The sequence below is a fragment of the Ictidomys tridecemlineatus genome, chromosome 11 (assembly GCF_052094955.1).
Source record: "Ictidomys tridecemlineatus isolate mIctTri1 chromosome 11, mIctTri1.hap1, whole genome shotgun sequence".
Lineage (NCBI taxonomy): Eukaryota > Metazoa > Chordata > Mammalia > Rodentia > Sciuridae > Ictidomys > Ictidomys tridecemlineatus.
The window spans coordinates 18,042,607-18,177,006 of NC_135487.1; the positions used below are offsets into that span (position 1 = coordinate 18,042,607).

Here is a 134,400-nt window from a genome sequence, read left to right on the forward strand (position 1 = left end):
GGTACTGAACCCTTTTTATTTTTTATTTTTTTCTTTTGAGACAGGTTTTCACTAAGTTGTCCAGGCTGGCCTTGAACTTTCAATACTCAAGCCTCAGCATCCAGAGTTGCTAGGATTACAGGCATGTGCCACTGAATAATAATGCCTTTGATAATTATCCCAGTGATCTCAAAGTGCTATCTTTGTACTCATCAAAATCTCTTTAAGGCCCCAAAGAATGGAAATTGCCATGTCTTCAGATTTTCCTGGTTTTTCTTTCTCTTTGTTCAACAGTTTTCTTGGAAAACAAGGTTTTTGTTTTGTTTTGTTGTAGCTGGACTGAACCCAGAGGTGCTTAAATACAGAGCCACATCTGCAGCCTTTTTATTTTTTTATTTTGAGACAAGGTCTCACTAAGTTGTTTAGGGCCTTACTAAGTTGCTGAGTCTGGCTTTGAGTTGGTGATCCTCCTTCCTCAGCTTTCTGAGTTGTTGGGACTACAGGTGAACACCACCGCCCCTGGCCAGCAAAGCATCTCCATCAAGAGCTAGGTCCCCCACCCCCATGGGTGCTAGGGATCAGACCCAAGGCCTTGAGCATGGTAGTCGGGTATTCAAGTATTCTACCACTGTGCTATAACCCCAGCCCTATAAGAAAATTTTGAATGAAAAGGGCCAATACTATTTTGGAAGTATATTTTTCCTTTTAAGTATATATCTCCTTTATAGTAAACTTTTGAGGGGTCTGACATATCAAAACAAAAAGTGGAAATTCCTAGACTTATTTCAAACTATTACAGTAAAGAGATGGCCATTTGACTTGAAGAATCTACTCTGATGTTTCTGAACATACATAGTTTGTATAATTAGATTTTGCAGGTCTGTTTGAAACGTTGGTCATTCAGTTTATAAATGGATATAACCATTTGTAAACCTTAGAATGAAGGTCTAGACATTTGTCTCACATGTTGAACTAGGCTCCTTGCTTTGAATAGTAAGAAGACGACCTTCCTTCAACTCTTGGTTTTTCCCTCCTCCTTAATCCCACTCACCTCCAAAGGCATCTTTATGGAGTTTTCAAGTCTTTACTCCATTCCTGTAAATTCCTTCTCCATGTTTTTGCTGTGTTTCATCTAGTTTTGGAAAATGGCAGTGTAGAATATGTTTGGTATAACCTTAACCCTGGCCAGCATCCATGATCCCTTTTTTAAAAAGTGTGTGTGTGTGTGTGTGTGTGTGTGTGTGTGTGTGTGTGTGTGTGTGTGTGTGCATATGCATCTGTGCATTTTCTTGGGTTAAGGTGTTGAAGTAAAAACCTTTAACAAAATAGAAAACAAATATTTCCTTATTATCCAGTTTCTCTCTATATATATATTTTAAATATGTATTCTTCAGTTGTTGATGGATCTTTATTTATTCATCTTTATTCATTTATTTATATATGGTGCTGAGAATCGAACCCAGTGCCTCATACAGGCCAGGCAAGTGCTCTACCACTGAGCCAAAACCCCAGCCCCCTCCCTATATTTTTAATTGTTTAGAAAATGGTTTTCCTGTTAAATTTTTCTCGTATTTTGGCATCATACACCAAAACACGATGTCAGAGGTATGTTTGTATGCATGCACATGTACGTGGTAGAAGTTCACGAGGGAACGAGGGAAGTTCAGGCAGATAGCATAGTGTGTGCAGTGGTGAAGAACTTACTAAATTAATTAATCTTCAACTAGCAGATCACTGAGGATATGAATCACTCACAGGCAGTCAAAAGGTGATGTCAGTGAAGGGTGGCAGCTCAGCACAACTGCTCCTGTTGAGCACTGCACATCTTCCTAGCACTAATGCTGTTGCAGGGCTCTCCTGTGAATTTTATTGTGGAACTTCAGACTTTCAAGAAATAACAATTAAGTGCAATTCCCATAGTATTTGTAAGTATTCAAGGAGAAAAGGAAGAAACAAGGCACTCCTTCCCCATCCCAACCATGGTATCGAGGATTGACCCCAGTGGTGTTGTATCCCCATCTCCTTTTATTTTATTTTTTAAAATATTTTTTAGTTGTCAATGGACCTTTATTTTATTTATTGGTACGTTGGACTGAGAATCAAACCTGGTGCTGAGAATTATATCCAGTGCCTCACACATGTTAAGCACTCTGCCACTGAGCCACAACCCCAGCCCTCCTTTTATTTTTTTGAGAGAACATCTTGTCAAATTGCCCAGGCTGGACTTCAGCTTGCAATCCTCCTGCCTCAGCCTCCTAAAGAACTGGGATTATAGGTGTGTGCCATCTCGCTCAAAAGATTTCTGAGCCTTAGTAGAAGAACAATTTGGGTGGAAATTGGGTCAGGACTACTCAAGAATTGCTAAAGATGAGTAAGATGCATAGGGTAAAGTCCTTTTTTTAAAATATATATTTATTTTAGTTGCACTTGGACACAATACCTTTATTTTATTTATTTATTTTTATGTGGTGCTGAGGATTGAATCCAGGGCCTTACACATGCGAGGTGAGTGCTCTACCGCTGAGCTACAACCCCAGCCTCTCTTTTATCATGAAAAAGGAGTTTTCAGGGTAGAAACTGCATGCCTTTAGTTATGCTTATAAAGTGGTTGTTATGTAATCCTTCTATAATCAATGACAAATTATACTAAGAATGGATTACTTTTTTGTGGGGGTGGGGGCGCTGGGGATTGAACTCAGGGGTGCTTTACCACTGAGCTACATTCCCAGGCCTTTTCATTTTGAGACAGAATCTGACTAAGTTGCTGAGACTGGCCATGAATGTGTGATCCTTCTACGGTTTGCCTCTTGAGTCACTGTGAATACAGATGTGTGCCACTGTGCCAGACACCTAAGCATGGATAACTAAAAATCCTGAATAGCCAATCAGGCTGCAATCTCCTTACCTCTAAGACTCCTTTTCTTTCTTTCTTTTTTTTTTTTAATATCTTTATTTTTTTATGTGGTGCTGAGGATTGAACCCAGTGCCTCTCACATGCGAGGCGGGTGCTCTACCAATGGGCTACAACCCCAGCATCCCCACCCCCAAGACTCTTTTTTAGAGAATATTTTCTTTTGGAAGGCCATATGGTACCTTGATTTCCATCTTGGAAATACTGTCTAGTACTGTCTAGTACTTCATTAAGAACTAAAGTGTAGCCAGGTGCAGAGGAGGCTGAGGAGGAGGATCCCAAGTTCAAAGCCAGCTTCAGCAATTTAGCAACTTAACAAGTTTAAAAATATATATATTGAAAAAAGGGCTAAGAGGCTGGGGTTGTAGTTCAGTGGTAGAGCACTTGCCTCGCATGTGTGAAGCACTGGGTTTGATTTCAGCACCACATAAAAATAAATAAATTAAATAAAGGTATTGTGTCTATCTACAACTAAAAATATTTTTTTACTTTTTTTGTGGTGCTGAGGATTGAACCCAGGACCTTGTGCATGTGAGATAAGCACTCTACCTACTGAGCTATATCCCCAGTCCCTAAAAATATTTTTTTAAAAAAAGGGCTGGGGAAATGGTTTAGTACTTAAGCGCCCCTGGGTTCAACCAAAACAAAAAACATTAAGCGAAGGTATGGAATCAAAGAATCTCCCTTTTCTAGAACACTTTGGACTTCCTATTTTAACTGGGCTAAAGGAGCAAACATATCAGCCATGCTCTCCAGTTTCTGCTAGACAGACCGTCCATATTTTTAGGTAGTTGTGACTGACAGGAGGAAATACTTAAATGAGCTCTTGGACTTTGTTCTGAGGTCAAAAGGAATCATTAAAAATGTCTTGGTGTTTGGAACAAAAATAGTGCCTACTGTTATATGGCATTGTGAACTCTTTTAAGAGAGTAGTTTGTGGATGCGCTCCGTTAGAAAACACATCATGATGAGTGTGTGTATGTGTGTTTGAGTGCTCTTTCTTTTAAATACTTTTATTTTATTTACTTTTATGTGGTGCTGAGGATGGAGCCCAGTGACCCACACATGGTAGGCAAGTGCTCTACCACTGAGCCACAAACACAGCCCTTTGGTGCTCTTTTTAAATGGCCTGTTGGATAGGCTCAGTGAAATGTGTTGGGTTATTTCCTCCTTTGCCTCCTCTTCTTTCCCTCCCACAGCAAGACTGGAAGGGCAACAACACATTTCTACAGAGGCCTCCAGCAGTCTCTTTGCAGGGAAGGCCAATGAGAACCAACCTGCTGAGGGCTTCTGAATCCAGTTTCAATGTTGTTAAATTTCAGGGAAGAAAGTGAATAATGTGGAAAAGTGCCAAGCTTTGCTATAACTTTTCCTGGCAGTTTTCCCTTGGTGTCGTTGGTAAGTTCTTCATTTCTAAGTGGAGCGCCGCACCATCGCCCCTACTAGTGCTGTGATCAGTCTCATGACTGGCTTTTTTTTTGGTTTGTTTATTTGGTTCACTTAATCTTTGGAAGAAGTCATTTTTTGTGAGGATAGGTGGGTTTAAAACCTATTAAAGCTCATCAGAATGCTCTCCCTTTGGGGCCATTCACTTCCTGTCTTATGCCTAATAGGTTTCTTTGGATTTTTTTTGATTCTTATATAAAAAGCCTAGGACGATCATGCTGGAGCATTCTCTTGAGGTGGTTGTGATGCAGACATGTTTGCTTTTTAAACCACTGATCCTGTGTCACAAAACTGCATGCCCACCTCTTTCCATTCTGTCTGTGACCACACTGTATTTCCTTCCCTTTCTAGCTTTCTTCTACAGAATTTGTGATGGAGCAAAAGACTCCATTCCAGATCCATTCCAGAATTGCTGTGAGAAAGTTCCTCACTCTCTTTCCTATAAGTAAAATGGCAGTGTAAGAAAGCTTTCTGCAAGCAAGGGCTGAGAGAAAGACCCACACAGAATATTTGATTTTCCTTTGAATTTCTTTTTCTAGCCTCAAAATTTAAAAATTTTCCTTATTATAATTTTATATGTGTGAAATTTTCAGGGGTTGCTTTTAAAGGACAAAACAAAGCAAAAGCAACCTACATTGGTTTAATATGGGAAGTCAAAGACAACAGGCCTTTTCTGTTCCTGGGCAATAGCCTTCTGTATTGATTGGTGTATCTTTCCTGGGTAATATTGTTGGTGCTTAGCCCCCAAATCTAAAAGCAGCTTAGTGTAATAAGTACCAAGTTCAAAATTGTTAAGTTTCTTCCTTCCTTCCTTCCTTCTTTTTTTATTTTTTTGGTGATGACATCTTGCTATGCTGCCCAGGCTGGCCTTGAACTTGCTATTCTCCTGCCTTAGGCTCTGGAGTAGTAGGGCACCAACAAGTCTGGCTACTTCTCATTTGATAGTCTATGAAATTGTGGTCAACCTTCTTTGCAAATAGGTTTTTCAGATACTATTTTGGTATAAATTAGTGAATATGCATATTCAATGAGACTCAGAAATGAGAAATCCAAATTCCCTATCTGTCCAGTGGTTTTATAGTAAAACTTCAGCCCCCCCTTTTTTTTCATTTAAAAAATATTAGTAGTAGTTTTACTGTCTTCTCAAAAAGGAAAAAAGGAAGAAAGCTCATTAATGAGATTGATGAATGAGAGGATGCACCTACAGTACTAGCATATGGGAGGATTGGAACATTCTTCCTTCTTTTCAAATTGCCTCTGAGTTAATGTTTTGTTTGAAACCTATCATAAATCAGACAAGTCTGGCCCTTTATTTATTTTATTTTTTATTTTAGTTTGTGTGGAGGTGGTGGTGAGGATAATTCTTAGCTATACTGATACACAATAAGCTGATTGACATACCTGAGACTATTTTTTTAAAATATTTTTAGTTGTAGATGACACAATACCTTTATATAATTTTTTATTTTATAGGTGCTGAGGATAGAACCCAGTGCCTCACACATGCTAGACAAGTGCTCTTCCACTAAGCCACAATCCCAGCCATATATATATATATATATATATATATATACCCATCTCATTCAGAGATTAACATTTTTCAAAATGTGTTACTTATCATTATTCTGAAACGTACTTTCCCCCAAATTGTTTATTAAGACTTTCAGATGAATGGAAAAGGGATCTAGAAAAGCAGTTGTTAAGCTCTGACCAAGTTTGAGGCAACCGGTTCGCTCCTTTGGGATTCGAGCTCCTAGGCAGGCTCAGTTTTATCCGTGAAGAGCTGGAGACTCCATTCCATTTTCCTCCGCGTTAATCCAGTTCGTATTTTACCGCTCCCGCCTGGGAGCCGGGAACATAATGAATTGCCTTGACTCTAGCTTCAATCCACTTTCCTCGCTTAATATGCAGCCCAAAGTTTTGCAGCTCGCTGTCAGATGGTAGTGCTAGACTTTCACACTGATCCCAAAGCCTCCGCTGGGGCTGTTTCTTAACACGGAGTTACAAACTTTAAGAAACAGACAGCTCCAGACGGAAATCCACGCCAGGCTTTGAACTCTGCTTCTGGCTTCCGTCAACTGACACAGTTGCCCTTTTGCTCAAACTCGCAGCTCCAGTTCGCACTCGGGAGCGCTCGCCTGGGTGTCTGCTGCTTGGCCGCGGCGGGAATGTGTGGGGGCAAGCGCCCCGCGCTGCGCGGATTCTCCTCGCCTTAATTTGTACCCGGACCAAACCCTCACGGGGTTCCTGGGTTTAAAACGTCTCCTCCAAAAAGGAATGGGGGAAAGAAGGAAGGAACCCCGAGTAGGAGCGCTCGATCTTTTGTTTGTGGAGTTTTGTATTTCAGACATTTAGGGGAAGCAAACTGCGAGAGAGGAAGGACTGTCCTCCCTGCAAACGTTTCCTTTTCCTAGCAAACCCTCCAGGCCCCGCTTCCACATTTTGCAGTTGACTGTGTGGGATTTTCATAGGTTGTTCCCTCATTCTCGGACCCAATCCATGTGCGCTGTGCAGCCGGATAAAATGAGAGCACATCCTCTGCCATTTTCAGTCGGTTTGTCCTGGCAGCCCTGCCCCCCTCCCTTGGCTGCCGCAGCCGCCGGGGTTCTGAGCCCAGAAACTCGGCCGGATCCGCGGGGCCGGAGGTCCAGTCCGCGTTTGCCGAGTGCCGTCGGGTCGGGCACCGAGATAAGAACTCTCCAGTGAGGGAGCGCGAGCGAGACTTTAGTCCGGTTTCCATGTCAACGATTCAGTCCGTATTTGCCATCAGGCTGTTGGTGGCAGAGGCGCTTTCGGGAGGGGAGCGCTGTCCTAGTCCTAGTTCTCTAATCTGCGCCGGGATTCTTGAGCCGCCTGGGTGTGGGGTTAAAAGGCAGGGGCCGTGGGGGAGAACACTCCACCGAGGGGAGGACCCACGGCCCTGAGCCGGGGTCTCGCTGCTCGGGCCAGCCACGTGCCCGGCTCCCCCTCCCCCTTCCGCGTTTCCAGTGCCCCTAGGGAAAGCGGATGGGCCAGTTTCTAAGAAAGTTCCTCAGCCCAGCAGTCCCTAGGTTAGTGGTGTGGGTATCTAAAGATAGGAGTGGAAGAGAACCCCAAAAAACGAGTTCTAGGGGAAAAAAAATAAAGTAGGAAAGGAGAAATCCCACATCATTTCTCCCGACCCAGGTGGGTAATTTTTGTGCACTTTACCTTATTGCTAGATTACAATGGTGATTGTTTTCAAAATAGCGTGCCCACGTGTAGGGAAAGGGATTTTGGCGCTTTCTATATTTCACAGCCATTGAAGGACGGGGCTTTCTTTGGAGACAAATCCATTCTGGCTTCCAGATTTTCACTGGGCTCCAGGTTTCCCATTACACTCCAGCTCTGAGGAAAATGGCAGGGTAATTGCATGTAAAAAATTCCTCATTTGTGTGCAGGACTCAGGACTGTTTGCCAGCTCCAAGGCAGTTGATTAAATAGCCAAGCTCATTTATGAGGCAGCCTGTAATTTGGTTTCTAGGACCTAATGCTCCAGGAGAGTTGTTGCCTCTGAGGATTGTGAGTGAAAAGAGGGCATTGGTACATACCAGTCAATTGGATCTTCTTGGTAGGCTCCTTTGGTTCTTGGCTTGGGTGGGGTAGGCAGCAGAAGGTTGGGGGGTACCATTGTAGATGAACAGGAAGGTTTTGCCTTGTATTGTAGTTTGGTCATTGGTTTCTTGGGGGTAGAAAAGAATTCAGGATTTTGGAATTATTCAGTGGGACCAATGACGTCAGAACTCCAGGGGCCTGCAATATCTCTAAGTTCTAAGATAATGATTTAGTGGCCATAAAATCTCCACTTATAAAATCTGAGGAGGAAAGGGGCCCTGGTGCCTAGTGATGCTGCCCTGGGCCTTTCCCAGTGCACCCTTGGGCCTGGTAAGAAGTTAGAATCCCCTCTGGCTTCTCAAGCCTGTCGTGTCATAGCATTCCAAGTCAGCCTGGGGACTAAAGGACTGCTGCTGGGATTTGGTGGTGTCTGCAGATCAGGAAAACACTGGGGTTTTCTATGAATGCCTTGATCTTTTCAGATAAACCTGGCCTTAGGGTCTCTTAGAATGTAATGTAAACTTTGAAGAATTTTTACACCGCAGGATAGAAAACAAATCTGAGTAGCCTCAGTTTCCTAAGTGACCTGTTTGTACCTTTTCTCTCTTCAAGGAGAAAATGGTTTCCATTCACTGCATCCCTCTTCTGCAGTAGTTTGTGTGAACACTCTGGTTCTGACAGTCCCTGGAGACTCTTCTGTGGGCTATTTAGTCCTAAAAGTCTTTGGAGACTGGGGCTATTGGTCATTATGGGCTAATTTCCCTTAAGAAGTAATAATGGAACTTGGGTTTTGCCAGAAGACTGTCCTAAGCCCCCAAAGTAGCTTCGGTGGTCACTATTTTAAGTCCTTGGTGAGTTGATCAGTTTTGATTTCAAACCCATTCTGACACTCTGATCCTATTGTTGGATTTGCACAACTTGAGACTTTTTCTTCTTTTTAGGCTAAATAAGAGGCAGCTTGGGGACTCCACTTCATTTTATAGCCGCTGTCCTCTGCCTGCTGACCTGGGCAGTCCCCTCCCCTTGTCTTTCAATTCTGTGAAATGGGGATAATCCTGGACCTCATGCCCCCAAGGCCTTGTCAGGACCCGCTAATGAGGGCAAGGCAGTGGGAAAACGGATAGTCTGAACAATGATCATCCTTCCTTTGGGCTTGCCAAAGCGGGTGAAAAGCAGGGCTCACTCAGCTGGGTCTTTAGGGCAGGTCTGTAAAAGGCTTTGAAGAAGAAAAGTGCTGTAGAGACCCGGTCCGCTGCAGGGGGCGAGGCCTGGGCTGAGGCGCCCCCGGTCCCTGGCTCAGATCAATTTTGCAGGCGCGGGTAAAGTTCACGCTGCCCGCTCCCTTTGGTGCGGCCAGGAGAGAGGAACGCCAGGAGGGAGGCTGCGCAGGCTCCGGAGGGGCGCGAATTCCGGGCCGGGTTTTCTCCGTAGCCCTCGGCGGCGGCGCTGCCGAGCGAAAGCGGCTGAGGGCCTGCCGCCGCCTAGGCTCGTTCTCTCCCCTCCTCCTTTGTGAGGGGAAAGGAGCGAGTCCATTCCACTGCCTGCGCCCGCTCCGCGTTCCACTCCGGGTTTTCCAGGCGGCCGCGACGGCGCTGGGTAAAATGGCAGTGCTGAGCCTCGTGTCGGAGTGAGGGGGACTCGGAGGAGAGTGGGGCGCTCTAGCCGTTCAGTCCGGCCGCCCGCTAGCTCGCCCGCCCGCTGCTGCACAGCAGCCTCGGCCCGAGTCGCGGCCCGGGAGGGGAGGGAGGGCGCCCGACCGGGCCCGCGCTCTGACTCTACCTCCCGGCGCCCCGGCTGCTGCCGCGCGCCCTCCAGCCCGCCCGTCCCGGGTCCCCCTCCCCCCGCTCCCTCCCCGCCCCCTCCCCCTCGCCTCCCTCCCTCCCTCCCTCCTCCTTTCTCCGGCAGCAGAAAGCGGAGAGTCACAGCGGGGCCAGGCCCTGGGGAGCGGAGCCTCCACCGCCCCCCTCATTCCCAGGCAAGGGCTTGGGGGGAATGAGCCGGGAGAGCCGGGTCCCGAGCCTACAGAGCCGGGAGCAGCTGAGCCGCCGGCGCCTCCTCCGCCGCCGCCGCCTCCTCCTCCTCCGCCGCCGCCAGCCCGGAGCCTGAGCCGGCGGGGCGGGGGGGAGAGGAGCGAGCGCAGCGCAGCAGCGGAGCCCCGCGAGGCCCGCCCGGGCGGGTGGGGAGGGCAGCCCGGGGGACTCGGCCCCGGGGCGGGGTGGGAGGGGGGGAGAAGACGAAGACAGGGCCGGGTCTCTCCGCGGACGAGACAGCGGGGATCATGGCCGCGCAGGTCGCCCCCGCCGCCGCCAGCAGCCTGGGCAACCCGCCGCCGCCGCCCTCGGAGCTGAAGAAAGCCGAGCAGCAGCAGCGGGAGGAGGCGGGGGGCGAGGCGGCAGCGGCCGAGCGCGGGGAAATGAAGGCAGCCGCCGGGCAGGAAAGCGAGGGCCCCGCCGTGGGGCAGCCGCAGCCGCTGGGAAAGGAGCTGCAGGACGGGGCCGAGAGCAATGGGGGTGGCGGCGGCGGCGGAGCCGGCAGCGGCGGCGGGCCCGGCGCGGAGCCGGACCTGAAGAACTCGAACGGGAACGCGGGCCCTAGGCCCGCCCTGAACAATAACCTCACGGAGCCGCCCGGCGGCGGCGGCGGCGGCAGCAGCGACGGGGTGGGGGCGCCTCCTCACTCAGCCGCGGCCGCCTTGCCGCCCCCAGCCTACGGCTTCGGGCAACCCTACGGCCGGAGCCCGTCTGCCGTCGCCGCGGCGGCGGCCGCCGTCTTCCACCAACAACATGGCGGACAACAAAGCCCTGGCCTGGCAGCGCTGCAGAGCGGCGGCGGCGGGGGCCTGGAGCCCTACGCGGGGCCCCAGCAGAACTCGCACGACCACGGCTTCCCCAACCACCAGTACAACTCCTACTACCCCAACCGCAGCGCCTACCCCCCGCCCCCCCAGGCCTACGCGCTGAGCTCCCCGAGAGGTGGCACTCCGGGCTCCGGCGCAGCGGCCGCCGGCTCCAAGCCGCCTCCCTCCTCCAGCGCCTCCGCCTCCTCGTCGTCTTCGTCCTTCGCTCAGCAGCGCTTCGGGGCCATGGGGGGAGGCGGCCCCTCAGCGGCCGGCGGGGGAACTCCCCAGCCCACCGCCACCCCCACCCTCAACCAACTGCTCACGTCGCCCAGCTCGGCCCGGGGCTACCAGGGCTACCCCGGGGGCGACTACGGCGGCGGGCCCCAGGACGGGGGCACGGGCAAGGGCCCGGCGGACATGGCCTCGCAGTGCTGGGGGGCTGCTGCTGCTGCGGCGGCGGCGGCCGCCGCCTCGGGAGGGGCCCAACAAAGAAGCCACCACGCGCCCATGAGCCCCGGGAGCAGCGGCGGCGGGGGGCAGCCGCTCGCCCGGACCCCTCAGGTACACAGCTGAGTGGGGAGGGGGCTGGGGCGAGCGGGTCCGGGGGGTGGGTGGCGGCCATGGGGAGCAGGCCACTGTCGTGGGCTCCCCTCGGTCCCAGGCCCCCACTGCCGGGGAGCTGCCATTGTCTGGCTCTTCTCTCTTAAAATGGCTGCCTGTCTGCCTTCCTTTCCTTCCCTCCTTCAGCCTTTGTGTGGGGCTTTTCCAGAGGTGTCTACTGCGCTTCTCCCACTCCCCTGGTCCCTTCGAACTCCGGGGGGCCTTCAGGGGGGTGCAGGGCAGAGTGTGCCCGGAAGGGTCCAGCCAGGGTGAGGGGGTGCTGGGGGCTCAGGTTAGGGGAGTAGGCAGCGGTAGGAGCCGGGGAGTTGAACGAACATTTCTTTGCTCACCTGCCGCTCCTCTCTGTCCCCCCTGCCTTCCTTGAGGCTGTTCCCCCGTGTGTGTATTCAAAGAGGGGCCCCTCGGGCTCGGGGGACCGCGAGGGAGGGCAGGGGCCTGTTTGGGGGCAGCTAGAGGCCGGCTGCGGTTCACCCAGGGCAGCCCGGTCCCTCTCCTGTCTTGGTCTCCGCTGGCCCAGTGGCCTGGGCTTCTCTCTGGAAGTGCTGGTAAACAGCTGAGTGATTGGAGTAGTAAGTGCAGATTGCTTTGGTTTGGGATTTGAATTATGGAGGTAAAATCCTTCTGTCAAAGCCAGGAGACAGTTGGTCTTAGGTTGACATCCTATCTGTGATCTGATTGGCTCCCCATCTCCTGCTCTTGGCCATTTATAATTGCCTCTGATGTAATGGTACAACAATCCTGATGAGCTCATAAACTTTTACACTCTGCTTTTCTGCCAGTGATAACCCAAACCATCGCTGCCACTATCTGCCTTTTATTCCAGAGCTGAAATTGGCTGTGACCTTGAGGAGGGAGGTTTAAGCAGCAATACTGTATCAGCAGGAGCAGAGCCCCAGACAGGCTGCCCTTGTTACATTGTGCCCGAAACAAAAGAGGAGGCAATGGCATTTTTCTTGTACCTTGGATTTATTTTGCTTGTTATGTTTTATGCAGCCTGAAATAGATTCTGTGTTGACAGAACAGTAGCTGAGTTTTTCTCTACAATGGGTTTGCTGTTTGTTTTGGTTTTGTGACTTTCCTAATGGTATAAATGACTTCTTTGATGGCTCTGAAGATGCATTTGTCTTGAGTAATTTTGACGCTGTTCACTTGGAACTGGAATTATTTTACTGGGCTTTTTATTGAGTGGCAAATGTGTGTGTGTATGTGTGGGGGGCGTTTCTTGTTAATAATGATTTTTGTTTAGAACTGGAATCTCAGAGAATTTCACATTAGGTTAAAGTGTTGTGTTTTAAGCAAGGCTGGCCTCATTCTTTGTTTACATGTTGAATCTTGTTAACACTTTCTTTTGTTAATTGAACTTTAGGAGAGCAGCTCAATTTGAAAAGTAGCCGGAGTCTTTCATGCTCTTGATGAATTTTTGCCCTTTTCCTCAAGGCTTGGTTTGTTAAAATTTATGGTTCATTAAAAAGACTAGTTTTTCTGTTTTGTCATCAGTGATTTTAGAGTTTTGATTAATTTTTTTCTTTGCATTTGTGTTTCAATTCTTTTCATCTTCCAAGGTATAAAGATGTGACCTACAGTGGCACTTAAGATTCACTTAGAAATTGCAACATTTATGTACTTTTTAATACATCCTGTTTTATTTGCATTTTGCTTTTCTTCTCTCTCCATCAGTGCTTGGTCAGGGAATATTGGGTAGTCATGTATCTTTTCACAGAGGGAAAAACCTCCCTCATGCTCCTTTCACCCAGCATTTGTTTTTGGGCCAAGAGGAGATTTTGTTTATATATAATTAATTAGCTGTATTCTTTCCCTATCCTAGAACTACGTTTCTACTCTTCTGTTGAGCTGGGAATTTTGAAAATAGATGTGTTAGGCTCTAGGCATAAAGCTTTGTGTCTTGAACTTCTCTGATGTTCTACATCTGGGTGAGAAATAAGAAAATGTTTGTTTTTCTACTACTTGGAGGATAGTTTTCTCTTAAAATGTACAATGTTCTCATTTCATTCTATAATCTATATGTTTCCCCCCTACTAGAGGAAATAATTTGGGGTATGTTAAAGTTCATTAAGAAGCAAAATTGTTTTGAATTCTCTTGGTTTGGGATTTTTTTTTTCTTTTTAAAATCAACTTTAGCTGTGTATTTTCTGTTTGTCAGTCATTAAATGAGTACTTTCTATGTGCTTGGGTACTGTGCCCTTTTCTGTCCTGGATAAATGATAATAGATATAGACCTTGTTTAGAAGTCTATCAATGCTGCTGGTGGTAATTTTCTGATTCTCTTTTAATATCATCTGACCCAGCATCCTACATAACAGATTCTTACTTAATTTCAGTTTAGTTACCTACTCCCCTGAGACCCAGGGAATGAGCTGATAACATTCACTTGTGGAAGAGAGTGCAGCTTCAGTTGGTGGGCTTCTTCAGCTGTGTGGCAGTAGTCTAGGTCAGGACTTTGTTCTGAGGTCTTTGCTGCTGGAGGATAAACTTCTTATCAAAACATGATGCCATACTCTTAAGTATTCTTAAATAACAGGATCTTTCTCCATTCTCTTTTCTGCCTAACTCCGTCTTATGGTAAGACTTCTTTTCCAACACAACGAGTAACATAGCTGAGGTGAAATGTTCTTATTTTACTGTGCCTTAATGAAATAAAGATTAGGTAAGAGCGTGTATGTCTTATAGGAGCTAGCATAATTTCAGCAGGCAGACTTTTCCTTTATTTCTTCATAAGTGATATTGTGTCTCAAGGTGTCAAATCCTGGTACTGATGAAATGGTTTTAGGTTACTTATGTACTTGAACTTGATGTAAGGCTTTTTACTTTTAGCAGTAACACCTTGCAAGTAGTTCCAGTTTATTTTGGTAAAAAAATGAAATATGATAAGTAGTTCAAGATCAAGTTGGATATGATTATAGAAGTTTGGCTGTTAGTTTCTGCTGTGGAAATATCAAGAGATATTTCCAACTCCTGGGAAACAGAGGAATCCTGGATTTATTATGGGAATGCCTACTGGCAGAAATTCTGGGCTGGCTGAAATACAGGACTCTTGGAGCTCTCTCAAGTAGGAGGGACCAGGAAAACCACACTGAGATGGCACTTTAAATTGTGGGGGCCTCCTGTTTCTCTACCAGTTTGTGAGACAACAGGGAGTGAAGAGAGATGGAGTGGTGGTGTGAGGAGAGAAAGTGGCCAGGTGGGCTTCTTGTGTATTGATTCCTGTGAGGACTTTTTTATATTCCTCCCTTTGTGTGGCACAAAGTAACCATGACAAGTGGCACGTGCTCTAACAAGAGGTCTCTCATTGCATTAAACATTCATATGTTGAATTGAGTCCTAAAAGGTGTGGTGTCCACTACGTTAGGCCATTCACGAAGAAGTTAATGAACTTTTTTTAAAAATGGGAATAGGCTAACAAAGTAATAGATTGTTCCCTTTGTTAGTCTTGTCCCCCAAAAGAGTGTATTAATTGGCTTCAAATCTCAAAAATTCTAGAAATAATTGAAGCATGTGAATATGGTTAAAATATGGTATTCAAAATAAACTGGCACCAAATAATTCTTTCCTGCCAGTAAGTTGTGATATGTGGGGCTCCGAAATGGAGTCTGGATACTCTTAATTTTTATCTGTGTTTTTCCTTGTTCAGATTGGTCGTTATCATTACTGATACCCACTGAATTGTGTGCTGCTTGGTGGTTAAGGGTTAAAGAGTCCAGGTTTCAGAGGAGGAGGAGTGTGGGAGCATGGGTTCCATATGCAGCTCCAGATTAAGCTGTGTGAGATGGGGCAAGTCATTTGCCTTTTGTTTATTTTCTCCTCATCAGTAAGATGAAGTTTTACTGTGATGGGGCGTATCTGTCTATGTTTACATAACCGGCTTATTGTAAGGGTATTCTTATCTATCAGTAGGGGTCTTGAGACCATTTTTCGTCTCTTGGGTTTGAGGAACTCATTGTTGTCTCCTGAGGATTCACAGGAAAAAGCTCTGTACAGTTGGGTGCTACAGTGGTCTGTCCACCTTTACAGGAAAAGACCTACCAGACTGTTTTTAATCCTTAAAACTATTTAATCTGTTTGTCAATGGTCATTTCACCTATCTGATTTTATTTATTTACCGTACTGGGGATTGAACACAGGGACACTCTATCACTGAGCTACATCCCAGTCCTTTTTAAAAAATTTTTTGAGACATGGTTTTGTTAAGTCATCCAGGTTGACCTTGAACTTGTGATCCTCCTGCCTCAGCCTCATGAGTTGCTGTGATTACAGGCCTGTACCATTTATTGCACATGATTGGCTGGTGGTTTTAAAACACTGAACAGCAACCGAAAAATTAGGCAGAGACCATTAAAGCAAAACTTAAAAAAACAGTTGCTTCACTGTCCCCAGAGGAGACTTTATATTTGGGGGTGAATTTTTTGAGAGGTAAGGAGATGTGGAGGGTGGTAGAGGTAGCATTTAGCTCTCAGACTCTAGTGTTTGGGCAGGTCTAGGTCTGGTTTGGGCAGTTGGTTGTAATCCAAGTGCCTGGACTTGTCCTGTAAGTTTTGCTGAGAGAAGACCAAAAGTTTCTGAGCCTGGAACAGGAAAAGCTAAGTGTTTTCAGGGTCCATTCATAGATATATTTGTCTTTTCTCATACCCGTGATTTAAAAACTACATTGTATGGTTTGCATGTGGTTGGAAGTACTGTTCTTTCTTTTCTCTAGCACATCTGAATTTCCATTTTTTTCTCCTCATGGCTTAGTAGTTTAGAAGTGTAATTTAGGCTTATTAGAATTGTGCTAGAAGGAAGCTTCCCTTTATAAAGGAGGGGGGAAGGGAGAAAGAAAGGTGTTTGACAATTCTCTGCTTGACACAGCAGCTTCTTCCTCTCTAAAGGAACCAAATGTTTCAGAGCTTTGTGTAAATACTTGCTGAGCTGTCAATATGTACCCAGGAGGTTTCTGTAGTTAAGATGTAAAAGGCTCTATAGAATGTTTGACAGGAAAATTAATAAACAGTTTTCAAGCAAAGATAATACTAGTCACCTCATGTGGAAGAATAAAATAATATTGGCAAAAAAGACTTAGGGATAGAGAAGAGGGCAGTGCTGGGGGGCAGGGAGCATAGAGATAAGGAGAGGGAATCTAAAAGATATCTGAAGTAGAAAGATGTCTTGAAAGTGAAACCACTGTGACCCTGGCTGCATGTTAACTTGAAGGCACATTGTAATTGCTGGGTGGGGTGGTGCAAGCCTGTAATCCCAGTGACTCTAGAGGCTGAGGCAGGAGGTTTACAAGTTCAAAGCCAGCTGAAGCAATTTGGCCAGACTCCTAAGCAACTTGGTGAGACCCTGTCTCAATATGAAAAAAAAATAAAAGGGATGGGGATATGACTTGGTGGTAAACACCCCTGGATTAAACCTCAGTTCCCCGCCCCTGCTCTCCCCCAAATCAATTACAATTAAATAGTGAAAATGTGAAAATAAACAGAAGTTTGGAAAAAGTTCCTGATTTTCCATAGTAAATTAAATATAAGCCAAAAGCTTGGTTTATTAGAGTTTAAGTTTTAAAACCTTGTTCCTTTAGGAAGGTGTTGTAGTTTGGTGAGATGTTTTTGGGGTTGGGTTTGCATTTTTGGAATATCAGAAAGGAGAAAAAAGATACTGCAACTTAAGTCTAGTCTTTACCCTCTCCTCTGCAGACTGTAGTCCACTACCCAAATATAACTATTCATAGTTCTTACTAGACTTCTCTGCATTACTTATACATGTTAACATTAATGCCCCCTGGCTTCTGAGTCAATAAAAAGGTCCTATGTTGGGGACCTCGCTAGATCCTTTTTGAAAGAGTTACGTGGGTAGATTTAGTCTTTGATTTTGAATTTCCATTTTAGGATTAAAACATTTTGGGGTCCCTTCAGTGACACATTCTTTTTATGGAGAAAGAAGAATAATCTATGAATATTTTAGCTGTCTGCCCGTGGTACTCTGGTAGCTTTGTGAGATGACCAGTGAGCCTTCTCAGTTTCCTTTCTCTCTCTCTCTCTCTTTTTTTTTTTTTTTTTGTTGTTGGTGGTACTGGGAATTGAACCCAGGTCCTTGCACATGTTAGACTGGGTGGTAGAGCACTTGCCTCTTTTTAAACTAATCCACCTGGGCCTGGTGGGTGCACACTTGAAATCCTCATGACTTGGGAGACTGAGGCAGAAGGATCACAATGTTAAAGCTAGCCTCAGCAATTTAGAAAGATCCTTAGTAACTTGGTGAGACCCTGTCTTAAACAAAAAAGGTCTGGGGATGTGGCTTAGTGTTTAAAGCACCCCTGGTTCAATCTCTAATATAAATAAATAAATAGATAGATAGATAGATAGATATCCACTGACTTTGATACCACATTTCTTCACAAGAAGTTTTTTTTTTTAAGCAGTGTTCTGGAAGTGCTTTTTTGGATCTAGCTACTTAGATAGTAGCAGGGGATAGAAACATAATTATGGCCCTGACCAAAATTTTTAGATTTAGCTATCTTGTAAGGACTATCAGCTTATTTTAAAACAAAATCCAAAAACTCAGGTCAACACATACATTGGTTGTCTAGTATTGCCAAGGCCTTTCTCAGTAAGATGATTGGTAAGGGTGTTAGAACTTCAGACTTATTGCTGAGAGCATTGTTTCAAGGTCAGGGAGCTCTGGAGATTCTAGTGGGGGTGGGAAATACTCCTATTTAATTCTGATTGGGTTCTAGAAAGGGGTTTAAAAGAAAGGAGATATCTGCTTTAGAGGAATTTGTTTTTCATGGAGAAGTGTGCTTATGTGCTCACATAAAACTTAACAAAGCAAGTTTTTATAAATGTATATAGACAAGCTGGGTGCTGTGGTGCACTCCTATAATCCCAATGCCTCAGGAGGCTGAGGCAGGAAGATCCCAAGTTCAAGGCTAGTCTCAGAAAGTTAGTGAAATTCTGTCAAAAAAAATTAAAAGGGTTGGGGATGTAGCCTAGTGGTAAAGCACCCCTGGGTTCAATCCTTAGTACCTAAATAAATAAATGTCTATAGACCAAGCTAAATATATGGGCTGAAGAGATTCAGAGTAATCAGAATTGGGCAGGGTTAACCTGGGACAGGTTTTCAAAAGTATTTGTGAACCTAAGCATTGAAGAAGGAGAAAATTACAATGTTAATTTGCCTTTTATCCCTAAAGCTACTCTAAGTCCAGTGAGCTTTACAAAATCCAGATTGCACAACCATCCCTATATCTATAGTTGTCTCAATGGTCTGTTGACTTTGAGAATATGGACTCTAACCATGAAATTCTCTGAAAAAGTGGTTCTTGTGACCATTTAGGACTTTTGGTACAACTTGCTAAGTTCTTGGCCAGTGCTTGTTTGTAGTAATTGTGAGTTTGGAAGGTCCTGGCACCTTCAGAGTTCTGTGTTCTGGGCAGCTCTGCAGTGATGGTGGTTCAGCTTTTGTTGATGAGCCTGGACTTTTTCCTTTCTCCTCAGAAACAATAGTCATGAAGTACCTATTGGAATTCTTATACTGCTGTTATTTCTAAAGAGCTTGGAGTTGTGCTCAAGCAGAGTTGCTTCGATTAGACCTTGTATTGGGGGTTGATGGGTTGGATAAGCCTGCAAATATGTGGTTTTCCCATCTGTTCATAGAAATGGCCTTTAATATTGTTTTTGATTAGGTTGGCTGTGGCCAAGAAGTTCATAAATGCTGCAAACACATGCTTATTCCTTATGGAGCCTGTGAAATGTGGTGGTTTTGGGTTCTCTTTACCTGCTGGTCTGTGTATAGTTGGGCCTGGCATTTGTCAAGGGCCAGTAGTGCATGCCTAACAACTGAGAGTTCATGGGGTATTCGGTTCCAGGCTATAACAGTGCTTCCTCCTGGAAGAGAACAATGAGTGACACTGCACCAGCGTGGAAGTACGGAGTCTTGAATACAGCATTCTAGTGTAGAAATTTCTCTTTAAACTTCTTTTGACTTCCATTTTGGCATTTTGCAAAAGTGGGTCTTTAATAACTCAGAATTGGGCATGGATGCTGGTTCATCTGCCATGGACAGTAGATGTGTAGGGCCTCCAGATGAACTCTAGTTAATTGCAAGTCTTTCAGGAATTCAGGTTAGAGTGAACATTGACTTAATGGCTTTGACTGGCTCTTCCCCGAAATTGCCTCTCCCCCCATTTAAGTAGAAGAAATTAGTTCTTTATTGAATGTGAAGAGACATCTGAGTGAATTTGTTTGTTTTTGTTACTTACTTGTGCGTAGCCAGAAGATTGTCTTGGGACAGGTTGAGTCTTTATTTCCCAGTGGTTTCTGCATTTTCTAAGGGTCGACTGGAATGGGAAGAAGCCTATTGCCAAGAACGCATTCCAGCATGCTGCAGAAAAGGAAATTTGATCTCTAAAATGTTGACTTAGTGTTGGTTATGGTACATATTAGAAATCACCCAGTAATCCAGGACAGATTTTTGTCGCCCTCCAGGAAGTTATATTGATATTAAATACTAAGGGCCTGGGTATAGGGCTGGGTGCTCTGCAGGCCCAGAGCACTGCTTGAATTGCCACCCATATGAAGAGGAAGTGTGCCATGTGCCTTTTTCTCTCGTTTGCATTTGAGCTTCTTTATGGCTTTGTTAATTCTGTGTTCCCAAGTCTGCAATGTTAGACATTAGACTTTCTCCTCCCTTGGCACTAGCACATTCATGATTTTCCGTGGCTCATCACCAGAAGCCAAGATTTTTGTATGCTTTTCACCCTTGTTAGCTTTCAGCTTGTTTGTTTATAGGCATCTCTATTAAAATTAACCCTCCCTTCCTGCTAAAATCTAGCTTCCAGTAAGATGGCATTGAGGGAGCTTGGGGGTCAGTGTGATGTCTGTCATTTAAATAATCCATTTGCTGTGTGCTTGGTATTTTTATTTTCCTTGAGCCCAGCTTGCTTGCTGTGCATGAGTGCATTTGGGCCCAGCTGTTTACTTTCAACTGATTCAAACCTGGTGTACTTTGACTTTAAGAAGACTGTAAATTCAGCCACGTGGTAGAGGATTAAAAGTGACATTGTGCTGGTTGCATCCTTTTGGAGGAAACAGTAATGTCTTTGGGTTCTTTTTTTTTTTTAATGTTTTTATTAGTTGTTGATGAATATTTATTTATTTATATGTGGTGCTGAGAATCGAACCCAGTGAGTCACACATGCTACGCAAGTGCTCTACCACCGAGCCCCAATCCCAGCCCCTAAAAGCATGTTCTTAGTGATTTCCCCATTTCTGGGATTGACATTAGAGTTTTCTGCTGTCCTCAGAGAACAAATCACCAGGCCAGAAATGCTGGGAATTAGTTGTTGTTCATTATCATATCTTCTGTGGCAAATACAGGTGGCTTTCTCTCTTGCCCTTTCTGTTCTGTTCCTGAGGTGGTAGAATTCACAGGTTGGTCCAGCATTAATTAGTTCAGGAGTCTGAAACTCTTTAAATTCAGGTGTGGATATCTTGCCTTTCCTTTTTAAACTTCTAACTTTTTACCTGTTTAGTAATTTGAGCTGCTAAAGAAAACTGTATTGTAAACAATTTGGGGAACAATTATTTAGGTAGTTTGTGCACAATGTTGTCTTGAGATAAGATCCTCTCTTAGAAATAAGATCACATTACGGGTAAGTATTCATGATAGCTGTCATGTATTGGAGTGCTTACTTGTGCTAACCACTGTTTGGTTCTGTTAGGAATTTCCTTATTTAATCTTCAAAACTCTAGAAGAGGTGAATTCTATTATTCCTCTTACTTCACATTTACAAAGAGTTTCAGATTCCTGAACTAATGCTGGATTAACCTGTGAATTTCACCATCTCAGAATAAGAAATATGCTCTAGGGAAGAGTTGGGATATATTTTATTTATTTTTTTGCTAGGCAAGTACTCTTACCACAAAGCCACATCCCCAGGCCCTAGAGATTTAAAAAAAAAAAAAAATATATATATATATATATAGTTGTAGATGGACATAAAACCTTTAATTAATTAATTAATTAATTTATGGTGCGAGGATCAAGCCCAGTGCCTCTCACATGCTAGGCAAGTGCTCCACCACTTAGCTATAACCCCAGCTCAGAGTTGGGATTTGAATCAAGGTTTGTCTGATTCTCCAGAGCTGTGACATTAATATACAAAAACATATACACATAAATTTGTATATGTACACACATTTTGTAGTGCCAAGGATGGAATCTAGGGCTTTTTGTATGCTAGGCAAATACTCTTAACACTGAGCTATACCCGAAACTAAAATTTTGCTTCTCCAAAACAAATGATTCAAACACTAGGACTTATTGGGATGACATTTTCCCAATTGCCTGAAACTCTTAAAATGAGGTTAAAAACTGAAAAGGTTTGATTATATTTTGTTATTTGTTTGTAGTACTGTGGATTGAACTCAGGGATGCCCTATCGCTAAGCCACATCTCCAACCCTTTTCATTTTTTTATTTTGAGACGGATCTTGTTAAGTTGTTGAGGCTGGCCTCAAACTTGCAATCCTCCTGCCTAAGCCTCCCAATTAGCTGGGATTACAGAATGTGCACCACTGTACGTTTTAGTTAGAATTTGATATCATGCCTAGACCTTGGTTCTGTCTGCCTCTTACATTCAGGGTTTTGATTGTCTTGGTTTCTGATGATAGTCATGGCACTTGGTTTATAGCTGCCTTGTGATTCCAACAGTGAGAGCTGTCAACATTTAGTCCTCAGGTCTGCTTCTCAGGAGAGATCTTTGAAATTACAAATCAGGCTGTAAATAAAATTGGTCTAAGTGAATGACTTGCATTGTGGAAATGTTTGCAGAGTAATTTCACTTTCCAGAAACTTGGAGTATTCATTGGAAAGGAAGATATTATTGTCTTAATTTGCCACTTGGGGAAAGTGAACACATAAGGTTAAGTGTCATACGTAAAGTTTCATAAGAAAGTCAGCTCTAAAACCTAGTTTTAAATTTCCCTTAAGCTTTGTGACTTTAGGCAGGTCATTTAACTTACTGGAATCTATATTTTCTCAACTGTATGATGAGGAAAAATATCTACCTACAGGCTGTAGTAAGTATTAAATAATATATGTATAAGTGCCATTAGTTTGTCAAATAAAATTCTTACGTGACTTCTGAGTGGTAGACTACTGCTTGAGAGAATTGAGTGGTAAAAGAAAATGTTGATCTTTACTGAATTAAAAATGATCTCATTGTTCCTAGCTTCATTTGAGTTGTATTAATGATAAAAACAAACAAACAAAAAAACTAAGGACTGGGGTTTTAGCTCAGTGGTACAGTGCTCGACTAGCATGTCCAAGACCTTGGATTTGTAACCCTAGCATCATCTCTTCCCTCCCAAAGCCTCAAATTTTATTAAGACCATTTGTTCTAGTTTGAGAGATAATTAGCACAGTGGTTCCCAGATTACCTGGGTTGTATTAAAAAATGCGAATCTTCAGCCCAAACCTACTGAATCCAGAATTCTGGCAGTATTGTTTTAACAAGTCCTTCAGGCTGTTATGCACACTCACGTTTGAGAACTACTGGGTTTATTCATTTACTTGCTACTGGGATGCAGGATATATCTGAATTACCTGAAGACTTCTTCTGGTTAATTACAGAGTGATGTCCACTTAAGGCGAAAGAAAATATAACTGGATGGAGAAAATGCTAAAAGTTCTTGGGGCTAGGGATTGTATTAGTCTGCTTGGGTGGCTATAACAAAATACCATAGACTGGGTAGCTTAAACAATAGTCATTTATTTCTCACAGTTCTTGAGGATAGAAGTTCAAGATTAAGGTGTTAACAGATTTGCTTTTTGGTGAGAGCCCTCTTGACTTGTAGACAGTGGTCTTAGCATCTTCTCATTGTGTGCTCACATACCATCTCATTCTAGGAGAGGAAGCCCTCTGTGTCTTTTGTTCTTATAAGGGTGCTAATTGTGTTGGGAGCCCACAGTCATGACCTAATCTAAACCTAATTATATTCCAAAGGCTCCACTTCCAGATACCATTAGGTGTCTGGGTTGGGATTTCAACTTATGAATTTTAGGGATACATGTATGTTCAGATTGTAACAGGAGAGATTATTTTTGAGATGAATCTTTTACTATGCAATGATGGTAAATTTTAGTGAAAAAAATAATTTATAGAATTTGGGGTTTCCCTGCCTCCCATTTTTCTTTCTCTTAGTTCTTTGGAGAGATAGCATAAGAATAATCTGAATCTATGGTCCTTGGGTGTTTAATGAAATTGGAAAAGATTATATTTTAGACTGGTGACTGGTGGTCCTCAAGTGTGAGTGATTCAGTAAATTTTGCCTAAGAGGGTGATTCCCAAAAATGTCATCTAAAGACTGGTGTCAGAGCGCTATTTGAATGGTATGATGTCCTTTCTGCCTGTGTTGGCCACCTCATCTGAGAACAGGGCCTTTGGTGATCTGGTGATTTCTTAGTAACCTCCTTCCCTCATCCCCAACTCCCCAGTTGCCAGCCTGAGTTACTATGAATTCCTCTCCTTCTGTTCCTTGTGAAATTCTAGTAAGTAAACCCTCTCAACAGAATCCTGACAAGTCACCCCGTCTTTGAAGTAATGAGACCACTCTGAGGAATTGACATTAGAATCAAGGCTTGTCTTCTGTTGCATGACTTAATGAATAAGGGTTATGCTTGGCATAGAAATGGTCAGGTAATCATTAACAGTTGAAGACCAAAAGGCAAACCAGTGTTCTTGTTCACTTGGACTTCATGAAAATCTAATGTTTCTATATCCTTCCCATTAAAACCAAGTATCATTACACCTGTTTTTCCTCTCCTGCCTGAGAAATGTAGCTGTGATTACTGAAACCTGGCTGCAATGAAGGCAGTGGTTTTCAGGAGATAGAATGCTGACAGTTTTATCTGTGAATTGATGTTTGTATATTCAGATGTATACTTTAGTAGGGAGTCTTTTATGTGTGCATGTTTTAACTCACATTATGATCCTTCTGCCTTTTAGCTTTATTTTCTCTTTTTTAAATTCCCTTTTTCATTCTCTCACTGGTATCTAACTCTTCTTATAAGTAGTACGCAAAGTACCCGGAAACGGTCAGTAAATTTACCACCCAGAGCTGGTAAAAGGCCTGGAGAAGCGATTTATACCACTTTTGGAACAATTTCATTTCTGAGAAGATTCCTACTATCTGCTTACCTCTGTTGGAAAGACCTGGGTAACTGGAGGCTGAAAGTGCCTTCCTTTGTCCCACAATAGATTGGTTGGTTTGTTTATTTTTTGGTACTAAAAGTTGAACCCAGGAGCACTCAAGCACTGAGCCACCCCCCTCCCCTGTCTTTTAATTAATTATTATTTTTTTGGTACCGGGGATTGAACTAGAGGTGCTTAATCACTGAGCCACATCAACAGTCCTTTTTTGAATTTTATTTAGAGACGGGGTCTTGCTAAGTTGTTTAAGGCCTTGCTAAGTTGCATAGGCTGTCTTTGATCCTCTTGTCTTAGCATCCTGGGCTGCTGGGATTATAGGCATGCACCACCATTCCTGCCCAAACAGAGGTTTTTAAATGGTCTCTCTCTACCGCTACTCATTTTTCGTTTTATTGCTTTTGGTCTGGAGACAGATTTTTAGTCCTCCTCAATCTGTTTTTGGGGTTCTATTGGCCCAGGACAGATTTGTAACATTCTTGTTTTTCTTTCCAGTTTGTGATTTGAATCCTCTGCTTTCCCAGAGCAGCTTTGAACTGGCTTCTTTAAAACCCCAACTTAAAATCTCAAGTGACCAATACTGCTTTCATTATGGTATTTTGGGTTAAAGTAAAATGAGATTGAGATAGTTGGGCTCACTCACCAGACACATATACCAGTGGAAAATTCTGGTGCCTTGAACAAGAGAATCTCAAAAGAGTATATGAACCAAAGCAGAATGGGAGGGATGGGGGAGGGCAGAGGGTTAGATGTTGGCTACACTTCCATAGCTGAGTATGCCAAGTATCCATCCCAATGTGATTATAGTAGTAAGAGTGCAAATAAAGAAGAGAGTCAATAAGCTTCTAAAAGAAGCTGGTAACCTTGTCCCATGTATTTCTGGTTTAAATCACGAAGCCACGCCAGGTCTCCTGTACACATTTGTCTGGACAATGGTATGCAGGAGATTGTTAGCAACATACATTTATGGCTTTGAAAAGTGCTGGGGAATTTGCACACATCTATGGTTTTCCATTCAGTGAATTGCTGACCGTAAGTCCTAAAGATCTGGAGGCATGTTGATCTTAATAAGATTTGTTTATTAAGGTTGGGTCATTCCTTAACTTATGTAATTGTGCCACTTAAGAGTAGAATTGGGGGTCCTAGAGAAAGATATTTTGGGGAAGTGGTTCAAGGCCATGTTAGAAATTAATGAAAAAAGCGCATGGTATTATTGCTGCCATTTGGTGTCTTTATCAAAATACATCACTTGATTGGATTGATGTACAAACATGACTACAAAGGCATCCCTGACTTCATGTAAATTAGGTCCCTTTATCACAGTGTTGTGTCACAGAAACATTTTTTAGCATAGAAAGAAAAACTTCAGCAGAAGGTAGAATTATGTAGAGAACTTTAATATCTTTTTGTATAATCTTGGAATAACCAGACCAAGTTTGGAGTTTTATAGATAAAATAAAAGTATGGGAAAAGGGGTTGGGGATTTAGCTCAGTGGCAGAGCACTTGCCTAGCATGCACAAGGCCTGAGTTTGAAAAGAATATGTGAGAAAGCAAATTCTCTTTAAAAAGAGAAAGCAAATGAGGTCTTACAGTTTTATGGCTAAGAGGCAGTTGTTGGCCTTTACTTAATTTGGAGCACTTACCTGCAAATCTGTTTGACATGGAAGAGGAAAGAATTTTAGAAATTAATTAAGAGAAACAAGTATGAATCAAAATAGTATTATCTGTGCTGGAAAACTGGAACATACACTCCTGAGTAAAGCTGTTTGTAAGGTAACACCTTTCCTCTCTACATATTCCTTAAATGTACTATATCATTTAGTGATAGATGATGACAATTAACTTGGGTATAAGGACACCAAAATACTGCCCCACTTAATCAGGCTTGTGGTCCATTTACACTAAGGCCCTTTCCTTAGTAGAAGAATCAGAGAATGGTTTGTGGTAGGAAGGTGCCTTATTTTGGTGTCACCCCTTACTACTTCCTATGGGTAATAAGGTTTGTACTTTAATTTTTGAGCATGTGCTGGGATATAGTGCACCAACCAGTCTTTTTTAGATACCATCAAGATATCTCAGACTTTGGTCATATTCCCCATTTCAGGATAAGAACTTTTTTTTTTTTCCCAGTAGAAAACAGGTTTTATTTTGTAAACATTAATGTATTAAAAAGAATATATATAATATACATTATACATATATTATTTTTATTTTTATTGTATATATGAATTGGATGTTATAACTATTTTTTTTTATTGTGTTAGAGGTATTTTCACCGAACAAGGTTGACTGGTTACCCCAATATTACAGCGAATATAGTCCCAAGAGAGCATTTAAAAAAAATTCTTTATTCATTTGGGATATTTGTTCTCTGAAGAGTGGGTGGCAAAGATTTTCTCCTATTCTATAGGTTATCTCTTCATTCTACTAATTGTTTCCTTGGTTGTACAGAAGCCTTTAAATTTGATGCTATTTGATTTATTGATTCTTTATCATATTTCCTGAGCTATAGGAATCCAAATTCAGGAAATCTTTGCCTATACCTGTATGTTGAAGTGTTTCCCCAATTATTTCTTTGAATAGTTGCAAAGTTTGGATCTAACATTTTGGCCTTCAGTCAATTTTGAGTGTATGTTTGTACAGGCTAAGAGATCTGGATCTAGTTTTCTTCTATGTATCCATACATATGTTTCCAGGACCACTTGTTAAATAGACTTTCTATTCTCCAATGTATGTTTATGTTAGTTTTGTCAAGAGCATCATGTCTATAGCATGTGGAATTACCTCTGTGTCTTCTACTCTGTTAGGATAAGAACTTTTTCAGTGCTCACCTAATTGTCTAATCTAGTTGCTGAAATGTTGTCTAAGGCATAAAATAGTTGCCAACATAAGAATCATATGGCATAATCTTTTTTGAATAACCTGTAAGCATCTACCATATGCTAGTTGCTTAAATTAATACAACAGGTGCTTATTGAGCTTCTGTAATGCTATCAGGCAGTGTGTTGTGAGCCTAAGAGTCATAATTCTTGCCACTGTGGATTACTTTCTAGTGGGGAAGAAATATGTAAGCAAATGACAAATAACTATATCATTATAATTATAATAAATGCCCTAGAGGAAAAGTATCACCTTTGGTAAATTGTCTTCTAACTGTTGTTTAAAATGAGTTTTTATGTTCATCTTGGCTAGTGGGTGGCTTTGCACTGTTAAGCTCGTGGGATGGGTACTGGTCAGTTCTGACTCCCTTTCCCTTGGCTGCTCCAGGGTCAAATGTTACAGGAAGTCACCCATCTGAGGTGTAAGGGGCTGGGTCACTGTTTCTCAGCAAGGCTTTTTGTGTGGAGCTGTATTGCAGGATGTTTGGCATTCTGCTTCCCAGGTAATAAATGCCAGAAGCATTATAGCATCACTGTGATAACCAAAAAAAAAAAAAAAAAAGGCACTTTTTAAAATACATTTATTTCTAAACACTTCTCAATGGCTGGTATTGCCCCAGTTGAAAACTATTGGCTGTACTGTCAGAATTCTTGGAAGGAGTTATTGAACAAATTCCTCTGGGAGAACAGACTGAAAGTAGGTGGTGCTTGAGACTTGGACTGGCCAACCTTTTTGGTGTCTGACTTGAGTGTTCATGTTTTTTAAGTAGGTATTTTGAAACTGTGGTTTCAATCCCATTCTGCCTTTTCTCCTGTTGAGGGTGGAGTGGGAAGTAATGTCTGTTGTGTACTTTATGGACTGGCACTGTAACGAGCATTTTCACATAATGTATTTAAACTGTCTCCTATTTTTTTTTTTGGCAGGAGGTGGGGTGGTTACCTGGGATTTAACTCAGGGGCACTTGACCACTGGGCCACATCCCCAGCCCTATTTTACATTTTATTTAGAGACAGGGTCTCATTCAGTTCTTAGCACCTTTCCATTGCTGAGGCTGGCTTTGAACTGGCGATCCTCCTGCCTTAGCCTCCCTGGGATTACAGACATGTGCCACCATGCCTGGTTTCCTCTTTGTTAAACACAAGTTTTTCTGCCCCTCGCCCCCCACTGGGATTGAACACACCGACTCTACCACTTAGCTACATCCCAGTTCTTTTTTGGGGGGTGGGGGGTACTGGGGATTGAACCCTAGGCACTCAACCACTGAGCCACATTCTCAGCCTTATTTTGTATTTTATTTAGAGACAGGGTCTCACTGAGTTGCTTAGCACCTCACTGTTGATGAGCCTGGCTTTGAATTTTCGGTCCTCCTGTCTCAGCCTCCCGAGCTGCTGGGATTACAAGCGTGAATTACCATGTCTGGCCCCAGTTCTCTTTTTAATTATTACTTTATTTGGAGACAGGGTCTTGCTAAGTTGCCCAGGCTGGTCTCCAACTTGCTATCCTCTTGCCTCAGCCTCCTCAGTTGCTGGGATTACAGGCCTCCTCCAGTGTACCTGGCTAAATGTAGATTTTTAATTCCTGTTTTACAGATGGTTCTAATGAAATGACTTGTTCAAAAGTGATGTCAAATCCTGTACTTTTCAAAAAGAGTAACCTTATTTGATTGCCTAGTTTCTAGTTGGCCACTTTGGGCTCTTGGTCTTGAGTGTATGGGATCAGATGTTAATTGTTTTGGTTTCTGCACTTTACTATCAGAAATCAGACTCATGTAGGATGGTAATTGCTAAAAGGTGCTGGAGGATACAGCAGTGAATTAAACACATGTAGAAGTATACCCCTTGGAGTTTATATTTATAGTCCAGAACATGAACATTAAACAAAGTAAGGGAGCTGAAAGTGTAACTCAGTGGTACAGATTTTGCCTAGCATGTTCAAGGCCCTGGTTCAATCCCCACTTTAAAAAACAAAAACAAAAACACACACACACACACACAAAAAAAAAAAACCCACTTTGTGTGCTACGCTGTGTGTCAGGAGAAAATGTTAATCAGGACCAAGTATAGAGGTGTGCAGGGTTAAAATTTTTATTTGGGAGGGAAAAAAAATAAGTTTTTCAGTTGGAGGAATCAGTGACTACAAAGTCTGATTCTGGAGACTGTCCAGCTGGATTCAGGCAGTTTCCCATGTCCTTCCCCGGTGCTGCCCGCCCTTCCCCTCCATGGTTGTGGCTTAGCAGTAAAGTGCTCACTTAGCATGCAGGAGGCCCTGGGTTGGATCCTCAGCACCACACCAAATAAATAAATAAATAAAAACTATTGTGTTCAACTACAATTGAAAAAATAAGAAAAGTGTCCCCCTCCTTGTTAACTCACTGCATTCAACACCCCACCCCACCCCACCCCCAATCTGTGGTTTTGCTTTCTGCAATTTCAGTTCCTACAGTCAACTGCTGTTTGGAAATATTAAAGGAATACTCTATATTTTTGAAAGACCATATATTAAATATATTTAATTTTTCTATTTTATTACTGTTGTTAATCCCTTACTGTGCTTAATACGTAAATTAAACTATCACAGGTGTGTATTATTGTGTTTTTGTATAGGAAATAATATAATATAGTGTTTAGTACCATCTGCACTTTTGGAGGAGGGACTACTGTATTGTTATATTTATTCTCTTGATGAGCAAACTGAGGGACAGAGAAGTTGAAGGCACTGCAAGGCAGAGCATTTAAACCACTGCCCCTGACTGGCAGTGTAGGTCCCAAAGCATTTCCTCTCAGTAGGAACAGGGCTGAGAATTGCAAGGTCCATAGAGTTTCATTTTCTCATTATCTTTCCTACTTGAAAGTCTATTTTGCAAATTGTCTTTCTGGAACTTGTCTTGAAAGTAAACCATATTGTGTGCTACACTGTATGTTAGGAGAAAATGTTAATCAGGACCAAGTATAGAGGTAAGCAAGAGAATTAAAGTATATACTCTGTATATGTACTCAATGTGAACACATCAGGGACCAGGTATGGGAATTTGGGGAAGCTTGTCTTACTGAGAATGCTGCTCATTTCGAAATTTGAGAGTCTTAGGTACATTCTTGATTTTTTTTCTGTTAGCCAGTCACTGCTCTCTTCAGATCATTGCTTGGCTAAGGAATCAACATGTATCTGAATTACATATGCTCCCTTACTAGACAGGAGAATCTCCTGAGATTAAAAATCCAGATTCTTAGCCATCTTGGAGCTGTTGATTCAGAATCTGGAAAGTAGGATTGGATTGTGTAGTCTAAGGTTGGATTACAGGCTGGTTCACTGCACTGAACTGCACCTCACCAGTGAGGTCTTTTTTTTTTGTTCCCCCCAGGAAACTGGTCTGAGAACTGAGATTGGAACCTTAAGTGTTCTGCCTCTCAGTTTAGTGTTCTTCCTACCATGTTGTACTGCTGCCTTACTCCTGAGAATTATAAAGAAGGGGATGTTTAATTTTATCAGATGGCATTTTTGATTTCTGCTTAATCATTATCTTGGGGCTTTACTATTGTTTTTAGAGGCCTGAATTATAAGCAATATATACCCAAAGGGGAGTTCTTTTCTAAACAAGTTGTTTGGTTTCCTTAGAGGCTTTTATAATTTGTTAGAAATAGGGAGGAACTGGTTACCTGAGTCTGGTCATTTAAAAAAAAAAAAAAGTGATCTTCATTATTTTAGGAAGAGCCTTCTTTTTGTAAAATGTGGCTAATGAAAGTGTTATAGAGGAAAAGAAGGATTTTACCATTTGTTGGGAAGTTCATTAGTTTCAAGCTCTAGCTGCTTTGTTTCAAGTGTTCTTTCTGATGCCAAATAAGAAATAAAGAAATACCAGCCACCTGGTTGTGGTTTTTCTGGCATGCCTCTTAGGTGGACAGCTGTGAGGTGGTTATTACAGTTGGCTCTCATAATCTGTTTGAGTTTTTGTTAGATGATTTGATGACTCTTCCCCTTTTGGTCTCCTTTTTGTAACCTTAGTGAGTTTTCTCTAATCTTCTAGTCAGGAAGGATAGAGCACAGGAGCCTAAATACTCACCAGTGAGGTCTTTTTTTATCATTCTGTTTCTCTTTTGCAGTAGTATGGGTTGGAAGGTCCTGAGGATGAGGTCACACCCTTTTGGGGGTTTCCTCCGGTTGGTTCTTCAGGAGATATATTGGAAACGGGGAAATTTTTATTCTTAAGCTCGGAAACTTATGGAAGTTTCAACAGATTAAAAACAAGAAAACTCTTTTTGGGGTAGTAGTTTCAAACTAGTGGTTGGTTAGTTCTCTCACCAGAGACAGAAAAAGCTTGTTTAGAACTTGAATGAACCAGAACTAGAATGAAAGAACTGTTTTCCATTTTCTGAAGTAGAAAATTGGGGTGTGGTTCCCAGCTGATGCATGAGTGATGAGAATCTTAGGTCAAGTGTATTTGATTTCCTAGGTTGGGTATTGATATATCTGATGAGATTATAATTCTGTTATCATTTTAGCTTCAAGAAATCTTTAATGATGTCTGGTGAGGCCAAATAAGAGGTTAGGGATCTCTTATTGTCCTGGGTCACATAAACAGTCATGTTTCCCTACTGTTTAAAAATAAAACGAGATGAAGTTGGTCTCATTATTAGGAGACAGGGTCTAGGAGTAGAACTAAAATGAGTAGGATTCTGAAGAGTTTCTCTTCAGTTGGGGTGTAGAGGTCTTTGACTAGTCTTGGAAGCCATGACTTGCTAGGAGAGAGGGAAAAGGAAAGAAAGAAGAATGGATAGGATTAGGGGCTATTAGATACTGATGTCTGTGGCTGAGGAAGAGAGGGACAATGGGAATGCTTAACGCTGGTCAACTTATGTGTATGAGTGTGCAGAGAGTGTTTTTTTGTGGAAGTCTACTTTTAAAATAAATCTTAGTCCTGAAATCTAAGTGAGCTCCTTGGAGCTGGCAGGAAAGTGAAAGCTTGTTGGTTGGGAGAGGCCTTAAGTTTTATACTTGTCCCTGCCTGCAGTGCCCCTTAACAGGAGAGGGTCCCTATGGGAACTGGATCAACAGCTGCCGCCTGTCCCTGGAATCACAGGAAGCGGAGGCTGGGTGCCTTTGTATAGGAGCTCCGCCGCCAGACAATAGTTTGTGCTGGCGGGGCCATGTGGCGAGTCACGTGACCTGGGGCTGTTTTCTGCTGGGGTCCTTACCCATCTGTTCTCTCGGCTCTTTCTGGGTTATCAGGCGCCAGTCCAAGTCCTCCCAGGCAGCCAGCTTCATGGCCAGAGATTACGAGCACTAACCTTCCTGGCAGGGGCGGTGTGGCTTCGAGTTTATGCAGATTAGCCATGTGTTTCTCACTTCAAGGCGTTCCACAGGAAAAGCCTTTTCCTGTGTTTGGCTCTCAGTGGGCGGTTCCCAGCTTACTGTACTGGGACTCGGCAAGCAGCAGGCATGCACGAGAGGGATCACAGTACACTGGCCCCCCTCTCCTATTCCACCTCCAGTGCTACGTCACCACAACACAACCACTCGCGCTCTCATACTGTTGGTGTCATTCATTCGGTGCCAAGATTGCTTTAAAAAATTCCCTTGGCCCCAGTTCAAACAGGAGTACAGCTGGGATGTGTTAGATTTTAGGCAGTCTGCCCTCAATTTGAGATGAGTTATAAATAGCAGTGCCGACTTCCTTAACTACAGCTCTCGGAGGTAAAATGCAGGTTAATTACTGTGGGAATCAATTAGGGGGTTCTTTCGGTTAAAGAGCCAGGGATGCATTTTTTTATTGTTATTATTAAAAGTCATACAACAAATCTGGCCAGGATTAAATTGAAAGTGCAAGAAGTAAGAAATAATATTTAACTGTCTAAAATCCAAGGTTATGGCTCTGGTTTATACTGGCCCCCAACTATTTGACATTTAGGGTGATATAACAAGTAAGTGGTGGTCAAGATTTCTCCTTTCTGATGGACACCTTTTTGGCAGTTCCTGGCTCCTTTCTCTTTATTCTTTATTTTTAGTCTTGGCCCTGTCAGGTACTGATCTGACCCTTAGAGTTGCTACTTTGGCCAAGTAGCATTATCTTTGGATTGGGCCTAGGGCTTTTCTCTTGGACTTTTATATCAGAATTATAATTTTCTCTTCCCTGCTGCCACTACTACATGAAATGTTTCATTTTAGAGAATGATATATCTCATCTGTCTTCTCTGTTCTCTTCTCAGTCACTCATGGTCAGATGGAGAATTTTGCAAGTCTGTTTAATCTGAGTGTCCAGAAACTGGTTACTTTTGGCTCTATGACACTTAGCCCAATTCTACCTTAATGTTCCAGTCTGTTAAATCTCAGCAGCTTCTGAAGGTCATTGTGGCTTTCCTTGGTACAATAAGGGATTACAATAGCTAGCTGGTCTGGAGGGGCTTGCAATTCTGTTTGCCTGGAGCAGGGGAACTCACTCTCTACAAGCTGTTTGTTTTGAATATATTCAGAAGGACAAGCTTGCTAGGCATTCTTGCCTTTGATGCCCCTAAACTGCATCTTCTGATGCATTTCATTTGGCAGGCAGTTTATAACACGGCCAGTGATCTGGAAGAAGATAAATGGTAGATGGAGATGAGGAGTTTTCTTATGGCTCTTTTCCCCTTTTTTATTTTTATTTTTTTATGAATGCAGGAGGGTATATAGCAGGGGGCCTGACTTCCTTGATCAAGGGGCAGCATTTTCCTCTCAATTATGTGTCTCTGTGGCAGAGCCTTTGCTTTTGAAGTGTAATCACAGTAATCTACTCCTGTGGTTTCCCATTGAAAGGATTTCCTCTCTGTCTTTTCCCAGAGTGGAATCTCTGGCTCTTTGCAGCTATGATTTGGTGTTTCCCATCCCCTGCCTTGTGCCTACAGACTGCTGATACTGACTTTTCTACCTTGCATGTAGTAGGGATTTTTCTGTTGTGAAATTGCTACTTTCTAATAAAACTAATTAGTGAAGATTTTAAGACCCTTTATCTGTTATGAGAGATTGGGTGATGGCATTTCATCTATATACAAATCACAAATCTTTCATAGTGATTTTAAATGTTAGGTTAGGTCCCTTGCTCACCTCCCCTTCTGATAAGAGTAAATATTTAACTTTGATGTGAGACCAGGGTAATCTCTTTGAACTGAATGAATATTTTAGTTTGCTAAATAAGCTATATATACACTCTTGATTATAAGCGTTTGAGGGGAATCTGATGAGCAGAAAAAGAAATATCTTAATTTTATTTTTAGAAAAAGAATTTCTGTGTCATTTTTTCTGGACTACAAAAATTTTCTAAAGTTGATGGGAGATTTCCTTGAGCCCTTTATAACCTTCATGTAAGTAGCTGTATTCCATTGGGTGCACAGGCCCCCTGATGTGAGACGGGTGGTGGTGATGCCTTTAGCCTTTTGTTTTTAAGCAGTGGGTTTTTTTTTAATATTTATTTTTTTTAGTTGTACACAGTACCTTTATTTTGTTTATTTTTATGTGGTGCTGATGATCAAACCCAAGGCCTCACATGTGCTAGGCAAATGCTCTACTGCTGAGCCACAATCCCAGCCCTAAGCAGTGTGTTTCAGCATGCCTGTGCAGTTTTGAAATCCTCTCTGGTATAGGATGGTTATTCTCAAAATGTGATTGTTGTTCTTCCTTTTTTTTTTTTTTTTTAAGAGAGAGAATTTAATATTTATTTTTCAGTTATCAGCGAACACAACATCTTTGTATGTGGTGCTGAGGATTGAACCCGGGCCGCACGCATGCCAGGCGAGCGTTTTACCGCTTGAGCCACATCCCCAGCCCTGTTGTTCTTCCTTGACTGTTTTAATCTCCCCTCTTCCATTCAATCCAATCCAATTCAATTTTTTCTGTGTAAAGTCCTGTCTTAGGGTTGGACTTAGAATAAGCCTCTGGCCTTGTGTCTGAATAGTTTAATCTGAGCTTTTTCCTGCTGTCTTCTTGCATTCGAACAGTTCTTGAGCCCTAGATCTGTAATTGGATGTTTGGGGGAACTTAATTTACCTGAATTCTGGCTTCCCAGAACTTAAGTCTTAGCCAGGTGTGGCGGTTCATGCCTGTAGTCCCAGCTACTCTGGAGGCCAAGGCAGGAACTTTGAAACCAGCCTGGGGAACATAGGAAGACCCCCTCAAAAACACAAAATAGTCTTAAGAAGTGAAGTAGTTAGCTCAACTAAATGTTAAATCTTGTGGTGCTGACTGAATTTACAATAGGATATTTAGATATGTAAGAGATCAAAGTGTGTTGAAAATGTGGGCAGTGGCTTCATGTTGAAAAGTTGAGTTTCTGCCACCAGAAGCCATTGTGTATAGGAGGGCAAGGCAAGGAATATTGTTATACAGGTGGGCATGTACAATATTGGGAAACTGTGGTACAAATGAAAAAGTGTGTAGAACTGAACCACACTGTACAGCCAGGTGGAAGTACTATTTATCATTATTGATAATTCCTACAATTTATTGTGCATGTAAATACCAAGCATTGAGCTGGGTGTGGTGGCATACGCCTCTAGCAGCTCCAGAGGCTGAGACAGAAGGATAGTGAATTCAAAGCCAGCCTCAGCAACTTGGGTCCTAAGCAACTCATTGAGACCCTGTCTCTAAATAAAATACAAAACAGGGCTGGGGTTGTGAATCAGTGATTCAGTGCCCCTGAGTTCAATCCCCCATACCAAAAAAAAACCAAAAAAACAAGCACTGGGGCGGGGGTCATATAGCTCAGTGGTAGAGTGTTTGCCTAGCATGTGTGAGTCACTGGGTTCGATCCTCAGCACCACATAAAAATAAAATTAAAGTATTAATTTTAAAAAAACAAGTACTGTGTTGTTGTTTGTTATGCATTTTAGATGAAGAACTGATATGTTTGAGGTCAGATAGGATTTGAACTCAAATCTATCAAATTTTACTATATTCTGGTTTCTTTGTAGTACTGTTCAGGATGTTTTTTAAAATATATGTATTTTTAGTTGCCAGCGGACTTTATTTATTTTTATGCGATGCTGAGAATCGAACCCAGTGCCTCACACATGCTAGGCAAGCACTCTACCACTGAGCCGGAATCTTAACTCAAGTACGGCTCAGGATTTAATAGGAAGTTTGGAGCTTTTATTGAGCAGGGAGTGATAAAAGTGATTTGGGAACATTGCCTTAGAACTGTACTGTCCAATATAGCCACTAGTCACATGGGGCTGCATGTGAATTTAAATTAATTAAAAGTAGATAGCCAAACACAGTGACCCACGCCTGTAATCCCAGTGATTCAGGAGGCTGAGGGAGGGGTATGTGAGTTCAAAGCCAGCTTCAGCAAAATCGAGGCACCAAGCAACTCAGAGACTGGTTCTAAATAAAATATAAATAGGGCTGGGGATGTGGCCCAGTGGTTCAGTGCCCCTGAGTTTAATCCCTGATACCAAAAAAGAAAAAAAAAAAGGTAGATAAAATATTTTGATTCATCAGTCATATTTTATATTCTAAATATTTAATAATTGCTACATGTCCATAAAATTCTGTTAAACAGAGATTCACTAGATTCTTGGTTCTCAGCTAATAGTATACATCAGAATCATTCAGAGATCTTAATGGGAGGTACAGGGAGGAGCCCCAGTCCTTCCAGTCCCACTAAATTGGAATCTCTAGGGAAAGGCCCAGGCATTTGTGAATCTTCACAGACTATTCTAATCTGCAGCCCCTGTTAATAGCTGCTGCTCTAGAAGCTCCATGGTAACCATGGTAATGACTGCCTCTCATGTTCAGAGAAGACCTAGACTGACAGAGATACCCACAGCAGGTTGGTCTCTGTTCAGCAAATGTCTCTTCACTTGGAGCCAGATAGAAACTACCTTTTGTGGGGCTGAGATGAAGACCTCGATATGATATGTGGCATGATGTGGCCATGTAAGCCCTTGAGCTCTTTACAAGAGAGAATGGTAATATTTTGGCTTCATTGCCAAGCGTATCAGGGAAGACCACATGCTATTTATTACTCACTAGCCCAATTGTTGCTAAATTTGAACTTCTTAAATAGTCCTGAGAGAATTCATATAGCTCCAGAATTATGGTTGGTAACATTATTTGAGCTTCTGAGCTTCTAATACTGATGCAGGACTTGAATAAAAGTTGTTAGGATTGCACAGCACGGTGACACACACCTGTAATCCCAGTGACAATGGAGGCCGAGACGGGAAGATTTAAATTTTAAGGTCAGCTTCAGCAATTTAGTCAGACCCTATTTCAAAATAAAAGAAAGCTTAGTGGCAACATGCCCCTGGATTAAGTCTCTAGTACCAGGGGCAGGGAAGGAGGGGAGTTGTGAGGATCATTAGAAACAGCCCTTTAATAACACTAACATGGAGTAGTGATTTGGGACACAGTTTGACTCTGTGGTTTGGGAGAGGAGTGATCCCATCATCATTATTACCTTTTTAGCTGAGATTTCAGCTCTAGTATAAGAGAAAACTCTGCTTCTGCTGTTTTCCTGTTGGTATTTAGAACAGCAGCTTTTGTGGATTATTGTTATACCATTTTTCTTCATGACAGCTCTAGTTTTGTGTTTCCTTTCCACCCAGCAGTTCTCTCTGATTGAGAGACCCCCCCGCAACCCATTTTATTTTTGAGATAGAGGCTTTCCAAGTTACCCAGGCTAGCCTCAGCTTGCAATCCTCCTTAGCCTTCTAAGCGGCTGGGATTACAGGTGTGTGCCACAATGCCTGCACTCTACTTCCTCTATTATAAAACATTTAGTAGGGTTTTCTTTTGTATTAGGGATTGAATTCAGGGGCACTTTACCCCTGAGTCACATCCCCAGTCCTTTTTATTTTTTATTTTGAGGCAGGGTCTTACTGAGTTGCCCAGGCCTGCCTCAAACTTGCGATCCTCTTGCCTCAGCCTCTAATATTACAGGCATGCACCACCATGCCTTGTAGTTTAGTGTGGTCACTGGACCAGGAGTGTCAGCCTCACCTCGGAATTTGTAGATAGCCTAGGTCCAACCCTGAAGCTACTGAACCAGAGACTCTGGGGATGGTGCCCAATGTTTCTGTGGTTTAACAAACCTTCCAAGTGATTTTTGAGGCATGATAAACTTTGAGACCTACTGAATTTGATTTGAGAGTTAATGATACTTAGACCTGGAATACTAATATCTATTCTCCGCCCCCAATTTAAGATTCACTTTCAAGTTTCATATCAAGCCCAAACCTATCTTCCCACTGAGTGTATTTAAGGGGTGTTTGATAATAAATCCCTCCCTTCTGTATCACAGTAGTTATAGGTAGGTATTTTTGGCAGAAGAAAGTATGAGAGCATTCTGTATTGTGCAGCTCCAATAGGATAAAGGCATGTCAAAAAGTCAATGAGTTGATTGAACCTGTTGTTCCCTAGAGAGCTGGAAAGAAAGCTGCTTATAGACAAATGCTTTTGATTTAAACTTTGAACTATTGTTGGTGCTGTGCTGTACCTCTCTATCTTGTTCTTTAAAGAGACAAAAATTCTATCATTATGTCCTCTAACTTGATTTTAGAGAAAATGAACTTTTCACTTCAGATGCATAAGGCTCTAAATCAGAGTCACTGTTCCCTCAACAACTGTTATTTGGCCTCTTTGCTCATTTGAAGAAAGCATAATTTTTAAGTGCTTGGACCATAACGCAAATAGGCTGCAAATGTGCAAAGGAAAAAAGTTTCCACTGTTGGAAGTATAGAAACATCTGTATGCAAAACAAAAACAAACCATCTGGATGCTTGTGTGTTTGAACTCTCAGCCATACTATGTTGATGCATTGGTTTTTATGTTGAACAAGGTCATAGTGCATAACAACAGCATCCTTTCTAGTGGAAGGGCCTTAGTTCTGATTTCTGCACCACAGAATGCATACGTTAATTGCTCTATACCTGACCCATTCCTTGAATCTTCAGCCATACCAAACTTACAAAGTAGTTTTTAGTTTACAAGGTGCTTTTCCAAATAATTTTGGTATTTTTATTTTACATATATGTGACTTACAAATGAAGTTTCTGAGGAGGGTTAAATGACCCACTCAAGAGTTACTGAGTCTATTCCATTACTTTTCATAGCAACTGGTTTTCTGTGTGGCATACAGACTTCAAAAGACCCATACATTTGAGTTGTATGTTCTTATTGGCCAGAGGCCATCAAAGCTTCAGGTTAATGAAATGCTCTTTATTTTGTAGCCATCCAGTCCAATGGATCAGATGGGCAAGATGAGACCTCAGCCATATGGCGGGACTAACCCATACTCGCAACAACAGGGACCTCCTTCAGGACCGCAGCAAGGACATGGGTACCCAGGGCAGCCATATGGGTCCCAGACTCCGCAGCGGTACCCGATGACCATGCAGGGCCGGGCGCAGAGTGCCATGGGCAGCCTCTCTTATGCACAGCAGGTAGATGGTGACTCTGATTACTTTGACTCTTGTTGCTATTCAGGATCTACTCCTCTGAGCTGTAGAATAAAAATATATCCTTAGCGTTCAAGCCTCTTAATAGGGGTAAAGGCCAGCTGGCTCAGTTAATTATGTTGCGCTGTTAATAAGACCAAAGTTGTGGGCACCATCCCATGAGAGCTCCAGGGAAAACTTCTCCCTGGCCACAAGCTATATACCTCCTTTTTTTTTTTTTTTTAAATAAGTTCTGGGGTTTGAATCCAGGGCCTTGTGCTTGCTAAGCACACATTCTATCACTGAACTGTACCCCAGCCCCTGTTTTTTTCTCATGACCTATTTGGCCTGCTTATACTCACTGAGTGGTGATCGTTGAAGGAGGTAGGATAGAAGAAAGGCAATGACTGAGCACCTGTCTACTGCTGCTACAAAGAAAACCATTCATAATGTGTGCCCTGGAAATGGAAGAGGCCCTACATGTTTCTCAAGGCCTTCAGCGTATCAACTGTCTGGCTCAAAATGAACATTTACCAGGGACTGGGAATGGAAGGAAAAGGATAGATTATACAGTAAAGATACTAATACTATTACAAATGTTAAGATGTTAAGATTTCCTCTCATCTTTTGTCTGGCCTCCCATTTCATTATCTACCTCCTTCCCCTTCCCCTTCCCTTTGATGGAACCCAGGATCTTGTGCGTGCTAGGCGATTGTTGTACCACTGAGTTACATCCCCAGCCCCATATCATTATCTTTTTGTTGTAATTTTTTTGTATTGACGGAATTTTCTATAATTTATATATGAGTGATACTTCTGAAAATGGCGAGGGATAGAATATAAAACTTAAATTACTTCTAAGATGCTAAAAGAATACCCTTAAATATAGAAAATGATACATCGAAGGCTGGAAGTATAGTTCAGTAGTAGAGTACTAGTTCAGTAGTAGAGTACTAGTTTAGCATGCGCAAGGCCTAAATAAGAGATACTGTCATTTTCCCTCCCTTCCTCCCTCCTTCCCTCCACCATTGAGATTATTGAGGGGAGATGGGGTGGAATTTGGGGGGAGTATGTGGCTACATACATAGATATATCCCTGGAGCCTAAAATAGTGCCTGAGGTATAAGTAAGTACTAGTAGGCCCTCAATTTTTTTTTTTTCAAATGAAGATTAATGAAATATAGAACTAAAGCAGCTTAATGAGCCAGGAGTGGTGGCGAATACCTGTAATTCCAGCAACTTGGGAGGCTGAGGCAGGAGAATCACAAGTTTGAGGCTAGCCTCAGCAACTTATTGAGGTCCTGAGCAACTTAGTGAGACCCTGTCTCAAAAAATTTAAAAAAAAAAAAAAAAAAAAGAAAATATGTGGGCTTGTTGCTCAGTAGTAGGGTGCCCTGGGTTAAATCCCCAGTACCAAAAAATAAAATAGCTTAATGATTTGTACATTTCTGGATTACAGAACCCTAGGTTTTCAGTTGGCTGAACCAAGCTAGTATTGATTTTTCATTGTGACTGGTTTATAAATTCCCAATGTTTATAAAAACAACCTAGGCCATGATGAAAAGAGTAGGCTCATTGGTAAAAATATTGTTCTTTTCTTAAACTCACGTAAATTGCCCACAAATGAAATAGTATACATTTTCATTGGATGAATGTAGTCCACACCTAACCAAACCACCTAATAAGTTTGGCCATTCTTCCCAGCTCAGTTTAGTCAGGAGTGGTAAGAAAATATTGGGCCGCCTTAGTATGAGGCTTGACTTGTTTGCTTTTTATATCCTCAGGGCATAGCTTCTGATAGAGTACTTCATATTTCTTCATCTAGAAGACTCATTGCTAAAAGTATCTTTTCCTTTTCTACAGATTCCTCCTTATGGACAACAAGGCCCCAGTGGATATGGTCAACAGGGCCAGACTCCATATTACAACCAGCAAAGTCCTCACCCTCAGCAGCAGCAGCCACCCTACTCCCAGCAACCACCATCCCAGACCCCTCACGCTCAACCTTCATATCAACAGCAGCCACAGTCTCAGCCACCACAGCTCCAGTCCTCTCAGCCTCCATATTCCCAGCAGCCATCTCAGCCTCCACATCAGCAATCCCCAACTCCGTACCCTTCCCAGCAGTCCACGACACAGCAGCATCCCCAGAGCCAACCCCCTTACTCGCAGCCGCAGGCACAGTCTCCCTACCAGCAGCAGCAACCTCAGCAGCCAGCATCCTCGACGCTCTCCCAGCAGGCTGCATATCCTCAGCCCCAGTCTCAGCAGTCCCAGCAAACTGCCTACTCCCAGCAGCGCTTCCCTCCACCACAGGTAAGATGCCCCTGCCTCTTGCCCTTCTCTCTGTGTGGCCACAGATAGGTTGGGGTCTGGTGTCCTGAGAACTTTGTCATGCAAATTGGTTCTCTAATGTGTACTTAAAAACTAATTAAACTCTGGGTAAACATGCTAACTGGATTGATTGAACTAATAAAGGTATAACGTTCTTAACTACCTAAAGACTTGTAGCTCTCCTTACTGATGAAGAAATAGGGCAATGGAAAATTGCATAGACAGATAAGAAATTAAAGATAATGAGGCTGTTTTTTTTTTTTAAACCAACATAACAGAATTTTACCCCCCAAATGATTTTGGTCTTTTTTTCCAAAATAGTCTCTTTGAGAAGCTGTGTTATAATTCATTTCAGCTGCCATTTCATTCTTACTTTACTCAAAAGTATTTTGAACCCCTTCCTTTGAAATTTCCATCAGAGAGAACTGCTGTCACATTTCTTTAGAATACTCTCACTGGTGGCAGATCTTTTTCTTTGTTTTTGATGATACTGGGAATTGAACTTGGGGGCATTCTACTTCTGAGCCACATCCCCAGACCCCCCCCCCTTTTTTAATTGAGACAAGGTCTTGCTAAGTTGTTAAGGCTGGCTTCAAACTTGCAGTCCTCCTTACTCAGCCTCCTGTGTCACTGAGATTATAGGCTTGTGTTGTCATGGCTGGCTACAAATCTTATTTTTTGAGGGTAGACTGGATTTAAGGAAATAGCAAATATCGAGTTCAAGCTGTGTCTGGTGAACAAGATATAGATAATGAAGCCTAAAAATAGTTTTATAAAGCCAAAAGAGAAGGAATGACTGATGACAGCTTCATTAAAGATCTTGTGCATTGGTGGCATCATTGGAATAAATCTCTTACTCCAAGGCGGTTACTTTCAAGGAAGCAGTACTTATTTAATGCAGAGGTTGTGGAATGAGTTTTTGTTCATTTTAAAATTAACAGCTCTCATTGCTTAACAGGTATAACTTAGATTTAGCCAGACTTTATCATTTAACTCCAAGAAGCAGTTCCTGTGGGTAGGAATAAATGGGTGACAGTTCCATCAGAAAGAGTTCACTGTTGACATAAAACTTAAGCACCAAGGCTTGGATTTTTTTTCTGCCTTTAAATAACATTGTTTACAATTGTGCCTTATCTCCCACCCAGTTCCCCTGTGTTAAAGTCCCATCCGCCTTTCACCATGAAGTAAGCTTGCCTGGTTTATCAATACCAGGCCTTCACATCTTGTTGTTCTTCTTTTAGGAGCTTTCTCAAGATTCTTTTGGGTCTCAGGCATCCTCAGCCCCCTCAATGACCTCCAGTAAGGGAGGGCAAGAAGATATGAACCTGAGTCTTCAGTCAAGACCCTCCAGCTTGCCTGTGAGTATTTCTGCCACCTTAGAAAGAGGAAACCAATGAAAACCAGAGTTTCTGGTTGGATGTTTTGGTGATAAATGTCTAAACAAATGATAAGCCATTTTTTGAATTCAGGTTCAAAATTCTGAGTAGGAATTCATAGATTGATTTTATAGAATGTCTGTCCTATCTGCTGCTCAGGGAATAGGTTTGCAATCTGTTTTTGTTTTTGTTTTTTTAAGATTTGGGGCTTTTAGAGATAAACATGAATGGCAGAGAAGATGGAGATGTTAGAAGCACTTTCTGCTCTCCATCAAAGTTGAAAAAAAAAATCTCCATTTTTTGACCTTACTGTTGAGCACACACTTTTTATGTTTTTGGGTTAGTATTGCCGAGATGGAATCCTGGGGTACATTCAAGCTTGCATTATCACATTGAGCATGGGTGAAATGAAAGTAGTTTATGATGGAGGTTTTATGTGAATGGGTGCTTTTTGCCTAGTACAGTGCTTGGTGCCCTGGTGTTTGATTATGGAATCAGGAGCTTAATTATGGAATAGATTGATCATATCCTGAGAAAGCAGTGTAGTTTGCTGATGGAGAGCTTGAGCTCTGAGCCAGAGTACTTAAGTCTGCATCTTGATTTACCACTAACTCTGTAGCGTGTAGCTTAGGGCAAGTCACCTTTCTGTGTCTTAGTTTTCACATCTGTAAAATGAACCTAAAGTACCCACTTTGTGGGGGTGCTAATTAACATTAAGTAGGCTAATAGAAGAGAGCTTTGTATGGTAGACACTCATAAATGCCAGCCATTATAATCATCAGAGGGCACAGCGACTGCTTGATACCCAAAAGGCAGTTAGCACCAACTAAAATACATCGAGACTAGTTGTGGGAACATATTACCTCTGCCACTGCACAGGGACAAAAAAGTCTCACCCTCTGAAAGTTAATTGTAGGGCACAGAAATAAAGTGGGCTACTCCAAAATCTAGTAAGTGGGGATAGATAGCACACCTTCCATTATAAGCTCAGCTTCAATTAAGCAATGACATTTAGCCAGACAGGCCCAGATAAAAGTCTTTTGAAATTTTGATTTTACTTAGATTTACAACCTGTCTCTAGACCTGACTTGGGAGAAGATGGTTTCTGTATCTTTAAGAAATAGATACAAAGAAGGAACTCTCTTCATAATGAAGCCTCCCATGGCTTCCCCTGAAGACCTTTGAGATACAACTTTAGTAGGGCAAGGTTTGCAGAGCTTCTCAGTACAAGCTTCCAAGGCCAGGATGGAGAGACATTGTCAGGATGGGACTTCTACTGATGACTTTCTCAACTGAGAAATTGGGGGAGGAAGTGTCTGAATAAAGTGATCACTCTTTGTTCCCTTCTCATTAGTGTCTGTTGCAATCCTTTTCTGCATCCTGAACTTCACTGGAATGTGCTTTTTAACCTGATTCAGTCAGAAATGTGTAACTACTCCCTCATCATCTGTGGTCTGTGGCTAAATCTGGGTGGTGTACTATTGTGGCAAGATCCCAAATCAGTGGATTTCTTTCAGTGCTGTAAGTTGCTCCCCTTTAAAAAGCTGCTTCTTACTTCCAATGACCTTTTGATAAAAATGTATTTAGCATTATTTAGTTTTTTTTAAAGTATTATTTAGTTCTGAGAAAGTTCATATACAGACATGCTCTGTGTTTGTGCGTGCGTGCGTGCGTGTGTGTGCGTGCGTGTGTGTGCGTGCGTGTGTGTGTGTGTGTGTGTGTGTACTGGGAATTGAACCTAGGGGCTCTTTAGCATTAAGCCACATTCCAAGCCCTATCTCTCTCTCTCTCTCTCTCTCTCTCTCTCTCTCTCTCTCTCTCTCTCTCTCTCTCTCTCTCTCTCTTTATGTTGTAGATGGACAATAATACCTTTGTTTTATTTATTTATGTATGTATGTAAAGTACTGAGTATCGAACCCAGTGCCTCACACATGCTAGGCAAAGGGCTCCACTGCCAACTCAGCCCACTATTTTTTGAGACAGTGTCTTGCTGTACTGAGGCTCTTGCTAAGTTGCTGAGGCTGTCCTGGAACTTGGAATCCTGCCTTAGCTGCAGAGTCCCTGGGATTATAGGTGTGTATCAACAAGCCTCGTGCTATGCATGTGTTCTAAGGGTTGGGAATTCAAGAGTTTCTGATATGACCTACTGAATACTGAAGTGAAGATGTTGGCAGTCTTTTAAGCTCAGGGGAGGATTGTTCTTGGAAAGCCCCCAAATAGGTAATATTACCAAGTTTAGGCTCTATGGTTGACCATGTGCAAAGTGAGCTGCCTGGGTTATTGGCATCTTTCTTGTTTGTTTCCGTGCTAAGGATCAAACCCAGTGCCTCACACATGATAGGCAACTGCTCTGCCACTGAGCTACAGCCCTAGTCCTGGCATCTTGTATTTTTAATTGCTTTTTATCCTTCTGCTACTTGGACCAGAAAACAAGAGGTGGTTATTCTTTGAAATTTTGGTTTGGTGGCAGATTTGTGTAGTCAGGCTAGGAAGCAATCATATCTGAAGAAATGAGAAGTCAGATTCCTCACAAGGCCCTTTTCTTTCTTAACCAGTTGTTTTAAAGGATTTCCAGGCTTGGCAGTACATTCCTTCACTAAGTAAGGCCTTAGGAGGCACCTCTTTGAATTTGGCTGCCATGCAGATGCTAGTCTGACTATATAACCCCTTTAGTTGCTGTTGTCCTTAATATTTTATCTTTGCAGTACTGGGGATTGAACAAAGGGGTACACTCTACCACTGATCTATGTCCCCAGCCCTTTGTATTTTTTATTTTGAGACAGAGTATCACTAAGTTGCCCAGATTGGCTTCGAACTTGCAGTTCTGCCTTTGACCCTTGAGTAGCTGGGATTGCAACTACACGTCTGGCTCATGTTTGTCACCACCCTTACTCTTTTCAGCATACTTGCTTGGCTCTAAAGGCATTAAAACCCATAAGTAACTGTGTCTGATTACCTAGGCATCAGAAGCAAAGATTTCTCCCACCATTTTCTGGTTTAGTAGGTCTAGAATAGTCTGAAAATGTGCATTTCTATCAAGTGCTTCCATTCCAATGGCAGAACCAGGGAAGGCACTGTGAGAATCTCTACTTTGTCCTTTTTTCCATTTTGCTTGCAGCTTTCTCTGTCAGGCCTCGGTGTTTTCTCCACTTTCAGACCTTTGCATATACTCTTCTATTTGCCTCATACTTTCTCTTACCTTTCCCCCCACCTCTTCCTGTCCATCTCTCAATCTCTCTCTCTCTCTTTTTATTTATTTTTTTTGCACAAGAGATTGAACCCAGGGTTGCTTAACCACTGTCACATTCCCAACCGTTTTTATTTCTTACTTTGGGACAAGGTCTTGCTAATTGCTGGGACTGGCCTTGAACTTGGTGATCCTCCTGCCTTAGCCTCCTATAATCCCAGTGATTATAGACATGTGCCACTGTGCCCAGCCTCAGTCTATATCCTAAAGATAATTTCCTCTGAACATTCTTCCTAATCAAACTTCAAGATTCAACTTAAGGGCTGCGGCTGGGGCTCAGTGGTAGAGTACTTCCCTCGAATGGGTGAGGCACTGGGTCTGATCCTCAGCACCACATAAAAATAAATAAAGATATTATGTCCATCTACAACTAAAAACAAAATTAAATAAGATTCAACTTTAGTAACTTTTATGTTGACTTCACTGAGTAAGTCTGTTTTAACTTTGAAAGCTCTGCAATATTTAAGAGAAGCAGGTATAAAGAACAATTCGATATCTGAATATTTATCTTTAGAAACCAAATTACACTAACACATGTAGGCAAAAACTTATATACCCCTCTGGGATCACTTCTCTTTTCCTTTACCCAGGGAAGTACTATCCAACTTTTAAATTTTTTTAAATTTCATGTTGCCAGAGCATTTTACTAAAACCCCTATTTACTTAAATGGGAAGCTTCTGGAGGGCAGACACTGTGTTGTTCTTGCTGTCCCTAACATCCTTTACAGGACCAGTGGTTGTATACCATGGCTGCATGTTAGGATTACTTTAGGTAATTATCTTAAAAAATGAATGCCAGCCAGGCACAATGGCGCACACCTATGATCCCAGTGATTCGGGAGGCTGAAGCAGGAAAATTGCAAGCCCCGAGCCAGCCTCAGGAATTTGGTGAGGCCTTACTTAGCAAGACCTTGTCTTAAAAAATAAAAAGAGTTGGGGGGCTGGGGTTGTGGCTCAGAGGTAGAGCGCTCATCTAGCACATATGAGGTCCTGGGTTCGATCCTCAGCACCACATAAAAATAGAATAAAAATATTGTGTCCGTCTACAACTAAAAAATAAATCTTTAAAAAATAAAAAGAGTTGGGGTTGTAACTTGGTGGTAACGTGCCCCTGGGTTTAATCCTTAGTACCAAAACAAACAAACTAATGCCAGCTAGGTATGGTGGCCCATACTTGTAATCTCGGCTACTGAGGAGACTAAAGCAGGAGGATTCCAAGTTTGAGATAGCCTAAGCAACTTAGCAATACCCTGTCCTAAAATTAAAAGGGCTGGGGACATAGCTCGGTGGTAGAGTGCTTGCCTAGCATTTGTAATGGGTCCAATCCCCATTACTGCCCAAACAAGCTACAGCAAAAAGAAAAATGTCTAGGGTTCACAGAGTTCTGATTTGCTTTGATGTAGGGTGGGGCATAGTTAGAAGCTATCCCAAATGACTCTGATTTGCAGCCCAGGTGTAGAGATCCACTACTCCAGATTGTGTCTGGTTCTTTTTAGACTCTTAGGCAATCACAAAAAGTATGGGTGCTATATCAAATATATTTTAAGTTACTTATTTAAATGAAAGCTCAGTGTGGGCTAACTTGTTCTGTCTTACTCGTTGCCATCGCAGTGCCTGGCATATAGTAGGCTCCCACTCATTGGACAAGTGAATCTGAGCAGTATCCATAACGTTAATTATCTGGCAAGAGTGTGTTTGACGGGGCTTGATCATGTAGTATCAGTTTGTTGTTTCCACTGCTAAGGCAGGATAGGCATCACAGATTGTTATGGGAAGACCCAAAGTCTATCTCAGAGGATAGATTATTTGTACTGACTGACAGGGCCTTAGGAGATGAGTTTGGGGTTTGTCATCCATCTTATAAAATGTATACAACCTCACTTTATATTAAGAAGGTTTTTGTAAGGTATGAGTGACCAAATCTCTGGATGTTTCATTAAGATCTTTAATTTTCTTCATTTGGAAGCCATATCTTTGAGGAACTCATTCTGAAAATTGGTATCTGACTTTGGATTATAATCGTTTTTGAGAATTTGGATTTATATCTTTAAAAGCTCTTGTTTGTTTGTTCATTTGTTTGTTTACTTATGGTATCAGGGATTGAATCCAGGGGTGCTTAATCCAGTGGTAGAGTACTTCCCTCTACCACATCCACATCCCCAGCCCTTTTTTTGTGTATGTGCTGTGGATTGAACCCAGAGCCTTGTACATGTGAGGCAAGCACTCTACCAACAACTGACCTATATCCCCAGCCCCTTTTTTTAAGTTTTATTAGAAATAGGGGCTAAGTGAGTTGCTTAGACGCTCCCTGAGTTGCTGAGGCTGGGTTTGAACTCACAATCCTCCTGCCTCAGCCTCCCAAGTTTCTGGGATTATAGGCAGGAGCCACTGCACCCTGCTTAAAAATTTCTGTTTAAATAATTCGTCCAAGTATATGTGGTTCCCTGGAATAATTCATGCCTAATGCATCCCTAATTTTCCTTACTGAGGCAGTTTTCTAAGTTTTACATTTAGCTTTGTAAGTATACCTGAGATAACCCCCCACCTTTTTAGTTTTTATGGTGCTGGGGATCAAATCCCGGGCCCTGCACGTGATAGACAAGGGTTCCACCATTGAGCTACATCCTCTAATCATGCACTTGGGATTGACTGATAGAACATGGATACAGGATTTAAAACCCACATCTGAAGACTGCTTTTCAGATTTTAGCATGCATTAAGCATGACCTGGAAAGTATTTAAAACAAAGATTACTGAGATCTGCCTGAGACATTCTGGTTTAGTAGATGTGAAGTAGACCCCAAGAATTTCCATTTCTCCAGTGGACTTATACTGCTAGTTCAAAAGATCCCAGTTGGAATAACACTAAGGTAGGAATCCTTGGAAAGGGAAGGAAAAAATTTATTAGCCTAAAAGGCACAGTACTAATCTAAATAATAGTGGTCACAGACACTATACTACTGTTTGACTCTTGGGAGATCGGGAAGGACAGGCTTGTGAGTTGAAAATGATGGGGGAAAAAAAAAACTTGGAAGAAATGAGACTGCTTTCTAGCTGTAGCCTCAAAGCTGTTTGTTCCTGGGTTAAGACAGCCCTTGCACTGCCAGTGCCACCCTGGAAGTACTCCTCAGCTTATGGTGCTCATCACTGGATTCTAGTAGTGGGGCCACACACAGACACAAAATCATAGTCTGCCTCAGAAATTGTTTTGAATCTGGTTTTCCTTGTCCTTCCCCACTGCTTGCTACCTCTCACCTGGTAGCTTATCATAGGCTCCTGGCTATTCTTTTTCTCTCCCTTTTTACTTTCAAGTCTGTGGTCAACATAATCATCCCGGGGGTGGGGGAAAAACCATGACTGACCAAGTTTTCTGACTGCTTTGAAACCTCTGGATACCAGTTGTCTATAGGCTTAGGTTCAGACATGATAATATACAATTTCCTTTGTGATCTGGAAGATGAGAATATTAAAGAAAAAAAATGTAGGTAAGTTCCCCAGCCCTGGAGTAAAACCTGCCACTCTGGCAAATAGACATTAGTTAGACATGGTTGATTTCTTAAATCATTTGTACTCTTAGGTCTATGAGTATGAATATGACGTGTATTCTATCTTCAAGGGTCCTTCTCAGTTTCATTAGTGTAGTGCTATCAAGAGTTTTGTGATGTCAGTGATCCATTCATATCTAAATAGTTGAGGAAAAACAACATGAATATGATCTAGATGGTTGTATTTGAGTAGTTAGAAAGGAAAAATCCAGTTTGATCAGAGGAAAGGCAGGGATGGGGATGGGGTGCAGTGCAGATATTTGGGGGCTGGTCAGTGACAGAAGGAAAGCTAGATTACAATGGTTCAGACCTTGGTGGGCTAAGTAAACTATTTGGAGCTGACATTACAGGCCTGTAGAGGATATTTTGCAAAAATGATCCATTGGCATATTATTACAATTTGAAAAGGGGAGAGTATGAAAGCAAGGGAATAAGTTAAAGTGTTAAACTAATTCTGGCAAAAGATGTAGAATTCTAGCTGAGTACAGTGGCACACAACTGTAATCTCGGCATCTTGGGAGGCTGAGACAGGAGAATGGCAGGTTTGAGGCCAGACACAGCAAGTTAGCAAGGCCCTAAGCAACTTAGGGAGAACCTGTCTCAAAATAAAAGGACTGGGTATGTGGCTCAATCCCCAGTTCCAAAGGGAAAAAAAGTATGGAGTTCTGATTATCTCATTTGCATAGCCATTTAGTTCCACATGTGAGACATGTAGGAAAGAATCTGTAGAACTGAGAATAAGTGGATTCTACTGGGTGAATGGTTTAATGATTTTGATTGACTGGTTTAAGGTGGGTAATAGAAAAAAAATCTCATTGACAAATAGATTAATAAGGAAAACTCATTTTTGAGCAGACTTTAATATTTATTTTTTAGTTATAGGTGGACATAGTATTTTTATTTTATGTGGTGCTGAGGATCAAACCCAGGGCCTCACGCATGCTAGGCAAGCACTCTACCTCTGAGCTGCAACCCCAACGCAGAAGTTCCTATTTTTTTGTTGTGGAACATGGTATAATTAGATGTCTAAAATAAACTGCTTAGTTACTAGTAAGAAATGAAAGAGTTAAAACTTAAGGAATAGCTGAGTCTGGATAGAGTTGCAGGGTTGTCTGTGTGTGTGTGTGTGTGTGGTAGTTAATAGTTAAACCATGGACTGAAGTAGACCTCAGAGGCTGCAGTTGGAGTATGGAGAGAGGAGCCAGATGGAACCCTGCACAATGCCTGCAGTCACCAGGTGGAAGCAGCCAACAGAGTTAGAGAGATCGGCAGAAGACCGGGATTGTGTGATATTTCTGGAAGCAAGGGGAAGAGGGAAAATGGTCCATATCAAATTTATATTTCAAGCATTATATTTTGTGGCACAGCCTGTTAATTCCAGCTGCTGGGGAAGCTGAGGCGGGAGGATCACAAGTTTAAGACCAGCCTTGGCTACTTAAAGCCTGTCTCATAATTTTAAAAATTGAATTAAGGGCTAGGGATGCATCTTGGTAATACAGTGCTTGCTAGCATGCACAAAGGCCCTGGGTTCTATCCCCAGTGTTCCCCCTCCCCCCCCCAAAAAAAAAAATCAAGGAAAACAGTGAATTTGTCATGAAGCATTTTTTATCAGGATTCTTTTTACATAGGGAAATGGCCTGGTTTCTAAGGGCAAAAGAAAAGGAAATATAAGTTTGGTTTAGAGACAGGGTTTTGTTGAGCAGCTTAGGGCCTCACCTCCTGAGCCACTGGGGTTACAACAGGCATGTGCCACCACACCTGGCTTATTTTTCTTATTTTGAGACAGGATCCCAGTAGGTTGCTTACAGCCTTCTAAGTTGTTAAGGATTTTCTTATTTTTCCTATAAATTTTTGGTTCTTTTCCCTTCGTTTTTAAGAGTCCCGTATGTTAAGTTGTTGGGGCTGTCTTTAAATTCATGATCCTCCTGCCTCAGCCTCCTGAGCTGCTGGTATTATAGGCATGTGCCACTGCACCCAACTTCCAAGCCATTCTTTAGCTATCACTTAAAGTAGTAACTATTAATACTCATGTTTTACTTCTATGATGGATTGCAGTGGTCTGGAAAGAGGAAGTGGGTGGGAGCATGCTGTTCCTGTAGAATCTAATAGGAGTAAAGCCAGGAAAAGAGCTATAGACACCGGTGATCCTGGAAGGACAGGAATTAAAATATACTGAGCAACCACTCCTATTTTACTATGAGAAAACCAAGGCTTAAAATCAGGATTTGAATCTAGCTCTTACATATCAAGTGAAATATTTCCTCTTGGATGCCACCAAGTAAAGCCATGGACAATCTGATCTTCTGTACATTTTTAGACTAAAGCCTCAACTCTTTTCCATTTAACATTTACTAAACTTAACCTAAAGTAAGGAATGTGAATGGATTTCCATTTCACTTTTGTTTTCCCAGACCCCTTGGTGATGAAGACACAGGTGAGACATGTATGTGAGGGACATGGGTATTGGCTAAACCTGCAGAAAGGAGGGTTTGACCAGACCTGTAGGATCTTCTTGAAAGATTGTGAAGGAATTGCCTCAAACAGTGGAATGTTGAATAAAGTGGTTCTTTGGCTCTCCCATGTTGGATGGGACCAAGCCCTATTCTGTAGGCTTTTCTTCTAGTTAGCCTATTGTGGTTAATGCTTATTTTAATTAGATCACATTTTGAACAGCAAGCATCTAGTCAGTCTTATAAGTGACAAATGTTATTTCAGTATAATTTTTGGTTTGCATTTGTATGATTATAAGTGAGGTAGAAAATGTACTTACAGGGGCTGGGGATGTGGCTCAAGCGGTAGCTCACTCGCCTGGCATGCAAGCGGCCCGGGTTCAACCCTCAGCACCACATACAAACAAAGATGTTGTGTCCGCCAAAAAATAAAAAATAAATATTAAAAAATTCTCAAAAAAAAAAAAGAAAATGTACTTACATATTTAGAAGCAATTATCTAATGTTTGGTGAATGGTCTGTTACGGATTTTCTTATTTTTCTATAAATTTTTGGTTCTTTTCCCTTTGTTTTTAAGAGTCCCGTATATTAAGACAATATCAGTGAACTTTATGATATGTTTAAATGTTTTCTCCCAGCTTCCCAGTGGTCTTTTCATTTTGTTGGTGGTGCTTTCCCATGCTTTTTTACAATTGTTTTATGTCATCAGATTTATCATCTTTCCATTTATTATCTATGAATTTTATGTCATATTTAGAAAATCTTCTCCTTCACTAAAGTTAAAGAGAAATAAGTCTGTTTTCCTTTAGTACTTGTATGGTCTTGTCATTTTACATTTAAAACTCTGAACCATTTAAAATGTGTTCTTGGGTATGAACCCAGTTTTATCTTTTTCCAAATGACTACTTAGCTGTCAAAGAATTATTTATTAAAACTTTGATTCCCCTCCCTGCCCCCAAATGTGATCTATCATCCAGCAACACTAACATCACCTGGTATCTTGCTAGAAATGCAGATTCTCAGGCCCCACTCTACCTCTTTTGGCTCTAACTCTAAACAATATCTCTGAGTGATTTATCATAATGGTTTAGAAGCTAAGAGTAAGGGGCTGGGGATGTGGCTCGCCTGGCATGAGTGCGGCCCAGGTTCGATCCTCAGCACCACATACAAACAAAGATGTTGTGTCTGCCGAGAACTAAAAAATAAATATTTAAAAAAAAAATTCTCTCTCTCTCTTTAAAAAAAAAAAAAAAAAGAAGCTAAGAGTAAGATTTTCAAAGGAAATATCAAGCTGGGAACTTTGTGATACAATACATTTTACTAACCTTATCTAGTAAATTTTAAAGACTCTTTGGTTGTAGGATAATATCACCAGTTTTTTTTCCCCCCATTGTTTGTTTGTTTGTGATACTGGGAACTGGACCCAGGGGCCCTGTAGCACTGAGCTACTTCTCAGCCCCCTTTATTTGTTTGTTTGTTTGTTTGTTTTGAAACAAGATCTCACTATTTTTCCCAGGCTTAGCCTCAAATTTGCAGACTTTCTGCCTCAGCTTCCCAAGTCACTGGAAATACAGGCATATGCCATCGATCCTAGCTCATCATCAGTTTTTTGTGGGTACCTCTGGGACCCTGGCTCCCTGTGTCTACAGTCAGTCCAGAGTCTACAGTGAAGCCATCCACAGCTCCCAGTGCACCTCTGCAGCCTAATCTCTGGCCACTCGGTTATACTTAAGCCTTTTCCTTTCTGCTATTGTCCTTTTGCTTAAGATATTTGTGTGTATCTGTTTTTAATGTCCTGTATACTTCTACTTTGGCTTCAAAACCCATCTGAAATATCTTTTCTGGGGCTCCGGCCTCATTTTCTTCCTATGGGCCCAAATTATGCTGGTACCTCTGCTTGAGCACTCAAAATTGTACCTGACACCTGTGTTGAATGGCCTCTAGATTCTTGCCTCCTGAATGACTTTGAGGGGTAGCTTTTTGTTGTGTGAGTTCATTGGGGAGGAGTGACAAATCCTGTGAATGCTTAAAAAATTGGAACATTCAAAGGATTATAATCTTATACTATTTCCATTCCCTTTTGTCCATTTCATGATAGGAGAGAGGGCCAATAGTTCTTGCCTAGGGATTTGATGGTGTGTTTTCTAAGAGATGACAGAAATTCCACTAGCAATTATGGTAACCAGAGAAGCTAAGTATTCAGAGGTTGGTAACCTATTTTCTTTTCATCTGACCATGTGTCTGTACTTGTTCCCCTTGAATTGTAGCCCAGGTGCTCTCACAGTCTTGAAAAGGAAATCCCCACCCTCTCTGTCACATCTGCACAGAATGCTCAGAGCAGCGTGTACCCTGTACATGTAGCCATCCTTCTTTAGAACCTTCGTTCTCCAGCAGGGCTGGCCAATCCGCTTCTCCATCTTAGTCACGCTGTTCCAGCCCTGATACTGCCTGGTGCCTGCTGGAGCCTCTGCTGTTTGCAGCAGATTATTGTATGCTTGTTCCTGGGCCCATTTCCTGTTTCTATTCTAGTCACTGGTGGCTCAGCTCTGCTTCCTGCTTGTGTGTCTCACACAGATTCCTCTTGCCTGGAACCTTTTGTTTTATTTGCAACACCCACTGTCTGAAAAGCAGCTGAGCCTTACCTCTAATATGATGGTTCCTATACTCCATCATTCCTACAGAAGAATGGGGGAAAATACCCCATTACACCAAACATACCACTTGAATTTGACCTTGTTTTTCATTTTGTCCCTAGACTGCTACAGGAAGCTGTAGACTAGAAATTGGTATAAGAAGTCAAGCCAAACATATCTTCACTCATTAGCCACACACTATTGTCAGTAGTGGGGCTCCCTAGTTTTTTGGCACCTGGAGTTGATGAGCATGTTTGCTACTGCTGAGGAAGACACGTGGTCTCCTATGTAGCCCAAGCCTCCCTGAAGTCCAGATGATACTTATTTTGTGTTGGGCAGGTAATGCCACCTTCAGCAGAATAACAGTCTATAGAAGAACATGGGGATAGAAAAGAAAGCATGTGCTGACTCAACCTTCCGTCCTGTATGAGCAACTCGAACTTCTGTGCCTCCTCCTGTTAGCTTCAAGTGGGAGGGAGAAAGTGCAGGGAACTTATAAAAAGGGAAGAAGTGAAGGAGGTTGTCCTGGAAAAATGTATTTAAAAGCCTAAAGTTTACTCTCCCCTTGCCCATTTCCCCAAGGAAAGCATTGCTTTGTGAACCAATCTGTTCTCTTTCCTTCCAGAAATGGAACCCAAATCTGATGTAGATTTGACCCACAGAGGTATTCCTACCTCTCTGAGCTATCAGATTGAGTGTTCTCAAGTCATACCCCTAAATCAGTGATCTTGGGGAAAGATCCTTTAGGGGAAAAAAGAAGAGAGAGACAGTTGTCATGGTGGCGCATACCTATAATCCCAGAGACTCAGGAAGCTGAAGCAGGAGAGTTACAATTTTGAGACTAGCCTGGGCAACTTAGACGCTGGCTCAAAACAAAGTAGAAAGAACTGGGGATGTAGCTCAGTGCTTGCCCTGGGTTCCATCCTCAATGTAGAGAGAGATAGACTTTGCCTATTCTCTTTTCTTTAGAGAAAGTGAAGAAGGAGTTGTGGAGGGATGTATGATTGTGATTTCTGGTTGGGGATGTGGCTCAGTGGTAGAGCACTTGCCTAACATGTATGAGGAACTGGGTTTGTTCCTCAGCACCACATAAAAAATAAATAAATTAAGGTATTGTGTCCATTGACTATTTAAAAAAAAATTTATATATATAAATTTTTTTTTAAATTGTGATTTCTGGGCTAAGTAAATAGTGCTGTAGCTTCTGGGTTTAGGTATATTCTCCAGGAGAATACAAGAAGCATTTACTCTAGAAAGAAGAATTCTTCAAAAAGTAGGATATTCTGAAGTTAGTCAACATTTGGGTAAACTTGGCTTACCTGTACCCATTTTCTCCTTCTCTTTTTCTCTCCTGTTGGTGGTGCTTTTATAACTTTCTGAGAGCCAATTAGGTGACCCCAGAGATGAACATTCCCTGGTTTCTGTTGTCCTGCTTCAAAAAGACTAACCAGAATCAGGGTTGGGGCTGAGGCTCAGCGGCAGAGCACTTGCCTAACATGTATGGGGCACTGGGTTTGATCCTCAGCACCTCATAAAAATAAGACTAACCAGAATCAGAAAACCAGCCCCAGATGTGTGCTTACAAAGCTGTTTTTTGGTTCATCCTTGGAAGATTAGGGCTCCTAAACCAAGCTGATAATCCATTCCAGTCTACCAGAAGAGGAGGACTTAATATTATGGAGCTATGTTAGCATAACTAATAAATCAACTATAGGATTAATTCTGTTTTTAAGACTTTGGTGTTCTACCTGTGTTCTGGTGCCATCACTTTGGGAACTAATGCTTGGTCTCTTGAAACATCTACTTTTGTGGCCTGAAGCTGTTCTGTCTTTCCCTCCTGGTATCAGCATGGAATTGGCTAGTATTATGACTTAATCACTGATTGCCTTGAAGTGGAGCCCTGCTCCTAGCCAGTAGCTTCCTTCCCATTTGACTTTTCCAAGGAAGCTGAGAAGCCTTGTTGATGATGGTAACTAGGGGTTGAAAGCTCAAGCTTGAGAATCAACAAACCTGTCCCTTAAAGCCAGCCTTGATGTGGGAGAAATACTGAATATTGTTTACTGAGATGAGTGGAAGTAATTTCCTGACATTTGGGGGAAGGTAAGAGTAAAAACAAGTTTCAAATAAAAAGAATCAGTATTCAGGGAAAGCATTATCAAGAACATTTGGATTTTCCCCCAGTGTCTTCTACTTTTATTTCTCACACACACACACACACAACTTTTTATAACAGGTCTCTTATGTTCAAAGATTTGTTTCATTTTGTTTTAAAGGCATTAATTTTGGTACCAGGGACTGTTAACACTGAGCCACATCCCCATATTCACTCACTTATTTGCTTAGGGGCTGCTGAGTTGCTAAAACTTGCTTTGAACTCTTCTGCCTTAGTTCATGGAATTTCAGGCATGCACTACCACACCTGTCTTTAAATTCTGAATAACAGAGCCTAGAGACCATTAGCCACCTCGTTCTAAGTTATGTTCAGCACATAACTTGCCTTCCCCAATTACCCTTGCTTGCTTTCTGGTTGTTAGAATTTTCTTTTTCCTTTTCCAAGTTTCAGGGATTGAATCCAGGTTCTCAAACATACTAGGCAAACACTCTACCACCGAGCTACACCCCCTTTTTATTGCTCATTTGCCCAGGTTGGCCTTGAACTTTCAGTCTTCCTGCCCCAGCCTCCCAAGTAGCTGGGACTGTGGAACTACAGTTCTGAGGCAGCCAGGCTTGCCACAGAGAGCAGAGCCAGATGATGTGGAAGTCTAAGGCAATACTTGCTCCCTATTACACTTCCTATACCTAGAACTCTGCTGGCTTTTCTGTGTTCCTTTCCTTACACTCCACTTTTTCCTACCCTGCTTGTGCAAGTTCTAACATTACAGCTGATGATCTTTATCATGGCACAAGCTCTGTGTGGATGGCCTTCCTAACAGGATACTTGACTTTAAGAAAGTAGAGGTTTCTTACTTCCTTGCTTTCTCTAGCTTTACAGTGTTCTTATTTCCTGCTGGGATTAGAACAACCCTATTCCATAAATATGCACTGCTCTAACTCAGGCCCAGCTCTGACCCAGTTTCATTTTTTTCCCCCTGATTTGAGTCTGTTAACTAGTGACCCTCAAAACACTCTGGACATTTTTGGTGTGTGTGTGTGTGTGTGTGTGTGTGTGTGTGTGTGTGTGTGTGTGTGTGTTGTTGTTGTTGTTGTTGTTGGCTAATTTTGTTTTTGTGATGTTAGGGCTTGAATTCGGGGTTTAAGCACTCTGAGCAAGCACTCTGCCTCTGAGCAACATCCCTAGCCCTAATGTATGTATATATTTTTTAAAATATATATTTTCTAGTTGTGTATGGACTCAGTGCCTTTATTTGTTTTCATGTGGTGCTAGGATCAAACCCAGTGCCTCACACTTGAAAGGCAAGTACTCTGCCACTGAGCCACAACCCCAGCCCCCCTAAGGTATATTTTTGACTTAAGGGATGGTTAGAGACAAGATATTCCCCTCTCACTAAAGTAAGAAGCCTTTGGGAGGCAGTGTGCTTGTATAGGAGAGATGGTTAGTTAGCATGGTATACAGGCCTCATGGAGACTGACAAACCAGAGAAGCAGGGTTTCAATCAATTAGTGCCTCATGGGAATTCCAGGAACTTCTATATTTTTTTAGATGTTGGAAGCCTAGATATTTTAAACATAAAATCTCTCAATTTAGCTAGAAATGGTGACACACACTTATAATCCCTGTGACTCCAAAGGCTGAGGTAGGAGGTTCACAAGCTCAAGGCCAGCCTGGGCAAATTTATTGAGACTCTGTCTCAAAATAAAAACTAGCCAGGCATGATGGTGCATGCCTGTAATCCCAGCAGCTCGGGAAACTGAGGCAAGAGGATCACAAGTTTAGAGCCAGCCTCAGCAACTTGGTGAGGCCCTAAGCAATTTGGCGAGACCCTGTCTAAAAACATAAAAAAGGCTAAGGATATGGTTCAGTAAAGTGTCCTGGCTTTAATTCCTGGTAACCAAAACAAAACAAAAAAGGCCTGGGGGTGTAGTTGTGTAGTTCAGTCGTAGAGCACCTCTGTGTTCAATCCCCAGTACCAACCCAAATAAATAAATAAATAAATAAATAAATAAATAAATAAGTAAGTAAGTAAGTAAGTAAGTAAGTAAGTAAGGTTATAAATAAAATCTCAGTTTTTTTATGGATCTATATGGGAGGTGTTGGAGAGTAAATTAAAAGATTTCTCTGGGGCTTGGGTGGGGGTCTGTCTCTACAGCTTCTTATGGACTGCCCCGTGTAATTTTGGCTCATTCTGTTATGCATAACTCCCTTTGAGACGGTGCCTAGAATTTCTCCGAGGGTAGGGACAGCTGTGGGGAGCACCACCTCATCTCTATTGCCAGCTCTCATTGTTTAGTGTTTGTTTTATTGGTCGGGGAGCCGCGGGGGGATAGGGGAGATGTTGAGCAGAAGCACTCGATGTGATTAAACCTCCAACTGAGCAGATCTGTGGGAGCAGAATATCGACCCTTGGAAAAATCAATCGCTGCTGCAGTGGCCAAGCTGCTGTTTGCAGGGCTCCCACCACAGGAATGTAAGCAGTCCAGCAGTCTTTCTTCTCCCCTTTCTTACCTCAGCAACGCCCTCAGCCTCCACCCCAAGAGTCAAACCTACCTCAAGAGATTTGCTAAGGTGGGTTTGAACAGCAGGTTCTTATTTTCTGACAATTATATTGAAATTTCTTCAGTGACACAGAACCCTGCCTCCCAATAGCCTTCTTTGGTACTGGGGGTTGAACCCAAAGTTAGTCACATCCTCAGTTCTTTTTTTTTTTTCTTCCAAATTTTGAGACAGGGTCTTGGATAAGTTGCTGAGGCTGACTTTGACTTTTGCCTCAGCCTCCCAAGTCGCTGGGATTACTGGTGTGTGCCATTGTACCTGACTGCACTGCTGTAGTTCAAGCAACAGCCTTACCCCACTTGCCAAGGCCCATTTGGGATGTACTTGATGGCAGCGCCTAGAGTCTCTCCTTCAGTGTGGAGGTCTAGGAGATCTAGAGCATGGACACCAGGATAGGATGGGAATGGAGATGCAGGGAAAGAGAAATGAAAGAGATTGGATCTAAGGATGATGTTTTGAGGAGATTATTCATTGAGCAACAGTTATCAAACATCTTGTCTTTTGTATGACTGGCATTTTTCTCTTCACTAATACCCTGATCTTTCCGTAGTTCTGGAGGCTAGTAGGGAAAGGGGACAAATATAGCACAATGCCATTTGTTTTTTAACACCTATTCTAGGGCCAGGGGAGGTGGTGCAAGCCTATAATCTCAGCAGCTCAGGAGGCTGAGACAAGAGGATCACAAGTTCAAAGCCAGCCTCAGCAACTCAGTGAGACCCTGTTTCTAAATAAAATACAAACAAGGACTAGAAATGTGGTGACTCAGTGATGAAGTGCCCCTAGGTTCCATCCTAGTACCAACAAAACAAAACACCTTGTCTAGCAAAGCCTCAAAGGAACTCTGAGCTCTGCCTGAGGGGTATGAGTTGGTGTGGTAAGCCAGGGAAGTTGTCCTGTAGCCTCTGCTTAAAGCCCATGCTTTAACAGAATGAAAATAACCAATTTTCTATGAGTGTGAAGGTTTCTGATTTCCCTGTTGCCCCCACAAAGCTTATCTATTTTTTTGAAACAAGGTTTTACTATGTTGTCCAGGCTGACTTCAAACTTCTTGTCAAGCCATCCTTCTGCCTCAGCCTCCTGACTAACTGGGACAAGAGGTGCATGCCACTAACTGCACCCAACTTAGTTCTTAAATTTGAAGTTCCCAAGACTAAAATATATATATATATATATATATATATATATATATATATATATAAAATATGTATAATTGTCACACGTATAGTGTATCATTAAGCCTTTGGCCCTCCCCACCTGTTCTATCCCTTGGTGACTGGAAAATCAGCCAACCTGATATGTTCAGTTAAAGGAGAGCTCTGTTACCCTGTTGTTGGAGCATGTCTATGACCTGGGGACTGAAGCTTGCTTGGCTTTTGCCTCCAGAAAGGAGCCTTTACATTCCCCACCTTAGGGAATGGGGTCTAATTGCCTAATTGTCCAGCAGTTTGGAAGGATTGCTGAGGAAGAAAGTATGAGAGTTTGAAATCACCTGAGGTAAGGCCAGGAATCTATTTATTTATTTTGTGTGGATTGAACTAGAGCATGCTAAGTAAGTACTCTACAACTGAGCTAGCCAGAGGCCAGGAATATCTTGACTTCTATCTGAGCCACACCTTTATGCTTAACAATAGGAATAGAATACATTCAGTTCTTTTTTGTTTGTTTGTTTGTTTGTTTTGGTGCTGAGATTGAACCCAGGGGCATTTCCACTGAGCTTTATCTGCAGCCCTTTTTATTTTTTATTTGGGATTGGGGCTCGCTAAATTGTCTTGGGCCTTGCTAAATTGCTGAAACTGTCCTTAACTTGTTATTCTCCACACATTTGGTTTGAATCTCCAATAGAGACCAGACTTCTACCTTCATAGAAACAAATTTCCTAGTTCTAAGCCAACTTCTCCCTTCCCCTTCTTACATTAAGTATCTTTTTGAAAACCTGGGGTGGGGGCGGGATGTGCAAGGCCCTGATTTGAATCCCATTACAGCAAAAGAATGAATGAAAGAAAACCCTTCACTGTACATTTAAGTTGAGAGGGTGATAAGTAAAATGGTTGATTTGAAATAAACCAGGAAAGTTCTAAGAAGAGTGGCTAGGAAAAAGGAAAACAAATAGCATTGTCGACTTGTAAAGAGTTGGGTTCTCTGGTTTAGGAATGTCTCCTAATCTCTGAGCCTGCTTCTTGGTTAAAATGGGGGTAAAACCCACATCAGAAGATAACTGTGTGAATTAAAGGTGAGTCAAACACTTACCTTACAGTTAAACATGTGATAGGCACATTCTTATCAATTCTGCTTCCTTGTAAAAGGGAAATGTAAAGGGACTTGCTTTTTTAACTTCTTTACAACATCATTTAAATTTGGAGATTTGGTCTCTCAGAGCTTTCTTTATGAATTCTGACACATATAAGGAATTTCCTCTTAGAGGTGGGCCCCCTAAAAGCATTCTAGAGACAAAAAGTATCTGACCCTTCTCTGCTATACATTCCCCACCAGGCAGCCAGAAGGTACCAGGAAGAATGAACCATTATCCTCAGAACAATAGCCCATTGTAGAAAAAGAGAAGAGGGAGTTTGGTGGGGGGTCTCATCCTATGTGGTGGTTTCTAGGATACAAACCCAAGTTTTTGGAAACATGGTGGGACCAGTAGCAGTTTCTCCTATTCCCAACAGTGGTGTCATTCAGGCAGGAGGTGGTGCTTAGTCCTAAATGAAAAGGATAGGTGCCAGCCTCTGTTATCTTTTCCCCTTTCTTACCTTGTGCTTCACTCCTGACCTAAAAGTATACCACCAAGAGTATGAGGCAGCCTGTTCTGTGTTTTGGTTCATTCTTGGTGTTTCAGCCAACACCAGCTAGCCTGCTTTCTAGGTATAGTGGCAGTTAATCTTTTGGACCAAGACCACTCCTTGGACAGCAGTTCAGGAGATGTGTCACTCTGAGTCCTCCAGCATGGGGTGTGTCAGATTGCCCTTCCTTACATTTATAGCAAAGATAAAAAGAGAACCCACAGGGCTAGGGTTGTGACTTGGTGGTAGAGTGCCTGCCTAGCAAGTGTGAGGTACTGGGTTTGATCCTCAGCGCCACATAAAATAAATAGACATAATACCTTTGTACTTTGTCTTAGCTTTAATTAAAAAAAAAAAAAAAACTATAACTGAAAATTTTTTTAGAAGTGTTGGGGTTGTTGCTCCCTGGTAGAGCGGTTGCCTGGCAAGCGTGAGGCGCTGGGTTCGATCCTTAGCACCACATGAAAACCAAATAAAGGTATTGTGTCCACCTACAACTAAAAATAAAATATTAAAAAAAAAAAAAAACCCAAAACTTAAAAGAAGTATTTGATACAGGTTGTCTCTTCTCCACTTGATATATTGCTTAAGGAAGGTTTTAAGAAAAACCAGGCACTGGGGCTGGGGATGTGGCTCAAGTGGTAGCGCGCTCGCCTGGCATGTGTGCAGCCCGGGTTCGATCCTCAGCACCACATACCAACAAAGATGTTGTGTCCGCCGAAAATTAAAAAATAAATATTAAAAAAGAAAAAGAAAAACCAGGCATCCCCAAAACTTGCCTGAGTAATTAATTATCTTAGTCCATTTTCCTTGGAGTTTGTTGTAGCTATTGCCTTCTTTTTTTTTATCTTCTGCTTTCTTCAAGGCCTATGTTTCCCAGTGTCTTCTGTGTTCTTGAGGATTTCTTCTCACTCTCCAGTATGGGAGCAACCACCTGCCATGTCTCTGGATCTGTGAGACTAAGCTGAGGGTAGTCTGGCAAATTGCTAGTATTGATTTGGTCATTTTAGGCTATGCTTTTGGAATTTTTTTCATTTAAGGGTTGTTACTTAAGTGGCTATAGCTGAGTTGCAAAATTCCCACCATATATCCTTACCTACACTCTTGTAGGATTTACCTGTTGTTTTTGTTTTGTTTTTTGTTTTTAAATGCCAGGTTGGTTAACCACTGAGCCACATCCCCAGCCCTTTTTATATTTCTGTTTAGAGACAGAGTCTTGCTGAGTTGCTCAGGGCCTCAGCCTCCCAAACTGCTGGGATTATAGGTACATGCCACCGGTATACCCGATTTTCTTTTTCTTTTTTTTTTCTTTTTGGTACTAGAGATTAAACTCAGTGATTGTGCTCAGTCACTGAGTCATATCCCCAACCCTATTTTATTTTTTTTTCACTTTATTTTTTTTTATTGGTTGTTCACAACATTACAAAGCTCTTGACATATCATATTTCAACCAACCCTATTTTATATATTTTGTTTAGAGACAGGGACTCACTGAATTGCTTAGTGCCTCACTTTTGCTGAGGCTAGCTTTGAACTCGATCCTCCCGTCTCAGCCTCCCAAGCCTCTGGGATTATAGCCTGTGCCACTGTACTCAGTTTACCTGATGGTAATTTAGCTGCTATCAATGAGCACAACTAGGCAAAAGTTCTTCATAACTAACCGGGTATAAGAACTCCATCCAGGAGTTCCTCAAGGATTCAGCCAAATTTGTGGAGAAATTGGATATCAGCTTGCTGTGAGCCTATTCTTTCAACTTGCCTGACATTGTTTACTGTGCTCAGCAAAATGAACTGATGTCATCCCCATGTTGCTCTATTGGGATATCATTTAAGCCCCCCTTCCTCTAACCCTGATCTAGTATCTTCCTGCTTGAAAATATGCTTTACCAGGCAGCCGTTCATGTTAGAGCTTGTGATTCTTCCTGTGAGAGCAATAGCACACACCCTCCCCCATCCCCCAAATGAGGTATGGACTGTGATTTCAGGCACGGTTTTGTTGTGGTGTGAAGAGAAGGTGTTAGCTGCTGAGTTCTGTTTGTCAGCAGAGCCTGACAAACCCATGCTGGCATTCGCTGGGGCTGGGCAACCAATCACAGCTGGAACAGTTATCGTCATGGAGTCCCTATGGGCTTCCTCTATCAGGTCACATCCCAAAATAACATTGGGCAGTATTTCAAGTGAAGAAATGAAGGCTTTCGGGTCTGTAGCCAGCCTGGAGTGTGAGATTCTGTGTGAAATAGTTGGACCTGCTCCAGCGCTTTTGATCTGCATGGTAGATGAGCAGTAAAATGCATGAAACACGTTGGAAACACGTGAGGAAATTCTCCTGGCCCTCCTGCTTCCTTGGAACTGGCAGGGCACTGAGTGGGCTGATCCCCACCTCCTGTCTCTCAGCAGGATCATACTTGAAGAAGAGTAAACCCCGGAAAAGAGGGCTTTCCACTAAAGGGGTATTGCTACAGTTCTCTTGGTGATTTAGGTGAACCCTTTTCACAGAGAGCTAAGAACCTGGAGTCCTGAAATGCTAAAGGCAGCACCTGCCAGGGAGAATAGGGGCTTGGATTAAGCTTGTTCTGTAAAAGTATGTTGTAGAAAATTGAACTTGTTAGGCACAGTGAGGTCTGACTCAACAACCAGACATCCGGCTTTTTGTGGAACAAAAGACCTGAAAAACTGGCTTTTTGTAGGGTAGAAAACAGAGGTGTGTCCTGTGCAATTAAAGGATATGGAGTTCAGAGCATATCTGTTCGTGTGGAAGAGAGAGGATGAGACATCTTTTGGAGTTTCTGCCTTTACCACTTCCTCTCATGGTCCAACAAAAATATTTACTGGGATTAGCCCCTGGGACTGATAGGTTCTTATACTGCTTGTGTGTTAAATCTCTTATTCCAGAGTATTGGTGCTGGTTGCTTGGCCCTGACCATATGGTACTAGTGCATTTGCACATGTCCCAGAGTGTTACAGACTAGATTTGTCCAGCCCTCTCCCTCTCTTTGTATCATGAGAAAAGTAAAGTCCAAGCTTATTGCTAGCCAGCCCAAGGTTATAACTAAAATGTGTCATAGGTGGGCTTAGTCTCCTAACTCAAGGGTGTGGTGCTTTTTCCTTAGTTCATATAGAATCAGAGCAAATGGAGGGGGAGAGAGGGAAAATGAGTCCAGGCTTTGAGGTCCAACAGACTTGGATTTGCACTGCCACTTACATTTTGGATGATTTGGGTTACAACCCAATCTTTTGTCAAGTCTTCCTCATCTTCAAAATGGTGATGGTAGTAGTATCTATAAGCAAAAATTGTAGGAAATTAATTAATTCCACAAAAGGCCTGGCACATAGTAGATGGTCCAGTGGTGTGTACCTATGGATAATAGTTTGAGTTGCCTCTTCCTATAACAACATTCTATTCTTAAATTATTTCAAACCACAGTCCTCATGCTGACCATTTGTCATCTGATGAAAATATATGACAGTTTGAGAGATTGGCCCCAAAACCAAATCGGAGAAGATTAATGTTGTTCTCTTCCTGAGTAGTGGTCTGTGCCCAGACACCCCAGCCCACTTGGGGCTATTGTTGGCAGTGGTTTATTTAGCATTTTTTCTCCAAGGAGTTCAAGCACTTTACCAAAACTGATACCTTTCTTCAGAGGGCGTCTGTATGACAGTCACTTTCTTTGCCAGCCATAGGTCCTGGGACCCAGCCCCATGGGCTACAAAGGATTTTCTTTAGGCTCTTAGAATCCCTCAGCTTAATGAGGCATTCCTTGCAGATGTGGTGACCCTGGCTTTTTCACAAAAGTGCAACTAAAGCAATCTTCTTAGTCCTTGCCCTGACTGTGTAGCATGGCTGATGAGGTTTTGGTGTGGGTTTTTCTTTTTTTTTCTCTGTTTGCTTTGTTTTCTCAGTTCAAGGTCTCTGAGAACATATACCAAATTGCACAGGGGTTCATCCTCAGAGGATAGCAAAAAAGACAGTTAAGTGAGACTTTGACTTTATGTTTTACTTGTACACAGACAAAAATATTCAGAACAAAACACTTAATTTTCAGAGCCAGGTTCTTGCTTGTCTTATGGATGGACTCTGAATTCCCATTCTGTTCCAAAATACACCAATTTCTTTTTCCTGTAAGCCTGTAGCTCTTTTTTGCCACAAGCTGGCAACTTACTAAGGAACAGAGACTAGAAAGGAGTACATGAGAAAATCTAATGCTCCCTAAAAGAGGGCATTGGGCCATGGATTTTATTAGACATTAGGGTCTAACAAGTGCCTTTGAGGCCATTTCTGGCCTATACAACTGGCTTCTCTTGTCTTCTTGCATTTATTCTCCTTGTCTCAGAAGCCAGGTGTCTCTCGTATAACTTAGCTCTCAAAATGAGGATGGAATGAACCATTTTCTCTTGGGATGAATTCAGAGATGTTTATCACTGCCCATGCTTTAGTCCTTTGAGAGGGAAGAGGTCTTTGGTGTTGCCTGAAGATTGGCCTCTTAAGTTCCCTTCTACACTGGAATTCTTTTTTTGTTTGTTTGTTTGTTTGTTTGGGGTGGGGGGTGTTACTAGGGATTGAACCCAGCTCCTCAAGCATACTAGAAAAGTGTTCTACCACTAGTGACATCCCATCCCTTTTCTATTTGTCATTTTGAGACAGGAAATCACTAAATTGCTCAGTCTGACCTTGAATTGGACTCCTCCTACCTAAGCTTCCCGAGTTGCTGGTATTACAGGCCTATACCACTGCACCCAGGTTAATCACATTTTTAAAGTATTCTGTGGTACAGCAGGTCTACTGCTTATCAACAAAAATACTAGGGCTGGGGATGTGGCTCAAGCGGTAGCGCGCTCGCCTGGCATGCGTGCGGCCCGGGTTCGAACCTCAGCACCACATACCAACAAAGATGTTGTGTCCGCCGAGAACTAAAAAATAAATATTAAAAATTCTCTCTCTCTCTCTCTCTCCCTCCTCTCTCACTCTCTCTTTAAAAAAAAAAAAAAAAATACTAGCATTTTCTGACTCCTTAGCTAACAATGAAAGCTGGACACAGAAGTGTACATCCAGTTACCTACCTTGCCTTCAGAGCAAGCTTTCTTTGCATAGAACTCAATCGAGATGTTCCCAGCCTAGCTAAGTAGTCAAATGATTTGTGGAAGGTCAGAATATCTTGAAAGCTTGAAGGAAAGCCTAAGAAAGGTCCTCTAAAATCCAGTAATAGGTCGATTCACTTCAACTGATATTTCCAAGACAAGCTCATTTGTGTAGGTAGGAATAGACTCAAATTAGGCCAACTTGGATCTCCTTCAGATGTGTCTCTTTAACTCTTTTCTTAAATGTACAGGGTTTTCATCCTTTTCTTCAGTATACACTTTGTCCTACACCTTAAGTGGTGTTGCTTGAGAATGAACAGAGGGCAGGGGGTGTAGAGAATTACATTCCTTGGCCAAATATTTTCATATTGAGCTTTTGATTGCTAATCTTGGATTCTTAACCCAGAATGAACTCTTTCCTGATTAATGCAAGATAAGCAAACCCCTCAAATAAACACCAACTTCTTCATTGAAAAACTTACAGCTGGAAGAAAATCTGAGTTAGTTGACATTTTTTCATCCCAGGTGTTAGGCATGTAGTCCCAACCTTGGCAGTTAAGAAATTGTCTTTTGCATGCAAATGTATCCCTTTCTCACCTCTTACCCCTTATGTTGCAAAGTATGGTGAGTTGAAGGGAGTTTCTCTGTAAATGGAGGTTAGTACAATCTTGAGAGAGGGGGGATCTGTAAATGTTGCCCAGACTTGTTAAAATTCTCTCTTAGCTCCTTGTGCCATCCTGGCAGCATTTTGTAGTTTCCCCATTGGAGGAGAGCTAACATCACACTGAAGTATCTGCTTTCTTCTTTTATTTTTGGTACTAGAGATTGAACTCAGGGGCACTTTACCACTATTCTTTTTTATTTTTTTGAGACAGGGTCTCACTAAGTTGCTGAGGCTGCCCTTGAACTTGCGATTCTCCTGCCTTACCCTCCCATTGTGTGCAGCACATAGCTGCTTTCTTTCCTTTTTCTGGGGTGGGGAGCAGAGGGTTTACCAGGGCACTCAACCACTGAGCCACATCCTCAGCCTTTTTAAAATTTTTTTATTTAGAGACCGCGTCTTGCTAAGTTGCTTAGGCCCTCGCTAATTTGCTGAAGCTGACTTTGAACTCTCAATCCTCTTGCCTCAGCCTCCCTAGCCACCAAGATTACAAGCATTTGCCACCATGCTCAGACTTGTTAAAATTCTTAAAATTTTAACTTGTGACCATAGAAGTTAAGGACTCAGAATGAAGATGAAAGTACTAAGTCTCCACTAACTCTAGGGAAGGTGGAACAGGGGTCAACAAACTACCATTTGTGAGCCAGCTACCTGGTTTTTAAAAAATGTTTTACTGTAACACAGCCACATCCATTTTTTAACATATTGTTCATGGCTACTTTTCCAATGCAATGGCAGAATTTAGTAGTTTTGACAGACAGTGTGGCCCACAGAATCTAAAATATTTTGTACCTGGTTCTCAACAAAGTTTGCCACATATAAGCTATAGTATCATAACTAAATATGTTTGCTCTTGGTTATTTAAGGAAAATTCTCAGCGTGTAATAGAATTGTTAAAAGAGTGATCTGTGTTCTTATGTATGTTTCAGGATCTGTCTGGTTCAATAGATGATCTCCCCATGGGGACAGAAGGAGCTCTGAGTCCTGGAGTGAGCACATCAGGGATTTCCAGCAGCCAAGGAGAGCAGAGTAATCCAGCTCAGTCTCCTTTCTCTCCTCATACCTCCCCTCACCTACCTGGCATCCGAGGCCCCTCCCCGTCCCCTGTTGGCTCTCCTGCCAGTGTTGCTCAGTCTCGCTCAGGACCACTCTCGCCTGCTGCAGTGCCAGGTACCCTCAAGTACTGACCTTTGTGAAGAGGGAAAGGTGACTGGTCCCGGTGGTATTAGGGAGCCCTGGTTTATGTCTGCATAGTTTCCCCATAGTGTTTGGAGAAGGGAAGTGGAAACCCCTTGGCTGGTATCTCTGTATATATAATACTGGGAGGTGCTTGGCTGTGCAAGAGTTGTTTCCAGCTCTAATAAATTGACCCCCTAGTTAGAATTCTCAGGCTTAGCCATGATTTGCTTACTTCTTTCTTTTTCTGGAGCAGGCAACCAGATGCCACCTCGGCCACCCAGTGGCCAGTCAGACAGCATCATACATCCTTCCATGAACCAATCAAGCATTGCCCAAGATCGAGGTGAGAGTCTGGGACTTTGGTGTAGGGATGGAGGGCTAAAGCAGACATTTGAATATTATGCAGTAGCTTTTGGAGAACTATATGTCCATGAAGCTTAGGTTAAATCCATCAACAGATTTGAAGTTATCATCCGTTTGGCTATATTGATGGCTGTAGAGTTGCATTTCCCAGTAGTCTTTTTTTTGTTTGTTTGTTTGTTTTAATTGTAGGAGGATACAATGCCTTTTTATTTATTTATTTATTTTATGTGGTACTGAGGATCGAATCCAGTGCCTCACCTGTGCTAGGCGAGTGCTCCACTGAGCCACAACCCCAGTCCCATTATCTGTGTTTTTTGATACATTTTCCCTACACTGTGTCTAATTTGGTCAGCAGTTGCTGAAGACTCAGCATTAAGTCTTTATCCATTAAACCATTTGCCATTTTGTTTTTTGTCACTGTGTGTCTTTTCAAGCATCCATTTAGTTCGAACATTTGGCATGCCTTCTGTTAATGGTAGAGACTCTGTGCAAATAGGTACAAACGGAAATGTAGATGATAAAATCCCAGGATCAGAAGAGAGCATTTGTTCCCACTGTACTGAGCAAATAACTCTATGGACTCTACTTACAATTAGGTTATATGGGGGCTGGGGATGTGGCTCAAGCGGTAGCGCGCTCGCCTAGCATGCGTGCGGCCTGGGTTCGATCCTCAGCAGCACCACATACCAACAAAGATGTTGTGTCCGCCGAGAATTAAGAAAAAATAAATAAATGTTAAAATTCTCTCTCTCTCTCTCTGTGCCCCCCTCTCTCTCACTCTCTCTTTAAAAAAAAAAAAAAAAAACCACACAATTAGGTTATATGCAGAGGAACCCCCAGATGCCCCAGTACAGTTCCCCGCAGCCCGGCTCGGCCTTATCTCCGCGTCAGCCTTCTGGAGGACAGATGCACACAGGCATGGGTTCCTACCAGCAAAATTCCATGGGGAGCTATGGTCCCCAAGGGGGTCAGTATGGCCCACAAGGTGAGTATACTACCCAGTTAGAAGTAGGTAGAGATGAGAGGAGAAAATAGTTTCTTCTCTGATATATAAGAGTAGAACTGTCCTTTGCCCTAAATCTACCCAGCTTAATCAGAGTTCTTAGTAAGACAGAGTTCTCTCTTTACTTAACTCAAGTCTTTGAATTTCTCTGAGCCCGTTTTATCTATAAATTGTAGTTCAAGTGTTTAGCCGAGAGCTGAGCACAGAAACTTAAAGAGGGTAGCTATTAGTTAGTATAGTTTGGGTTTTTTTGGGTTGTTTTTGATTTTTAGTGAATAAGTCTTAGTTGATTTTCCCTTTACATCAGACCTAGGTAGATCTAAAGCTGAATATCTCACACATAACATGGGATAGGAAGTCAGATGAGTGTGTAGAAAGGAAAGAATTTCTCCTGAGAGTTGAAGGGCCCCAGATAGTATGGTAGCAAAGTCATTTTTGCTTCCCCAATCCTCCTCCCCTCAGTACTAAGATTGAACCCAAGAGAGTTCTACCACTGAGCTATGCCCCAGCCCTTTTATTTTAAATTTTGAGATGCTGTCTGTCTTTAGGATGAAGAGATGAACTGGGAGTGTGGCTCAGAGGTAGAGCTCTCTTTTCCTAGTATAGGGTCATGGCTTCAAACCTCAGCTTTGTGGAGGAGCAAGGAGAGGGATGTGGGACAACTAGGCCTGCCTTTACATGCATCTAGCTTTCCCTTTACTTTTTTTTCCATGGGGGTTAAGGCTACCGTGAAGTTGATCTCATTCCTGACCAAAATATTGAATGATTCTCATAGTTTATAGAGTTTGGGAGTTGAGATTAGTGAGTTTCTGATGAGTCACTAACCAAGTCTTGTGTCTTCTCTCCCTTCCCTCCCAGGAGGCTACCCCAGGCAGCCAAACTACAATGCCTTGCCCAATGCCAACTATCCCAGTGCAGGCATGGCTGGAAGCATGAACCCCATGGGTGCTGGAGGTCAGATGCATGGGCAACCAGGCATCCCACCTTATGGCACACTTCCTCCAGGGAGAATGGGTCATGCCTCCATGGGCAACAGGCCTTATGGCCCAAATATGGCCAATATGCCACCTCAGGTTGGGTCAGGGATGTGTCCCCCACCAGGGGGCATGAACCGGAAAACTCAAGAATCTGCTGTCGCCATGCATGTTGCTGCCAACTCTATCCAAAACAGGTAAGGCCTGGGAAGTAAAGGGGGTGCAAGTGCAAGGAAATATGTTGCAAAGCCATTTGGGTCATTGAGATGCTCTGGGCCTAAAAAAGAATGTTGTATAATACATATTATATATATGTATTTACATATAACTAATAAATATAATTTTCTTGAGCTTTTTAGAAAGCTGCTTATTTTCAAAGTATTGCTTGTTAAGCATCATAGGTTGATATCAAGTTTCATATGACCAAGTATCCTATGTAAATAACTTACAAAAACTGGGCAGGGTGGCACATACCTATAATCACAGCTACTCAGGAGACTGAGGTAGAGGGATTACAAGTTCAGAGCTACCCTGGGTACCTTAGTGAGACCTTTTCTAAAAATAAAAATGGGGGCAGGGACTGGGGGTGTGATTCAATGGTAGAGTGCTTACCTGGCATGCATGAGACCCTGAATTCAATCGCCAGTACCACAAAATAAATAAGGAATGTAGCTGGGTATGGTGCTGCACACCTGTAATTCCAGTGACTTAGGAGGTTATATCATAAGTTCAAAGCCAGCCTCAGCAATTTAGCAAGGTCCTAAGCAACTACATGAGACCCTGTCTCAAGATAAATCATAAAAAGGGCCAGAATGACTCAGTGGTTAAGCTACTCAGGAAGCTGAGGCAGGAGGATCATTTGAACCTATATATTTTTTTAAACCAACCTGGGCAACATAGCGGGAACCCATCTCAAAGAAAGATTGCAAGTCCACTTCCAAGTGCTATGCTGAGGAGTACTTCTGATTGGGGTTCGGTATGAGAAAAAGTAGTGGAATTAAGCATTTAATCTGGGCCTTTTGCCATAGAGAGGGCCCTGAAATGGAAATACAGCTTAACTTCAGAGGTGACTTAGAGGAAGACAGTTCTTTCAAGACACAGTAGAACACTACTATTCAAGGTGTTCCATTTAAAATTGAGCTAGTTTTTCTTTTAAATATTTTTTTAGTTGTAGATGGACACAATACCTTTATTTATTTTTTTAATTGATTAATTAATTTATTTGTGTGGTGCCCGAGGATCAAACCTAGTGCCTAATGCTTTGTACCACTGAGCCACAACCCCAGCCCCAGAATTGAGCTAGTTTTTGCTATATGGAGTTCAGACCCTCTTAGAACACTCTTAGAACCTTTTGAAAGAGCTAGAAGATAAGGGTATCTAGATGTTTCCTGTTTCTGGTTTGAGGGAACCATAAACTTTTTGCTTTTCATTTTCTTTCTTAGGCCACCAGGCTATCCCAATATGAGTCAAGGGGGCATGATGGGAACTGGACCTCCCTATGGACAAGGAATTAATAGTATGGCTGGCATGATCAACCCTCAGGGACCCCCATATCCCATGGGTGGAACCATGGCCAACAATTCAGCAGGTAAGTTCATTGGCTTTCTATAATACTGTATATCCCTTGGGGACAGCACTCTCTTACACTAGGTCATATACTGTTGTCAGACCAGGATCCTTGCTCACCTCAAGGATTTGTTCAAGAATGATCTGCAAGTTACTGCTAAACCTGTTGACTTAAATTTTGTTCTCTTTTATAGGGATGGCAGCCAGCCCAGAGATGATGGGTCTTGGGGACGTCAAGTTAACTCCAGCTACCAAAATGAACAATAAGGCAGATGGGACACCCAAGACAGAATCTAAATCCAAGGTAATGATTTTGTCTTGACTCCTCTCAACTTTGGATCCTAACCTTTTCAATGATAGGAAGAAGATAGTAACATGATTTTAACTTTTTATGACTCCATCGAGCCTGAAAATGCTTATCCTCCTCTTATCATAAAGGGTTTCAGAATAATAGTTCATTTGAATTAGGTTTGAGTTATCCTAAGGAATCCGAATGTAAACAACATATTCTCATAGCTGCATGTCATGGAGGAAATGCTACACCTACAGCATAGCATTCTCTGTGCCGTTTGGTGCTTCTGTGAAACTGCTTCCTGTATTCTAGCACTGATGGATGATGTGTGCTCTGGGTAACTAGTTGCCCTTCTCTTCCTGGACCTTACTTGTAGCAGCAAGAATGATTGGTGCCTGTGTTATATAAAGGGGGAAATGGCAAGGGTATTGAGTCCTTGGGCTTCCAAATAGGTTGGTCCTGTGTATGCTCTCTGTTAGGCTATATAGCAACCCTGGTATCTTCTTATCCGTATAAATAGGGAAAATAAAAATCATGTCTGCAGTGTCCTGTGATTTTTTTCACCTCTGGCTTCCAGTCCTTTGGGCCACCATCTTATCTTAGACAGGCAAAACTATTTTCAATCGGGTGGGAGATCCATCCTTTTTTGAGAGGAGGAAGAGATTGTTTTCATCTTAGTCTACCCCATTGTTTCAAAATCATGTTTTGAGTTTCTCAAGTAAAACAATATTAAGTATGTCCTGACTTCTGGGGAGTAGTGTGTAGTGACTTCAGTGTCAGGTGTCAGTGTCAAGGGTTTGAAACTTCACTGCCAATTAAAAATTGTAAGATCCTAGGTATTGCCTCCTGGGGTCTGGTTCTTTATCTTTAAAAATGGAGGGAAGTGCCAGATGTGGTGGTCATTTTATATAATCCCAGTGACTCAGGAGGCTGAGGCAGGAGGATTATAACTTAGTGAGACTCTGTATCCAAATTTTTAAAAAAGGAAAGAGCTGGGAGCTTGAGATGTGGCTTAGTGGTTAAGGTACTTGTACCTTTGGGTTCAATCCCTGATACCACCCCCCTTCCAAGAAAAAAAAAGGAGAGAAGTTATAATACCAGATAAGTAAAGGCAGCTCTCAGTATGTACCATATAGTTAGTATTAGCTTCTTTCTTTTATGGTAAGAAACTCTGGCTTCCTTTTGACCCTGCAATCTTATAAAGGCAGGACCTGGGTTAGTGACCACCTAAAGCAAGAAGCTTTAACCATTTCCCTTATAAAAGACTTCTCAGACCTTTAACATAGGGTTTGGATTTGACTCATTCTATGAATTTTGACCTGCTTCTTCCAGAAGTCCAGTTCTTCTACTACAACTAATGAGAAGATCACCAAGTTGTATGAGCTTGGTGGTGAGCCTGAGAGGAAAATGTGGGTGGACCGTTATCTGGCCTTCACAGAGGAGAAGGCCATGGGTATGACAAATCTGCCAGCAGTGGGTAGGAAACCTCTGGACCTCTATCGCCTCTATGTGTCTGTGAAGGAGATTGGTGGATTGACTCAGGTGAGTGCCTAAGAGTTGACTTCCCCTTGTTCCCCCAAGCCCCTATCAGGTTACTCATTGGCTTTCTATAATACTGTGTATCCCTTGGGGACAGCACTCTCTTACTCTAGGTCATATACTGTTGTCAGACCAGGAAGACAGGCTACCAGAGATAAGGCAAATGCAGTAGACTGAGACCTTCCTGGTAGTATGAGTTATTAGTCTGGGGCCCCACTTAAGTACAAAAATAAAGAAAGCTCTTAGATATTCTGATTCCATGGAGACAGTTTGGCATAGTAACAAGTATAGGGTTTGAGAGATAGGCCTAGTTTTGAGTCCTGTCTCACTCCTCAGAACAAATGTGACCATTTCAAGGTCTGTAAACCAATCTGAAGGGTATAATGTCAAACAAAAGTTAGAAATAATAAAGCTTTCGGCAAAGTTTTTGCCACATGAATTGATTGGCAAGATACTATAAGAGCAGCCGGAGAATTTGTTAACCCTCTCAATCCAGGAAACTTCCTAATGGAGATGTGATTTCAGGAGCTTCTTCATAGAAATAATTGATAAAGGGAAGAAGTAAAGTGAAGTGTTGGAAAATATGTGTGTAGTCACTCTGTATGGGAGACTTTAAGTGAATGGGTTTAATCCTTGCTGAAAACCTCTGAACAGATGCCACCCAGAGTTTTGCCCGCACTCCCTGATACTTTACAGTTTTGTTTTAGACTCAGTCTAAGAGGCAAACAAGTGAGGCCACACTAACAGATAGCACACAGTGTTTGCAGACTGCTTCTCTGTGTGGTCTGTAGTCTCTAGACCAGAAACCTGCTCTGGGATCAGAGTTTGTGACTAAGCTTAGAGGGAAGGTGTGGCAGGGAGGGACTTATTCCAAACCTTCTAAACCAGAAGAGGAAAACAGCTGTCACTAGCAGAAAAGAAAGTGATTGGAAAGAAGCCAACCAACAGTCAGTTATGAATTCCTTCTCCCTTCAGGCTATATTTCCCTCCCCCACAAAGGAAAACAAAACAAAACAAGACACGCGCATACTGCCCCATAGTGCCTACTGCCCCATAATTGTCAAGGGAAGCAAAGCCACAGAAGGCTTTGAGGTGACCCTGGGTGTATTCATGCTCATTTCTTTGATACTGAGTTCTCACAGTCAGGCTTCTCCTGCCTGTAGGGAAAGGGGGCATATTGGGTTAGGTTTGGCATACTTCTGATTGATGGACATCTGAACTCATTGAACCTACAATGAACTATGAAGAGAATCCTAAGCCTAGGCCTGTCTTCCAGTTTGCAAAAGGATGAAAACCTTTCAGTTGCTGTGATGTAACTGAATTTGAAAGACAATAAGAATTCACGGAAATGAGGATGCTTTTATTTTTATAAGTTAGTTTGTGGAAGGCAAATTATAAGAGTCCTGCACTTTTCTAAAGATTAGCAGAGTTTATGTGGAGGGGAGGAGCTGTTCTAATAGATTGGGCCAGAGATGGCATGGATATGGGAGAAAATCTGAAGTATCACCCACCAACACCATCAACTTTAAAGACAGCTTATGTGTTACACCACCACTATGGGAAGTATTTCTTCACCTCCCTTTGTCCCTGTCTGTGCTTCCTTAAATTCTGTCCTTTGGTATCCTAGACACCAGATCAAAAGGCATCACAACATATTAAATTTTCCTTGTAAATCAGAACTGGAAAGCCAGTGTTCCCAACCCTTTGGGTTCAGGCTTCCTAAGTGGTGGATACATGAAAAGGGAGACCTGCCTAGCTAATGAAGAAAATCTTAGTTGTGGGGAGCATTTGGTCAATGGTCTTGTTCAGTGTGCCCTGAGACTGAAAAAAGTAGAAAGAACTGTAGGCTGGCCACTGAGAGGGTACAAAGAAGTCACACACACACACACACACACAAACACACAAAAGTCACAAAGGCCTTGAACATCTGGACAATCATGGCAGTGGCTGGTGGGGGAAAGGGGTTTATAGGGAGCAGCAGCATAAGAATGTTAAATTTGCAGGGACCCCCACACTGAGGAAAAAAATCAGATGTGAAAACCCCCAGTTTGACAAAATGAGTTAAATAAGGTAGTCATTGACATTGACAAAAAGGTCTCCATTCTATAAAATGTTTTTCTTGTATATTTGAAATAGAATTTGGGGCTTGGGGATATGGGTAGTAGTGGAGCACTTGCCTAGCTTGTGCAAGGCCCTGGGTACAATTCTCAGCATCACCAATCAAGTAAGTAATTAGGTGGGTAGGGTAAATATGTAAGTAAATTAATTGATTTTAAAAGTAGGATTTGGATCTAAAGAAGCTTTGCACACTATTTTCACAGTACACTTGTATACAGCAAACATCAGACTTTCTGAGTTCTGTTGCAATGGAGCTTGCTGAGGATAAAGTAAACTCATGATTCCAGAAGAGAGGAATACCTTGCAGGAATCCATTTGGGTTTGGGGCATGTAGGCAGGATGACCAGATGGAAGGTGTACCCCATCTTTTCTAATTGGTTGTACAGGTCAACAAGAACAAAAAATGGCGGGAACTTGCAACCAACCTCAATGTGGGCACATCAAGCAGTGCTGCCAGCTCCTTGAAAAAGCAGTATATCCAGTGTCTCTATGCCTTTGAATGCAAGATTGAGCGGGGAGAAGATCCTCCCCCAGACATCTTTGCAGCTGCTGATTCCAAGAAGTCCCAGCCCAAGATTCAACCCCCCTCTCCTGGTAAGGATGGACTGAGTAGCTCCACCGAGGCCCAGGACCTATTGCCCTGGCTCAGTGGTACCTACCTCCAGTGTAGCAGGGCAGGTACCAGGGATGTGTGCTCTACTTTGCTCTGCCCTATCACAGGACTTAACAGGTTGGCAGATTAAAAAGCGGACAACAGCAATTCCCTTGGGAGATATACTGCAACAGCCATTAAGTTTTAATTTTCATTGTTCACCTGGCATCTTGCCAAATGTTTGTAAACTAGTAAGTGGGAGGGACACGAGAAGAGTGGGGGAACTGACAAATAATAGTGAGGCTGGGCCATCTGGGAGCTTTGGCCCACTGATGTCAGTGCCTTAGAATGTAACTCAGCTGAATTCCCCAGGGAGCTGAGATGGTAATGAATGGGAAGGAGGGGCCTGGGGAGGGATATGAATGGAATTTTCTGATTGGAGTGCCTCTGCCCACCCTCCTTTCTGAGAGGGGGCTGGGGCCTAACTAGCACAGAGAGGGAAGAAGGCTAGAGCCCTAGAAGGTAGGTGTAAACATATGTGCCCTGGTGTTGACCTCTGAGGGTGTAATGAGCGCCTGAGATGACTCATCATCCAGGGAGGCCTCAGCAGTGGGATATCTGCTGCTGGGAATGGTAACTAATGGAAACAATAATTACTGGTAGTTATGTGCTCATCAACTTAGAGGAACATTTGAACCTGAGGATGACATTGTGCTTGGTGCTAAAAATTAGATATCCCTTAGCTCCTCTTGCACCACAGGTTGGGTGCAAGGTGGTCCCTCCCAACCCTGGATTTTGGGGACCCTGACTGGGACCCTCTTGTGCACCAGCATTGGTATTTTGTTTAATAGGTTCCCTTGGGGGATGTAAAGAGAAGTAGTTGGGGAAGCTAGCAGTGACTCAAGAAAAGATCAGCATGGTGATGTCATAGCCACATCACTATAAATGTTAAAAGCAAGCAGTACAAAACCCATTCCCCTCTTTTATGAACTAGCCTTGCATATCATCTCCTGTGAGAGGGGTTATCCAGGCTTTAAAGGCCTTAGGGAAATCCTTTACAAAAAGAGACCCTTGAGCTGGGGGGGTGACATACACCTATAATTTATCTAGCTACTCTAGAGACTCAGGCAGGAGGATTACAAGTTTTGAGGCCAGCCTGGGTTATTTAGCAAGACCATGTCTCAAAATACTTAAGGTGGGAATGTAGCTCAATGGTAGAGTGCTGGGTTCAATCCTAGCACTGGTAGAGTGAGGATACTGGGTTCAATCTCCAATACCACAAAAAATAAAGAGAAACCGACTGACTGCTGGGGCATTTATGTGTTTCTGTGAGAAACATTCCTGGCAAGCAAGCTTCTCAGCCTGCATCTCTGTTCACAGCGGGATCAGGGTCTATGCAGGGGCCACAGACTCCTCAGTCAACCAGCAGTTCCATGGCAGAAGGAGGAGACCTGAAGCCACCAACTCCAGCATCCACACCACACAGTCAGATCCCCCCCTTGCCAGGCATGAGGTAAGGCCAGGAGCAGGGGCAAGACATTTAGGGGGCCCCAGAAACATGGCAACTCCTGTACAGCCCAAGGCCAGCCTTTCCCTGACCAGCCAATAACTCCTGTATGTCTGGTCTTATGGAGGATTTGGCCTATTTGTGTTTTAATTGTTTTTGTTTTGTTTTTCTCACTTTGGAGTAGGAGCAATTCAGTCGGGATCCAGGATGCCTTTCCTGATGGAAGTGACCCCACATTCCAGAAACGGAATTCCATGACTCCAAACCCTGGGTATCAGCCCAGTATGAATACCTCTGACATGATGGGGCGCATGTCCTATGAGCCAAATAAGGATCCTTATGGCAGCATGAGGAAAGGTGACCAATTGCTGTTGACCATGTATTCATGAAGATAGGGCCAGGGAAATAGGATGTCTTGAGTGGCTGGGGGTTGTTATCAAGCCATCCTCATTTCCTTACTTCATCTCCAGATATACCACCTAACCTAAATACCTCTGTCATTCCTACTTCGTTTCTTACCTCCTGGTCTTACCTTGTCACCTTTAAACAAGTATTTGTTTTTGCTGATTGGGTCCTCTTTAGGTCTGTTTTGAACCTGTTAGGAATAACAAAACAGGGGCTGGGAATGTGGCTCAAGCGGTAGCGCGCTCGCCTGGCATGCGTGCGGCCCGGGTTCGATCCTCAGCACCACATACCAACAAAGATGTTGTGTCTGCCGAGAACTAAAAAATAAATATTAAAAATTCTCTCTCTCTCTCCTCTCTCACTCTCTCTTTTAAAAAAAAAAAAAAAAAAGGAATAACAAAACAGACCCAACCTCTGAAGAGGGCCTGAGCAGGCAACATGTAAATTGCTGGGCCTGCTGACTTACCAGTTTGCTCACTGCCTGCCTTTCTTCTTTCAGCTCCAGGGAGTGATCCCTTCATGTCCTCAGGGCAGGGCCCCAATGGCGGTATGGGTGACCCCTACAGCCGAGCTGCAGGCCCTGGGCTCGGAAATGTGGCTATGGGACCACGGCAGCATTACCCCTATGGAGGTCCTTATGACAGAGTGAGGTAAGTACAGCCCCTGCTCTTGTCCCACCTCTTGGACCCCACAGCTCTAGTGAACTCAATTTGGTTCTTTAATTTTGTTTAGGACGGAGCCTGGAATAGGGCCTGAGGGAAATATGGGCACTGGGGCCCCCCAGCCCAATCTCATGCCTTCTACCCCAGACTCGGGGATGTATTCTCCTAGCCGCTACCCCCCGCAGCAGCAGCAGCAGCAGCAGCAGCAGCAACGGTGAGTTAAACTTGGTCTTGGTGCCACTGCTGTTTAGGTTTTGCCATTCTCCATCCTAATCTTCTGTTTCTCTCCCTCCTGTAGACATGATTCCTATGGCAATCAGTTCTCCACCCAAGGCACCCCTTCCGGTAGCCCCTTTCCCAGCCAGCAGACCACAATGTATCAGCAGCAACAGCAGGTAAGGAGGGAGTAACTAGGATTGTACTGATCCCCACCCGCTTAAAGCAGTGAGTAACCTAATCAAGTCTGTGATAGTCTTGAAAAGCTTATTTTGGGTACTCTGGCATTCCTCTCACCCAGCTTGCCAATTCTGTCAGAAGAGCCAAGTTTTGGGGCTCCTGTTCAGAGTCCAACCCAGACTCCCTAGTTCTCCAAAAGGGCTAGAAACGGACCTTAATTTGAGTTTTGAGGTCTTACATTTTTCTCCTTGGAGTAAGGGAGAGTCAGAGGAATAGAAAATAAGGATTGTTCTCAGAAAAAAAATTGAAAAGATAATTTATAAAGGTGATTCCTTTGTTCTCTTAGTGTCTGTGTTCTCTCTTCCAGAGAAGTAGAAGAAGCAAGTGTCTGGTTGTAACCATCTTGGCATCTGTAGATTGGGGTCCCTAAATGCAGATTATTTACTTCCTCTCTTCTTTTCTCTGTTTTAGAATTATAAGCGGCCAATGGATGGCACATACGGCCCTCCTGCCAAACGGCATGAAGGAGAGATGTACAGCGTGCCATACAGCACTGGGCAGGGGCAGCCTCAACAGCAGCAGTTGCCCCCCGCCCAGTCTCAGTCTGCCACCCAGCAACAAGCTGCCCAGCCTTCCCCTCAGCAAGATGTGTACAACCAGTACGGCAATGCCTATCCTGCTACTGCCACTGCTGCTACTGAGCGCCGACCAGCAGGCGGCCCCCAGAACCAATTTCCATTCCAGTTTGGCCGAGACCGAGTCTCTGCACCCCCTGGCTCCAATGCCCAGCAGAACATGCCACCGCAAATGATGGGCGGCCCCATACAGGCATCAGCTGAAGTTGCTCAGCAAGGCACCATGTGGCAGGGGCGTAATGACATGACCTATAATTATGCCAACAGGCAGAGCACAGGCTCTGCCCCCCAGGGTCCTGCTTATCATGGTGTGAACCGAACAGATGAAATGCTGCACACGGATCAGAGGGCCAACCACGAAGGCCCTTGGCCTTCCCATGGCACACGCCAGCCTCCATATGGCCCCTCTGCCCCTGTGCCCACCATGACAAGGCCCCCTCCATCCAACTACCAGCCCCCACCAAGCATGCAGAATCACATTCCTCAGGTATCCAGCCCCGCTCCCCTGCCCCGGCCAATGGAGAACCGTACCTCTCCTAGCAAGTCTCCATTCCTGCACTCTGGGATGAAAATGCAGAAGGCAGGCCCTCCAGTACCTGCCTCCCACATAGCACCTGCTCCTGTGCAGCCCCCCATGATTCGGCGCGATATCACCTTCCCACCTGGCTCTGTTGAAGCTACACAGCCTGTGTTGAAGCAGAGAAGGCGGCTCACAATGAAAGATATTGGTAAGGAGACCTCCTTGATTGAGTTGTTTAATCTACCCCTTTTCGTCCTGTTCATTGTTCCCTCTATCCTGATACTCTGAATATGATTAAATCTGGTCCGGTATTGCCTGAAATAGAGCCCAAAAGCTTTGGAGAATGAGAAATAACTTGATTTCAGGTTTTCTTTTAAGGCACTGACATGCAGTGATGTCCTAGAGAGCTTAAAAGCCTTGAGGGGCAGGTGTGTGTCATCTCCCAGAGAGAGCTATGTTTTTCAGAGTACCCTAACTGATGGAGCATTCCTTGTGCTACCTCCAGCCAACCTGGGCTTGGTGGTTGGACTACACAAAGGTTTATTTCAGGAACCCCGGAGGCATGGCGGGTAATGATGTCCCTCAAGTCTGGGCTTCTGGCAGAGAGCACGTGGGCATTAGACACCATTAACATCCTGCTATATGATGACAACAGCATTATGACCTTCAACCTCAGTCAGGTGAGTACAGATTCTGGGGTAGATTGCAAGGGCCTGGAATCTTCTTGACATAGATAATACTAAGTGACACTGGAAATGAAGCCATCCTCAACCAAAATGGTCTTCTTTGTTTCTCTGATAATTTCCATATCTGTACTTTGCTTCTTTTGGAACTGGGCATGAGCCCAGGACATTGAGGACAGTAGCAACTTGTGAAAGGTATCATGTTGATGCCATCATTTAGGATTGACTTCAAAGGGAATTTTATTGGGGAGAAAGGTTTTGGTATTGGTAAGAATTAAATTCTGTGCCACTCATTGGCATATACCTATAAATCCCAGTGACTAAGGAAGGAGGCTGAGGCAAAAGGATCACAAGTTCAAGGCCAGCCTCAGCAATTTAGCAAATGCCCTATCTCAAAATTTTATAAAAGGGCTAGGGATATGTAGCTTAGTGGTAAAGCACCCCTAAACACCCCCCTCCAAGAAAAACAACAACCATGTAAATGTGAAGAATTTTCATCATTTCATACAGCTAGTTTAGTTCCTGGAAAAGCCAGACCTCATGCCTAGATCTTTCTAATTCTAAAACTCCAGTTTTCCATTCTGCTATACCAGTCAGCCAAAAATTAATCTGATTGGAGATTAGTGTATTCTTCTCAAGGTACATGGCCAATATGGGATCTAAGTTGGAGTTTCTGTCTCTTTAGCACCATCTTGAACTAGTGTTTGGAGATCTGAAGCCTTGTCCCACTGGTGCTACAAGACTTGTGGAGGTTGAGTCTCCTATAATGTTGGGAAGCTTGGAAACGAGCAAGTGAACATCTTTTACACAGCCTTCCCTTCTCCTAGCTCATTTTGGAAGGAGTCATCCCACCACTATTAGACTTAGGTTCCACTTGGTGGTGGGATGTAGAGAGTGTTCCAGAGGGATAAAGGCAAATGACCAGGATGTTTGAAACTGGCCTGTTGAAGAGAAAAGCAGATTGGTTGAGAATGAGGAGGCTGAGAGTTGGGTGGCCCTGATGAGTGAGGGGTGGCATGACAGTAGAATGCAGTTTGACACATCATACATAAATGAGGTATCACTTCTCGTTCTTCTGGTTGTACGTGCTCCTGGGGCATATTTATGCAACATTTGGGTAGAAGGAAGAACTTTGCTCCGGGTATTAAAAAAAAAAAAGAGAGAGATGAGTGATTTGCTTGCAGAAGCCTTTGGGAAAAGGAGTGACTGCCTCTCCAAGTAATGCAAGTATCTGACTAGAGGGAAAGGAGAGATTGGTTAGAGCTTGGGAGATTTCTTATGTCAGGAATTCTCTTAGGCCACTTTTCTCCCTTAATATATTTCTCTTTCTTTTCCAGCTCCCAGGGTTGCTGGAGCTCCTTGTGGAATATTTCCGACGATGCCTGATTGAGATCTTTGGCATTTTAAAGGAGTATGAGGTGGGTGACCCAGGACAGAGAACACTTCTGGATCCTGGGAGATTCAGCAAGGTGTCTAGTCCAGCCCCCAGGGAGGGGGAAGAAGAAGAAGAAGAACTTTTAGGTCCTAAACTAGAGGAAGAAGAAGAAGAGGAGACAGTTGAAAATGATGAGGAGATGGCCTTTTTAGGCAAGGACAAGCCAGCTCCAGAGAATTGTGAGGAGAAGCTAATCAGTAAGTTTGACAAGCTTCCGGTAAAGATCGTACAGAAGAATGACCCGTTTGTGGTGGACTGCTCAGATAAGCTTGGGCGTGTACAGGAGTTTGACAGTGGCCTGCTGCACTGGCGGATTGGTGGGGGGGACACCACTGAGCATATCCAGACCCACTTTGAGAGCAAGACAGAGCTGCTGCCTTCCCGGCCTCCTGTGCCCTGTCCAACAGCCCCCCGGAAACATGTCATAACAGTAGAGGGTGTGCCAGGGACGACAGAACAAGAGGGACCCCCACCTGATGGCCCTCCAGAAAAACGGATCACAGCCACTATGGATGACATGTTGTCTACTCGATCTAGCACGTTGACAGAGGAGGGAGCTAAAAGTGCAGAAGCCACCAAGGAAAGCAGCAAATTTCCATTTGGCATTAACCCAGCACAGAGCCACCGGAACATCAAGATCCTAGAGGATGAACCCCACAGTAAGGATGAGACCCCACTGTGTACCCTTCTGGATTGGCAGGATTCCCTTGCCAAGCGCTGTGTCTGTGTCTCCAATACCATCCGAAGCCTGTCATTTGTGCCAGGCAATGATTTTGAGATGTCTAAACACCCAGGGCTGCTGCTCATCCTAGGCAAGCTGATCCTGCTGCACCACAAGCACCCAGAACGAAAGCAGGCACCACTAACTTATGAGAAGGAGGAGGAACAGGACCAAGGGGTGAGCTGCAACAAAGTGGAGTGGTGGTGGGACTGCTTGGAGATGCTCCGGGAAAACACCTTGGTCACGCTCGCCAACATCTCGGGGCAATTGGACCTCTCCCCATACCCCGAGAGCATTTGCCTGCCTGTCCTGGACGGACTCCTACACTGGGCAGTTTGCCCTTCAGCTGAAGCCCAGGACCCTTTCTCCACCCTGGGCCCCAATGCCGTCCTCTCCCCCCAGAGACTGGTCTTGGAAACCCTCAGCAAACTCAGCATCCAGGACAACAATGTGGACCTGATTCTGGCCACACCCCCCTTCAGCCGCCTGGAGAAGTTGTATAGCACCATGGTGCGCTTCCTCAGTGACCGAAAGAACCCAGTGTGCCGGGAGATGGCCGTGGTACTGCTGGCCAACCTGGCGCAGGGGGACAGCCTGGCAGCCCGTGCCATTGCAGTGCAGAAGGGCAGCATCGGCAACCTCCTGGGCTTCCTCGAGGACAGCCTTGCTGCCACGCAATTCCAACAGAGCCAGGCCAGCCTCCTGCACATGCAGAACCCACCCTTTGAGCCAACTAGTGTGGACATGATGCGGCGGGCTGCTCGCGCGCTGCTTGCCCTGGCCAAGGTGGACGAGAACCACTCCGAGTTCACTCTGTATGAGTCGCGGCTGTTGGACATCTCAGTGTCACCATTGATGAACTCATTGGTTTCACAAGTCATTTGTGATGTACTGTTTTTGATTGGCCAGTCATGACAGCCGTGGGACACCTCCCCCCCACCCCCCGTGTGTGTGTGCGTGTGTGGAGAACTTAGAAACTGACTGTTGCCCTTTATTTATGCAAAACCACCTCAGAATCCAGTTTACCCTGTGCTGTCCAGCTTCTCCCTTGGGAAAAAAGTCTCTCCTGTTTTCTCTTTCCTCCCCTACTCCCCCACTCCTCACACCCTTCTGTTCCTGTCCTTACCTTACTCCCCCTCAGGACCCCACCCTATTTGAAAAGACAAAGCTCTGCCTACATAGAAGACTTTTTTATTTTAACCAAAGTTACTGTTGTTTACAGTGAGTTTGGGGAAAAAAAAAACAAAAAAACAAAAACAAACTAAAAATGGCTTCCCCGGTCCTTGCATCAACGGGATGCCACATTTCATAACTGTTTTTAATGGTAAAAAAAAAAAAAGAAAGAAAGAAAAAAATACAAAAAAAAAAAAAAACTCTGAAGGACAAAAAGGTGACTGCTGAACTGTGTGTGGTTTATCGTTGTACATTCACAATCTCGCAGGAGCCGAGAAGTTCGCAGTTGTGAGCAGACCCTGTTCACTGGAGAGGCCTGTGCAGTAGAGTGTAGACCCTTTCATGTACTGTACTGTACACCTGATACTGTAAACATACTGTAATAATAATGTCTCACATGGAAACGAGAGAAGACGCTGGGTCAGCAGCAAGCTGTAGTTTTTAAAAATGTTTTTAGTTAAACGTTGAGGAGAAAAAAAAAAAAGGCTTTTCCCCCAAAGTATCATGTGTGAACCTACAACACCCTGACCTCTTTCTCTCCTCCTTGATTGTATGAATAACCCTGAGATCACCTCTTAGAACTGGTTTTAACCTTTAGCTGCAGCGACTGCGCTGCCACGTGTGTATATATATGACGTTGTACATTGCACATACCCTTGGATCCCCACAGTTTGGTCCCTCTCCCAGCTACCCCTTTATAGTATGACGAGTTAACAAGTTGGTGACCTGCACAAAGCGAGACACAGCTATTTAATCTCTTGCCAGACATCGCCCCTCTTGGTGTGATGCTGTACAGGTCTCTGTAAAAAGTCCTTGCTGTCTCAGCAGCCAATCAACTTATAGTTTATTTTTTTCTGGGTTTTTGTTTTGTTTTGTTTTCTTTCTAATCGAGGTGTGAAAAAGTTCTAGGTTCAGTTGAAATTCCTGATGAAGAAACACAATTGAGATTTTTTCAGTGATAAAATCTGCATATTTGTATTTCAACAATGTAGCTAAAACTTGATGTAAATTCCTCCTTTTTTTCCTTTTTTGGCTTAATGAATATCATTTATTCAGTATGAAATCTTTATACTATATGTTCCACGTGTTAAGAATAAATGTACATTAAATCTTGGTAAGACTTTTGTGAGGCTTTTTATTGTTTACATACTATTTAAAATCTTAATCTTTGTGTGTTGGAAGTACAAGTTATTCCTGTGTTCACAAACCTCCCTTAGTGTGCTCTCTTCTGAAATGGTGATATCCTGGACCCTGTTGTTTCTTTTCCCCCACAGGCAACTCTGAGATGATTAGGCCTGCAAGAGGATATTTGGGCATGAAAAGTATGCTGGCCTCTTGGATTTAAATAACAAAGGAAAGAAATTTTAGGAAATAATTGGCAGAGAATCTATTTATTGGGGTTTTTTTTTGGTTTCAGTTTGGGGTTTTTGGTACTGAGAATTTAACCCAGTGGCACTTTACCAATAAGTTATATCCCCATCCTTTCTGAGACAGGGTCACAGGGTCTCACTGTTTCTGAGGGTCTGGCTAAATTGCTGAGGCTGTCCTTGAACTTGGGATCCTCCTGCCTTGGCCTTCCTAGTCGCTGAGATTAGGACCACTCCTAGCTAACAACAATTACCTGAAGGTAGCCTCCATGTTTTTCCCCCCATATTTTCATAGTTTTAAATAGGTAGCCTCACTTGTATCTGCAGACTGACTCATTCCTCTGACTCCAGGCTAAAGTATTCAGGTGCTCTGGTATCTCTTGGAAATTTAATTTGAACATCCGCATGCTAAAATGCCATCCTCCCCCTAGTAGCCCAGTTTTTACAGTAAATGGCAAGTCCAACAACTTTACATTGCTTGGCCAAAATAATAATAATAATAATAATCCTCAACTCTTAATTTCCACATCTAGTTTGTTAGCACTAATTCAGAAAATAATCCTCAATCCAGTCACTACTACTATAGTTCAAGACACTGTCATGTCTTTTCTGGATTAAAGTCAGAATAGACTCATTCAATTGCTTCTCTAGTCCAGATTCTAGTAGTGGCATATAAGGCCCTCAGTTATCTAGCTGGCCACTACCTTTCCAACACTATCTTCTCTTCCCCATTGACAGAGCTGTTTCCACCTTGAGGTCTTTGTACTTTATGTTCCTTCTGTGAGGAGCACTGTTTTACCAGATAACTGCATGGTTCAAGTCTTCTTCCAGGTATTTGTTCAAATATTAGGAGACTAGGAGTACAGTTCAGCGTTAGATCGGTAGATCATGTGCTTAGCACATGCAAGGTCCTGGGTCCAATCTCTAGTACTGTGCACCCTCCCCCTCCAGAGGGGGAATAAAAAAAAGTGTCATAAGGTTTTCCCTGTCCATCTTATTTAAAATAGCAATCTCATTAATAGCAGGGGGGTTGGTAGAGTATTTGCCTTGCATACATGAGGCCCAGGGTTCAATCCCTAGCACCAAAAAATGAAAAATTAATAGCAGTCTTTGCTTCCTTACCCTGTTTTCTTTTTCTGCCCTCCTTTTCTTAACAGCACTTTTAACCATCTTATTATTGTGTATTATACCCACCTGTTCCCTTCTCCCTTTCCCTAACCCAAACTGTAGGCAGGGGCATTTTTTTTTTTTTTTTAAGTTTTAGGTGGACACAATATATTTTATTTTTATGTGGTGCTGAGAATGGAACGCAGTGGCTCACGCATGGTAGGGGACGCCGCTACTACTTGAGCCACATCCCCAGCCCAGGAGCATTTTTTTGTTCATTTCTACATCCTTGCTTTGAAGCACAACCTGGCCCACAGTATCTACTTAAATTTTTAGGAATCAGATGTCGGCTAGATGCAGTTGCTTCTATGAGGTTAATGTCACAACATATAGTTTTTCTAATCATCCCCTTCTTTAGGGAAGCAAGGGAGAAAAAATTGAGGTTTCTCAGGAGAAATCAGGTCAGTATTCTGGCTCCCATTTTATAGTTGGGAAAGACTGAGGAAAGAGCCTTTTCTAAGTCACATACTAAGCAAGGTCCACTGGATCTAGGCCCATGTGCTTCCTGGTATACCATACACATCCTCTCTAGCTGGGAAAAACACCAGGAGTAACAACCTAGCTGTCTACCACAACATGCAAGTTTTTTGTTGTTGTTAAATATTTTTTTTAGTTGTAGATGGACACGATATTTTTATTTTAAAATTTATTTTTATATGGTGCTAAGGATCGAACCCTGTGTGCGAGGCAAGTACTCGACCACTGATCTACAGCCCTAGTCCCGCAAGGTTGGTTTTTATTGTATTTTGCATAAAATAAAATTGTTCCAAGAATTTCAAGTGTTCAACTGGGGGTGGGGCTAGTGCTGTAGCTCAGTGGTAGAGCACTTGCCTAGCATGTGTAAGGTACTGGGTTTGATTCTTAGCACCACATAAAAGTAAATAAGATTGTACCAACTTCAACTAAAACTTTTCTTTTAAAGTGCAGCTGTTAATATTTGGGTCAGGGACTGAAATGAATATTTCGTATTAAGAAGAGAAAAATCTTTGTCAACCAAGATGCCTTCTTAGGACTCTTCTGGAAAAAAGTTAATGGGAACTTTTTCATGTCTACATTTTGGTAAGCAATATTGCTAATGGCTATTTTTGCTCTGGGCCTCTTGCTCCATTTTCTAATCTGGAAAGTGCATTTCTAGGCTGGTGTGGAGCATTACCTAGGAGTTGGGTTTCCTGGGTTCCTTTCATCTGTTCTCCTGCAATGCAGGGGGAGCCTAGCCTGGTCTCCAGTTTCTGACTGGAGTTACCACAGGCCAAGAGAACTGCTAACCACTGAGCTGTGAGTAATTTGCTTTTGAGAAGTAAATAGAACCTTGCCAGTAGAAAACCCAGGGGTGTGGCCAGTAGTTCTTTTCCCAGGCTCCTCCCTCCCCACCCCCCAAATGACCTTAACCTTTTTTCATAGCTGGACAGCAGCCAAGTCCAGCCTAAACAATACTCTCAATCTCATTGGTTCTTTTGCCTTTGCAGACACTGCCACCCCCAAGTGGTTAAGGCCTTCCCACCAAGCCTCTCAGTGGAATCAGGGTTTTCTAACTACTGAAAGGCAAACAGGGAAGGGTGAAAAGTGTCCCCAGGGCTTTGAAGCATCAGTGTTTGGCTCCTATGATTAGAGGCAGGGCAGGTTCTTTGACCTGGGGGGATGGGCATCTTCAAGTGATCCAGCAGAAATCAAAAAGGATGTTTTTGGTAAATGTTCAAGTCCTGATTTATGTCACCGCAGTTGTGAGGATAGATGTAAACGTCACCCAGCATCCTTTGAAACTGCCATTGAACACCCTTTTATCTTCAGTGAAAAGAAATAGCATAAAGTTCTGGTAAAGCACCATTGCCAGCAATCAGGCTGGTGTGGTAACTTTTGCCCCATAAGGGCATGGCCTTAGAGCCAATATCCCAAATGAGGGTCGGTTACTCCAATTCCATTCAACAGGGACTGCAGTGAGTTTCGTGTTTGGAAACAGCAGATGGGAGTAGATAGATATATACACTGGGCTGTCCCTCTGCTTGGCCTGGGGCCAAGGTCTTCTCCAGATGTGGAGGCAGGAGCAAGGTAAGACTGGTACAGGATGAGTTGTCAGAATGCTCCTGGAAGGTGAGTACTCCATGAGAACTATCTATATACCTTCAGTGGGAAAAATTACTCCTCATTTGCTTTTTTTGGGGGGGGAGTATTTTTATTTTTTATTTATTTTTTTAGTGCTGGGGATTGAATATAGGGCCTCACATATGCTAGTCAAGCACTCTACCACTGAACCACAACCTGAGTCTTTTTTAATTTTTTGAAACAGAGTCTTCCTAAATTGCCCAGGCTGGCCTCCAACTTATGATCCTCCTGCCTCAGCCACCTTCCTGAGAAGTTGGGATTACAGACATGTACTGCTACGCTACACCTGGCTATAACAGCATTTTTATTAAACACTTTATGCCAAGTACCATAAATCCTCTGAGGTAGATGTTATCATCCCCAGCAGGGAAAGGACTGTGTCTGTTTTGCTTAGAATTACATCCTTATCCCATCACATGGTGTGTACTCCTATATTGTTGAATAAATCAAACAGGTAAGAGAAGAATTTGGCAGAGGTAGGAGATATTTCGACTTGGTGTGCCCTATATAGAATTCTTAGCATAGCCCATAAGGATGCTGAGCTGTGTGGAACAAAGAGAAGTAAAGAAATAAACCTAGGAAAGACTAACAGCACAGAGTGATAGGATCAACCTTGGAAAGCTCAAGCCACCTGAGTTCAAATCCTGAGTGAATTCAGGTCAGTCACTTCCCCCTTTGGTGATCTTAGTTCCCTTGTCCATAAAATATAGATATCAGACTCATGCAACAGAACTTAATTGGAGACACAGTGCACGAGGCACTGTCCTGAGCACTGGGAATACATTGGTGAATAAGACCCCTGCTTTTCTATTACATTCATCTTACATTCCAGAAGAGAGAAACAGATAATGAGAAACAACTAAAATTGACAGACAGGATAGGCAGGTGGTGTTAGGGTGCTATGAAGAAAATGGTGATGAGATAATACAGGGTAGTGGTGGTGGCTGAATAGTCAGAGAAAAACCCCTCTGAGGAGCTGACATGTCCACTGATACCCAAATAAGGTGGACTGGCCAAAAGGTAGTATGGAGGTAGAATGTTTCAAGCAGAGGAAAAGAGCAGAGAGCCAGGCAAGTTCAAGGAACAGAAATGACGTAACCCTCTTGAATTCTAGGATTCTAGAAATAGAGAGTGCATTGCTTGTATTGTTTGGGTTAGAGATTTGTATTATGAAAATGTTTCTTGGTGGTATGGGATATTTGTTTCTTAATGGAAGTGGCTCGGGCTGTCTCACTTACTTTCCACAGTTCTGGTAGCTCAGCTGTCTCCTGTGTTGATGCAGGCTCCATTTTAGCTGCATACTCTAAAAGCAGCCTGAAATGAGCTGCCTCCTTCACCTCTCTCATTCAGCACACAGTCTTGGAGCCCCAGAACCCCCTCCCATTCCACCTAGCTGCCTTACAATCTGAAGAGCCAGGGAGCCAGGCTTTGAGAGCACAAGATTCAGCTTCCTTGTTTTCCTGTCGGAGCAGGAGCCAGAACATAAAACAGGAAACAGAGCGGAAGAGGAGGGGGTTGGGCAGCAGAGAAGGTAGGGCAAGAGAAATTGCAGGAAAGTAGAGGTAAAGGTCTGGACAAAGTTCTACCTCTAAAGGGTGACAGTTGAGCTTTTAGAAAACACTCTGACTTGTCACAAGAGAGCCCTTGCCTTTTTACAAATAGATTCTGGAGGAAAATTTTATGTGGACAGAGGGAACACTGAGAATGCATGTCTTTTTTCCCTTGTGAATTCACAGAGGAAGGGCAGTGCATTTCTCAGTTTTGTCCTTTCAAACAAGTGTGCTGCTTGGAGCCTCACTGGGCTTCTAGAGATTCAAGTCACAACCTTGGGCTCCAGTCACAAGAGTGCCCCGAGGCTTTGCCATTTTACTCACAAGCTTCTGGAGTGAGAACAAATGAGTGCCACTGAAAAACCTGGGGGAAGGGCCTTCTAAACTCCATTTTTCTCCTTCTTCACCACACAACCACTGAAATGTGCCCTGGACTTTATCCACCTTACGCACAACAAATATCAGGGGCAGTTTAGGTCTTAGGGCCTGAAATGAGTTGTAAAAGAATCAAAAGATAGTCCTTGGTCTCCACAGCACTGATGTGGGCCAGTTTTCTTTGCCTGAAGAGATAGCAACCATCTCTTTGTTCCCACCCACACCAGTGGCTGTTGTATAAGATAAACCCCTCCCTCAGCCCGGCTGTGGCCAGAGGCTAACCCGGACCCTGGCTACGTTTGGAGGGCAGATAACCGAAACCACAGAAGGCTTTGCAAGCCCAAGAAACAAGAAATCCGCCAACGGAGAAGGATTTATTATCTGTTTCCTTTTAGGAGGGAGCAAAGTTGTTCTAACAGTTTCCGTTACAGGGGAACCAACTGGTCGCCCCTCCCTAACAGACGGTTTATTAGAGTTAGCTTCCTTCTTTTCTTTTTTGGCCCCGCTTCCCAGTAGAGAAACGGAGTGAGGGAGGAGAAAGGAGTCCTGGGGGTGCTCTCTGCGGCTTCCTTCACCATGCTCATTGGCCACCTCAGGTGGGGCTTGGGTCTGAAGCAGGACAGAGGTCGCTGGAAGGCAGGAGGGGAAAGTCAGGGGGATCCCCCACTTTCTTCACCCCCAGGACGCAGGGTGCCGCTGCTAGCCACAGAAACCCCAAGAAGGCTTTTCTTTGACTTTTCAGAGAATGTATATTTTGTGCCAGGCCCCGTGCTGAGTCGTCGTTGCCAGACACCAGGGAAAGCACGGCTCAGGCTTCTGCGAAGAGGTCGCGGGGCAGTCCCCAACTACTAGAGCCTTCGCCCACATCGGGAACTCAAGTGAGCGCTCACGGGGTGGAACAGGGACTAAAGCGCAGACGCTGACACTGCAGCCCCGGCACAATGACTGAAGTCGAGGTTTAGTGGGTGGGGAGGAGGCACAGTGCGAGAGAAAACTCCTCAGGTGTCACCACCAAGGCGGGAAGGTGCTACGCCGAGCCGCGCCAGGCTTCGGTCCCCGCCCCGCTCGCCCGGAATCAACATGGCTGCCGCGGAGGGAGGCGGGGCCACTCTGAGTCTGGGCAGGAGCGGGGCGGGGCCGCCGTCGGCGAAGCTAGCGCGCAGGCGCGGGCTGCGCAGGCCCCGGATGGAGGTGCTGTAGATCGTCCCGGAGGGGGAGGACCGGACGGGCGGGCGCGGAGGGTTGGGACGCCATCTCCGGAGCCTTGGAGTTCTGGGGGGAGGGAAGCTGTCAAACCGAGGCCGAGAGAAATGAGGCGGAGGCTGCAGAGAACCGTGGAGCCCCGCCTCTCTGCCATGGCGGCCTCCGGCGCCGCCTCTTCCTTTACGGCCTCCCGCCCTCGCCTGCTTCCGGCCCTGTAGCCAGTCCCGACTCCGGCTCCCTCGGGAGTGTCCCCAGGGCCGAGGCTCGTTTGGGGTGAGGGTCGACGCCCCGACCCCGATAGGACCTGTGTCCAAAAGCAGCAGGCTCCGGACATGGCAAGGCTGGCAAAAGGCGGCTCCTGGCTCGGGACGGCCCGCGAGGCCTTAGGCCTTGAGGATCCTGGTTCTGAGCGACTTTACCCCACCGAGGATGTTAATTCGAGGGCCTCCAGTTAACAGGCTTCCTCAAATTCCCAGATAGGGCCCATCTACCGTAAGCGTACCAGCAAGAGCTCTTATCATTGGAGGAAGTACTGGATTAGGCTTTGGAGACCTGGGTTATGGTCCTGTGTGGGAAAGAGAGTGTACCCTTTGACTGGGGGGTGAGGTTTAAAAAGCAGAGTACACGAGACTTTTTTTAAGTCGTCTCGTGTGCGTCGCTTGGCCCCGGTGAGCCTCAGTTTCCACATCCATAAAATGGCGATGGTAATTATACGGGCCTTTCAGTGTCTAATGAGATCTCTGAAGCCTGTTTATCTCACGGGAAAATAAAAGACTAAAACTATTTGATCCGTAAGTGCCCTGCCAGTCAAGAAAGTCAGTGATTTGGCAAGGAGTTTGTTGGAAAGTGAGGTTGGCAAATAGCTGAGAGGGAGAATTGACTGGCTTTCTTTTGCTTGTTGTATCTGTGAACTAATTGTGGGCTACAAATTTCCTGTGGTCGCAGAGGCCAGAGCTTGACTCTGAAAAGAGAAAAGGAAGAATGCAAGTCTGGTCAAGAGGCAGAGGTGGGTTAAGTGCTTTTTTGTTTGCAACTTCTCTTCTGCGTGTGGGTGGGAAGCCAAGGATGATAAAGTGAACTCGCCCTGGGATAGAGGAGTATCAGTGTGAAGTTGGGTTGTGCCTGTGATTTCTCTCGATTCATCGAGTGAGATGTTAAGGATATTGGGCAGATTCACAAAGTATCGCCGCTCTCTGAGGGTTTCAGAAGCTTACCTTTAAAACTGAATTTTCCTGAGAAAACCGATAGAGTTAGGGGCCCCTCCCTTCCTCCTGGCATGTTGATGGAGTAAGCAGCAAGCGCCCCCTTGTGCCAAGAAAAGAGTATTGTTGCTTTCGGCCAACTTGACTCCCTTTCTGGAGAAATTTTATTTTCTTCTGGCTTCTGTGACTTTGTCATATTACTCTTAACGTGAAGGGAGAAATCCCTGGAGCAGTGATTTTATATCTCGAGTTAGCGAACCAGTGATACTGTGCCCTGCCCCTACTACTGCTCGTTCAGAATACGGGCTTGTATCCTGCTTGTATGCTAGTTCCTGGGAATACAGTTGTGCTGTGAAGTCCTGTCCTCACAAACAGCCTAAACAAGCAGTGTCAGAGGGCAGTGAAGCATGGCATGTCTAGTTGGAATTCCAGAAATAATTGAAACTTACAGGTTTGGTAGGTATTTGCCAGCTAAGAGAAAAAAGAGCCTTCCAGTCTTCCTTGTTAAAATATCTCTGCTTCAATATTTTTTTTTTCTTTTAGCTAGACATAGTTATTCATCCCAAATCAACAAACTTTCTGATGTTCTTGCCCTCTGTTCTGATTTCCCAGGCTGGTGTCTGAAAGTTCTGAAGGAGCTGTTACTACTTTGCTCAAGAAATTGTAAAAAATGTCTTAAAATGCATTCTGTGCCTCACAAAGGGTTTGAATTATTTATACATTGCTACCATTCCAAAAAAGAGATGGGAAATAACAGTTTTCTTCATCTCTAGTAGTAGACTCTGTCTTCGCCCTAAGTTTGTTTTAGCAATGGGAGCTGGCTGAAGTCCTGCTGAGTAGTGGTTTTCTTTTCCTTCTCCACTTAATTTAACAGACCAGCTGAACACACATCAGAGAGCTAAGCTGGCATGTGTAGTTATTATGGCCTTCTAGTATGGTTCTGTGCCCCACTTTTGGGACTCTAGTTTGGGAGCTAGTTTATTATTCTGGGCAAGAGGGAAAGGTCACACATCAAATAATAGCAACCACAACATAGATGTGTGTAGTACTTCACATGGTAGCCCATTACACCATCATGACAGTTTTGTGACAGACAAAAGAGATAGTCAGATCCCATTTTATATACAAAAGAACTGAGTCTTGGTGAATAAATGAGAACTTGCAAGTAACAGGACTTAAACTCAGATCTTTAGTTCCTACATAGGAACACTGAACAGACTACACACACACAAACCCCTGCCACCAGGACTGGGATTTATACTCAGGACCTTGTACATGCTGGCCAAGTGCTCTACTACTGTGCTACGTACATCCCCAGACCTTATTAAAATTTTATTTTGAGACAAGGTCTCAGGGCTGGGGATGTGGCTCAAGCGCTCGCCTGGCATGTGTGCGGCCCGGGTTCGATCCTCAGCACCACATACAAACAAAGATGTTGTGTCCACCAAAACTAAAAGATAAATATTAAAAAAAAAAAAATTATCTCTCTCTCTAAAAAAAAAAAGAGAGAGAGAGAGAGACAAGGTCTTGCTAAATGTCCCAGGCTAACCTCAAACTGGTGATCCTCTTGCCTCAGACTCCTGAGCCACTGGGATTACAGGTATTTGACACTGTGCCCAGCTTCAACAGGCTTTTAAAGGTTTTCTATGAGCTTACTTTTATAGCTTCATATTTATCTTTGAGGAAGTTGTCTGACGAAAATATACTGCTTCAGAGTGATACCCAGTGGTCCTATCTGCCTTTAAGATACTCCTCTCTGGGAAGTTAGGAGGTCACATGTGTCATAGTAATGTTAAAGGGGGAGATTCCTATGAAGAATGTTTTAAACATTTGCTTTTGGCCCATGTATGATGTTTTCTTCCTTGGATTTTGGAGTTTAGAAACCTGAGGAAGCTCAATTCTGGTAGCAACACTCCTGGATTCCTGGTGGTGAGATTATGTGGCCCCTGGATCCATCACGGAAAGAGGTGCTTAGGTTTGCGGTCAGCTGCCGTGTCCTGACTCTGATGCTGCAGGTCAGTCTCTGATTCTTAGTCCTGATCATGCTGTTGTTACATAACTGGACAATGCACAAAGAATAGACCCCTTCTCCTTTCTACCTGCCTGTTGTGCTCCTCCATGTGGTTAGAACCATAGAAACCTAGACTTTATAGCTGAAAAGTCAGCGGGAATCTTATAAATTATTCTAATCCCCTCTTTTACTTATGAAGTAACAGAAGTCCAGAAAGGTTAAATAATTTCCCTAGAATTATAGAGAAGGGCCAGAGTTAGATCTCAGGTTTCCTACCTCTGAAGGTAGTAGTCTGCAATAACCATAATCTTATGATCTTTCTCGACAAAGATACTTTTAAGATTTGAAGCTCAAAGTATTGGACTACCAGAAGAATGAATAGTTTATCAGTCAGTTGAGTAAGAGGGAGGTGGCATTGTGCAAGTCCTGAGACCATCTGTGTATATTCATTTGTCAGTAATGGCTCCTTCTCTCCCCTTAGGAGTCTTCCCCTTGCTACCTCACCCACATATATGTGCCTTTGCCCCTTTTCAACTCCATTTCCCCCAAAGCTGCCCTTGATATAATTTTAATCAAATTTCACATATATATTAACTATTCAGTGCCTAGCACAGTGCCTGGTGCCAGTAGGTCCTTAATATTATGTTTATAAATGAGTGAATCATGTTGAATGTTTCAACTCCTTAGAGATGTAACATTAAATAATTATATATGCCTTTTTATTACCAGCACCATTCTCTGTGAAGCTCCTAGCTGGTTCCTTTGTGGAAACCGTCTTCCCTATCTCTTCCTCCATTATATCAGGCATAGCAGGCTCCATTATATTCCAGGTTTAGTTAAAGTATCTTCAACTTGGAGGCTAGGGCTATTATCTGTGACTGTCATTCCTGTCCCATTTGTTATACTGTTTGAAGTGACCTGATAAAGAATCTAATCAGAAAGAGAAATGGGTTAAAGATGAGGTTATATTCCTATTCCCAGGCTGGGGAGACTGACTCAGTGATGTCCCTGAACCAGCCTTGGTTGAGTTATTGGCAGAACCAATGGAACAATGCTGCAAATCAGCATCTGGGATAGGGAACCAAACAACTGCATTCTAATTCAGATGGTGATTTTGTAAACAGTATGTTTTCTCAAGTTCCTGAAGTTCATTCAACCACCAAAATATTATTAAGTGGGCTGGGGATGTGGCTTAAGCGGTAGCGCGCTCGCCTGGCATGTGTGCGGCCCGGGTTCGATCCTCAGCACCACATACAAACAAAGATGTTGTGTCTGCTGAAAACTAAAAAATAAATATTAAAAATTCTCTCTCTCTTTCTCTCTTTTAAAAAAAAAATTATTAAGTACCTATTGTATTTCAAGATCTGTGCTAAGATGTGAGTGTAAAAGTTTTTTTCTTAAATAGCTGACAATCTATTGGGGCAGAAAGACCTTCAGCAATAAATGCTATTTCATTGTTTCTTCCTCTTCCACCCTACTTCCAGATCTAAAGCTCATGCCGTCAGATATTCCTAGTCACTTCATTGTTGCTATCATCTCTGTCAATGACAGTTACTCCTTGAAAGTTTTAGCTCCTGGTTCCCTGTCACTCTCTCTCTGGCATTACTTCTGTTGATGTCTTTGTGGTTTCAATATTAATGAAGATAATATATCCAGTGCTATGGTCCCTTACTTCATTGTCCTGCTCCCTTCTAGTGATCTAGTCCTCACCACTGTCACAGTAATACCCTCTACACCCAACCACTTGCTACCAAATTTCAGTTTTTGTTTTTTTTTTAAAAGAGAGAGAGAGTGAGTTAGTTTTAATATTTATTTTCTCAGTTTTCGGGCGGACACAACATCTTTGTTTGTATGTGGTGCTGAGGGTCGAACCCGGGCCGCACGCATGCCAGGCGAGCGCGCTGCCGCTTGAGCCACATCCCCAGCCCCCCAAATTTCAGTTTTAAGCAGCCTATTCTGTCATCACTATCTCCTATCTTTCCTATTATCCCAACTCTTGTAATTCTTCTCTGAGGATTTTTTTTTTTTTTTTTGATGGGGGGCAGTACTGGGGATTGAACTCAGGGATACTTGGACACTGAACGACATCCCAGCCCTATTTTGTATTTTATTTAGAGTCAGGGTCTCACTGAGTTGCTTAGCGCCTTGCTGTTGCTGAAGCTGGTTTTGAACTCGCAATCCTCCTGCCTCAGCCTCCTGAGCTGCTGGGATTACAGGCGTGCGCCACCATGCCCAGTGAATTAGTCTTTTTTTATATAAGGTTACTAACTCCAGGGAGTCATCAGTGCCATGTAACAATCTTGGTGCATTCCTTCATAAATTTCTGCACATCAGAAACACAAACAAAAAATCTAATGCTGTTTAAATCAAATCTGGAGGTGGGACCCCAAGCATCAACATTCTTTTTTTTTTAAAGAGAGAGAGAGAATTTTTTAATATTTATTTTTTAGTTTTCGGCAGACACAACATCTTTATTTGTATGTGGTGCTGAGGATCGAACCCAGCGCCGCATGCATGATGCCAGGTGAGCGCGCTACCACTTGAGCCATATCCCTAGCCCAAGCATCAATATTTTATGAAACTCCCTGGATGATTCCAGTGCTACAGCCTATCTTTGAGAGCCAGGGTCATAGGCAACTTGTCTTCCTTTTTTCAAATCTCTAACAACTTCTCCCCATTACTTTCAAATGATAACTTGCCTTCCTGAATGAAAATTCAGAAAAATTGAAGAGACCTTCCACATGTTTTCACCACTTCCATCAGCCTGCCTAAATCTTCACCTTTGTGCCTTCAGTACTGAAGGTTGGATGAATGGTCTATCCTCTTTTAGGGCTAGCTTTTCTACCTGTCTAGAAGATTCCATCCCCTATTGTCTGCCTAGCCCTTCTTCCCTCTCTTCTACATATTCAATGGTTTTATTTTCACTGGATTATTCCCAATAGCATGCAAATATTTATTTCCAAATCTAAATTCAGCCACCAAAAACTTTTTCTCTTGATCCCACATTGCCATACACCTATTACCCCCTTTCTCTCTTCCCCATCATAGCAAAACACCTTAAAATCATGTTCACTGATTCCAATTTCCCTTTTCCTGGTCTCTATTGAGTTCAGTCAAGACAACTTCTCTCTCTTCAATTCCATTGAAATAGTTCTAGTCAAAATCACCAGAGACCTTCACATTGCTAAACCCAGCTCACCCATATCTGTACCCATTTCACTACTGAAGGTCAGTTTTCAGCCTCCATCTAACTTTGACCTATTGGTAGTGTTTGAGAGTTATTTAACAGAGCTTTTCACTCTCATTCATTCTTCGTTTTTTTTTTTTTTTTAGTACTGGAGATTGAACCCAGGGGTGCTTTACCATGAGCTATATCCCCAGCCATTTTTTGTTTTTCACTTTGAAACAAGATCTTGCTCAGTTGCTTAGGACCTCATTAAGATGTGAGGCTGGGGGCTGGGGCTGTAGCTCAGTGGCAGCGCACTTACCTAGCATGTGTGAGACAATGGGTTCGATCCTTAGCACCACATTAAAAAAATGAAACATGTAAAGGCATGCTGTCCATCTACAACTACAAAAAAAAATAAAAATAAAAAAAGATGCTGAGTAGTCCTCCTGCCTCCACCTCCTGAGCCACAGGGATTATAGGCTTATATCACCATCCCTGGCCATCCCCAGTCCTTTTTTTTTTTTTTTTTAAGTTGTCAAAAAATACTTCTGTACTTGTTCTTCCCCTCTAGGTGATCTCCTTTAGTCTGTAAACAACCATCCATGCATTTCTGTTGCCAGTTTATCTCTTCAGACCTGATCTCTGTTCTCACCTGCAGATTCTTATATCTCATAACTGATTGACATTTGCACCACAGAGTCCAGCTTAGATATGACTAGTCCAAAACCAAGCTCCTGATTTTCTCCCCGCAAGGTTTTTTATTTAGTGGTAATACTTTTTTTTTTCATTTATTCAACTGAAATTTTGGTTCTCCTTCACCCCACAGGCCCTCTTCAATGCCATCATCCCAGATCACCATGCAGAAGCCTTTTCTCCTCCCCGCCTAGCTCCCTCAGGCTCTTTGGACCAGCTTGTGGAAGGTCTTCTGGGTGGCCTCTCTCGCTGGGATGCTGAACACTTCTTGTTCATTGCTGAGCATGGATACCTCTATGAGCACAACTTTGCCTTCTTCCCTGGCTTCCCCCTGGTCCTGTTGGTGGGAACTGAACTATTGAGACCCCTAAGGGGGCTCCTGAGCCAGCGAAGTTGCCTGCTTATTTCAGTAGCATCACTCAACTCCTTGTTCTCTGTGCTGGCCACGGTTGCACTTCATGACCTGAGCTGTGTGGTTTTGCGCTGTCCCCGCCAGGCCTTTTATGCAGCATTGCTCTTCTGCCTCAGCCCTGCCAATGTTTTCCTGGTAGCTGGTTACTCAGAAGCTTTGTTTGCCTTCCTGACATTCAGTGCCATGGGGCAGCTAGAGCGGGGACGAAGCTGGACTAGTGGGCTCCTCTTTACTCTTGCTACTGGAGTGCGCTCCAATGGACTGGTCAGTGTTGGCTTCCTCCTGCATAATCAGTGTCGAGGCTTTTTCTCTTCTCTTGTGGTGCTGAACCCCCTGAAACAACTCTTGAAGCTGATGGCTTCTGGGTGCCTGTCAGTTCTCACACTCAGCCTTCCCTTTGCCCTCTTTCAGTATTATGCCTACACCCAGTTCTGTCTGCCAGGCTCAGCCCACTCCATTCCTGAACCCTTGGTGCAGTTAGCTGTGGACAAGGGCTACCGGATTGCAGAGGGAAATAAGCCGCCGTGGTGCTCCTGGAAACTTCCTCTAATATATAACTATATCCAGGATGTATACTGGAATGTTGGCTTTCTGAGATACTATGAACTTAGGCAGGTACCCAATTTTCTACTGGCTGCACCAATGGCTATATTAGTTGCCTGGGCAACTTGGACATATGTGACCACCCACCCTTGGCTCTGCCTCACACTTGGGCTTCAAAGGAACAAGAACAATAAGGCCCTAGAGAAGCCTGATTCTGGCTTCCTCAGTCCACGGGTGTTTGTGTACCTGGTTCATGCTACAGTGCTGCTGCTGTTTGGAGGTCTGTGTATGCATGTTCAGGTGAGGTGGATTCCTGTCTGGGATGAGGATGTGAATACAGGCAAAACCCCAAGGACAGGAGAAACAAGTCCCATTTCAGTGACCAGTACCTAATTTATTCAGTTAACCACTATTTGAGAGTTTTGTTTGTACAAGAAAGACCCTGGGTCAGACCTCTGAGGATGAAACATGAGTACAATAAAATTGCTGCCTTAGTGACTCCCATGGTATAAACAGGGAGACAGATAAAATTATAGTACAGTGGGATGGAAGTGGGCTTGCTGTTTTGAGATTTAAAAAAAAAAAAAACTTAGATAAATTATTGTGGAACCAAAAAAAAAAGAAGTCGCTAACTCACCAAAGGAGTTGAGAAAGATACCATATTTGAGCAGGGTCCTCAAGAGCAAGAAGGAATTTTTTTTTTTTTTACATAAGAAGCAGAGGAGGAATACTCTATGCACAGGGGAGAGCATGAGAGTTTTGAAAGGATGTGAATTAAGCCGAAATGTAGGAATAAGCACCAAAGATATCCTGGGGACCTTTCCCTCATACATATCCATGTTGGCTTCTGAAGGCACTCTGAGCTCAGACAGGTGCTGTTTTCAGGGGAGATATCTTGTCCAGTGTTTGGGATGATGGCAATACAGAAGGGTATGGAGAGGTTTGATCTCACATCTGATTTTTTGCTCTTGACTGTGGCCCCAGTTTCAACATCCCTTGAGGAAGTCTTTTGTCCCAGTGCTGACCTCTCCTTAGCAGCATCTATCTCTTGAAAACAAGCATTGGTGTTTGTGAAGTTCTCTGAGCTGTGTGGATAAGAGGGGAAATTAGGAAGTAGCATTCTGTGTTTGTGATTAAATTAACTCATAGAGTGAGTGCCAGCCACACTTAGAATTTCCAGGTTGGTTAGGAGACCATTTGGAAATGTGGCTCTGAACTTCTGTAAGGGGGAAGTTCAAATCATAGGATCCCTTGCTCCGCCTTTCCCTCAACTTTGCCACCCTTGTAGGATAAGTGATCAGTACCTAATAAGGGAGCCGCCTCAGATTTTCAAGTCCCAAATTGCTGCCCAAAATATAGATCCACTCCCTGGGCTAAAATTAGACTTCATAGAGTGTTTAATGTTGACTGGCCCATTATTGTGGTAATTAATCTAAAGGTGTGGTTATTTGTAACATGGAGGTTGCCACGCATGTATCACATCTTTTTGTAAGGCAGTTTCTTAGCTCTTACTGCATTTCCAGTGTAATTCATTTCCAGTCACTGGGCCATAGTTTTCCCAGCCTCAGAGAAGCCCCCCAGACTGATCCAGCTAGCATCAGTGACATTCCAATAAATGTGTGGGTTTTCTTATTATTATGATTTCTAGGTTCTCACCAGATTTTTGGGCTCCTCCACTCCTATTGTGTACTGGTTTCCAGCTCACTTGCTTCAGAATCAAGAGCCACTGTTGAGATCCTTAGAGACAGAGCCTTGGATGCCTCTTGCGGAAGACTTCCCACCAAGACAAAAAATACCCAGAAATTCTATCATGGAACTTTTGTACAACTGGAAAACCTGCTCTTCAGTCACTCGATATATCCTAGGTTACTTCCTGACTTACTGGCTCCTGGGACTACTCTTACATTGCAACTTCCTGCCTTGGACATGACCTGGCGTCTCAAAGGACAGACTAGAAGCCAACTTAATTCATCTTCAAAGTTAAAAGACAGACCAGGACCAAGCATGGTGGCACACCCCTGTAATCCCAGCAACTCAGGAGACAAAGGCAGGAGGATCATAAATTTAAGTCCATCCAGATAACTTGTTGAGACCCTGTTTTAAAAAATAAAAATGGCTGGGGATGTAGCTCAGAGGCAGAGCACCACTGGGTTCAATCCTTATTACCAGAAGAAGATAACACACAGGGACTGCCTGCACTGCCCTGGGATCATCCTTGTGGGCATTAGAACCCCTTTGTTTTTGGGGACTGGTGAGCCTTCAAAGAGCCCTTTCTGGTCCTGGCTGGAGCAAATTTTAAGAGTAGTAACTATTTTCACTGTAAGTGGTGATACCTTACTCAAATCTAAAGTACACCTGCATCTGCCTAGTCAACCAACATAGCAGGAGACATTCTTAAACCTGCCACTTTAAATTTAAATGTAGATTATTTAAATGTGCATTTCATCAAAGGCTGTAGCTTACAGTCTGGTGATAGTCCACACAAGATGATGTGGACTGGACAGTGTGGTAGTAATAGGAAAATGAGACCTTTTTCTCTAAATGGGAAGTTTCTGAAGGTGTTTTTTTTAAAAAAAAAAAAAAAAAAACATTATGTCATTTTTGCTATCAAATCTGTGTGCATCTTTTTTTTTTTAAAGAGAGAGAGAATTTTTAAAAATATTTATTTATTTATTTATTTTAGTTATCGGCGGACACAACATCTTTCTTTGTATGTGGTGCTGAGGAGCGAACCCGGGCCGCATGCATGCCGGGCGAGCACGCTACCACTTGAGCCACATCCCCAGCCCTTTTTTTTTTAATGCAATTTTATTTAGTTAGTTTTAAGACTTATTCAAAAGGCCACTGGGGTTGTTATTTCAAAGGATGTTCTTCCCCTCATGACACACATTAGTAAATTTCTTTGTAGGAAGAGCTCAGCTTTCCAGTGATATGGAAGAATCTGATTCAGAAGAGCCTGTCTCCAACTGATTCCTCCAGCTTGGCTGTGGTCAGTTTCTCTCTCTTCAGCCTATGAGGGAAGGAGAGGGATAGGACCCCCAGACTTCAAGGGTTTTACTCTCCCAGTCTCTTGATAAATTCTGCCCTTGTGAAGAATCAGATGGTCCTGCCCATGAGCTTGAAAAAGGTTTCTACCTCATATCTTTGCTGTCTTCTAAATCTTCAAGTAAGATGTTATACCCAGGGTCTCTCTTCAACATACAGATTGTCCTTCAATTTGGAGAGAGAGCAATGACTTCTGCCTCCGTGCTTTTCACACTCTTCTTAATCTTTGGGCTGCTTGATCGTTGACCTCCTCAATGTCATCTTTCAGGACCATTTTGAAGTTGTTTTTTCATTTGTGCATCTGTTTATATGAAAAATCTTACACGGGGCTGGGGATGTGGCTCAAGCGGTAGAGCGCTCGCCTGGCATGCGTGCGGCCCGGGTTCGATCCTCAGCACCACATACAAACAAAGACATTGTGTCCGCCGAGAACTAAAAAATAAATATTAAAATTCTCAAAAAAAAAAAAGAAAAATCTTACACGCTGGGTGTGGTGATTCATACCTGTAATCCCAACTCACTTGGAAGGCTGAGGCAGGAGAATCCAAATTTGAGGCCAATCTTAGCTACCTGGAGCGACTGTTTCAAATTTTTTTTTTTTAATATTTATTGTTTAGTTTTTTAGGTGGACACAGTATCTTTATTTATTTTTTATGTGGTGTTGAGAATTGAACCCAGTGCGCCGTGCATGCCAGGCGAGCGCGCTACCGCTTGAAACATGTCCCCAGCCCCTGTTTCAAATTTTTAAAAATAAAAGGGCTATGGTTGTATCTCAGTGTTAGCGCATTTACCTCACATGCATGAGGCCCTGAATTTAATCCCCAAAATGGGGTATGTGTCGGGTGGCTTGCAAAAATAAACAACTTTCTAATTTATACATGAATAGAATTAACTTTTTACAACCAAGAGGGGGAGTATAGCTTAGTGGAAGAGTACATGAGGCCCTTAGGTTTGATCCCCTTACAAATTAAATAACAATAGTAATAATGATAATAAAAATCACTTGGGGAAAAAAAAAAGTCAAGGTTAAGAATATGGCCAGAGGGCTGGAGTTGTGGCTCAGTGTTAGAGTACTTGCCTGGCATGTGTGAGGCCCTGGGTTTGATCCTCAGCACCACATAAAAAAATAAATACAATAAAAACATAAAAAGAAACAAAAGATCCATTAACAACTAAAAAATATTTTTTAAAAGAATATTTGCAGGAGTTTGGATGATGCTTGCCCTCAGAACAAACCTATGTATCAGCCATATGACCTTGAGCGTGTTTTCAGGAACTAAGGGAGATGCTGTTATCACTGGTGGGGGGGGGTGTTTGTAGGTCCTTTTTTTCCTTTAAGATCTTGAGGGCTACTTAAACAGAATTACCCCAATCTAAGCACTTATGCACTGACACAAATGTGATTTTAGCCAGGTGCAGTGGTGCACACCTGTAATCCCAGCTACTTAGGCTGAGGCAGGAGGATTTCAATCTTAAGGCCAGCCTCAGCAATTTGTGAGAACCTGCCTCAAAAAACAGGCGCCATGGCTTACACGCTGGGATCCTGAGGCAGGGAGAATTGCAAGTTCAGAGACAGCCTTAGCAATAGTGAGGTACTTAGCAAATCAATGAGACCCTGTCTCTAAATAAAAAATACAAAATAGAGCTGGGATGTGACTCATTGGGCATATGCCCCTGAATTCAATCCCTGGTACAAAAAAAAAAAAAAAACCCAACAACAACAAAGGACAAGAGATGTAATTTAGTGGTAGAGCATCTGTGGGTTTAATCCCTACAAGTTACTTGTAGTGGAAAGTATTTCAATTTTTCCTGCTTTCAACAAGTAGAAGAAACCTCCATCCTCAGGGTGCAATTCTGGAGGAGTAACCAAAGTGATCTTTCCTTTGAACAAGGGAGAACAGTGACACCTGGTGAATAAAGCTGCTTCTCTGCAAGGTAACCGGTGACTGGTTTTCCATCCTCAAGTGCCCTTTCTTGCTTGACTGGTAAGCATGGTAAGAGGAGCCACTGCAGCATGAATGGGTAAATTGTAAATCCAAGGTTGACTGAAATGGCATTTATCCTGCTTCCTGGCACCATTCGATTGGTTACAAGCTATCACAAATGATAGGAGGATCACTGACCCCACTGAGCAATTTCTGCCTATTCCTTGAGCCAGGAAAGAGTTTGATTCTGTGTCATCACATCATCATCATCTCTTTTTTTTTCCTTTCATTATCCCTCTTATGCCCCCTTTGAGCCAAAAATTCCAATAAGCAGAAACTTCAAAACAGATGGGTAATCATCAACAGCTTCTGGAAAGCCCTGAGAGTTGGAATTTGGACACACTCCCTCTGACCGTGACAGAAAGCTAAACTTGCCAGCTGAAGGGAAGCTCCTGGCTGAAGCCCAGCACCCTCTGTGGGAGCCTCCGGCCAGCCAGGCCAATAAGCATTCCTACCCATGGCCGCAGCTCTAGCATAGCTGAGCATTTGGTCCAGTGTCAAATGCTTCTGAAAATGTACACACAGATCGGGGCAGCCCTCTGCCTTCTGCCAAGACACTGAGTGCCCTTCTTGGCAAAAGATGATCACCCTTGCCCTAGTGTCCCTCTAGCTGGCAGAAACCATTCCCTCTCTCCTCACCAACAGCTGCAAATCCAGGGACTTCCACCCTGTGTGTGGGGGGGTAGGAGTGGGGAGTTGGGGTCCATTTAAGTTCTTTATTGCCGAGCCAGGAGCACTAGGTCCTTTGCTCTTGGCTTCTATTTGCCTCTTTGGGGGGATAATCATGACTGAAAGAGGTGACTCAAACCCCACAGTGCGTGATTTCACTGCTCTGGCAGTCTCAGCTATCAACAGGATCTCATCACCCCCAGAAACACTACACCTGAGGACCCCAGCTAGGTGGATGCTTCTGGAGCAACATGGTTTTCTCTCTGACCTTGGAGGTCTAGTTATTGTTCTCTAAGCATCTAAGGAATTAGTTGATTTTATGGCCAGCAGCTGTCCTTTTACCATCCTATTAACAGTCTTTAATGGTCTGGAAGAGGGACATGAAGGGCCCAAGGCAGGAAGCTTCCTGTTTACCCTGAGGTCTAACAATGCCACAGCTGGGTTGGGTCTACAATTTCAGAGAAGTCATTTCCTTCTGAGACCCTGCTAAAACAGAAACCAGACACTTCGCTTAACTAAAAGTAGAGGGTTGTTTTTTTTTTTCTTTCTTTTTTTTTTCCTTTTATGAAGGTGAGAGGAGAGGGAGTGTTTGACTTTACCATTCCCCCTGGGGAAGGGGGTGGGGAAGGTCACTCCTTTCCTTGAACAGACCCTCTCATCTTCATCTAAAAATATAATAATGTGCAGCCTCGAGAAATTTGAAATTGATTCTTTCAGCAGTTGTTTATCACTGCCTACTTTAGGCATTGACCAAAGGAGAGTCAGCTATCCCTCCTGTCCTCAACTGTCTAATGAATTGCTAGCAGATTCACAGAAACAATAATTAAGGTAGAAAGTAATAAATTCTGGGGAGTAGGATGACACCTACACTTCTTGCTCTCTGTCTCTACTTCAACTATTTTTTTTGTGTGTGTGTGTGGTAGTGGTGATTGAATCTAGGGCCTTGTATTCGCTAGGTCAGTGCTATACCACTGAGCAACATCTTCAGCCTTTCTCTTATTTTAATTTTGAGATAGCAATTTGCTAAGTTGCTGAGGCTGACTTTGAACTTGCAATCTTCCTGCCTCAGCCTCCCGAATTGCTGGAATTACAGGTGTATGCCACCATACCTGGATGAATACTTTACTTCCATTTATATTCCATTGGCTACTGAGTCCACTGGCCAGATCCACTATAAGGGAAGGGGAGGTAGGGTGCCAAAAATAATTTTTTTGTATGACAATTCTGAATATTGCACAAGACATACTTACTTCATTGTTTGGCTAGAAACAGTGGTGCATGCCTGTAATCTCAGGGACACAGGAGGCTGAAGCAGAAGGATTGCAAATTCAAAACCAGCCCGGGCGACTTAGCAAGATCCCATCTCAAAAAATAAAAGGCTGGCAGTGTAACTCAGTGGTGGTGGTGGGGAGAATCTTGGTTGTTTTGAAATTCGAATGTAACTGGCATCTTGTATTTTTATTTGCTAAAATCTGGCAACCCTACTGGGAAATGAAGTCTAGTATAGGTTCAGTAAGATAAGAACACAGATATGTGCATGTCACAGAGTACCTTACTGAGCCAAATACCTGTTTTTCCTCAGAATAAACTCACCCCTTCCCTAGGGAAATAACCCCCAGTGCCATCTAATCATTATCATATTTAGCCCAAAGTCTCTCAATCAGTTTCAGATAAGGTTCCTTATGGTGATTTATGCACAGAAAGAATATATTATCTGTATTTCATAAACACACCCAAATACATTGGTAGATCAGGAGATAGATAACCAGTTGAGCCTTCCGTTTATAATAGGAAAGCAGTGAGCGGCACAATAGTCTCTGGTCCAAAGCTCCTTTGAACTCCCATTGGTCAGAATTCTCCCACTGGACAGAGAAAACCCCTTCCCTGGCTTTTTGTTGTTTTTATACTTGAAATTAAACCAGGGATGCTTTATCTCTGAGCTACTCATCCCTTTTTATTTTGAGGCAAGTTCTTACTAAATTGCTGAGATTGACCTCAAACTTGGTATCCTCCTGCCTCATTCTCTTCAGTTGCTGGGATTACAGACACTTCCCTGGAGTCTCTTTTTTTTTTTTAATATTTATTTTTTAGTTGTAGTTAACACAATATCTTTTTTTTATACAGAGAGAATTTTTTAATATTTATTTTTTAGTTTTCAGCGGACACAATGTCTTTGTTTGTATGTGGTGCTGAGGATTGAACCCGGGCCGCACACATGCCAGGCAAGCGCGCTACGGCTTGAGCCACATCTCCAGCCCCATTAACACAATATCTTTATTTTATTTATTTATTTTTATGTGCTTGCATGTGGTAGTCGAGTACTCTACTGCTGAGCCACAACCCCAGCCCTTCCCTGGGGTTTTGATTAGAACCTGATCTTATAAGAAGGACTCCTTTGTCTATTGTTTTCTATGTACCCTCTGAGAAGTCCTGAGACCACATCTGAGATAGCCTTTAAAGAGTATGACCTTTTTGAAGAATGCTCATCTTTGTTTGTGGTGGTACACACACACACACACACACACACACACACACACACTTGTAATCCCAGCAATTTGGAATTGTGATACTCTGAGGTAGGAGGATCACAAGTTCAAAGCCAACCTCAGCCAGATGTGGTGGCACATGCATGTAATCCTAGTAATTTGGGAAGCTGAGACAGGAGAACTGCAAATGTGAGGCCAGCCTCAGCAATTTAGTGAGGCAATTTAACAAGACAACAATTTAGCAAGACCCTGTCTCAAAATAAAAATATGAAAAGGGCTGGCAATGTGGCTTAGTGATTAAGCACTCCTGGGTTCAATCTCCAGTATCAAAAAGAAAAAAAAAAAAACAACTGCTCACATATATGTATAAAAGGGTAGGTACTGGAGATTGAACCATAGGATGCTTTACCACAAAACTATATTCCCAACCCTTTTTAATTTTTCTTTTCTTTTTTTCATTTTTATTTTTGAAACAAGGTCTTCCTACACTGTTGAGGTTTTTGCTAAATTGCTGAAGCTGGCCTTGAACTTGTGATCCTTCTTGCCTCAGCCTCCTGAGTGGCTGGGATTACAAACATGCACCACCATGCAGGCAAAATTTGCCATTTTAACTGATTTTTAAGCGTAGTTCTGTTGCATGAAGTACATTTACATTGTTGTACAATCAACAGTTTGTCTCCCAAACTTTTCATCTTCCCAAGCTAAAACTCTATACCCAATTAAAGAATAACTTCTCACTCCCTCTCTTTGGTAACCTGGCAATCATCATTTTTGCTTTCTGTCTTTATAAATTTGGCTGCTTTGGATATAAGTGGACCTCATCTATAAATGGAATCATAAGATTTTTTTTTTTACTTATTTCATTTAGCATAATCCTCAAGTATCATCCATATGATAGCTGGTATCAGAATTTCTTTATTTTCTTCCCTCTCCCCCACTAGTGTGATCCAGAATTTCTCTTTAATGCTGAATAAAATTCCATTGTATCATATTTTGTCTACCCTTTCATCTGTCGGTGGACACTTTGGTAGCTTCCACCTTGTGGCTATTATGAGTAATGCTGTTATAAACATAAGAATACAAATATTCAAGTTCCTGTTTTCAGTTCTTTTGAATATACACCTATAAGTAGAATTACTGGATCATATGGTAATTTTGTTTAATTTTCCTTTTTTAAGATATTTAATTTTTAGTTGTAGTTGGACACAATACCTTTATTTCACGTATTTATTTTATGTGGTGCTGAAGATTGAACCCAGGGTCTCACACGTGTAAGGCGAGCGCCCTACCGCTGAGCCACAACCCTATCACCTTTCTTTTTCTTTTTTGGGACAGGGTTTCACGTGTTGCCCAGGCTGGTCTCAAACTCTTGAACTCAAGTGAGTCTCCCATCTCAGCCCTCCAAGTTCTGGGATTACAAGCCTATGCCACCACACCTAGTTTAGGCTTTCATCTTTTACTTTTTGTGTGTGGTATTGTGGATCAGACCCAGGACCTAGTGAAAGCTAAGCAAGCATGCTACCACTGAGCTACCCGAGCCCTAATTTTTTGAGAAATCGCTTTGTCGCTGCTGTTGACTAAAAGACCCGACCAGAACAATTGTAGAGGAGGAAAGATTTATTTAGGAAGTCACTGTTCATGGTTTCAGAAGTCTCAATCCATAAGAGGCAAGCTCTAGTCCTCGGGGCTGGAGGTGAGGCAGGACATCATGGCAGACAAGTGTGGCAGAGCGAAACAGCTCACATGATCAGAAAGCAGAGATACTCTACTCTCCAGATACAAAATATATCTACTCCCAAGTCATGCCCCCCTGTTCCCACCTCCAGCCACACCCTACCACTTCAGTTACCACTCAATTAATTCCTATCAGGGGATTAATTAACTGATTGGGTTAAGACTCTACAACCCAATCATTTATCCTCTGAACGTTCTTGCATTGTCTCACACGTGAGCTTTTGGGGGATAAAACCATAACACTGCTGTAAAATTTTTCATAGAAATTTTATTATTTTATATTCCAGACAATGTACAAGGGTTCCAGTTTCTCCATATCCTTGCCAACACTTTATATTTTCTGTTTTTTTTTTTTTTAAAAAAACCACTAGCCAGGTGTAGTGGCACATGCCTGTAATTCCAATGACTTGAGAGGCTAAGGCAGGAGGATTTCAAGTTCAAAGCCAGCCTCAGCAACTTAGGCCATAAGCAATTTACCTGTTTCAAACTGAAAAAATAAAAATGACTGGGAATGCCAGGCATGGTGGTGCATGCAGGCTGAGGCAGGAGGATCGAGAGTTCAAAGCCAGCCTCAACACTAAGTGAGGGGCTAAGCAACTCAGTGAGACCCTGTCTTAAATAAAATACAAAATAGGGCTGGGGATGTGGCTCAGTGGTCAAGTGCCCCTGAATTCAATCCCTGTACATACTCACCTCAAAAAAAAAAAAAAAAAAAAGACTGGGGATGTAAGTAACTCAGAGATAAAGTACCCCTGGGTTCTATTCCCAGTAACACACACACACACACACACACACACACACACACACACACACACACACACAGTTGCTCTAGTGGCTATGAATTGTTATTACATTTTGCTTTTCATTTGCATATCCCTAATGATTAGTTGTGTTGAGCATCTTTTCATGTGCTCATTGGCCATTCATATATCTTCAAAGAAATATTATTTAGATCTTGTGCTCATTTTTTTGAGTTTTCTTTATTGTTTTTGAATTGAGGTTCTTTATGAATTTTAGATATTATCATATTCTATCCCATTCTGTGGGTTGCCTTTTCACTCTGTTGATAGTATTTGATACACAAAACTTTTTTTATTTTGTTTTGTTTTGTTTTTGGTACTGGGAATTTAATTCAGGGACACTAGGCCACTAGGCCACATCCCCATCTTTATTTTGTATTTTATTTAGAGATAATATCCAGCATCATACCCAAAATTTTTTAGTTTTGATAAAGATCAATTTACATACTCTCCTTGTTTAAGTTATTCATTTTTGCCATAAATAATATTGAACCCAGGCCTCCCATGTGCTAGCGAGTGCTCTACCACTAAGTTCTACCCCCAGCCCTTATTTATTTACTTACCAATACTAGGATTGAAACCAAGGGTGTTTTACCACTGTGCCATACCCCCAGCCCTATTTAAATCTTTTTTATTTTGAGACAGGGTCCTACCATGTTTCCCACATTGTTCTCAAACTTACAATCCAATCCTCCTGTTTGTAGCCTCTGAGTGTCGGGGGATTACAGGCCTGTGTCACTGGGCCCGGCTTACCTACTTTTCTTTTATTTTGGGGGGTGGGTACCAGGGATTGAACTCAAAGGTACTCAACCAATGAGCCACGTCCCCAGCCCAATTTTGTGTTTTACTAGAGACAGGGTCTCACTGAGTCTTTTAGTGCCCTGCCATTGCTGAGGCTGGCTTTGAACCTGTGATCCTCCTGCCTTAGCCTCCAGAGCCACTGGAATTGCAGGTGCATATCCCCACCACGCCTGTCTTCGACTTTTCTTTTGTTGTCTGTGTTTTCAGTGTCATATCCAAGAATCTTTGCCAAATATACATTGTCATAAAGTTTTTCCCATTTTCATCTAAGAGTTTTAAAACTTTAGCTCTTATATTTCAGACTTTGGTCCATTTTGTGTTAATTTTTTTATTTAGTAAAGATTCAGTTTCATTCTTTTACAGCTATTACCCAGTTTTTCCAGCTGGATTTGTTGATAAGATTAAACTTTCCCAATGAACAATCTTGGCATCCTTATTGAAAATAACTGAACCACATATAAAGGTTTATTTCTAGGCTCTATATTTTTATTCCTTGGTTTATATTATCTGTCTTTCTTTTTAATTTATTTTAAACTGATATATAAAAAACATAATAGGAACAGTCAAGATGACTCATGCCTGTAATTCCAGTGGCTGGGGGAGGTTGAGGTAGGAGGATTGCAAGTTTGAGGCCAGCCTCAGCAACTTAGCCAGACCCTAACCAACTCAGGGAGACTCTGTCTCAAAATAAAAAGTAAAAAAGCTGGGGATATAGCTCAGTGGTAGGATACCCATGATGTTCTACCAGTATTGCCAATAGTAGTAGTAGCACTAGTAATAATAATAATAAACATCTGTCTTTATGCTATTACCACAGCATTTTGATTCCTGGAGTTTTGTAGTAAGTTTTTTGTTTGTTGTTTTGAAACAAAATTTAATGTATATATTTTTATTTTATTATTTATTTATTTATTTTTGTGGTACTGGAGGGCTGAACCCAGGGGCACTCCACCACTGAGCCACACCCCCAGGCCTTTTTATTTTTATTTTGAGGCAGTGTATTGCTAAGTTGCTGAGGCTGGCCTCAAACTTGTTATCCTCCTGCCTCCGCCTCCTGAATCACTGGGATTATAGGCATGTGACATTCACATAGCTGTTAGTAAATTTTGAAATTAGAAATTGATACATCTCCAACTTTGTTCTTTTTATTTAAAATAAATTGTTTTCACTTGAGATTCCATATGAATAGACACAGAGAGACAAAGACAGAAAAAGATTGATTTTAAGGAATCTTGTTCACATGATTGTAGAAGCTGGCAAGTCCAAAATCTATAGGATAGGCTGGCCTCGGAAGATCTATGGAAGAACTGATGTTGTAGTTGGAGTGCAAAGGCCTCTGCTGGCAGAATTCCCTCCTTCTTGGGGGAAGTAGGTCATTTTTCTATTAAGGCCTTCAACTGATTGAATGAGGCCACCCACATTATGAAGGGTAATTTGCTTTACTCAGTCTACTGATTTAAATGTTTATCTCATCTAAAGAATATTTTTACAGGAGCTGGGATATATCTAAATAATAGAGTACATGCTTAGCATGCACAAAGCCCTGGGTTAAATCCCCAGCACCCCCCCAAAAAAATGTTCACAGAAACATCTTGAATAACATTTGACCAAATATATATGTATTATGGTCTAGCCAAGTTGACATGTAAAATTGATCATCACAGTAAGTTTCTGTTCTATTTGCTTCTAGTTAGATTCATGTGACACACAAAGTTCTCTCCTAGATTCTCAAGCTGATGTACTTATTTGCACCATTATCCCCTTGCCTTACTCTCAACGCAATGGTGGCCACATTGAAGCCATGTGAAATAATAAGTAAGGAGGCCACACTCTTAACCTGATATTTGCCTTAGATGTGATCATATCTTTCAGCTCATGTTTTTCAAAGCCTTTTCAATCTTACCTTGTACTACTGTTGTCTAGAGGCAGTAACTTTTCCAATCCTGAAAGGCCCATGATCTCTGAACTTTCTCTATTCTCCTTACCTGTGCTTGAAAACCAGCTAATTCTCACCTAAGATCACCTCCTTTTTTATACTACTTTATGAAGACACCTGTGCTACTTATTACTGTGTTTGTCTCCATATCCACTTTCCTGGCTCTCCTGTTTGAGATACTGGAGCTGGGACTCTGCAAATGACATTTGGCTGTCAGCTGACTTCATGTGGCTATGCCAATAAAGGCCACTAGAGGGAGATACCCCAGAGGAAAAAGAAGGGGCTTGCTCTTTAAATTTGCTTCTTGTTCCTCTGAAGACCACTCTGGTGACATTCCTTACCCTGGTGGCAGCAGGCCCTTCCTGTAATAGCAAGTGAGTCCACCTTTGAAGTTTTTTTTTCCCCTATCAATTGTAAAACCAGCTCCATGGCACCCCACTCAGAAACACTAGCATGAACTGGATAGTGTCAGGTTCTTCCAAGCTGAGATCCTAGATGTCCGCCCTAGACTTTGAGGTTTGAGTGTCAGCTCTGTAGAGCCCTCCTAAGTTTCACAGTATTAGTAATTTCATAACCTTCCCTTTGTTCTCCTAGCCCTAGGAGTTACAGATCTTCCTGCTGTCTGTTACTGCCCCCATGATATTAAGAGGGTTTGTGTTTTATTTATTTACAATTAATGACTTTATACTTAGTGAATCATTCTTTCCCTACTCCCACTGCTCCCAACCCTTGGTACTGGGTATTTAACCCAGGGACCTTCTACCACTGAGCCACCTCCCCAACCCCTTTTATTTTGGACAGATCTTGCTAAATCTGGCCCCAACTTGCAATCATCCTGCTTCAGCCCCCTGAGTTGCTAGGATTACAGATTTGGGTCACCACACCCAGCAGAGTTAACCATTATTTACATTAAATTTTAAAAATATCTATTTTTAGAACTTTATTTATTTACTTTTTATGTGGTGCTGAGGATTGAAACCAGGACCTCAACTGTGCTAGGCAAGTGCTCTCCTACTGAGCTATAGCCTCAACCCCCTAGATTATTTTTGTCAATAATTGGTTTGATTTCTGGGGCTGGGGATGTGGCTCAAGCGGTAGCACGCTCACCTGGCATGCGTGCGGCCCGGGTTCAATCCTCAGCACCACATACAAACAAAGATGTTGTGTCTGCCGAAAACTAATAAATAAATAAATAAATAAATATATATATATATATATATATATATTTTTTTAAATGTCTGTATTATTTTATTTTTAAAAAATATTTATTTATTTTTTAGTTTTCATTGGACACAAATCTTCATTTTATTTGTATGTGGTGCTGAGGATCGAACCCAGGACCTCGCGCATGCCAGGCAAGCGCACTGCCGCTTGAGCCATATCCCCAGCCCATAAATAAATATTTTTTTTTAAAAAATAAATAATTGGTATGATTTCTGTGGCATTGACTAGACTTTTATTGATACAGAAATTAGTACTAGGATTGGCCCCAGGAAATAAATCCCAAAAGATGAGATTAGAAAACTGGCTTGGTTGGGTCATCAGATTTGAATGTGCTAAGCTTCTTGTCAATGAAAAAATGTCAGTCTATCAATTCATGGCATGCCATGGCATTGTAATTAATCAAATTAACACCTGTAGATATTTGTAATGAAGTGCCAACTAAACCAAGTGCCTTGGGGACCCATGTAGTTGTAGTTGACAATTATGACAGTGATCATGACTATAAGGACTATGGTGTGGGACAGATTCTTCTGACTACAGCAGGGTTCTTGCAAAAAGAAAATGACAAACTTAGGTCTTGAAACTTTCAGCTCAAGTCACGATCAGAGAACTGTAGGGATTCCATGTGTTAGGAGTTCAGGGATACCAAGATGGCAGTGGCAGGGTACAAGAAAAATGCTGATGAAAGACAAGACAAGGAGATGAGTCATCAAGTCCCTGTTACAGTAAGTCCCATTAACATGACAACTCCTGCCACTGAGGACTTATCACCTGTGGTAACTCCCACCACAATTTTGGTATTCTAAAATAACCAATAGGGGAAAATTAGACAGTATTCTAATTAGGTACCATAAAGTAACCAATGGAAGCAAATGGGGTGAGGGCTTCAATCAGGTCCACATAGGGAAGAGATAAAGACACACAGCTGAGCATGTTAGACACTAACTTCCAAACAATGGGCCCTTGAGCCTCTCTCTTGCTCAGCCTTCTCTGCTCTACCTTGAGGGGTGCTACTTTCAACTTCACCTTCACTAAATCTGTACATTGCCTGTTACTTCTGTGTGTTTTGCTCAGTTCTTTGTTTAGGACACCAAGGACCTGGACCCCAACTAAACACCCCAGTAATAATATCTTGGCTAGTCAGCCAGGAGGTAAACCCCCTTTTCAGGGACCCCCACATTGCAGTCACCTAATAAGTCGACTTTTCTTTTCTATCAGGTTCTCCAATAGTACCATGTGCAGCCTCAGGAGCAACTAATGATCTCCCGGGCCTTCCCCAGGGTAATCAGAACATTGGGACTTCTATAGCTTGGGGGGGTGGTGACTCTAGGTACCTCTCAGCCTCCCCACCAGGTGCTTGACCTGGTTTTGGGGGGTTTTCAGTTTCATTGTTTGTGTTTTTAAATCTCCTGGTGAGCCTGTGTGTTCTTCTTCCCCTTCTCAACTATTTCACTTGCTCATCATGTCATGTCAGGGCTCTTGATTCTTTGCCACACTCTCAGCAGGCACAGGTTGGACAGATAAAAATGCCACTAGGAAACTCACCCCTTGAAAACTGCTGTGACAGGATGATCTGGTAGTGAACCACAGTTAGACTTAGTCTGCTTTGGACACAAGACAAAGCTCACCAATGCTGGTACATTGTACAATCAGCCAGTTATCCCAATCCTGTGGCTTCTCCAGAAGGAAATTATCTGAATCAGAACTTAACCTGGTGCTACAGTCTCTGTTTCTGCTTTATTCCCAGTCTTCTTCCACCCCCTTTGGGCTTTTACTCCTTCTCTGTTAATCAATCTTCCTTGCTTGTAGGTATCACCTCCTCCAAAATATCTATGGCTCTTTTTTGAAAGGTTTTAAAAATTCCCTCCCTATGAGGGATGGGACCTATTGGTTGCAGATGTTACCCACATCGTTTACCATCAACCAAAAGAAAACAGGCCAAGATTAAACTGGTCTTTTCTTTTTCTGGGTTTAAGGAGACAGGAAAGGTTGGATAGGGATAACTGGAATGCCACTGAGTGGACCTTCACAAATAGAATTTCATGGTTCTTTTTAGCCTTTGAGTAGGAAGGCTAAATACCACTGGGAAAGAAAGAATAATTACCAAGATGCTAGGAGCAGAGGAAAACATGCAGGTATTACACAGCCCATGGAAAAGAGCCAAACCAAAAAAAGAGAGCCTAGATTCCAAAGGGAATGGGGCAAATTATGTCCCCAAATTGGTAGACATAATTTGGCAACTTGTAGTTCTGGTCATAGGAACTCAAAGGAAGTAGTGTGCACCCACCATAGGGGTCATAGACATCTGTCTACAAAATTGTGGGATTTCTATGAGGATGCCTGGGAAATACCCAACCCTAAGTTCCCAATTCCTCACAGTTATGCCTCAGGCAGAATTCAGGGCCCTAGTTACAGAACCTAAAAACTCTTTCTTCCAGAATAGCCAACATGGGAGAAACTACCTCCATTGTACATGACTCCCCACTTGGATATATTCTCCATTATTGAAAATGCTTCCACCCTGACAATTTGAGGTGGGGAAAAGGACTTTTTAAAAATTATAATAATATTTGCTCCAATATGAGCTAGGGGGTTGAAATCAATGGCCTCTGAATGGAAGCCAAAATTATAATACCATCATGTTCCTAGACATCTTTTGCAGGAGAAAAAGCAAGTGGTCAGAAGTCCCCTACACCCAAGCCTTCATGTACTGTACAAAACCCACTCCTATGCAGTGACAAGATCCCACAAGGGGCTCCTAAGGCAACTGCCCCAAATCACGATATCCTGAATGACCCATTAGTAAATAACCCTCCTGTTTCTCAGGGGAACAGCTATGACAACCTCCTTCAGCTCTTTGGGTTAGGTTGCCCTAGTTAATGCTCTTTGCCTCTCATGCTCAAAATGACAAATTTCCTTTCTCCTTAGCTTTCTGCCACTTATCTATCTCTCTGAGGCTTGCATCTGGAATGTAATTAAGCTGCACAGGCAATTGTCCAATCCAGTTTAAGAGTGTTACTTTCTGGCTGAGGATGTAATGCAGTTGGTAAAGAGCTTGTCTCACATGCACACCGCCCTGGGTTCAATCTCCGACACCCCCCCCCCAAAAAAAAAATAGAGTGTCACTTTTAAATTCAAGCTGCAATGGGACATAAATGACTATTTTCTCTGTCCTTGTACTCTGGAATTCTGCTCTCTCATTAAGTTCTTCCCTAGATGCTAAAACACAGGGAGGGAAAATGGAAAGATCCTAGATATATAAGTCTTTTTTTCCTTGAGAACGTTTTCCTGAGAAACTCATGGGCTCCTACATTCTCTAAATATCTGGACTGATTCTAATCTGATCCAAAAGTGCACTCTAGTCTGTATACAAGAGTAATTACAGTTGCATCATTTAAAAAAAAAAACTGTCTTTTTCTGAGTTCATGTTTTTTGGGGTGAACTCACTTTTCATCTTTCATTCCTAAAGTAATATATTTTGTTTGGATTAGTCTTGTTTTATCTGACTGGAGTTTTTTCCCCCCTGTATCTGTTTTTCCTATTGTCTTTATTCAGTGGTCAATAATTCAAGGGTTAACTCTCAAATGCACTGGAAAAGCAAAGACATCTTCTCCTTTGGAGAATCCTAAGGAAGGAGATTAACAGTGGTGATGGTGGAAGGAAATCTGCCCCCATGGAGGATGAATGGTCCCCTTGAACCTTTGATTTCAGCATCCACCATGGCTGACAGACTCTACTGCTCACATTCCCCAAAGCACAGGCTCTTCCTATATCTGAGTCATAGTGAAAAATCTGTGACAGGCTCTATTTTAATTTCTAAATTAAAATTTATATCTGATAGTAATTCTTTTGTCTCCTACCTGTAGGGATTTTATTCCTGGTAAAAATCTACAAAATCCTTGTTTCTTGTCTGCTTTATGTATATTTGTGCACATCTGTGTACTGTATGTTATATCTACTTATGTGCTTGTGTTTTATATCATTTACATGGTACCAAAATTAGTATAGAGATAAATGAGCACTCATGAATTAATAAAAAGAAAGAAAGAAATGATACAAATGCCTTTTGGTTCACATGTCTTAAATTGGTTTAAATAAGAGTAAAGATGTCTTTAAGATTAACACATGGGCTGGGGATATAGCTCAGTTGGTAGAGAGCTTGCCTCACATGCACAAGGTCCTGGGTTCAATCCCCAGCACCACCAAAAAACAAAACAAGATTAACCCACAGGTTTTCCTGGTGGTCAACTAATCAAGAGAGCACTGGTTTCTATTAAGAGTTTAAAGTGTAACATTCATTGCTTCTAGAATTTCTTCTTCAGCAGAAAAAGATGGCTTAAAATGTTAACTAGGTTTGATTTCCATGGGTAACCTAAGTTAAAAATGGGTAAATTATACTTAACATAACTGGGTTTAATCTTCATACATATGTTTGTTACAAGAGACATTTGAGGGGCTGGGGTTATGGCTCAGTGGTAGAACACTTGCCTAGCATGTATGAAGAACTGGCTCAAGCCTCAGAGCCACATGAAAATAAATAAACAAAATAAAGATATTGTGTCCTTCTACAACTAAGAATATGTAAAAAAAAAAAAACAAGAGAGAGAGACATTTGATAAATTTACAAAGTGAAAATACTAAAACATCGACTGATATACAAATTCAAGTACTCTTGGCTTCTTATATTCTATAAGACAGCATATATTTGGGTCTACCAAATGTGCTTTTGTATAAATTCTTGATAAATTAACAGTTTGAGAATTCTTTGTGTTGGGGTCTTCAAAAGCAAGGTTATGAAGAGTTAAAATTATAACAGGTGTAATTCTATATACAGAGTATGAAAGTTCCAGTTGTGCTTTGATTAATGTACTATAAAAACATAAATATTTCATTTTATTAAAAAGTTATAACTTGTCTAAATTCAGAGATTTCATAAGGATTGTTTCATAATGAAATTTTAAGAAAAAATTAGCAACTAGGAAAAAGAAAATATAAGAATGTTAAGCTTATAAATTGGAAGCTATGTAAGTTTAATACAGGCAAGGTAACCAATAATTGCTCTCTTTTATAAATTATATCTGACATAAAAGGGCCACACAGCCATTTCAAATTTGGCTTACGTCTCTTTGCTTTGAGAAAGTCTATTTTTAATCATTAACACTGTTTCCTAAACTTAAGAGATTTAATGTTATCTTTTGATTTTTGTCAGTGTTATTAACCTATGCAGACATATGATTATAGTTATCCTACACTATCGATTCTAAATTTTTCTTTGAAAGTTAAACTTGGTTAAAATAAGTACATCTGAGTAAATGTGACACTATTGTTACTAGCTTCTTTGTGTATTAGATGTATTTATGTCCTCCAAGAATACAAGTCTTAAAATATAAAGCTTAGGAGACCACTTTACCAAGCTGGTTTTCTCCAAACTAAGGTTGTCTGTAGCAATAGTTTATTTTCTTTCTTTCTTTTTTTATATAATGTTAGGCAGAAATATGGCTTTATTTTAATTTTTTATACCTTTATTTTATTTATTTATCTTCATGTGGTGGTTAGGATGGAACCCAGGGCCTCACACGTGCTAGATGAGCACTGTACCACTGAGCCACAACTCCAGTCCTTTAATAGTTTCTTTCAGACATATAAAAATAACAAATTTAGCTGAGCACAGTGGCCCACCCCTGAAATCTCAGCAGCTTGGGAGGCTGAGAGAGGAACATCGTGAGTTCAAAGCCAGCCTCAGCAATAGCGAGGTGCTTAGCAACTCAGAAAAATCCTGTCTCTAAATAAAACATAGAAAAGGGCTGGGGATGTGGCTCAGTGGTTAAGCATTCCTGGGTTCAATCCCCCCCAAAATTAGTTAGAAATATCATTTTAATGTTTAGTAACTGGATAAAAATAACCTATCTTCACCAGGAGCAAAGGCATATGCCTATAATCTCAGCAACTCAAGAGACTAAAGCAGGAAAATCACAAGTTTAAAGCCAGCCTCAGCAACTTAGTGAGGCCCTAAGCAACTTAGTGAGAGTCTGTCTCAAAATAAAAGATAAAAAGGGCCAGGGCTGGACGTAGTAGTGCACACCTGTAATCCCAGAAGCTTGGGAGACTGAGGCAGAAGGATCGTGAGTTCAAAGCCAGCCTCAGCAATAGGGAGGCTGCTTAGCAATTCATTGAGACCTTGTCTCTAAATAAAATACAACATAGGGTTGTGGATGTGGTTCATGGTAAAGTGTCCCTGGACTCAATCTCTGGTACCCCACCCCTCAAAAAAAGCAATGAGGGTTTTGTTTTGTTTTTGTTTTGTCTTTATTTTGAGACAGGGACCCACTAAGTTGCTGAGAGCCTTGTTAAGTTGCTGAGTCTGGCCTCGAACTTGAGATCCTCCTGTCTCAGCCTCTTGAACTACTTGGGTTATAGGCATGAGCCACCACTCTGTCTCAATGGTTCTTTTAATGTAACTTAAGATGCACCCTTGAATCAGCCCTACCAAAAGTAAATAAAGCTGGAGGCTGTAAAGGAAAAGGTTATTAGATAGGAGTACTTGGTAACTATCACAAAAGACTGTCAGAGTCACAGATTTTGTTGTTGTTGTTGTTGTTGTTGAGTCAATTTGAGACCTATGAACCTTTTTAACCTCCTATGTAGGCAGACTTGATCTATGTTTCTGTGTTTTGCTGTTATGATTATGTAGCCCAGATATCTATCCCTCTGATTGGTCTAAAAGATGCAATATAGCACATAAAAGCCCTAACTAACTACCAGGAGAGCCCTAAATGACACAGTTTAAGGAATTCCTCTATTAACCCAGAAGTAATACCAACGAGAAAGCTAGTTTACAAAAATAAGATAGCATTAGATATCTTAACTACAGCTCAGGGGATACCTGTGACATTATAAAAACAAAATGTTGTGTACACACTTCTAACAACTCTGCTGATGTTTCTAAAGACTCAAATGGCTTCCATTCACAAACCAATGCCACATTGGATTTGCCTTAAGCTTTAATGAGTTGCTGTCTTCATGTTTTTCAGAGACTGACCGATAATACTAATTGTTTTGTGCTAATTGTTTGCAAGGAAACAGTGCTTTGCTGTCTTGTTTGTTGTTGTCCTACCCATGATCTCTGCTGTATGTCCACCTCACTCAGTTGCCCACCAGCTGCCTCTATGGACCTCTGTACTCCCCTGATGCTGAATCCTTAAGTTCCCATGTTTTACCTGGTAGAAAATCATTAAAAAAAAAATCTAGGCTATCAAACTCCAACTGGTACTATGGCAAGGCTACAAACCGATCCCACAAATGGACCTCAACACTCTGCTTTTTGATCTTTACCAGATAGGACAAAAGTTCTGTGAATCCCAAATAGGCAAGGACAGTAGTCCATTGTCAGCTTGAAGCAGCTATAAGAAGATGAGATCTCCAGCCCCTCAACCTCCCAAGAAGAATTTGGGGATCATGTCTCTCAGGGGGAAATGTTAAGTAGGAGTTCAGGGACCACCAAGATGGCAGAAGCAAGGTTTAAGAAAAGGAAATGCCACTGAAAGACAAAACAGGGAGATGAGTCATCATGTCCCTGTTACAGTAAGTTCCATTACCAAGACAATCCTGACAGTAAGGACGCATCGCCTGTGATAACTCTGACCATGGGTTTGGTATTCTAAAGTAACCAATGGGGGAAAATTGGACAGTACTCTAATCAGGTATCATAAGGGAGCCATTGGGAGCAAATGGGGTGAGGGCTTCAATCAGGTCCACATGAGGAAGAGAACACCTCACAGCTCAGCATGTAAGACACTGTATGATGGCATCAAGGCCTTGAGCCTCTCTCTTGTTTGGCCTACTCTGCTCTACCTTGCGGAGAGCTTCACCTTTAATAAATTTGTTCTTTGCCTTTAACTTTTGTGTGTCTTACTCAATTCTTTGTTTGGGATACCAAGGACCTGGACCCCAACTGGATATCCCAATGATAACACATGCTAGCCATAAAAGAATCTTTTATTGCTTGTAACTGACACTTATTTACTATGAAAAAAACACAAAATTTTGCATATTGAAGAATTACATCAGTTAAATTCATAGCTTAAGTTTTTCCTGTGCGAGGCTGGGGATGTGGCTCAAGCGGTAGCGTGCTCGCCTGGCTTGCGTGCGGCCTGGGCTCGATCCTCAGCACCACATACCAACAAAGATGTTGTGTCCGCCAAAAACTAAAAAATAAATATTAAAAATTCTCTAAAAAAATATTAAAATTCTCTCTCTCTCTCTCTCTAAAAAAAAAAAAAAAAAAAATCTAAAAAAAAAAAGATTTTCCTGTGAATGAGAAGGAATGGATCCTGAAACTTGGAATGTCTGATTTGACTTGGAAAATTCCATTTATGTCTGTGCTTCCCTTGCTGGAGGAAGCATCTTGTCTGCTTGTGTCTAAGTAGACCAGCCTACCCTTGCTTGAAAACTGTAATCTCCTTTTCTGGGGCAGAATATATGCCTTGCAAGGATCTCTTTAAGATCTACCTGGGTCATCCTTTGTTGCCACTAGACCTATAAGTAGGGTCAAATCTCAGCATTCTCCAAGGGGGCATACAAAATTTGACTCATAAGGAAGTAACTTACACACTAACAAAGTTAGAAGTTTTCACTGACTTCATAGCCATTATAGTGTTGCAGCACATAGCATTACTGTATGTGCTTGTAGTGATGTTGGTGTAAACAAAGCTACTGCATTTCCAATTATATAAAGTACAGTACAAGCTGCGTGTGGGGTTGCGTGCCTGTAATCTTAGCGACTCAGGAGGCTGAGGTAGGAGGATCTTAAGTTCAGAGCCATTCTCAGCAATTTAGCAAGACCCTGTCTCACAATAAAAACTAAGAAGGGGGCTGGAGCTGGAGCTCAGTGCCAGTCTTGGAAGAGGAGCTGGGTCTTCCATGACTTCTTGTTGCTCCTGTAGTACACTGGAAGTTTGTGTTTATTGATAGGCTTGAAAGCCCTGGAGTTCTCACTTGCCAAACAGTTTCAATGTTTCAATGACTGAAACATTTCCCTCAAACAAGGCTACTATACTGTCCTTGAAATCCTTGAAACTGGGCTTAACCACTGGGCCACATCCCTAGCCCTTCTTAGTTTATTTTACATATATATATATGCTTTTTAAAAATTGTAGATGGACAGCATGCCTTTATTTCTTTAGTTTTTTTATGTGGTGCTAAGGATCAAACCCAGTGCCTCACACATGCCAGGTGAGTGGTCTACCACTGAGCTACAGCCCCAGCCCAAACAATACCTCTTTGATCCACCAAATGGGTCAAGGTGTTATAGCAACTTTTAAGGCCTATAACCCAAAGAGGATCTTTGCCCAGGCTACTGCTGCAACTGAAGAAGACACTGAACAGATACTGATGCAATTCTGGAAGGATTACAACATCTATGACTGAATCAAGAAAGTTTCTTATTTTGGGGGTGATGTTACCAAAGACTGGCATCTGGAAGAAGACACTCAAGAGACTCATCTGTGATCTCAAAGGATTTTCCAAGAATGGGGAGGTTGTAAAAATCAACAAGGCTGTGGTTGAGATGACATACATCTCTTTCTCTCTCTCTCTCTCTGTTTGTATGTATATATGTATATATATATATATATATATATATATATATGTGTGTATGTATTAGTTGTCAATGGACCTTTATTTAGTTATTCATTTATATGAGAATTGAACCCAGTGCCTCAAACATGCTAGGCAAGTGGCTCTACCACTGAGCCACAACTCCAGCCCTGATGACAAACAACTTTAACCTAGGTGTGAATGAAAATGAAGATAACATTGAGGATCTCCTAGAGTTTTTTTTTTTAACCAGAGATTGAACCCAGGGGGGTGCTTAGCTGAGCAACATCTCCAGCCATATATATATATTAGAGACAGGGTCTTGTTAAGTTGCTTAGGTCCTGGCTAAATTAGTGAGGCTGACTTATGAACTCGTAATCCTCCTGCCTCAGCCTCCAGAGCTGCTGGGATTACTGGCGCGCACCACTGTGCCAGTGTAGAGGTGGTTCTTGAGGAATTGATTAAGGAGGCATTTTTGCAACTGCACACTTAGCATAGCTGATGAAGAGTCAAGGGAAAAGAAAACTGTAGGAGATGATAAAGACCAAGAACCTAGGCTGGAGATGTAGCTCAGTGGAAGAACACTTGCCTAGCATGTGTGAGACCCTGGGTTTGATTCCCAGTCACTGCAAAAAACAAATACCCAAAAACAAAATAACTACTTAAGAAGACCCCTATCAAGAATATTCACAGTAAAGGACTTAGTTGAGGTATTTTAAATCTTCCTTCCTTCCTTCCTTCTTTCCTTCCTTCCTTCCTTCCTGTGGTGCTTAGGCATTAAACCCAAGACCTGGAGTGGACTAGGCAAATGGTCTGCCAATGATCTATACTCCCATCTCCCTTGTGGAAGCTTTTTGCAGACTTCATCAAGCTCCTTAAAAAGTTTAAAAACATGACTGGGCCCAGTGGTGTATACCTGTAATCGTAGTGATTTGGGAGGCGAGGCAAGAGGATCAAAGGTTCAAAGCCAGCCTCAGCAACTTAGTGAGACCTTGTCTCAAAATAAAAAGGGCTGGGGATGTCACTCAATGGAAGAGTGCCCCTGGGTTCCATCTCCAGTATGGGGTCATGGCCAGGGGATGAGAAATGTTCATGGTATTATCTGTTTATATCAAATTTATGATGAAGGAAAGAAGCAACCATCTGGACATATTTATGAAGAGCAATACCTCTTCAAGAAGAGCCTTAGGTCCTTCTGGAGATATTCCAGAATCATAGTAGATGACAATTCTATGCAAGTTATTGCCCCTGAATACTTCCAGTGGGACAAGAGGTGGAGATTGAAGGCAGGAATATTAATTATTCTCATTCTGAATAGGCCTAGGCTAATGAATACGTTAGTGTCCTGATTTTTAATGGAAAAATTTAAAAAGTAAAGAAATGAAAAATTGAGGGGCTGGGGATGTGGCTCAAGCGGTAGCGCCCTCGCCTGGCATGCATGCGGCCTGGGTTCGATCCTCAGCACCACATACAAAGATGTTGTGTCCGCCAAAAACTAAAAATAAATATTAAAAAATTCTCTCTCTCTCTCTCTCTCTCTCTCTCTCTCTCTCTCTCTCTCTGTCTCTCTCCTCTTTAAAAAAAAAGAAATGAAAAATTGAAAAAACTTATAGAATAAGGACATAAAGAAAACTTTTTATACAACTGCCTCATATGTATATCTGTTTGGTTCTGGGAATTGAAGTGAGGGGCACTTAACAATGAGCCACGTCCCCACCACCCCGCTTTTTTTTAACCTTTATTTATTTTTATGTGGTACTGAGGATTGAACCCAGAGCCTCACCTTTGCAAGGCAAGCTCTCTGAGCCACATCCCCAACTCCTTTTATTTTATTTAAAAAGACAGGGTCTTGCTAAATTGCTTAGGACCTCACTAAGTTGCTGAGGCTGGCTTTGACCTTTTAATCCTTTTGCCTCCCAAACCATTGGGATTACAGGTATGTGCCACCGCACCTGGCTATGTATTTGTTTTAAATGAAGTGTTATTGCTAAAGAGTCAAAAAAGTTAAAGAAAAATTAAAAGTATGTAAAGTTTTAAAAAGCTAAGATTAATTTACTATTGAATAAAGAAAATGTTTTAAATAAATTTAGTGTAGACTGCCAGGCGATCACTCAGTCAGTGACTCACCCACAACCCACAACTTCCAGGCTCCATACTTCACTGATGATAAATACCCTGTATAAGTGTACCACTTTTTATCTTTTATGCAGAATTTTTCTGTTTAGACACACAAGTACTTAACACTTACCTACAGACTTCAGTACAGTAACATGCTATACAGGTTTGTGGCCTAGAAGTGATAAGTTAATAACCTAGGTGTGTAATAGGCTAATCCATTTGTTTGTATGAGTGCAGGTACCCTATGATGTTCACATAATGGCAAAATCACTCAAAGATAAATTTCTCAGAATGTCCCCAACATTAAGCAATGCATGAATGAATTTAGCAACTAATGTGGTTAACTGACTTGTTGAGTAAGGACTATTATGATAGGAAGGGCCAAGTGGATTCCCCTCTCTATGAGGACAGCAAACCAGAAGTAAACTGCATACTAATGTGTTATGGGTTGAATTGTGCCCCCTACCCAAAATTCATATGTTGAAGCTCCAACATATTAACCACCTTCAATAGGCCTTAAAGGAGATAGTCAAGGTTAAATGAGATAATAAGCATGGGACCCTAATTCAATAGGCCTGATACTTTTATAAGAAGAGGAAGAAACATATGGAGTGTGTATATAGAAGACAAGGCCATGTGAGGACACAGTGAGAAGTGTGCAAGCCAGATACCTCTTCAGGAACCAAACCTGCTGGCACCCTTTTTTTTTTTTTTTTTTTTTTTTTTTTGAGAGAGAGTCAGAGAGAGAGGGGAACAGAGAGAGAGAGAGAATTTTAACATTTATTTATTTTTTCTTAGTTCTTGGCGGACACAACATCTTCGTTTGTATGTGGTGCTGAGGATCGAACCCGGGCCGCATGCTCGCTAGCCGAGTGCGCTACCGCTTGAGCCACATCCCCAGCCCCCCTGCTGGCACCTTGACCTTGGACTTCTGGTCTCCAAAACTGAGAAGCTGACTCATACATTAGGGAAGTTGCAGATAGTAGTGTCAGATCAGAGATGAAATAGCCAGGTACAGTGGTGCACGCGTGTTATCCCAGCTGCTCAAGAGGCTGAGCAAGAGGAGTGCAATTTTAAAGTCAGCTTTAGCAAATTAGTGAGACCCTGTCTCAAAATAAAAAATATTGGAATTGTAGCTCAGTGATAAAACATCTCTAGGTTCCCTGCATGGATGGTCTGTAGACAAGGCAACTGGATTATGGAGAATGACTATGAATTATCATAAATTTAATCAGATAATGCCTCCAATTACGGCTGCTGTTTCAGGTGCAGTAGTTCTCCTGGCATCTGAATTCAGCTATTGACCTGGCAATTGATGTTTTCCTCTGTATAATTTGTAAGAAACTCAAGAAGTTTGCTTTTACCTAGCAGGGCCTGAAGTACACCTTCACAGTGTATCAAAACTATATAAAGTCTTCTGTTCCCTGTCATAAAGTAGGAGAGAGAGAGAGAGAACACACTGGGGGTCAAACCCAGTAACACAGACTAGTCAATCTTTGTACATGCTAGACAAGTGCTCTAACACTGAGCTACACTCCCAGCCTCTAGTCCACAGAGATCTTGATCATTTTGGTCTTGTATATAATATCACTCCATTGAGGACATTTTGCTGCTTGGGTATGACAAACTGGAATTAGCAATGACTTAAAGACACTTTAGTAAAACATGAGAAATAAAGAGTTGGAAAACAAACACCATAAAAATTCATAGGGCTATGACTTCAGAGTAGTATCTAGTGGTCCAACAAGCTAAAAGCCCAGCTATAGTACAAGCTGCTCTTCACTTGGACCTTACAAATCAGGAGATTCAATGACATTCAGGCTTTGTCAACTAGAGATGTTACATGGAGTCACCAATAGGTGAATCACAACACAGACCTCTAGGACCTTGAAGTAAATCCACACCATTTTCTCCAAATTACCATTCTCTTCGTGCTTCTGGGCCCTGGTACAGGCTAAAGGCCTAATCACAGGATATCAAGTAGCCATAAGACCTGAGTGTCCAATCGGGAGTTAGTTGACATATCTCGTCCACTAAGCCATGAGTGAGGTTGGGCATCCACAGCAGTCATCTCTCTTCAGTTGAAAATGGTATATAGGAAATAAGCCTCAGGCACATCTGGAAGAGGGAGGCATGAGTTAGTGGAATGAACAGGTAATTTTCCTTTGACCCCACCTCCCACTGTACTGCCTCCTCCTGGGGAGTTCCTTATGACTACAGCCTGGTTTACAGATGGCTCTGCACCATATGTGGCTGACACATCACAGCTCCACTCAGGGGTGGCCCTGAAGGACAGTGGTGAACTCCCATTGAAGATCCACATCCTTCAGAAAAGAAGATTTGGATCCCCCTGCTAGGTACAGAACTCTAAAACAGCTGAGATCCCAGCAGAAGGCAAAGGAAATATAAAAAGAAGATTAGAAAAATAAAGCTATAAATATCAACTATGGCCTTGTGACCAATTTCAGAAATAAGAACTGTTAAACCAATGCATATTTTCTTCCATTTGTTATGTGGTATATATGATTACAACTTATAAATACTATAATAATAATTATAAGTATAATTATAATTTATAATTACATATATAAATAAAGTATCTATATACTTTTTCTTCTTTTCCTTCTTATTTTATACAAATTTTCTTCAAATTCTATGATACAACTTAGTTTTTAGGTAACATAATTTTCAGGAAGAAACGTGACTGGTTTTGAGGAATTATTTACAGAGCCCAGATATGGATACAGTGATTATTAGGATTTTGCATTTCTTTGTTTTGGGGAGTGGGTGAAAACATATTTGTACAAAATATAATTGCAGCTTGTCAAGTAGAAAAATAGAGTTGTCTTGTTGTATGGAAGTTTAAAACTAGAGACAAGTGCATATGGATACTGAGTAGCCACAGAGGCGGACTGTGCCTATATTAAATTATTGTCTGTCTGCTCCAAACCAGCCTGTCTATACTTGGCTTTGAAAGCCTGGAGCTGGGACTCTGCAACCACATTTCTCCTTTACCAACTGATCTGTGTTTGGTTTTGCCAGTTGGGAGCACTAGGGAAAGACTACACAGCTCTCCCTTTCAACAAATATTTTGCTATAGCATCCCAGAACTCTCCAGCCATCCAGCCTGTTAGATTTGTTTCCATGTAGCCCACTGCCTGATCATTAATGCTGTGCTATCTATTTTTGCTTTTATTATACCAGCATTCCATTCCTGGTACCAAATTTTGTACTCATAAGGGTCAGCTAGCTGGGTAGGGTAATCCCAGCAACTCAGGAGTCTGAGGCAGGAGAATCACAAGTTTGACTTCAAAGTGAGCAACTTGGTAAGACTCTGTCTCAAAAAAAAAAAAAAAAAAAACTAATAAGGGCTAGTGTTATAGCTGTGGTAAAGCACCCCTGGGTTCAATTCTAGTACCACAAAAAGGGGGGTTAGCTAATTGTTACAGCAAACAGCTTCCCAAATTCAGTGGCTTATACAACAAAAGTCTATTTTTTGCTTACTTCAGAGTTCAATAGTCATGTAGGGAGAGCTCTGCTCTCCACAATTATGCAGAACCCAGGTTCTTTTCATCTTGTGGTTCCACCCTCTTCTAGGTTCTTGGAATCTTTCCCATTCTACTAGCAGAAAAGAAGGAAGGCAAGAATCAGCACACGGAAGTTTTATGGGCCAGGCTGGGAGTAGAACCTACCACCTCCAGAATTCTGTCACATGGCCACACCTATTAGTCACAGTGGCTGGGAACTGTGGGTATTGATGAGAAGTAGTAGTTTTTAACTATAACAAATGGGTCACTGGTAACATTCAAGGTAGAAATTTTTGAGGAGTGATGTAGACAGAGACCATATTGTAAAAAGTTCAGAAATGACAAAAAAAGTGGCAGCTATTTTTTTTCTTTTCCCTTTTTCTTTCTTTCTTTCTTTTTTCTTTTTCTTTTTTTTTTTTTTTTGTCCTGGGGATTAAACTCAGTGCAGTGCCTTGTGCATTCTAGACAAGGAGTCTACCACTGTATTATACCCCCAGACCCACATCCTTAAGTTGAGAGGAAAGAACGGATAAAAACAGACATATTGAGATAGGAGGGAAACTAAAAATCAAGTAGGATAGCTTTGGCTTCTGTAAAGTGACAAGGAACAAGAAAAGCTTTAGGGTTGTAAGAGGACCCAGTTGAGGTGGGACGATGGGAAACTGCTGTACTACAACAAGTTAGTTTTGTGTCTTTGTTTAACAGCCAAAGAGTGGAAGGAGAGGAAACTTACACAAACTTACACTTCAAGGTGGGACTCATCAAATCCAGAGCCTTTGGCACCAAGGATGTGGCAGGGCAGCCTTTGGCATATGTACTGATTAGTAATCCTTGAGGTCACTGTTGGCCTCCTACCTGTCCCCATGTGTATTCTGCCTTCCTTTCTTAGTCTCTCTTAGTCCCCAGCTTCTCTCTCTCTCTCTCTCTCTCTCTCTCTCTCTCTCTAACTGTTGATAGACCTTTATTTTATTTATTTATATGCAGTGCTGAGAATCAAACCCAATGCCTTACACATGCCAGGCAAGTGCGCTACAGCTGAACCCCAGCCCCAGCCCCCCCAGCTCTCTCTTTTCTTATTTTTTCCCCTAGGTTTTAGAGTAACTCCAGTATGATGGACAGATCCTAAGGTGACCCCCAATGATTTCTGCCTCCTGATATTCACTTCTTGTGTAAACTTCTCTTGAGTGTAAGTGGAACCTGTGACTTCCTTCTAACCATAGAATAGGGAAGGCAATAGCATGTTATTCCTGTCATAATAAGTTATATAAGGTCTGTCAAGGCTAGGGGTGTAGCTCAATGATACAGAGCTTGCCTAGTACATGAGGTCCTGGGTTTAATCCACAGTACTGCAAAACAAAACAAAACTAAACCCTATCTTAGCAAACTGGAGTTAGAGATTGTACTTGTTGGCTTCATGAGGTAAGTGGCCATATTGAAGAAGCTAGCAAAATAAATTGGTATTCTCCAGGAACTGCAGGTGGAACTGGAGGGAAGAAGCCTCCTGCTGACAGCCAGCAAAAAGCCCAGGCCCTCAGTTATACAGTGACAAAAAATAAATTCTGCCAACAACCTGAAAAGACTTGTAAGTAGGTTCTTCCCCATTTGAGTTTCTAGATGAGACAGCCGCCTGGATGACTTTTATTATTTATTTATTTATTTATTTAAAGAGAGAGTGAGAGAGGAGAGAGAGTTTTTTTTTTTTTAATATTTAGTTTTTAGTTCTCCGCGGACACAACATCTTTGTTGGTATGTGGTGCTGATGATCGAACCCGGGTCGCACGCATGCCAGGGGAGCGCGCTACCGCTTGAGCCACATCCCCAGCCCCTATTTTTTTTTTTTTAAGATTTTTTTTTTTTTTAAAGAGAGAGTGAGAGAGGAGAGAGAGAGAGAGAGAGAGAGAGAGAATTTTTTAAATATTTATTTTTTAGTTCTCGGCGGACATAACATCTTTGTTTGTATGTGGTGCTGAGGATCGAACCCGGGCCCCGCGCACGCCAGACGAGTGCGCTACCGCTTGAGCCACATCCCCAGCCCAGCCCCTATTTTTTATTTATTTGTGGTACTGGGGATTGAACCCAGGGCCTCACACAAGATAGGTAAACACTTTACCATGAGCTGCATCCCCAACCTTCTTATTTTTTGACACAGCAACTCGCTAAATTGTCCAGCCTGGCCTGGTACTTGTAATCCTGCCTCAGCGTCCTGAGTAGCTCGGATTAGAGCCAGCCCACCCTGCTGGGGTGGGTCCACCTGGATTGGAACCCTGTGAGACTCCAAGCAAAGGATTTAGCTCAACTGTT

General features: G+C 42.5%; 2 protein-coding genes across 17 annotated transcripts; both read left to right on the plus strand.

Moving 5' to 3' along the window:
- Positions 1-10,128: 10,128 nt before the first annotated feature.
- Positions 10,129-87,512, plus strand: Arid1a (AT-rich interaction domain 1A). 4 transcript variants are annotated; one of them, XM_078025680.1, is made up of 20 exons: positions 10,129-11,309; positions 39,645-39,857; positions 41,715-42,167; positions 43,427-43,543; positions 69,555-69,795; positions 70,058-70,147; positions 70,985-71,152; positions 72,029-72,341; positions 73,587-73,732; positions 73,905-74,014; positions 75,335-75,544; positions 78,046-78,253; positions 79,632-79,764; positions 79,940-80,115; positions 80,663-80,813; positions 80,896-81,039; positions 81,124-81,220; positions 81,693-82,584; positions 82,926-83,056; positions 84,397-87,512. In XM_078025680.1, exons 1-20 carry the CDS (start codon positions 10,188-10,190, stop codon positions 86,128-86,130), a joined length of 6,849 nt encoding a protein of 2,282 aa, XP_077881806.1. In that variant the 5' UTR covers positions 10,129-10,187; the 3' UTR covers positions 86,131-87,512. The 4 variants fall into 4 exon arrangements, with proteins under 4 accessions (XP_077881806.1, XP_077881807.1, XP_077881808.1 ...); XM_078025681.1 differs by having other exon boundaries at positions 79,943-80,115; XM_078025682.1 differs by lacking the exon at positions 43,427-43,543.
- Positions 87,513-93,268: 5,756 nt separating this feature from the next.
- On the plus strand, positions 93,269-106,100 carry Pigv (phosphatidylinositol glycan anchor biosynthesis class V). Of its 13 annotated transcripts, XM_078025684.1 has the most exons (7): positions 93,269-93,543; positions 93,690-93,825; positions 95,096-95,156; positions 95,965-96,015; positions 97,233-97,367; positions 101,359-102,480; positions 103,829-106,100. In XM_078025684.1, the coding sequence occupies exons 5-7, from the start codon at positions 97,290-97,292 to the stop codon at positions 104,108-104,110; spliced, it is 1,482 nt and encodes a 493-aa protein (XP_077881810.1). In that variant the 5' UTR covers positions 93,269-93,543; positions 93,690-93,825; positions 95,096-95,156; positions 95,965-96,015; positions 97,233-97,289; the 3' UTR covers positions 104,111-106,100. The 13 variants fall into 13 exon arrangements, with proteins under 13 accessions (XP_077881810.1, XP_077881811.1, XP_040144102.2 ...); XM_040288168.2 differs by lacking the exon at positions 95,965-96,015 and having other exon boundaries at positions 93,273-93,543; XM_040288173.2 differs by lacking the exons at positions 93,269-93,543; positions 93,690-93,825 and adding an exon at positions 94,026-94,138.
- The last annotated feature ends 28,300 nt before the right edge of the window (positions 106,101-134,400 follow it).

Coding starts and splice junctions, on each gene's coding strand:
- Pigv (XM_078025684.1), top strand. CDS start 97,290: ATGTGGCCCCTGGATCCATCACGGAAAGAGGTGCTTAGGTTTGCGGTC. Junction 97,368..101,358: donor TCCTGACTCTGATGCTGCAG/GTCAGTCTCTGA, acceptor TTCACCCCACAG/GCCCTCTTCAATGCCATCAT. Junction 102,481..103,828: donor GTCTGTGTATGCATGTTCAG/GTGAGGTGGATT, acceptor TATGATTTCTAG/GTTCTCACCAGATTTTTGGG.
- Arid1a (XM_078025680.1), top strand. CDS start 10,188: ATGGCCGCGCAGGTCGCCCCCGCCGCCGCCAGCAGCCTGGGCAACCCG. Junction 39,858..41,714: donor GCCTCTCTTATGCACAGCAG/GTAGATGGTGAC, acceptor CCTTTTCTACAG/ATTCCTCCTTATGGACAACA. Junction 80,814..80,895: donor GGTCCTTATGACAGAGTGAG/GTAAGTACAGCC, acceptor AATTTTGTTTAG/GACGGAGCCTGGAATAGGGC.